The following is a 144,179-nucleotide window of genomic DNA, read 5'->3' as shown; positions in this document are numbered from 1 at the left end:
TCCTTGAAGAGCAAAGTAGACTTGCCTAAGTTTCGCGGCGTCATTCCAGCCGTTGAATTCTACCACACGAACGAAAAGGTCAATCCAGTCTCCCGCATCTTCCTCCGGTCGTCCATGGAAGCAGGGGGGCTCACGGAGCTGGACGAAAACAACCGGTGCTGTAGGCTGGGCCATTGTCAGCGTCAATGCCTTCCGAGATCGAATGGGGTCAGGCAGCTGACCGTGTTCGGGTTGTAGGCCTTGGAGTCGGCGGCTGGCTCGGTGACCTGTAGGTTGGTCTTCCAGGGCGACAGGAATAAGGCTGAGGTCTTAGATTGAAGGATCAAGGGCAACACCTCCACCAGATGTCACGTGGTTGTGACCAGGGTCGATGACACAAATGAAGACACAGGCTTGATGGTACGGAAATTACCTCTTTATTGGGCTGACTTGCGCCCGCAAAAGAACTAAGCAACTCGGTGGCGGCGATAGCAGCAAACGTGCTCGTCGATCGTCGAACAAAGAATGCCCGTCACACTCGTCAACGCTCAATTTAAAGGCTGCACAGAACAATCTAGATAACGTCGCAAACAGCTACCAGCACGGGCTGGAACATTGTGGAAAGAAACCCGAGTGGCCGGAACCTTCGAGACAGATCTCGGTGCATCTTTCGCTATAACAAAACTGATAAAGGTGTGACTCGCGACATCGAGCATTAACAAACAAAGATTACAGAACTGATACGCGGTCCAGAATCAGAGTGATAAGCCTGTATGCCGGTGGCTATTAAAAAACCACAAATACAGTTTTGAAGGTTTCGCGGCAATATGCTCAAAGTAGAAAGCAGCGATCCTGGAAAATTTTAAAAAGAAATAACAGAAACAAAGAGCAAACTGGAAGTGATCGATGAATACAGGTATCGTGGCGCGATGATAAGGGCTGCGGGCCGAGATGCTGTGGTGTGGGTAAACGCCCACGAAGCGGGTGCTCAGTGATGAAAAGCGGCACGCGGTGAACAAAGAGATAAATAAAATTTATTACCAAAATGAAGTTACCAGTGAAAAGACATTAGTCGAACGAGCCTTTTTCGAATTTTACACAGACTTGCTTAGCAAGAAGCCAAAGGACCTTGATTGCTTTGCCAAGAGCTTTTTACCACTCATGCCCAGGTTGGATGATGACGTCAAGCAAATGCTGGAAAAACCGATAACAGCCTCGAAAACTGAAAGTGCCATAGATGAATTAAGTCTTCATAAGTCACCTGGATCTGACGGGCTTGGAGCAGCCTTGTATAAGTTATTCAAGGTAGAAATAGCTGTGTGTTTAGAACGGGTGATAACTGAATGTTATGAGAAAGACTTTGTCCCACCATCTTTCCGCAAGTCCCATGTAGTACTGATTCCAAAAACAGAAGACGCGGCTAGATTGCTCTGTGTCGCAAACTACCACCCAATAAGTTTAACAAATGTGGATTATAAAGTGTACATGAAGGTCCTAGCCAGAAGATTGAAGAATGTCAATTACAACCCTTGTAGGACCTCATCAGACGTGCGGAATTAAAGGCAGGACTATATTCACCAATATTCACGTGGCGAGAAGCGTATTCGAATGTTGCGATGCCATGCAAGATCGCGTAGCAATGTTACAACTGGACCTGCACAAGGCCTTTGATCGAGTTGGGCACGATATCTTGTATGCACTTTTGGAGCATGTAAATGTCGGGAGTGTAATCACAAATGGTGTTAAAATGGTTTACAAAGACTGCTTTGCAAAATTAGTCAAAAATAGCAAATTGAGTGAATGCATACCGGTGCTGTCTTCTGTTCGACAAGGTTGTCCATTGTCGCCCCTTCTCTTTCCCTTATACTTGGAACCTTTCTGTTTAAGGCTTCTCTCCAGCCAAGCTATTACAGGGTACACATTTTTCAATGTTGAAGTAAGGTCCTAGCCAACGCGGACGACATCGCAGTGTTTTGTGCGGACCAAGACAGTGTAAAGGAAGTTGCCAAAGAAGCTGTGGAGTATTGTAAGGCTACTGGCTGCGCAATTAACTGGACTAAATGTTTAGGTTTCTGGTATGGAGACTGGGAACACACACCGGAATACTTTTGTAACATCAGATGGACAATAACACCGGCCAAATACCTTGTTGTGCCACTTGATCAGCACAAGAACACTAAAAAGTACTGGGAGGAAGAAACGCAGCGAGTTAAAAATCAGACGAACAAGTGGGGAGGACGCAACTTTTCCATGTTTTCTAGAGCTGCTGTGTGTAACGTATTTTTGGTTGCCAAGATATGTTATGTTCTTCAAGCATTATCGATGACAAGAGCGTCTGTGCAGAAACTTCACCTTGTATATGCAACGTTCATACGGGCATGCACATGGGAACGCACGAACCCGTGCAATCTGTTTCACGCAGTTCAGAATGGGGACCTTGGGTTTACGCATCAGGCATGGGCGAACCGTTGTACACCCCGCTCGACTCAACTTCATCGAGAGCGTGGTATACCTGAGAGAAATTCTTCGTGCACAAGATAGTTCTCCGGAATGGCTACCTGTACTGGACCAGCTGGCTTCAGTAAAGCCATGTTAAATCTAGCGCTTTAGGCAGAATGTGCCTAGGGCTTTTAGCATTCCTTTTGTTTTGCTTTGTTTTTGTGTATTCAGAGTGTACGCTGCGTGTTTGAAAATTGGTAATAAAGAAAAAAAAACACCTGTGGCCTAATGGATATGGCATTGGTCTCCGGAACCAAAGGTTGTTGGTTCGAGTCCCATCAGGGGCGGTGACGTGTTTTTGCTTTCTAAATTTTGCATTCATATGACTCGATACTGCGTTTTTTGTCCCCAAGGAAGCGACCCTGCGGAATATTCTTCCACTTAGCACCTTAGAAGGGCCGCCGTCAGACATTCAGGTAATAGTAAAAGCGCTACCCTATTCTGAATATCATTAGTCTATGCGGCGCACCTGTGGCCGAATAGATATGGCACTTACGGCCACCGAGCGTGACGGACTTGTGATGCCTGGCTGGCCGCGGAAACAGGTCTTCTGCTTTTGACAAAGACTTCCAGGTGATTCTGCCAAGACTACCTGCCGGTCGCATTGTGTCAAACGGTTTTTTTTTGCACGCTGACATCCAGGCCCGCCCGTACAATGTGGAGGAATTTAGAGATGCATCGGCTGAGCATTCACTGCGAAACGATGCTATCACCCTAGGGACGTATTGTATGAGCCCCGTATTGGCAGTTACGTTCAAGGACGCCGAGGCAGTAAAGAAAATCGTCACTCAAGGTGAAATTCAAGTAAGGAAGGGCCGATGTATCGTCATAGATGCTGCAAATCAAGACGAGCGTATGAAAGTTCATTGGCTACTGCATAATGTTCCGATGAGGATGTGCGGCTAGCTTTAGCGCCTTACAGAAAGGTCACCGACGTCGCCAAAGAGCGGTGGCACGTGCGCACGGTGTTTCTGATAAAGGTTCGACCACATGGCTGGTAGCCTTGAAGTTGCAGGCAGGTTTGCAGCTCGATGAGCTACCACACCAGGTGTGTATTGGCGGCGAGGTGGCTCTCGTGGCAGTGCCTGCAGAGCTCCGCTATGACTTTGCGGTGGCGGCACGAGCCATATTCGACGCGAGTGCCGAATTCCACGCTGTGGACACTGCCGTCGGTTTGGACATGAGGAGGGTCAGTGCTCCATCACTTACGCCAACGTCACCGGTTCATCTAGCTGCTTGGATTCGTCCGAGCTGGTCATGGACTAGACGAATGCTGAAGAAGCTGCAACGTCAGAAAGCAGCACAAAGGCACCGGTGGCTGTGAACTCTGCTCCGGAAGAACCAGCTGATTCGAAATTCAGCGTCGACAAGAATGTTGCAGGGGACAAGCCAGCCACTTCGCAGAAAGAGTGTCATCTGAGGACATGGTAGGGAGCGTGGATTCAGCTAGCCCTGAGTGCACCCAAAACGAGGCCATGGAAGTGCAGAGTGCCGCGTCTGTTGCACCGGGCAAGCGCCCGCACGAGGAAAATGCCCCTCAGACGCAGCAACCGAGTGTCGATGGTGGCGACGAGCCACCAGGAAAAACAACTGGATGAGACGGTCGGCCTTAAAACTTCGGCCGAACATCCGTCCGAGCCAAGGCAGGCGAGGAAACCAACTCTGTAGTTATGTGGCGCCTGCTGCGAAACACTTCGTTGGCTGTGCATAGGACCGGTGAACAGTGCTGGTGGCTGCAATGTGTGTCGAGGCAGCAGTGTGATGCGCTGTGCAAGATACTTGCCTGGAAACATCGGCATACCAGTGGAGGGGAGACTCATACATGCGCGCCCTTGGCACTGTAAGTCAATAGAACGTTTTCAGGTCGCTAATCAGCTTTTCATTGCATGCAGGTCACAATTTCTCAAATCATGGCAGTTAGGCTGGACGCAGCGATTCGAGTAGCATCTCTAAATGTCAGATGGCTTGGAGCGAGAAGGCGGCAATATCAACTCAGCCGCCTTTCCTTGAGAATGACTTGGATATAATTGCCCCTCAGGAAACGAAAGTAGAGAGCGAGGAGCTTACTGATCTTATGGTGATGCCTGTTCGAGCGCTTTATAATATTTTTGCGAGCCATTCTGTTGGTGCATCTGGTGGATGTGCCCTTTTTTCCGAAAGTCACTTGGTAATAATGTAGTTTCTGTTACTGCGTGCCAAAGTGGTCGCTTGCTTGTTGTTGATTTTTTGTATTCTAATTTACGTTTTCGCGTTATCTGTGCATACAAAGGCTTTGGTATACCCTTACAGAAATTTCATATCTGCTCCAGATATGGAACATATGCTGCCAGATACAAATATATAAGGCAGCAAATAAGACCTTATCTGGGCAAATCAAATCAAAAATCAGGCCAGATAAGGTGATATATGTGCAAAATGTTGCCCTTATATGGCTCAGATTTGGCCATATCATGTAACATATAATCCATATCTGAACGGGTAACGGGACCTTGCATGGCTTGATCAGGGGCATATATGGTATCCTCGCGACCCTATGTAGCCTGATATAGGGCATATATGGCGCCGTCATGACCTTATATAGACAGACCAGGGCCGTATGCCTGGCGGGAATTTATACAGCCTCATCGGTGCCTTAATTATGTAGGCGCCATAGTGACTCTATATTAGCAATATATGGCCTTCGTCTACCTTGTTGCAACTATCCAATATTGGCATCATGTGGCCGAGCTTCAATTTTTCTACACCCAGCATGGCCTGCATGCTTAGTTTTGACAGAATTGTATCCAATTTAGAAAATAGCTACGACTCTTAATATTTCAATTATTCTGCAGATTTCGCTGCACTATAATTATTATACCATGTGTTCCTTAATCCAGGTGTGCGCTGTGTTATGGCTACATGCTCCTCTTTGCACCTAATAACTCGCATTTTCATTTAAAATGCGGCGGCAGTCCGGTGCACAAAGAATGGTCGGTTAAGTTGAGCGATTCAAAATATCAAGAAAATGATGGCAGTTGAGTATACGGCGCCCTCCGCGCTGTCTAGATGGTGACTCAGCCTCAGAGACAGCTGGCGGTCGCTGAGTCGCTGGCAGCGCTTGCTAGACAGTGACTCATCCTCTCCAGCGTTCCCCTCTTCCCTCTCAGACAGCGGCGGTCGCTGCGTCGCGGGCTCGCATTTCATCTCCGCGAGCTCTCCGTTTTGTGTGTTTTTGCTTCTTCCCCTTCCCCTTTCACCTCCATGCGCGTCAGGCCTTCTTGCTGTCTCGTTCCTTTCCGGTGGTAGACATCGGAGTTCAATGCGGCTGGCGGGCGTGCTGCATGTTCTGTTTGCTGGTGTGTGTGTATGTGCCAGCGCCTTTTCCCTATTAGCTGTGTGCATGTAACCAAAATGCGACAGCAAACATACACGAGCTCTAGTCTGATCGCCGGCACAGAGGAAATTACTGTGTCCCACTGCGGGTGGTAGCTGCCTCCCCAGCCTTAGCAGCGAACCTGGGGCCGTATTACAGGCCGCTCTATAATTGAGAGCGCTCTAAAACGCCCGCTCCTATTGGTCGCCGTCACCATCTTGAAAAGTTGCGTCACGGGATGCTGCTATTGCGTCGCGGAGGCGAAAAAACAGATGACGTCGCGCACGTAATTATGCCCGTGGTTTTAGACTATTTTTGTAGAGCGCGATGAGACGGTCTAAAACGTTTTAGAGCGAGTTTTAGAACGAAAATGCTGGCGGCGTCCGTGGTGGAGTGGTGTGAGTGGTGGCTGCGGCGCTGAAGCGGCAACGCCGGCGCGAGCAACGACGAAGGGCGGTGGGTGACAATGCCTTCTACTTGTTCTGCGAGTTGTTCGTATGCCTATTTCGACTTGAAAATGTGAAAGCGGGATGGTGGTGCGTCGAATGCGCCGATGAACTGTGATGAAGATCGCAGTCCACCGCTCTGACCGTGCGGCTGTCATGCGTGCTCTGATCTTTTGTTTTTCTTTTTTTTTGCCTCCGGAGGATTTCGTCTCCGCAGGTCGGCCTCTCATAACTGATGGTGAGCAAGTGCGTGCATCAAATGGCTAACTCAACTGCTGCAAAGTTGGCGCTGAAGGGTGGTTGGGCTCCGCAGTGCGCCCAAAGCAAAAGGCGGAGGCGAAGGCGACATACAGTGCAAAACGAGTGAAAACGAGCGAGGTTGGTAGTGTACGCTCAACCGCGTTGCTTTTCCCCGAGTTCGTTCTAACTGAAGCGTTTGTGTGTGAGACGTTCGTGTGGACATAAACGTTTATTTTGCCTGTGCTCCGCGGTCGAGCTTTCTTTTGTTTGTTTCTTAAAGAAAAATAAACAAAGCCCCGATTACAATGCTTTCTATATGATTTCTCCGTGCATTTAGGACCATCACACAGTATCTTGACTTCAGACGATGCGCAAAAGCCGGCACTAGCCGTGGAATCAGCTATTTTACTGAAAAGCGCCATTCTCACGGTTTGTTTACCTCTGCCAGCGCGCCCTCGCGGCAAAAGAAGCTACCCACGAGAGCGTTTAATTGCAAAACTGTAGCTGCTTCATGATTTCTTTGATGACGTTGAACTTGAAATGCGGATTCATGAAACAATAAAGCTTCAGTTAATTTATTCACATGCTATATCTATAGAAACGTTAGCGAATGGCTCCTTGATGTGCGAATAAATCTCGTCGTGTAAATAAGCGGCCCGGGCCGGCACCCTGGCGATCATTGGTTGATTCCGATTTTCGTCACGCGTTGACGTCTCGCCGAGGCGTCACGGCGTCGTCATTTTGACGTCACGCTCTATAACTTTAGAGCGAGTCCCGTAATTCGGCCCCTGATATTCGCTAAGCTTTTCGGGGCTTCTGCCCTGGGTAGCCCCGGCCAAATCTTTACCATTGTGTAGAAACTGCCATCGGATCGCACCCTCATCGCGTCGCCTTATCTTCACGCCAGATCACCAAAACCGTGAGCATGAGACCTCTTGTCGGGAACTAGCACTCGCCAGCCTCAGGATATTGTTCACTGTAATATTTTGATAGAAAATTAATTTTCCAATCAGTAAATTGGTGGCCAATTGCCAGTATGTGGTATTTTTCCGTACATTTCGTTGCTCATTTGTCTTTCGCTCCAGCAATTGTGATAGATTTCAGTGGGTTGATAGGGTCTTTTGTTTAATATTATTATTATTATTATTATTATTATTATTATTATTATTATTATTATTATTATTATTATTATTATTATTATTATTTTCACTACCTAAGTAGCTTTATGCTTGATTTCGTTTAGGGGCAGAGCTGTCGCTGTCATGACAAATGCCATCGGACATGTTTTTTTGTTTTCTCTCTTATTTTCAAAAGCAACCACGAGTTAGGTGCGTTCGCTCATTTTGCACTGCAGTCTCTGCTTAAGGTAACACCAGTCCTTCTTGACGGCCTATATGTATTTTGCTAAGATTTAGGTATTAGCAGCAGTCCCAGCAGTTTGTAGTTTATCGCCCTACGGTTTAGCGGAACTATTTCCGGGTATCGACAAACCTTTAAATTTGATTTCAATAGTCTAGTTCGATTTCAATAGCCGTTCTCTATTTATTTTCTTTAGCTTCGCAAGTAAACCAGCTCAAACTAAAAGCATTTACTGGTTAAAGCTGTGTGTGTAAAGGAGTAGATTAAAAATGTAATATCTAATTTAATAGCCTAATGTATTTCACTTTAGCTTCTCGTGTAGACAGGTAGGTCCATTATTCTGTTCAGATACCTCATTAGTTTATTATAGTATCGTGCGTAAATGAGTAGGATCTCAATATTTACAAACGGATTAGCATGTCTTTGACCCTCAGTACCCACTTAATTCAGGCCCATGTTTGGGCGATTTCATATAGGCAGGGAAAAAAGAACCTGTGGTTTCAAAGCTGTTTTTCTGTAAGGTTTCAAATGAAAGGGCAAATTCAGGTTTCCCTTGGCAAACTTGATTAAGCGTGCTGGACGTTTAGCTGGAATACTGAAATTGTCTTGTGTATGCTGTAATAAAATGTCATGTTGATATGCAGATATATAGATCTATAGTTCAAAACCTGGGAGAGGACTTCGCCCTGCAGTGGGTATAGTCAGGCTGATGATGATGAGTTAAAAACCTACATGTCATGCGGGCTAGACCTTTAAATGAAGAATTGGGTAGATAAGGCATATCTGCCCAGGTATGCCTTATCTGGTACTTGAAATCAGGAATTGGGCAGATAAGGCATATACAACCAGATATGCCTTATCTAGTACTCCAAATCAGGAATTGGGCGGATATGGCTTATCTGACCCAGATCTGTCCTAATATACCATATCTGCCTAATTCCTGATATACCTGATCTGGAATTTTTTTTAAAGTCCAGATATGGCATTTTCGTAAGGATATGCTCCTAATGCTCAAGCAGAGCGCAAAGCTTTTTTTGAGCAGCTTGAAGTGCACCTAAATTGCGACATGATTTTAATCAGGCTGGGCGACTTCAACTGTGTTTGTTGTGCTGCTGACCGCGCGAAAAGAGTGTCACTGCGTGATAAAAACACTGAGTTGTTGAACACCTACGTTAGTGAACGAAATCTGGAAGATATCGGTAGCGTTTTTACCAGTGGCATGTGTCCGCAGTACACGCATTTCCAATGCGACACACATGCTAGGCTGGACAGATTATATCTGTCAACTGAATGGATATCATTGTACTCTGGATATGAAGTGAAACCCGTACAATTCAGTGATCACTGTTTGGTTAAAACAAGTTTCGGAACGAAAAAGAAAAAACAAGCTTCAATTGGGATTTGTGGAAATTAAATGTCAAGCTCTTAAATGATGAAGGATTTGTAAATGAAGTAGGTAAAGAGCTCGACGAAATGCTTTCAGTGCAGCCTTATAATTGTGCTACAGAATGGGAAGAGTTCAAGCAATGGGTGAAGATGAAAGCAATAGAAAAGGCTAGCACGCTACGGCGGCGTGAGAGGCAAAAAGAAAATGAGCTACATGAAGAGCTGGAATTTCTCCTAAGTGTGGAAAGTGCACAGCCGGGATGTTATGCACGGGAAATAATAGACATTAAATGGGCTCTAGAAAATGTTGACAGCAAAAGGTACAAGGCGGCTGTCATTCGGGCACGCTCCGAAACGTTTTGGGCAGGTGAAGTGCCGACAGAGCGAGCAATAACAGACGAGAAGTGTTACACATGCGAAAAAGAGAACATATAAAAAACAAAGGCGACATCATAAGCGATAGTTCAGTTATCAAAAATGTGATAGTGGAACACTTCACTGAACTGCTCGGTGCCAGCCTAACGATGAAAGAAAGTTTCTTGACACAGTTTTTGCCGCTAATGGCGAAACTAGAAGGTGATGTTACAGACCGTCTTGAGCTGCCGATTACTGTAGAAGAAATAGAAAACGCAATTGACGACCTCTCAACAGGAAAATTACCAGGCCCGGACGGGCTTGGCTGGGCCTTCCACAAAATGTTTAAGCGCCCAGTTGCCCAGATGCTGCTCAGAGAAGCTTTAGAATGTAAAAAAGTACCGCTTTCTTTCGCTACATCGCACACTGTTCTGATTCCAAAGACGGATGACCCTGAAAAACGCCTATTTGTGGGGTCTTGCCGCCCGATAAGCCTAACTAACGTGGATTATAAAGTGTTTATGACAGTGTTAGCATAAAGGCTACAAAGTGTGATAAAAATTTTGGTGGGGGCCGTGTCAGATGTGTGGTATTAAGGGACGCAGTATTGTAACGAGCGTGCACATTGTGAAAAGTGTATTGAAATGTTGTGATGGGGGGCTTTTGATGCTCGAGTGGCAATTATGCAACTTGACTTTGCTAAAGCCTTCGACTAGGTTTCGCGTGACGTCCTTTTTTCGTTGCTGGATCACTCGAACGTCAAACGTGGGCCGTGCAACAGCAGATGGTATCCGAATAACATATGTGGATTGTAAACTCGTATTATTGTAAACAGAGAGCTCCCCGACAATTTGCGAGTGCGGTCGTCGGTGAGGCAAGGATGCCCTATGTCTCCCCTGCTCTTCGCCGTCTACCTGGAACATCTATGCCAGGCGATCGCAAGCAATGACCGTATATGTGGTTTTAAACTGCAATCAGAGGAGGTTAAAGTCCATGCATATGCAGATGGCATTGCTGTGTTGTGCTCTGATAGGGAGAGCATTGAAGAAGCCACAACCATTCTGGAAACATTTTGTCAAAAAACCGGTTGCAAAGTGAACTGGGAAAAAGTGCAGGGTTCTGGCATGGTGACTGGGACGACACGCCTGAACACTATTCCAAATTACAATGGTCAGATTTGCCCACACAGTACCTCGGTGTACCGCTGGAATCCTATTGCGACCCTGCTCAGCTGTGGGCTACTCAAGCGGAACGGGCCAGGGAGAAAGCGGGTGCATGGCAGGGAAAGTCACTGTCGATGTTTTCTCGCGCTTACACATGTAATGTATTTCTGGTATCAAAAATATGGTACCTCATTAATGTACTCAATATGGCTCGTCGAAGCATCCAGAAAATTCATCGCGTTTTTGCTGTTTTTCTGTGGGCATCAACGTGGGAAAAAACAAACCGAACTTGCTCCTTCCCCTCAAATCCGGAGGGTTGAGACTTGCGCACTTGTTCTTGCGGCAGATAGTGTCGCGGTTTGTTTTCCTTCGCGATCAGAGAGATAGTTTTTTGCGGACTGTCGTGGAAGTGCTAGTTTGTTATATCGACGCGTGATAATATGACTGGCATGGTATCTGGTTATATGCGTGAAGTTGTTCTTTCGTGCAGAATGCAACACATGCGATTTTCGATGGAGTATTTGAGCAACGTGCCTAGAAGAAACTATACAAAGACCTCTTAGATGTGATCCTCCAAGTACCAATGTATCGTCTGCCGTACCGTGGAGGCCCAGGACACAATGTTTTAAAGCGAGTTAAAAAGATGCCAGTTAGACCATCGGTAAAAAGTTGTTTCTTCAAGTTAAATTCAAATATCTTGCCTGTTAATCATATTAAGTGAAATTTTATGGATCTCTACGGGTGTGCATTTAGGAATATTAGCTTCTGCCTTTTTCGAGTTCAGATCGGAATGTTCTGAGCTGCTTTCTATCTCGTTGTTCCGCGTTGCTCGTTCATGTGGGGAAATAATGCCTATCGTTACTCATATAAATGTCTAAGCTATACGTGACGCAATGTAGTTAACAGTGTCATCTCCATCTAGCTATTTTTCCTTGGTATCTAGAATTTGTTTCCATTTTTTATTCTTTTTACCTAGCTAGCTTATATGGTTCAAGAATTTTCTTGGCCTGCCTTTAGTTGCATCATTCATTTCAGCCATCCAGCGATCAGCGGACTGCTTACTTTATACGATGGCCTGTACAACCAGTTTCGTTTGTCGATACGATTCACTTTTTTGGCCCATTTTCTCTTGAGCTAGCTGCACCTTTTGTGCCTCTTGGTGTTCTTTTGAAGCAGCCCGTTGTTGCCCGATGGCTTCCCAAATTTCCATATTTCCGCAAGCTTCGTGGCTTCCTCTTTCCGCATCAGTGGTTTGCTACTTTTGCTTCTTTCATTTTCGCTTGCTTGTTTGGTTTGTGGGGGTTTAACGTCTCAAAGCGACTCAGGCTATGAAAGATGCCGTAGTGGAAGACTCCGGAAATTTCGACCTCCCGAGGTTCTCTAACGTCCACTGAGATTGCCCAGTACACGGGCGCCTTGCTTTTCGCCTCCATCGACGAGCTGCCGCCGAGGCCTTGATTCGATCCCGCACCCTTGGGAACAGTAGTCGAGCACCGTAACCACTGCGCCACCCCAGCGAGGCCCCATTTTCGTATTATGAGTAGTTCTAGGTAGATTATCATCCCACTTTGCCAACGGCCGTTTCTCTACTGCTTCCCTTATTCGCGCTCCTATTAGCGATATTTTGTGGTCGTTTATGTGTGTGTTTTGTTTCTTTTTCGCCTTTCTTCCATTTCTGTTTTTAATACAGCTCCCAACTGTGATCTAATACGTTTCTAATACTGTAATTCTATTACTGTAATACTGTAATCTAATACGTTTAAGACTTCCCAGACTGCACTGTCTCTCTTCGTCTCTTTCCATCTTTGTGTCAATGGTCCTGTGCCTGTTTCTAAATTCCCATATGATGTCTCCCTCACATTTGGTTTCTCTGTTCACAAGACTGTGTCGCTCCCAGACGTCCAGCAGTAACTTCCCAGTTCCCCGAGCGAACTTCCACCCCGTAGGGCTTAATCAAATTACAAGACTTTATCTGAGACCAGAATGGGCTGCTGTCTCTAGCTATATATCAGCACCCTGGTACGGCACGAGGGCTGCCATATCGGATTGGGCTACTTTGCTGCGGCAAGCGCCTTGTGCCCTTGGTCATGAGAGCTTTGAACTGTTACTAAACGTTGTACTTATTGGAAGGTAGTACACCGTGCTGACAAGTCGTTGTTGTTGGAAATGACAACGTATAGTATCGTAATGTATAAAAAAGTGTAATTCTAGATCGGACAGTTATGATGAATGTATTACCCATCCGAGTGTTTGCTATCGCTGAAACAGATGCCACTGGTGCCGCTATAACGCTACCAGTGCCGCTACCGCACCTGGTTTTCCTGCATTGAAGTAGAATATTGAGTGGTAAAGAAGTAAGAAGCGGTAAAGAAGAAATTGGGCATAGGCAAAAACCAGATGTATGCGATAAGGGACAAGGCGGGCAACGTCATCACGAATATGGACAAGATAGTCTAAGTAGCCGAGGAGTTCTATACAGATCTCTACCGCAGCCAATGTAGTCAGGATCGTAACGAGATTGGCGGCAGGGAAAAACAGCCAGACGTTGCACCAGTGAAGAAGGACGAGGTCAAGAAAGCATTAGAAACTATGAAAAGGGGGAAATCAGCTGGAGAGAATCAGATAACTACAGATTTGCTAAAGGACGGGGGGGATATCGTGCCAGAGAAACTGGCCACCCTGTATACGCAGTGCCTGGTGTCATCGACGGTACCGGAACCATGGAAGAATGCAAACATTATCCTCATTCATAAGAAAGGGGACTCTAAGGACCTTAAAAATTACAGAACAATCAGCTTACTGTCTGTTACGTTATTTACCAAGGTAATCGCTAATAGAATCAGAACAACCTTAGACTGCAATCAAGCAAAGGATCAAGCAGGTTTTCGGAAACGGTACTCTACTATCGATCATATCCATACCATCAATCTGGTGACCGAAAAATGCTCGGAATATAATCAGCCTTTATACATAGCAATCATTGATTACGAAAAAGCATTTGACTCAGTTGAAACATCGGCGGTAATGCAGGCATTGCGAAATCAGCGGGCAGACAAGCCATACGTGAAAGTGCTGGAAGATATATATAGTGGCTGCACGGCAACCATAGTTCTGCATAAAGAAACAAAATTCCCATAAAGAAAGGTGTTAGGCAAGGAGACACAATCTCCCCAGTACTATTCGCAGCTTGCTTAGAGGAGGTATTCAAGGTAACTTAAGAGATAGGAAGCGTGCAGAGTGGGTCAGAGAAATAACTCAAGTTACCGACATTCTTGTAGAAATTAAGAAGAAGAAATCGGCATGGGCAGGACATGTAGTGCGAAGAAAGGATAACCGATGGTCGCTTAGGGTAACAAACTGGATTCCAAGAGAAGGAAAGCGTAGCAGGGGGCGGCAGAAAGTTAGGTGGGTGGATGAGGTTAAGAAGTTCGCGGGGGTCAAGTGAATGCAGCTAGCACAGAACCGGGTTAAGTGGAGAAATATAGGAGAGGTCTTCGCCCTGCAGTGGGTATAGTCAGGCTGATGGTGATGATGATGATGATGACGATGATTGAGTGTGTTCACGGCTTCTCTCGGGGTGACGCCGCCGGTGTCGACAGGACATGACCACGTTTGCTGCGGCTGCAGGCGTGAATCAGAAAACATATCTTTGAATTGGCTGTCAAAGAATTCCGCAGGGTGCAACCTAGTGATGGTAGCAGCGGGACATAACGATATCCTCGACGGTGTTGCCGCTCTACTCCCAGAGAATTTAGCTCAAGGAGTTGAGGATACCAGGGCGATAGCAAAGCAGGGGCAGATTCACAGGGCCGGAAGTGCTAGGACACAGCATGAAGTTTGAACCCGGTGTGGTGAGGATCAGTCAAGAGATGAGGAAGTTAAGCCCGAAGAAAGACTTCTAAGTAGAAAAAATAAAGAGTATCTGGATTACTAACAGCTTATCATGGACAAAACACATCGACACTGTGACAGCTAGCACTCTCCGTAAGCTGTTGTTTTCTTAGACGATCTTTAAAATCAGCTACACCAACCGTACGATCTCTCGCATACAACACCATAGTCCGCCCAACGCTTGAATATGCCGTCATAGTTTGGGACCTGTTCACCGAATCGAATACCGGCAAACAAGAGCGCATCCAATGGACAGCAAGATTTATCTTCAATAAAGATGGTCGTAGCTCAATTACGCAATTGCTGCAACAATGTGATTACCTGTCAGTAAGAGCGAGGCATCGCATTTGTAGGTTAATGTTCTTTCTTTCAGTTAATAACAGGACATTACAATACTGACACATCTGATATTTTCACTTCCTCGAAAGGCTACCAAACGAGACACCGACACGAAAAACAATAACACATCTAACCTCTAGAGTTAATTCCTTTAAGCACTCTCACTTTCTTCGCCCCATGTTGACTGGAACCACCTTACTAACAAAGCTGTCACGCAGAAATCATTAAGATCAATTGAAGAGTACCCGAAATAATTCACCAATATTGTTCAGCCTTTCCGTATGTTCATATATATGTATTGCCGCGAAATTTTCAAAACTGTATTTGTTGTTTTTTAACAGCCGACGGCACGCGGCCTTATCACTCTGATTCAGGATCACGTATCAGTTCTGCATTCTTAGTCTGTTAATGCTCGATGGTCGCGAGACGCACCTTTATCAGTTTCGTTGTAGCGCAAGATGCACCGAGATCTGTCTCGAAGGTTCCGACCACTTGTATGTCTTTCTACAATGTTCCAGCTTTTGCTTGTAGAAGTTTCGATGTTATCTAGATTGTTCTGAGGAGCCTTTAAACTGAGCACTGACGAGTGCGACAGGCATTGTTTGTTCGACGCTTGACGAGCACGTTTGTCGCTATCGCCGCCGCCGAGTTGCTTAGTTCATTTGCGGGCGGAAGTCAGCCCAATAAATAGTTCATTTCAGTGCCATCAAGCCTGTGTCTCTTTTTGGTGTCAACGGCCTTGTCACCACTACGTGACATCTGGTGGAGGTGCTGCCCTTGATCCTTCAAGCGAAGACCTCAGCCTTGTTCCTGTCACCCTGGGGGACCAGCCTACGGGTCACCTAGCCAGCCGCCGACTCCAAGGCCTACCACCGAAACACGGTCTGCTGCCTCACCCCGTTCGTCTCCAGAAGGCATCAACTTCGGAAATGGCCCAGCCAACAGCACAAGTCGTCTTCGTGCAGCCACGGGAGCCCCCCATCTTCCGAGGACTGCCCAGTGAAGATGCGGAAGACTGGATGTACCTTTTCGACCGTGTGGCAGAATTGAACGGCTGGAACGACGCCGCGAAACTCAGGCAAGTCTACTTTGTTCTTCAAGGACATGCCCAAGTTTGGTTCGAAAATCTTGAGGCAGCTATGAATGATTGGGAGATTTTCAAGGAAGCATGTTTGACTGCCCTTTCAAGCGTCGTCCGAAAGGAAAGAGCACAGGCTCTCCTTCAGTCAAGACTTCAACTCCCTAACGAGCCAGTCCTGGCGTAGATAGAGGAGATGAAGCGCCTCTTTAGCCTCGCCGACCCTAACATGACTGAAGGTAAGAGAGTCAAATTTTTAATGCGAGGCGGTAATGAATCCCTTTTTGCAGGTCTTGTTCGAAATCCGCCAAAAACCGTAGCAGATTTTGAAACGGAAGCGTCTACCATCGAGAAGACATTGGATGCCCGGATGCGCCTCTACAAGCGACCACTTCAACCGGATTACTCAAGCCACTACCCCAGCGCATCTGCAAGTGGAGATAATCTTCGGGACCCCATTCGAGAGATCGTGCGAGAGGAGCTCCGCTGATTGCTGCCATCATCACAACAACCCCAGGTGCGACGCTCGCGGACGTCATACATCAAAAGTCCAGCAGGCACTGGATGTTCCTCAAGCGACGACTCCGATGGCTCCAGTGCACGAATCAGCAGCGATGAACTATGGTGCTGCATTACGTCGTCCTGCACCCCGACGCGACTTCCCAAGTCCTCGTCGCTACCATCCTGTCTCCGATAGCCGCCCCTTGGCCCCCGCCCGCCAAGTTTACCAACGATCTCCAAGCCCCAGGAAATGCGACACCTGGAGGAATCTAACAACCGACCGCTCTACTTCCACTGTAGTGAGGCAGGACACATCCTCCGTCACTGCCGGTACAGGCGGATCGGCCTCCGTGGTTTCGCTGTCGACACCCGACGACCCCGTTCTTGCGAGCGACCAAAGGAAATCAGCGACGTTCTGCGCAGCGGAGAGCACTCATCACCAAGGCATCTGTCACGCTCCCCATCGCCGTACAATGCCCGATTTGCGCCGCCCGGCCGCGGTTACATGCAAGGACGGTCTCCTAGCCCCCGTAGGAGAAACTAAAGGCAGCAACCTTTGGAGGTGAGGTTGCTCAACGGCGAAAAGACGAACATCCTCCGCAGCCGACGACCACTAGCGACGACGCAGCCATTTCACCGCAGCTCCACACAACGACATCGACGACAACACGACTAGAGTGCAAGCCGACTCCGCCGCCCAGCGAAGTAACAATGGTATGCCCCGGCCATGACCTGAAGAAACGACAGAGCCGAGATCGGACACCAAGGCCCACGTGCAATGTGAGGACGCGAACAAGTGACCTTGAAGTTGATGTCGACTGTCGCATAGTCACTGCCCTAGTAGGCACCGGAGCTGACTATTCAGTCATCAGTGGACCGTTAGCCTCCCAGCTCAGGAAAGGTACGACCGCTTGGGATGGCCCGCTGGTTCGCACCGCAGGTGGCAACCTGATTACTTCATCGGGACGATGTACTGCCAGAATAATCGTAAATGGGCGTACTTAACCCACCAGCTTGCTGGTCTTGCAGTAGTGCTCCCGCGACGTGATTTTAGGCATGGACTTCCTAAATCAACATAAGGCAATCATCGACCTCCAGTCCAAGCTCATCAAGCTCTCTGCTGACAAAGCCATACCTGCTACGACGACTTCGACTCAACACGTCGCTCTAAACGTCCTCGACGGAGAATTGACTGTGCCGCCCCGATCAAGCGTCGCAGTCTGCGGAGGTAGCGCAAACATTGAAACCACTGAAGGCATCGTCGAAGGAAATATCCAATTGTTCTTGGAATGAGATGTCGGTATCGCAAGAGGCATTGCGAAATTCCGGAGAGGTCAAGCTCAGGTGCTGGTAACAAACTTCACCAAAAAACCGGCATCTCAACAAGGGCACGACGATTGCTTTTCTCGACGAATTAGCGGACCTCAAAGATGTATTCGCCCTCCACGACCAACCCCTGGAAGACGCACCGGACCAATTTCGTCAGCCCACATCTGACATCAACCCGGCATTCACCCACAGCAGGAAAGACCAGATTCTCAGTCTTCTTCGAAGCTACAGGGAGTGCTTCCCGTCATCATCGAAGGTAGGACAAACATCACTGGCCAAGCACCGCATTAAAACGGACGAACACGCCCGACCTCTGCGCCATAGCCCCTATCGTGTATCGCCTCGAGAACGCCAGGCCATACGTGATCAGTTAGAGTAAATGCTGCTTGATGTCGTAATCCAGCCATGGAAGAGCCCCTGGGCGGCACCAGTCGTTTTGGTGAAGAAAGACGGCCCAATTCGCTTCTGCGTTGGTTACCGCCGCTTGAATAGCACAATGAAGAAGGATGTCTCCCGCTTTCCCGCATCGACGACACTCTCGACCGGCTCTGCAATGGAAGGTGCGGCTCATCGATGGATCTGAACAGCGGATATTTGCAAGTTGAGGTCGACGAAAGAGATCGCGAGAAGACCGCATTCATCACACCAGACGGCCTTTTTGAGTTCAAGGTGATGCCATTTGGCCTCTGCTCCGTACCAGCCACGTTTCAACGAGTAATGGACACAGTCCTGGCAGGCTTGAAGTGGCAAATTTGTTTGGTATATTTGGACGATGTTGTTGTCTTCTCGTCAAACTTTGAAGACCACCTAAAACGACTGCAGACAGTGCTGGAAGCCATCAAGTCATCGGGACTAACGCTAAAAGCAGCGAAGTGCCACTTCGCCTACGAAGAACTACGGTTCCTAGGTTACATCGTTAGTAAGCATGGTGTTCGCCCAGACCTGGAGAAAACAGCTGCAATCACACAATTCCCACCGCCTGTCGACAAGAAAGCAGGGCTCTGATTCCTTGGGTTGTGCGCTTATTGTCGACGATTTGTCACAAAAGTTTCGCGCATCGCCGAACCATAGACGCAGCTTACAAAGGCTGACATACCTTTTAAATGGGAAGCGCCTTTGACTAACTTAAGCGCCGCCTGCTGTGCCCTTCGATCTGTACTTGGCCACTTTGATGAAAACGCTAAGACCTAAATTCCCACCGACGCGAGCAGCTTAGGACTAGGAGCTGTTCTCGTCCAGAAGATTGCCGGACAGGAGAAAGTAATCGCCTATGCTAGCAGGTCCCTCACAAAAGCCAAAGTCAATTACTCGACGACCGAGAAGGAGCGCCTCGCGATCACCGGAGCCACTTCTAAGTTTCGTCTTTACCTATACGGCTTACCGTTCAAGGTGGTAAGCGACCATCACGCGCTCTGCTGGCTGGTTAATTTGAAAAATCTCTCCGGCCGCCTTGCCAGATGGAGCCTACGACTTCAAGAATTTGACTTGACTGTAGTCTGTAAGTCGGACCGGAAGCATTCCGACGCAGGCTACTTATCACGCGCTCCCATCGACGATCCCCCGAAGGACGATGACGACGACGCCTTTTTGGGACCGGTAAGCGCCAGCAGTTTCGCAGAACAGCGATCAGACCCTGAGCTGAAAGCGCTAGCCGATTACTTGGAAGGAAAGACCGCTTCCCCTCCTGGTGTGTTCAGGCGACATTTATCTTCATTCGCGTTAAACAATGGCCTTCTCTTGAAAAACTTCGCACCCAACAGGACTGAGCAACTTCTTGTAGTGCCTAAAAACCTCCGGCAAAACATTCTGCAGGCATTGCATGATGAGCCCACAGCAGGTCATCCCGGATTTGCACGCACGTTGCGTCGAATTCAGGAAAAGTACTACTGGCTGCAACTGCCTGCCGAAGTTTCCCACTACGTGAAGACATGTCGTGAGTGCCAATGACGCAAGACGCCATCTATCAGACCAGCAGGACTACTAAACCCGATTCCGCCCCCAGAATTGCCCTTTCGACACATTGGGATGGATCTCCTCGGCCCCCTTCCAGCTTCGTCTATGGGTAAGAAGTGGATCATCGTGGCCACTGACTACATTACCCGTTACACCGAAGCAAAAGCACTGCCCAATGGTACCGCGGCAGAAGTTGCCAAATTTTTTGCCGAACAAATTTTCTTGCTACACGGTGCCCCAGAAGTGCTCATCACGCACAGGGGAACGGCGTTTACGGCATAGTTGACGCAAGCCATCCTGGAATAGTCATGCAAGTCATCGACGAACAACTGCGTACCATACCTAGACCAATGGCCTTACAGAGCGCCTGAACAAAACGATCGCGGACATGATCGCCATGTACGTCGACGTTGAACACAAGACCTGGGACGCCGTCTTGCCGTACGCGAACTTTGCGTATAACACGGCAGTCCAGGAGTCGACCAGAGCGACCCCGTTCAAGCTTGTGTACGGCAGGGAGCCCAAGACGACGCTCGACGCAATGCTGCCGCACGTAACCAACGAGGACAACCTTGACGTCGCTGCCTACCTGCAGCGTGCAGAGGAAGCCCGACGATTCGCACGGCTGCGTATTAAAAGCCAACAGCGCACCGACAGCCGACGATACAACTTACGACGACGCCACGCAGAGTACAACCCAGGAGACCAAGTGTGGATATTGGACACCAATTTGCCGTCGCGGACTAAGTGAAAAGTTGTTGCGTCGATACGTTGGGCCGTACAACATTATTCGCAGCGTCGGACCACCGTACTATGTAGTCATTCCCGACGGAACATCAGCATCACAGCAGCGACACGCACGCCCAGAAATTGTACATGTTGTACGACTGAAGCCATAATACGCGCGTTAAGGAATCTGTGGTGTTTAAATTTTGTGGTGTTTATGTTTAAGTTGCTTTGTTTTTGGAACATCGAGGCGATGTTTTTTTAAAGGGGAAGTAATGCCGCGAAACTTTCAAAACTGTTTTTGTTGTTTTTTACCAGCCGCCGGAATGCAGCTTTATGACTCTGATTCAGGATCGCGTATCAGTTCTGTATTCTTTGTTAATGCTCGATAGTCGCGAGATGCACCTTTATCAGTTTCGTTGTAGCAGAAGAGGCACCGAGATCTGTCTCGAAGATTCCGGTCACTCGTGTGTCCTTCTATAATGTTCCAGCTTGTGCTTGTAGCATTGTTCTGAGCAGCCTTTAAATTTAGCGTTGACGAGTGTGACAGGCATTCTTTGTTCGAGGATCGACGAGCACGTTTGTTGCTATCGCCGCCGCCGAGTCGCTTAGTTCTTTTCCGGGTGCAAGTCAGCCCAATTAAGAGTTCATTTCAGTACCATCAAGCCTGTGTCTTCTTTTTGTGTCAACGGCCTTGTCAACACTACGTGAGAGTATGTACCCATCCTTCTGAGGTCTTGAGCAAAGACCGCTGTATGCATACAAAATAGGTAATAAATAAATAAAATAAATAAATATACAAGAAGTGCCGGGATCTGGTTTTGGCAAAAAGTTTCAAGAAGATGGCACCGATTACAGTTAAAAGGTAGGTGAAATCGGTTGGCGCCTAGCGGGCCGGGCAGTAGCTTTTTAGATGGCCCGTGAGGGCCCCAGGCAGAAAAGTTAGCAGTAGGCGCGTATAGATGAATGCGACTGTAGCGCATCTTGTTTCCTAACAGAGTAGTTGAAAAATAGTACGTGCTGCACACGCGCAACCTCTTGCCGAGACAGTACACCATCTATATTTTCATCGGGCGAAATGTGCTCTCCTTTTCTGTAAACGTATAACTAAATCTGTCCCCAGCATAAGATCCACGCTGCCTTTAAATGTTCATCGCCAAACAAATTTTCTCGAAAAATAGGAGGTGCCGCAGTAGTGCCAAAATGGCGACCGTATATGGTTCCGTAGGAAATTAACCTGGCCGCAGTAACATGTTTTCTTGATTGCACAATTTAATCACGTTATTCTATTTAAGGTGAGCGCCCTCTTTTCGATAAATGTTTTGTTTTAGTTGATGCAAAACAAAGGACCAGCAAACCCCGCCGACCATTGGCTTATATCTGCAAACGTCTCCCTCGTGAATGCGACCACACACGATCACCGCCCGCGTCAAGTGCGTTTTTAGCGGTGTCGAGATCACTAACGCTGGTGGTATTTGCACGTCGGTACAGCTAGAGAAATGAGAGCATGTCTCGAATTTATTATTACATTGTAACAGGTAATAAAAAACCACTGCACGAAGCTGAAAGCTGAAACGGTTCCCAACCGTTTCGCTTTCGACTGTAGTCTTTTTGAGTTTGAATTAAGGAAAACGACACCAAGTGCCCTTTACGTGCCGGCATCATTGCAGTTGAGCAACTATCGTCCCTGTATGCACGGTCTCACTTGTTTTCTGTGGACACCGCAACCGCGCCGCAAGGGAAGGGAGGAAGGTGGGAGTGAAAGTGGAAAGAGAGAAAGAGGAGCCGTAGTGGAGGGCTACGGAGTAATTTCGACCACCTGGGGATCTTTAACGTGCGCTGACATCGCACAGCACACGGTTGAGGAATAGAAATAGCTGTTCTGCGGAACAAATCGTGGCGCCCAGCTATGATGTTTAGAGTAATGTGCTCGTTTCTTGCTTTCATTCCTGACCTGCATTGCTTCGGCGTATGCACAGAGCACGGACCGCTTTAAACAATAATCGGCGCAAAATTTTGCTTCTCCTGCTCTACAAAGGACCGCTGTAGCGTTTCTGATTATTATTACTCAAATCTGTACATTGCGACCTGAAATCGGGGCCCTTTTTTGGGCGTTTGACAGCGTGAGTCACAGACGTGAGGCTATATCCCTTCTTTCGCTTGCCCATAATACAATTTTGAGACGGGAAACGAGTGATGAGATATTACCGCGAAACCTTCAAAACTGTAATTGTTGTTTTTTAACAGCCGCCAGCATAAAGGCTTATCACTCTGATTCCGGATCGCGTATCAGTTCCGTAATCTTTGTTAATGCTCGATGTCGCTAGTCACATCTTTTTCAGTTTCGTTGTAGCGCAAGATGCACCGAGATCTATCCCGAAGATTCCGGCAACTCGTGTGTCTTTCCACAATGTTCCAGCCCATCCTGGTAGCTGTTCGCGAGGTCATCCAGATTGTTCTGAGCAGCCTTTAAATTGAGCGTTGACGAGTGTGACAGGCATTCTTTGTTCGAGGATCGACGAGCACGTTTGTTGCTATCGCCGCCGCCCAGTCGCTTAGTTCTTTTGCGGGCGCAAGTCAGCCCAATAAGGAATTTATTCAGTGCAATCACCGACTCTTCATTTGTGCCATCGACCCTGGTCACCACCACGTGACAATATTTTCCAATGGGGTTCAGTGTTCAAACTTTCTCTTTGCCGCGAAATAACTTGACCTACCTCAAAGATTTATTTGTTTCTTGCCCGCGGGCTCCTACTACCTCAATGGCTCTCGTCTAACGCCGTTTCGATGGCTAGTGTATGAAGCACAAGATTTATAATAAACAGGCTTCACTGCGAAAGCGCAAAACGCCTAGAAAAAAAGGGGCTTACATTTTAATTGATCTTTGGTTACAACGAGGTACAGGTGTGCGAGCTTAATGGCGCGAGAACGGCCACGCTTCCCACAGGAAAATTATGAACCAGGCATTTGGACGCGCCGATAAAACCTAGTAAAGGAGCCACGAAATGTCTCCATGCGTAGCCGATCCTTCTTGACTATTTCACAGTGACACCGCAGCGTGACATTCGTTTCATGAAAATATCTAGCTGGTAAAGACGTGTGAAATGTTTTCTGTTTGATTTGCGCCCACGAATAAACTGCAAATTTTATGCTATTAATTTTTTTAGAAAGCATGTGAATACTAGTGCTTTCCGCTTTTTTCAACTGTAAAAACATTAACCGCACCTCAGTTTGCTTCTATAGACCATTTTAGTTTCGATGCCAGAGCGCAGCCATCTTAGATTGATGGTGGCTCCACGTATGAGCCAAACTGGGAAAGTCCCCTTGACGCCTTCTTGGGCTGTGCTGTGCGTGTTGATGCTGCGATGGGGCAGTGTAAAAGTGCTGTTTCGCGGTGCTCGTGAAAGCTATTCCGACAGCTTGGTGCTATTTTGTGTTTTTTTTGAGCGCGCCAGCAAACCGTATACCATCCGTTTTAATCATGACGGCAGCTGTCGGAAACAGCAGCGGCCAGGGCGACTGCGAAGGACTGCGCTCCGCTTCCACAGGCCGAACTCGTCAGAGATAACTGTGAGGATGTATCTGCTGTATCTTTCATGGTAAGTACATGTATTTTCAATTATGTTTTATAATCGCAATAGTAACTGTACACACAAACACACAGCGAATCGTACGGGCAGCTACCGAAAGTGGAATATACAGATACAACGAAAGATGCTTTCCAGTCGTCGCCGCATTGATTTAACGTAAAGTGCGACCCATTTCATGTCGTGTATTACCTCTCGACAGTGCATATTTATATTCGATGTTGCGCTGCTTTCATTTCGCATTAAAGGCACGGGCAGCGTTCACCGCGGGTACGCCGCTAACCACTGCTATCGTGTACCGAGCTTGGCGATTGCATGCGTGTCTGCGGTGCGCCGGCGACCGAGTGCGAAAAGCATATGATCGAGCCGTTCTGCTTCAGCAATGTATACTTTCAAGTTAAACCGTAGTTTAAGAACGTCACATAAAAGAAGTAGTGTCTCAAGTACCATCCGTCGGCGTTTGTATGCCCTTGGTTTACGTCCGGCGGCGCAGCAACATCGTATCCCCGTCGTAGCAGCATCATTTGCACGACGTATTGTTGAGCAAAACTTCGAAAAACGTGCGCTCTCAGCTGCACCATAAACGAAGACGACAAATTCACAGCACATACAGCAAGGCTTACGAAAGCGGCGCCGCCCGCAGGCTGGCGGACGACAGCACTTTCGCCGAGCGCTATTCCCTACTCGTCGCTAAGCCTAAATTGTTTCGCATCGGAGGCATGCATATCCGACTGGAGTGTACAGACCAACGGCGCTTTGTAATTGCTCAGCGCTAGAGTAAATGGTCTTTCGGGGAACTCCTACCGATCACATCGTATCAATAAAAGAAAGATGTAGATTTCGGTGACGCCTTAGCAGGGGAGACAGCGTGCAGATGATGAGCCGCACGCCGCACCAGCGGCAGCTGACTATGTTGAGAAACTTGTTTGTATTGCAGTTATCCACAGCACGGTATAGGTAGAGATCCACAAGAAAGTTTTTTTTTAATTTACTCTCGGCTTATTGTTTAAGTGAAGAACAAGTGAAGAGATCCACCGTATCGTTGGCGCGGCCATCTTGCGGGAGGCCGCGCACGCACGCACGCGCACACGACCTTCCCGGCGTGCATGTTTACTACAGCGGATGAAGTAAAATGGGAATCATATCCGTGAGTCCGTCATTGGTACTAAGTCTGTCTGGCTTACAAAAACGTTCATTGGCGAATTAAATCAGGGTGGATTGGAAAGCGGTGGAGCGCAAACATATCACAGCCGCACTCGGACTGTCGTTGCATGCTTTCCGCATACGCTCTCGGCAATCATCTTGCAATTTCTTTGATTGTGCAGTCCACGATCACGCATTGCTGTCCCGATGACATTATCACTAAAAGGGGCGCTAATAAAAGTAGTCTCTCAAACGAGAATATACCGAGGTGCAAGACCGTTCTGCTATGCATGAAGCGTGCGAATGCACAGCCCACTCGGTACTGGCGACAATGGGCCGGCGCAAGGACTCTCGTTAGAGAGTATTTTCCTCCTTTTCTGCTTGCTCTCGGTAAAACGGTCTATAATAGAATCTGGAACAACTGGAATTATCACATCGGCAATCATGGATGCACTGAAAGCGTGACCTAATTGCCGGCGGGACACAAGGGAGCTGCCGCTGTAAACAGTGCTCTCGAGGTCAAGGTATTCCATCGAATTAAATTATGCGTGAATTTTGGCGCCATTAGGTCGGCGCACTGACTACGTGGTCTTTCTTCTGCAGACGCGGTAGCAACTAGCTGCTTTATCAGTGTTGGATAACAGGGGGCACGACATCGCTTTCACCATGAGGCACTCACCGTTCGTGTTCTTCCAGGTTTTCCTGGTTCTTCAATACCCTTGGAATGCACCGACTGCGGATCCTTTGCAACTTTGGACGCTGCCCGACGTGACCAGACCCGACAGCTGGACGAAACCGCCGTGTCTGGACGATATTGCCAAGTTCGGCCGGCAACTACAGTCATGTACATCCGCCCACCCCGCTATCAGCGTTGGAAGCGCGGGATATAATCTGCAACCGGACAGCGCTTTCTTGGGGCACGACATCGCTTTCACCATGAGGCACTCACCGTTCGTGTTCTTCCAGGTTTTCCTGGTTCTTCAATACCCTTGGAATGCACCGACTGCGGATCCTTTGCAACTTTGGACGCTGCCCGACGTGACCAGACCCGACAGCTGGACGAAACCGCCGTGTCTGGACGATATTGCCAAGTTCGGCCGGCAACTACAGTCATGTACATCCGCCCACCCCGCTATCAGCGTTGGAAGCGCGGGATATAATCTGCAACCGGACAGCGCTTTCTTGGGGCACGACATCGCTTTCACCATGAGGCACTCACCGTTCGTGTTCTTCCAGGTTTTCCTGGTTCTTCAATACCCTTGGAATGCACCGACTGCGGATCCTTTGCAACTTTGGACGCTGCCCGACGTGACCAGACCCGACAGCTGGACGAAACCGCCGTGTCTGGACGATATTGCCAAGTTCGGCCGGCAACTACAGTCATGTACATCCGCCCACCCCGCTATCAGCGTTGGAAGCGCGGGATATAATCTGCAACCGGACAGCGCTTTCTTGGGGCACGACATCGCTTTCACCATGAGGCACTCACCGTTCGTGTTCTTCCAGGTTTTCCTGGTTCTTCAATACCCTTGGAATGCACCGACTGCGGATCCTTTGCAACTTTGGACGCTGCCCGACGTGACCAGACCCGACAGCTGGACGAAACCGCCGTTTCTGGACGATATTGCTAAGTTCGGCCGGCAACTACAGTCATGTACATCCGCCCACCCCGCTATCAGCGTTGGAAGCGCGGGATATAATCTGCAACCGGACAGCGCTTTCTTGGGGCACGACATCGCTTTCACCATGAGGCACTCACCGTTCGTGTTCTTCCAGGTTTTCCTGGTTCTTCAATACCCTTGGAATGCACCGACTGCGGATCCTTTGCAACTTTGGACGCTGCCCGACGTGACCAGACCCGACAGCTGGACGAAACCGCCGTTTCTGGACGATATTGCCAAGTTCGGCCGGCAACTACAGTCATGTACATCCGCCCACCCCGCTATCAGCGTTGGAAGCGCGGGATATAATCTGCAACCGGACAGCGCTTTCTTGGGGCACGACATCGCTTTCACCATGAGGCACTCACCGTTCGTGTTCTTCCAGGTCAGTTACAATGATGACTCTTTATCTGCTAAAACCTCGAATCGTTTTTTGCTCGTGGTGTCGTGCCCCAGACACTGGCTGAATGTTCTCACTGTTTGTGGGACTAGAATGGCACTCTGTATTACCGGCATTCTCTTAGCGCTTTCTGGAGACGTAGAGTCAAACCCCGGTCCGCCTGGCACCGATCAAGAAAGCGTTCTCGCAACTGTACTTGCGACAGTCCAGAGAATTGAATCTGGCCAGGATGATATCAGGAATGACCTACGAGCCCTAAAACAGTGGCAAGCATCAGTGGACGTTGAGCTAAAACAGCTTTCTGCCAGAATTCGTACAGTCGAGGTCGAAATGGCAGAAATGAAATCAAACATTTCAATGCCATCCACAGAACTGTCTACAATAGGTCCCTCAAATTTAACCGAGCAATTAAAGATAATTACCTCTCGATGTGACGACACAGAAAACAGACTTCGCCGCTCTAACCTGCTTTTCTTTGGTATACCTGACGACCAGTCCGAAACATGGTCCAGCTCAGAAACCAAGGTGTTGGAACTGTGTGCGGAACACCTTGGCTGCACACTTGAGCCAACACAAATTGAAAGGGCTCATCGGCTTGGTCGATACCAACCAGAGAAAAGTAGACCGATAATCGTCAAGTTCGCGCACTACAAGGACAAACAGCATATCATAGACAAAGGCTACAAGTTTAAAGACACGCAGTATGTTGTTCGCGAAGATTTTTCTTTCCCAACGCGCCTGGCTAGGAAAAAACTGTTAGATTTCGCAAAATCGGAGGGCGGGTCATTTAAACTTAGAGTTGATAAACTGCGCATCAACAATCATGTGTATATGTACGACGCTGCTTCCGACACCGTCAAACAATGCACCCAATAACAAAAACGAAGAGCGGTTGCACACAAGGCAGACTATCATCCAGAGCCTTCATACGGCGTCATCCCTTCGCTTTCCATATCATTTACTAACATACGTAGCATCCTCCCAAAGCGCACCGAACTCTACTCGTATCTAGAAGATAATAAGCCTGACATCATAACTTTAACAGAAACGTGGCTGCACTCGGATATAACTGACGACGAAGTCTTACCCGATTCACCCGATTTTGTTATTTACCGGAATGACAGAACTAATAAAAGGGGTGGTGGCGTGATGATCGCCATAAAAAATCACATTCCTTCCTTTCGTGTAAACATTTCGTCCCCTCTAGAAATTTTATGGGTTTGCATCACGTCCTCATCTCTTAAGTCCCTTCTTGGTATATGCTACCGACCACCAGATAGCTCAGAAACTTTCGTAGCAAATCTGTATGCTAACCTCTCAGATATTAGAAGCAACTTCCCAAAGGCCGACATTTATTTATTCGGTGATTTCAATTACCCGAATATCAACTGGAATACCTTAACTGCATCGGCACAGGACCCGGTTAATTTCGTTGAACTAACATTAGACTTTTCTTTAACTCAACTTGTTTCTAAACCTACGCGCGGCCTTAACATTTTGGACCTTGTTTTCACATCGGCTCCAGACAATGTTAGCCCAATCTACCTCACGGAAGGTTTCAGTGATCACAAACTGCTCCATTTCACTATAAAAATGCCATCCCGCCCACGCAACCAACCTCAGAAATACATCTTCGACTATAACAGAGCGAACTACGATGCCATTAACCTCGGCCTGCAAACCTTCTGCGATTCCTTTCTGCAATTCCTTCCTAATCAATCTGTTAACGAAAACTGGCGTCAGTTCAAAGATAAACTCACGCAGTTAATGGACACCTATATACCCCGCATATGTTTCCGTGCTAACTCATCTAAGCCGTGGTACCACAAGAATCTTCGTACGCTGATGAACAAAAAAAAACGACTTTTCAAAACAGCTCAACGGCTGAGAACACCCGAATCACGGGAAAAACATAAAAATGCCGATAAAGAATACTGCTTGGCCATACGGAAAGCTAAGCATAAGTTCATGGCTCACGATTTGCCATCCCTCCTTAAGAACAATCCAAAAAAATTTTGGAAAACATTATCACCTTCCGAAACTTCTTCAGATTTTACATTGATAAATGAGGCTGGAGATCCCATTGCTCCAGATGAACGCCCTCAGACCTTCAATAACTTTTTTGCCAATATGTTCACGAAGGAAGACTATTCCAATATTCCATCGGCACCTGAATATGACTATGATTACATGAGCCCAATAGACATTACTGTTGATGGTGTTGCGACATTGATTAACAATCTAAAAGTAAGTACTTCATGTGGTGTTGATGGGATTAATTCAAAAATTTTGAAACATACCGTGGCTCATTCCAGCGTCATACTCACTCATATATTTCGCCAATCCCTTTCAACAGGAGAGATACCATTTGAGTGGAAAATTGGAAAAGTTATTCCAATTTTCAAATCTGGTGACCGAACTAATGTTGCTAACTATCGCCCAATATCGCTGACATGTATATCTTGCAAACTTCTCGAGCACATCATTGCATCTAACACGGCACTACATTTAGAAGGCAACGGTTTCTTTTATTCACAACAACACGGGTTCAGAAAAGGGTTATCATGTGAGACACAACTACTCGAGTTTACTAATGAGCTGCTTCACGGTATGGACGAAAATCTTCAAATCGACTGCATATTCCTCGACTATGCTAAAGCCTTCGACCGCGTTCCACACTGTCGTTTAATCGCGAAACTCTCATCCTTGCACCTTGATTCATTAACAATTTCTTGGATAAGAAACTTTTTATCATTTCGTAAACAATTCACTTCTGTTGATAACAATTCGTCCACTTTAATTGATGTAACATCAGGCGTACCGCAAGGTAGTGTAATAGGCCCTTTACTGTTTCTGATTTTCATCAATGACTTACCGTTAAGAATCAGTTTGCTGACGATTGCGTCATTTATCGCAAAATCCGCTCTGCTAATGACCACATCGTCCTTCAAGAAGATCTACACCGCATTAATAACTGGTGCGCATCATGGCAAATGTCCCTTAACACTGATAAATGCCAATTAATGACATTTAGCTGTAAACAGACTATTCACCGTTTCACTTACTTGCTTAATCACAGTCCAGTCACCTTTGCGTCCTCATACAAGTACCTTGGCGTGCACTTTTTACCAAATCTCTCATGGAAGACCCACATAGAAAAAATTACTGCCAAAGCTAACCGTACATTGGGTTATTTAAAACGTAACCTCAGAGGTGCACCTTCTTCCACGCGGCAGTTGGCATATCAAACATTTGTTCGCCCACAACTGGAATACGCATCTTCCATTTGGTCACCCCACCAACATTACTTAATTCATTCCCTAGAGCGCGTACAAAATCGTGCCGCTCGTTTCATTTCTCGCAACTATTGCCGACATTCCAGTATAACTAACATTAAGGCGTCGTTATCCCTTCCATCCTTAGAATCTCGCAGAACAATAGCACTTATCTGTCTCTTCCATAAAATTGTTTATAGCCATCATTCCTTCACACTACCTCTCACAAAACCGGCCCGCACATCTCACCGATTGCATAATCACCTCAGTTTTAAACGCCTTTCGGGAAGAACCACTGCATTCAACTCATCAGCCCTGCCCCGTGCCATCATTTATTGGAATAGTCTTCCTGATAACATTGTTCACATTTCAGATTATGTTATTTTCAAAGAAAAAATAAGCAACATTTTGTTCTGAAGTGTGCTGTTACTGAAGTGTGTTCTATAGTGTGCTTTTCAAATTTTGTTATCTTTTCTTGTGTTTGCCATTGTATAATGTTAACGTTTTGAACATAACGATGTTAAAATAACCATCTCCTACATGCTTCTGTTTCGCACCCCAGTTATGTAACCCCCCCCCCCCCCTCACATAATACTCCAATCGGAGCCCGTGAGGTATTTGAATAAATAAATAAATAAATAAATAATCCCCAAGGTTTCCGAAAAGAGCAACCGAGGAAACCCTCGTCTTATCTGGCTTTCGTTTTCTTTTTTTTTATCCACACTTTTCTTTTTCTTCGTGCAGACGACGTTATCGCTTCCCTCCTCCTCGCCAAATACGCGAAACTGTGCCGCAGACCAAACAGTTGGACGCCGTGGCCGCGTCTCACCGCGCACTCAAGTACTGATCAGTGCTTTAGAATGGATGGGTTATTCAACTCTCGTCGATCGCCTGTGATGTCTCTGGGTGGCGGGGCCAGCTGCGACGACCCCTTGGCCACTGCTGCGGCTGTCGGTGAGTGCACCCCTGTTACACGGGCGTTTTCAACGGCAGTTCAGTTGAACGCCGTAACGGGAATGGAACGGTTTTGGCTGCGCTCACACTTTCCATGTTCGGTCTGTCGAGCAGGTTGAACAGCGTCGTCATTATTGCGTACACGGGCGCAGTGTGTTTCTGCGCAGTTCGGGGATCCTGCCACAAGCTGATAAGTAAATGCGTACGTGACGCTGTCCAGCAAAGCGCTCATCTGAAGCGGAGACACGTTGCCATCTTGTCTATTTCACGACGAAAACGGCGACGGAGATCGGCAAGCTCCGTTGGTGTCAATCGCCGTTGTACTTCTAACGGCACTCGCGCTGCCGTGTAACTCTGCCTAACGGCCGTTAAGACCACCTGACGTTTTCCTTAACGACCATTAAAGTGCCCGTGTAGCATGGGTGTTACAAGGACAGGTGCGTATAGGTACAGAGAGAATTACGGGAAATCCCAAAGAGCCGATCGTAATGTAAGCGTCGAGAATCTACAGCCGGCCTCTATCCCGTAATGAAGCAAGCGTCGTGCAGCGTTGCTCTCCTAGTACTTATTCGCGCGAAAACGCCTTTTTACCCCAGTCTTGTTATTTAACTGCTGCATGGAAGATTTGATTTGAGTCTTCGCTGCATACCTCAGGAAGCGTTGTTCGGTGCGGCTGCTGATCAACGCTACAAATACGCTTGCGTAAACCTTACCTTTGGATCGGACCGGAACAATATAGCTATCGGTACCTCTTAATGCACCTCCGGTATCCACGCGACCTGGTGTCTTTTAGGCGACGAAGCACTCGTCGATTTCTCTTTTCACGTTCCTCAAAAAAGCGAATGTTTGAAATGAGATGTAGGTATCGTCTAACATAAGACCGGCCATCTAACCTTGTGTTTGGCGCTTGATAGCCGCAGCGGCTTATGCGGAAAAAAAGCTCTGTATAACTAACTATTGTCTGGTGCATCATAGCCAAAGTTGCTTTGAACCATATAACTAACCAACCACGTGACCTGGAGTATGCAGCTCCGCAAATTCATCAGTAAAAATTTGAACACTAAACCCTGTTAAGCTCAGGTTAATTATACCCGCTGCTGGAATACGTGCATGTGGTTCAACGTTTTGCTATCATCGAGTTGCAAGGGGCCACGTGATAGACTGTGACTAAAGAGACATTTACACGCAATTTATGTTACATAACTTGTTAGCAACGACTAGACCGCAGAAATGACGCAGCGTTATTGCATGTCTATTTAAAATCCTCGCCTTTTCTCGTTGTATCGGCGCAAGCGTTTTTATTTCCTTTCCAAATAGTGCGATTTTTGTGCGACAAATACGAGGGGACAGGACGTCAGCTTTGGTGTAGTCATTGCAACGTGCAGTTGAGACATATGTGCAAAACTAAAGATTGAATAAAAACATGGGGACGTTTAATGTTTGCATTTGAAGGGACGCGTAATCTCTGCCTTTTAGCGTTGAGCTTTACTGCGTTACTCGGCTCCCTCCCGTTCACCATAGCGCGTTCCCTCGGCGGACCTTTATTCAGCTTGAATCAACCAGTCTTCGTGACCAATAAGTAGAAAGTCCACTCCTCATTCCGAAGACGCTGGTACGATTACCACGCCACATATATCAACCCAATTTACATTTCGAATGAATTCATTTCTTTTGGCTGAATTAACCTTCCCGCAAAATTTTGCGCCAATAGACGTAATTGTGACAGTTTTATGAACGCATTTGATCCAGTAGCGAGATAATTTGCGCGCGGCATGAGCGCACGGAAGAAAAGACGGTCCAGATGCTGCCGGACAGTGCATTCCTATGTTAATGGCTCGCGTGCGCCGACTAGTTGATATTTCTGTGCCATGATAAAGGGTGAATGCGCAAAATCACGATTTATTCTGAAAGTTGAAGTCCGGTATATGCATCTCGAAAAAATTCTAGGGGCCACTTAAGACAGCTTAAGCAATGAAACGAAAGCCTTCTTATTTGTCTATTCTCTATTTTTCGTTTTATTTTTTGTAGTGCCATGTTTGTGTTTACTTTTTATTTTATTTCATTTTTTCTTTGTACGGCTTTTGGATGTTGATTACCCAATGTTTACACACTTCAGCCAAAGTTGGCTTGCTATGCGGTTAAAGTTGGATTGGCGATTGGTCAGTCTCACTTGAAACATTCCTCATTAAGACATTATGGCTAAGTAATCATGGCTATATTCGTTATTTTGTCTTTTGTTATGTTGATTGTGATCGATTGGCTTTCGATCTGTCTTCTTGTTCCGCGTTTGGCGGACAATCACTTTAGTGATGAGCCAAGAAAGGATATCCCCTTGAAACTAGTTGGTGGGTCGAGGGAAGGCGGCGCGTTGAGATTTTTTTCGCCGATACCAGCAGATGGCACTCCCGCTTCCTCCCAAGGTGAAATTAGCGGTGCAGTCAAGGGTAGAAAGTAACAAGATACTCGCAGAACTTCAGAACAGCTTTAGAAATGGTAGGCGCTTAGATGATTGCCTGTTCGTGCTTACCCAATGCATCGAAATATCTAGAGTGGAAAATAGACCTTTGTATTTGGCCTTCCTGGACATAAACGGGGTGTGCGACAACGTAAACAGGGAGCTCCTGTGGAACATATTAAAAGACGGAGGTATCGGTTATGAGATAATATAGTTCCTACAGGAAATATACCGGGATAACACAGTAGAAATTACATGGGAAGGGATAAGAGGTACGGAAGATGTCAAAGTATGCAAAGTAATTAAGACAAGGCTGTCCTCTATCACCGCTGCTGTTCATGCTTTATATGATAAACCTGCAACGGAGGATACAAGACAGTAACCTAGGTTTTAACCTGTCATATAGAATAGGTGGAAAGGCGGTAGAGCAGCGCCTCCCCGGTTTGATGTATGCAGACGATATTGCGCTGCTAGATGAGAGTCTGGAAGAATTGCAAACTCTAGTTAAGTACTGCGGAGACAAAGGTGACGCTCTAGGCTTCAGTTTTACCGCAGTTAAGTCGGGTCTGGTGATTTTCAACGGCTCAAGTGTTAAGGGTCTTAAAGTACAAGGCCATGAAATACCCAGAGTAGCAGAATACAAATATCTGGGGGTATGGGTAAACGAAGGATTGGCATACATTGGAAAGCACGAGCAATCACTTAAGGCCAAAGGACGAAGGAATGCCGGGATAATGAAGCATGGGGCATTGTGGGGATACAATGGGTATGAGGTTTTGAGGGGTATTTGGAATTATGGTGCCCAGACTTTCGGTAATGCGGTTTTGTGCCTAAAATCACAGGTACAGTCGACATTAGAAATAAATCAGAGAGCCGTTGGACGATTAGCACTAGGTGCCCACGGCAAAACCACAAACGAGGCGGTACAGAGAGATATGGGCTGTGCATCTTTCGAAGTACGGAAAGCTCAGAGTAAAATATTATATGAGGAATGCCTGATGAAATTGGACGGTAACAGATGGGTAGCTAAAGTATTTAAATACCTGTACTTAAAGATCGTTGACTCACAATGGAGGAAAAGAACTAGGAAACTAACTAGTAAGTATGCTAGTCACAAGGACGGAGAAATGAAGAGCATTAAGCAACAGGTGAAAAACAAAGAAGGTGAAAATTGGAGAAATTCGGTGGAAAAGAAACTGAGTGTAGAATTATACCAAAAGTGGAAAAGGCAGATCAGGAAGGAAGTTTGTTTTGATAACTCAAGAGGAAGTGCTCTGCTTTTTGAAGCTAGATCAGGGTGCCTTAGAACACGCAGATACAAAAAGAAATTTAACAATGGAGATGACGCATGTGGTGTGTGTGATAACTCCAGTGAAACAATTGACCATATTATACTCGAATGTAATGGTATACACCCGGAAGTTCATGCAGGCGCAGTAACTGTTCCTGAAGCTCTGGAGTTTAGAGATGCCAGTGGCCGGGTGAATAAATCGGCGGTGGAAGCTAGCAAAAAACGACTGGAAGATTGGTGGCTTAAAAGCAGAGAAATTACATAATGTTAGTAATGTAGAAACAAAAATTTAATAACTAGAATGATGGTATAGTTAACCAATCTAAAACAATAATTCAGATATAGGGAGAAAAATGAGCATGTTAGCTACTGCTACCACCCCGTTTCAAAGGGGACGCTCCATCCATCCATCCATCCATCCATCCATCCATCCATCCATCCATCCATCCATCCATCCATCCATCCATCCATCCATCCATCCATCCATCCATCCATCCATCCATCCATCCATCCATCCATCCATGCATCCATGCATCCATGCATCCATCCATCCATCCATCCATCCATCCATCCATCCATCCATCCATCCATCCAAGGGAAGCATGCAAGCTAAAGCGAAATTAAACGCGGGCATTTAAAGATAACCCGGGACTAAAAGGAAATCTAGTTGGCGAATCATCTAGGTTAAAAAACAAAAAAAAAAGAAAGGTTGAGTATGGTGACGACTATCGCAACACAGTTACAAAGGGGACGCTCCCTACAAACATACATATATACAATCCCTACTTCACCTGGGACATGCGTGCTCGCTCGTTTCAGCTGAACCAGCAGTTTATCAGTTTATCACCATACAGGAATGTCCTTCAAGTTATTTGTCTCTGTGTTGTATAGCCTTACGCTGGACATTTGTGGAACAAAGGCGAACATTTTTTATCCTCTTGTGATGCCCAGAACGTTTGATGTGGAGTGTAGCTGACATTTGAATAAGACCCGCTGCACTTCATGTAAGGACGTGTGATGTCTCATTGCATTCAAAATGCAAAATGGTTTAATTTACCATGACTCAGAAATATTTATATGAAAACAAAAAGCATCGCATAGACAGACCTTTGCACAGTACTACTCAACAAACTTTCGCTTTTTTTTTCGCTTTGCGCCATTTTCGCTGTTCAGCGCGTCCTTGAGGGTGAAGGTAGGCTTGTAAGCACGTAGAAGCTGGATTACCATGCTGATCTCTTCCTGCGAACCCAACAGAATAGAGAATGTTTCGCCTCAGAAGGGTTACCACGTCGCTGCTATGCTGTTGGCATGCGGTTCTTCAACGCCGCAACATTCTGTAACTAAATTTTACAGACCAGTGGTAGAGCATCTATAGGGGGTAAAAAACACCCGCCTCAATCGCAGTTTCTGTATACTATGATGGGAGATGGTGCGCTTCTTTTTCACATGAATCTACAAGGAGGATATCATTGCAAGAGGCACATTAAAGTTTGAAGGCGCACTTTCTGACCACGTACCTACCATGTATAACAAATCCTGAATCACTCTTTTAGACCAGTATGCTGGGCGCTTGACAATCCTACTTTAAAGAAAGAACTTTAAGCTTCACCTATTTAACCTTGAGCAAGAAGCTCATCAATAAGTTTCAGGCTTTGGCCAATTGTCGCGCACATTGAGGGGTTAGTGCAAAATTTTGCATGGTGCAAGTTAGCTCCCGTATGCGGCGTCTTGCTCCATCTTATAGAACACCAAATAACGATATATTCTGAGCATCAGCCTTCACTCTACTTTACCCGGTCCTACAGCCAGCAGCAAAACAATAGTTGCTCCATTGAGGTTTGCTTGTCTTGTTATTCACTGTTTGCAGAGCGCCACACAGGTAAACGCAAAAAAAAAAGTCCAAATCGAGAAGTAAACGAGGAAACAGGCATTGCACTTGCCCATTGCGGTCTTGTTGAAAGCAGTGCCAGAGAATATGGATCCGTGCACGTGCTGCATGCAAAGCTGTGTATGCATTATGACCCTGTTAGCGATTGCGTTCTTTATTCCCGTGACCGGATCTCTTCGATGCCCTGTATATCTCGATCCAAAAGGCTGCTCTTCGTCGCTGGCATATCGAATGACTGGCTCGCTGTGTTATGCGAGACCCTTATAGAGCCTATGCGTCTGGCCATATCTTGCCTACCCTTTTTTTCCCGGCGCTGTCGGCGTTTTTTTTTTTTATTGGCGCTAACGAAACATCGAGTGCGGCTGCGGGGTGAGAATTGTGTGTGCATGGCGTGCCCTGTGCCGCTGCCGATCGTAACCACGCGGCTACAAAAGGAGAGCAAAGGGCCCCGATGGGTCATCATTCCTCCATATAATCCGCCCTTTACTGGGCTACATGTCTTATCTTTTCAATTGGAGCACCTTATAGATCATCGACAGCGCATTTACTCCAAGGCGGAGCGCGCTCCACAAGAAAGCAGGCCGTGATCGAGCCGTCGTGACGCCGTCGAGGGGCTGTCGCCGTCAAGTGAAAGGCGCAACAGCGTCGCCACGTGGCTTCCCGAGATTTCGGCGCTGTGTGCTTCATGCGCTGGCGGTGGCCTTCTCTTGAGCCAGTACCCATAATCTAGTTCACTATAAACAATGTCGTGTACATACGTGCTCTGGCGCACTAAGGACGAGAAATGGGAGCGATAGCAGTGAAGGCTGTTGCGCGATGTGATACGGTGCCTACTGCATGTTGGCACAGGCAAGGGCCGCCGCTCACGCGCACTGCGACCCGGAAGCGTCGTACAGCTTGTTATGGCTCCTTTTTTTGCTCTTGCTGATTGTGCCAGGAGTGAGTGCGAAAATAAAAGGTTAGCACAACAATAACTGCTCTGGAAGACGTTGCTTGTGTCCTTGTTTATGCCCTCGAAGAAAACTAAAATAACAAAGCTGTGCTTAGAGTTTGTAGGTGCATACTCGGAGACTACGTTTAGTAATACCGTAGGAAAATTGGCCTAAGATAGCCTCTAGTGTCGCACCATAGTGTCGCACCAGAGTATGTGAATGTCTTTTGGCGGAGACTGATTGGAATATAAGCAGATAGGTAGGTGGTTTTAGCACTGTAAAGTGTATTGTGAAAGGTATCTCAGATGAAGGGGTTTATCTGCGACGCACTTCTCAACAGCCCTCAGAAGAAACTGAGGGCGGTGAAGCATTAGTTTTCTTGCCTCTGTGGGTCGTACAACTGTCAAGTTGGCGACGTTTCGTCTGACGAAATGAAGTTGAGAAAATAAGAGTAAATGCTCTCCCCTGAGAAACTGCCCGAGGTGGTTTTCCACGCTTTGTTCGACTGTGAACCCTTCCCGTCGAGGGTCACCCATTGTCAGCTAGGGATGATCGCAGTGACCGGTCCGCAGACGTTCGGGGGAAGAAAGGAGCCTGGGGATTACGGCAATTAAAGACAACCACTAGTGACCGCAGGAAAGAGATGAATGCACGACGATGCAGGAAGCCATCTTCGTGGCGCTGCTCGTATACGTCTGCTTCTGAGAGGGAAACACATCTGCACCGTCATGGCGGACCTTTACAGAAGCAAAGGTTTATTACCTCCTCGCCGCTCCCACGGTCTACCAGACAATAAGTGACTACGGCCATTGAAGCAATACCGACCAATCGGTGCATCAGACCATCACTTCGGTGACGTGTTCAATTGGTTGTCGAAATCTGAGCGATGTCCCTGGAATAGATTGTTCAGCGTCATCAGAGAGGGTTTTGACATAAGGGGATTTACGGGTGGCGCAGAGCACGAAATGACGCCCTGAGTCCTGAGTCCCGGCTCGCCCAGACTCTTCTCAAAATGAACCTTTAACTCTTGACACTTTGCTGTTCCTATCTTTTTCTCCATGTAAATAATTGTCCGCAAATTGCAATTAAACCCGGTTGTTTTTGTTCTACCCATCTCGAAGCTCCAATCCTTCCTAAACCCGAAGCCTACGCACGCTGCCAAGTGTAGGCATGGTTGAAATAGCCCCAGCCTCACGACACCGCCAACAATGTCTATACATGTCAGCAAGCAATATATGCTGTGCCGTCGTGATGAGCGTCACGGACGAGGACGCATGGCAGAAAAATTAGGAAACAGGCCTGGAGAACTGAAGTGTGCTAAAAAGCACATTGGTTCTTGCGCTTCGATCTTTTGAACAAAGCTCATTCTCAGTGAAGCGCTGGGAATTGGCACGATGTTTTTCGCAATGACCACTGCACTATCTCAATATGGGAAGGCTAATGACAGCACAGGATGCCATTCCAGGCTTACGCTGTTCGATGAATGCACCCATTTCACTTTGCTACAGATATCATCACACTCAGAATATCTGGCGTTGATATGATTAAATGTAGTAGCTCGATTTCAGTTGTTCCCAAGCAGCAAGCCTATGGTCGCCCGCGCTCGGCCTTTGACCATATTTGCCAACGAAAAATCGGGCCGAGTTCGGCCGCCCAGCTTTGCTCGAGGCCAAGGATTGACAATGGCCTCAGTAGCCATCGGGCGATATCTCAAGTCCACTGAAATATGGGGTGTACCAATTTACAAATACAGTGTTCTGCAAATTTATCTGATGCGTTTTGAAAAATTATCCAGCCGCAACCGGAAGCTAATTGCACTGAAACCAGGCACAAAGCTTGCGCATTGTTGATGCTTTCTTTTCGAGGTAAGTTTGACCATGGTGCTTTCCTTGTTTGGCCGCTTGTAGGAGCAAAGGACGGCAGCGTAGTTTTCAGCGGATGGATGGACGGACGGACGGACGGACGGACGGACGGACGGACGGACGGACGGACGGATGGATGGACGGACGGACGGAGGAATGGAGGATTGGACGGATGGATGGATGGAGCGTCCCCTTTGAAACGGGGTGGTAGCAGTAGCTATCATGCTCATTTTTCTCCCTATATCTTAATTATTGTTTTAGATTGGTTAACTATACCATCATTCTAGTTATTAAATTTTTGTTTCTACATTATTATCATTATGTAATTTCTCTGCTTTTAAGCCACCAATCTTCCAGTCGTTTTTTGCTAGCTTCCATCACCCGGCCACTGGCATCTCTAAACCCCAGAGCTTCAGGAACAGTTACTGCGCCTGCATCAACTTTCGGGTGGATACCATAACATTCGGGTATAATATGGTCAATTGTTTCACTGGAGTTATCACATACAGCACATGCGTCATCTCCATTGTTAAATTTCTTTTTGTAGCTGCGTGTTCTAAGGCACCCTGATCTAGCTTCAAAAAGCAGGGCACTTCCTCTTGAGTTATCAAAACAAACTTCCTTCCTGATCTGCCTTTTCCACTTTCGGTATAATTCCACACTCAGTTTCTTTTCCACCGAATTTCTCCAATGTTTACATTCTTTGTTTTTCATCTCTTGCGTAACGCTCTTTATTTCTTCGTCCTTGTGAGCAGCATACTTACAGGTTAGTTTCCTAGTTCTTTTCCTCCATTGTGAGTCGACGAATTTTAAGTACAGGTATTTAAATACTTCAGCTGCCCATCTGTTACTGTCCAATTTCCTCAGGCGTTCCTCATATAATATTTTACTCAGAGCTTCCCATGCTTCGAAAGGTGCCCAGCCCATATCTCCCTGTACCGCCTCATTTGTGGTTTTGCAGTGGGCAGCTAGTGCTAATCGACCACCGGCTCTCTAATTTATCTCTAATGTCGTCTGTACCTCTGATTTTAAGAACAAAACCGCATTTCCGAAAGTAAGTCCGGGCACCATAATTATTTTCCAAATACCCATCAAAACCTCATACCGTACCTGTTGTATCCCCACAATGCCATATGCTTCATTCTCCCGGCATTTATTCGCCCTTTGGCCTTAAGTGATTGCTGATGCTTTCGAATGTATGCCAATCCTTCGTTTACCCATACCCCCAGATATTTATATTCTGGTACTCTGGGTATTTCATGGCCTTGGATTTTAATACCCTGATCAGTTGAGCCGTTGAAAATCATCAGACCCGACATAACTGCACTAAAACTGAAGCCTAAAGCGTCCCCTTCGTTTCTGCAATACTTAACTAGAGTTTGCAATTCTTCCAGACTCTCTGCTAGCAGCACAATATCGTCTGCATACATCAAACCGGGGAGGCGCTGCTCTACCGCCTTTCCACCTAATCTATATGAGAGGTTAAAATCTATGTTACTTTTTTGTATCCTCCGTTCCAGGTTTATCATGTAAAGCATGAACAGCAGCGATGATAGAGGACAGCCTTGCCTTAATTCTTTGCATACTTTGACATCTTCCGTACTTCTTATCCCTTCCCATGTAATTTCTACTTTCTTATCTCGGTATATTCCCTGTAGGAGCTCTATTATCTCATAGCCGATACCTTTTTCTTTTAATATCTTCCACAGGAGTTCGCTGTTTACGTTGTCGTACGCCCCGTTTATCTCCAGGAAGGCCAAACACAAAGCTCTATTTTTCACTCTAGATATTTCGATGCATTGGGTAAGCACGAAGAGGCTATCATCTAAGCACCTACCATTTCGAAAACCGTTCTGAAGTTCTCCGAGTATATTGTTACTTTCTATCCATGCTTGCACCTTTAATTTCACCGCCTGCATGGCCAACCTGTACATAAGAGATGTTATCGTAATCGGTCTGTAGGATTTTATGTGCATCCTTTCTCTTTTCCCTTTATAAATCAAATTCATTTTACTCTGCCGCCATCTGTCCGGAATTTGCGTATTCGTTATGACTGTTTCCAAAGCGTTTAACAACATTTCCTAACTTTTGGACCAAGTTCATTAATCAGCTTGATGGGAATTCCATTTAATTCTGTAGATATGTTTCTAGGTAAATTTTTTTTTTGCCTTTTTCCAGTTTAGATTGGTCAGTTCTAAGCTGCTTTGTATTCTGCTACCTTGTGTTGCCTCCTGATAAGCGGAGGTTACCCTATCGTCGCTCTTAAAGGACTCGGCTATAACTGATGTGATGAAGTTCACTGCGTTGTCTCCCTTTAAGCAATTTCCCTCGTTATCTTGAATCAGATCCTGCTTTCTTTTATTTTTTTTTCCCTGGCCAGCTTATATGGTTCCAGATGTTTCTTGCTCCGAATCTAGAGGCATCGTGTACGTCAGCCATCCAGTGATCGGTGGACTGCTTTATTTTACTTTGGACAAGGGCCTGTACCTCAAGTTTATTTTGTCGATATGATTCTCACTTTCGGTCGATTTCCTCCTGAGATACCTGTGCTTTCTTTGCCACTCTGTATTCCTTTGAAGCAGCCCGTCGTTGTTCAATAGCTTCCCTGATTTCCTTATTCCTCCAGCTCCGTGGCTTCCTCTTTCCATCCAGCGGTTTGCTACTTTAACCTCCTTAATTTTCCTCCTTATGAGTAGTTCTACCTGTTCATAATCCCAGTCTTCCATGGGGATTTTCTCGATTGCTTCCTCTATGTCTGCTGCTATCTGCGCTATTTGATCGTCGTTTAATTTTGCGTTTACTTTTTGTCTAAGTTCCATTTCTCTTTTCATCAAGGGCCCCATCTGCAGACTAATTCGTTTATGATCACTTCCCAGACTACGCTCCCCTTCTTCGTCTATTTCCATTTTTGTGACCGTGCTATAAATTCCCTGCGACATTAGACAGTAGTCAATGGTCGTCTGCCTGTTGCGGAATTCCCATGCGATTTGGCCTTTGCATTTTGTTTCTCTATTTACTATAACTAGATTGTGTCGCTCACAGATACCTAGCATTAGCTTCGCGTTACAATCCGTGTATCCATCCAGATCGTCGATGTGGCCGTTCATGTTCCACAGGATAATAATATCAGCCCCGTCTCCAACCTAGCTTACATCGGCAATGAGACTTTCTTGCCTGTATTGGTGTCCTGTTCCTTTGCCAATTTATTCCCTGGTGAATCAACATACCTGCCCCTTCACCCTTTTTTTTTCGTTCTCGTTCTGTTGCATCCTTCCCAGACTTAGCCTTCTATAAACGGCGGATCTTCTAGACCACCGAGATGAGTCTAGCATAGAGCGTACAGACCTATTTTGTCATCCTTCAAGTGCTGTTCTATCTCTAGCCATTTCGCTCTTTTTCTACCTCCTTGCATGTTTATGTAGCTGATCCTAGTGCTAAATTTTTTTTTTGTATTTTTCTTTCTCGACATCCTTGCCATTTTTGGGGCGCTCAGCTTCCGTTATTACACTTTCTTCTGCTTCACTTCTAACTACCTCTGTGCACGGAGTCCTCGCGGACCCCGAAAAAAGCTACAGCCCTGCCTGCCAGGTGCCAGCCGACCTCTGCTCCCACCCTTCTGTTAAAATAAATGCCATCTCGCTGAAAAGCCCTACCAAAGCCTGCTTTATGCACCTCCCTATTTACCTCAACCACTTCGAAACGCTTCTCCAGGCTTAACTTTCTTATGTCCTGATTAACTGTCACCACGTCCTTTTCCAGCTTTCTGTTCGATCCTAGCACATCCGGTACTGTGCATACAACTATATGCGCTTGCTGCGTTATCTCCCTGATATCGTCAACTCCCTTAGCTAAACTTCTACCACTCCTGCAGCGTCACCATTTAGGACATCGTTTAGCCCCGCGGCTGCTATCACCATACTCCGCTCTGCGGAAGTTTTCAACAGCCTATCTTTACTCTCTTTCAACACTGCCATCAGCAAAAGGCAGCTATGGCGCCATCTGGCGTCACTCGTGGAAAGTGACGCGGTTCAGAACCGCCCACACAGGCGTGGCACGTTTTTGTACTGATGCCAAATGGCGCCACCGCTGCGCTTCGGCAGAAAATTGACGTTTCCGTCTTTCGTTCCTTCAGTCTCGTCACAGACAGTTCTGGTTTCTCATAATGCGGCACCAAACCACGTAAGAACTACTGTAAATCTTACCACGCAACAAAAGGACAACACCGCTTAAGGTCTGTGCAAGTTACAGTGCAAATGAACCTCCCGTTGAGGCGGGAGAATGTTTCCAAACGTTTTCGATAAAGCTACAGAACTTGTATACTGGCTGTCCAAGCTAATTTTATTCAAGGGCTAAGCAAGCAAATTTCGAATATCGGCGAAGAAAGCCTGTTATATTGCCGGCAACCATTTTGAGTGCCAATGAAAAGTTTTTGTTCGCAATTTTTAATTGCGATTCTTTTACTAAATTACTGAATATTGGTTAATTGGTTGGTTTATAAGGTTTAAGGTACCAAAGCGACTCAGGCTATGAGACACGTTGTAGTGCAGGGCTCCGGAAATTTTGACGACTTGGGCGCCTTGATTTTCGCCTCCAATGAAAAGCGGCAGCCGCGGCCGGGTTTCAGTCCCGCATCCTTGGGCATTGTGGCCGACCGCCCTAACCACTGCCTTACCACGACGGGGCCATAAAATAGTGAGTTGAGACAGTAAATTGCAGTTGCTACATTGAAGAGCACCTCCACAAACCTCCACCCCATTATTTGCGATAAGAAGCCTCACAAGTACGTTTATTTTTTCAGATATAGAAGAAAACCCCGCCAACAGGAGAAAAAAAGCAAAAACACCTAGCGAGATAATTCAAATGCCACCTTGAGACGACGCCCAGCTGCGGCGCAGACCTACAGTTTGAAAATGTTTTAGTCTCCCGCGTCAGCCAAACCATTCAACGCGACTATAATTGCTTGTTTTGGTTACTATACTGGCAAATATTGTTCCTCCCATTTTTATTTTTCCAGTTTTGAAGTCTGTCGCAATAGCAGAGTGCGGCGCGCTCGCTATAACTTGCGCCTTAATGCGCAACAAATGGATGACACGAAACAACCATCCCCAGCATACCAGCCTTATGCTGGAAGAGGTCAATCAGTCAGTGTTGCATGTTTCGTTCGCTGAGATTAGGGTTGAGAGTAGCACAGTTACTGAACGCGAATCAGCTGGTAATGTTTTTTTCTTATATCGGCGACTTTCTCTGGAGATGAGAAAAAAAAGGTATACGTGAGATTTCCTAACTGCATGAAAGAGGTGTTCAAGAAGCTTCTGTTCGAAATTGTAAATCATATTTATTGTCTAATGGAAAAATTCAGCAATTGGAGAGAATAACCTTAATTCATTACTTACAAAACAAAAACATTGCCTGTGCTCCGCAAAGTGGCTACCAGCAGTTTGCAACCGGCTTCAACCGCCTGTTGTAAATTGTTTACTTTTAATCCTAGACTCGAGCTAGCGGGAAAACACGTGCAATGCAACTACAAATATAGCTACACGAAAGCTGGGAATATATATGGGAAGACTTTCAACCTTTACAGATTTCACCTATAAATACTAAGAAAATATCATCGCTGCGGTCTTTCTGGAAAACGATCATTACGTACCCAACAGAGCTCTATTCGCGACTAGATAAAAAAAAAAAAACGCTGAACGTTTATTACTTCAGCTGAACAACTACAGCTATACCAGAACGAGAACGTTAGAAACACCCAATGTGTGCCCAGTTTTCAAGTTTTCTTGGATGGCAATGGCATTGGCAACACGGACAGCCAAAAATACGCCCATGAAATGGCGTTGAGTTGGTTTTTATACAGAGCATATCTACAAAATATCATCAATCGCACTTCTCATGCCTCATGTGCAAATACATATCTTTATTTGATGGTGAAGAAAAGTGGATTTTTGAGATGATACTGCGCTCACTGACGCCGTTCTCCACATAATCTCTTCAGAAAAGACAACTTAGCTTCGTATTCAGTATTTCTGATGTTTTCATGTTCCAAATAAATATAATTAAAAAAACATAAACCACATCTGAACGTCAGTTTTGGCAACTTTCACTTTCGGTCTATAGTCATAGCGCCGAAGATCATAAAGAATTCGATTTATAATTATAATAAAACATTTTTATTACCGAGCTTAATTAAGTGCCTACTATCTGTCTCCCTGTACAATCCACCTGCACAGAGGGTGCGAAATGTTTTCTTAGCAGTTTTATCGGGGCAGTTCTTCACTGACCACGCCATGAATGGTGCGGTGGTTAGGTCGCTCCACTTTTGTGCCCATGGATGCGGTCTCGAATCCTGGCCGCAGCGGCCGCTTTTCGATGCGGACAGAAAAGCAAGGCACATGTACTCCAGGTGGTCCAAACCTCCGGAGCCCTCCACTACGCCGTCTCTCATAGCATGAGTCGATTTTGAATGTTAAACCCCACAAATTAAATGTCTCAGTGCTGCTTGCTCAGAGATAATCGTCAGCGGCTTTAGTCACGCAACGCGCCGACAAAGTGCGCTGTCAACAGCCGCACCCGTTTATTTAGCTACAGCAGCAAAGCCGAGTGATGTCATTACCAGCTCAGAAAGTGCCCGTCTGGCAGCGCTTCATCAACCCGCCAATGTGAGCGCAGGAGTCGTGGCGCATCGGGCCGCAGAGCAGACTGTTGTGTGGTATATTTAAGACATGGTCGTGTTCGTTTTTTTTGTCAAGTAACACGGGCTATCCTAAGGCTGCCTACTTGTGTAACCTTAAACCAATAATATTCACACTGCTTATCGGAATATAAGTTACACAGGATCATTCTGTACATATCGCCCCCCGCTCCAACAGCGACCACTTTGAATTCGCCTGAAAAAAAAAAAAAAAAAAAAAAAACAATTGGTCGTGTAGGCAACTATGCGGAAGTCCTTTTGTCAAAGCATTTTTATGAACAAAGTTTTTTTTTCTGATGCAGTCAGTTTTTGAAGATCCCGGCGGAACACAACTTGGTCTAATAAACAATATTTTCAATAATGCTCTAAAGATAGATGCAATTGCGCATATTATTTTATAGAAGCTAACTTGGCGTTGCTCTCTTCTGTGACTTGATGATGGAACTATATAAGTATTTTTAGCATTCATTTGAGTCGCTAAAGCTGCAAAAAGAATTATGGTTTCTGGAATATTTTTTCATATGGAACAATGTTTACGACTTTACAGGATACTCTACTGAGCAAAACATTACGCAAGCTTGTTCAACGACGTAATTTATAGAGCAAAGTGTTCCAAATTCCGCGGAAAGTGTCGTTTTCTTTATATTCAGTCCTGTATAAAAATAATGGCCCTCCAGAGAAGAAAAACCGAATCACCTCATGTCACACAGTGAGGTCTTATCTTTTATCCTAGATTTTATCTCAGATAATTTTGCTTGACGAAATAACTTTTGGTTCGAATTTATTACCAACAGCGATGCGCTTTCCAAGTGTGACTTCACTGCAGAACACCTACGTGACACCGCGTTGAATTATGGTTCACATATAACCTGTGGAGTCAGTGTCATGGGTAGGAAGATAAAGTAGGATGCAGAGAAGGCTACATTTGAGTTGCTTGGAACCGATTTGTTTAGTGTGTTTAAGCCACATTGCAGAGAGGAATACTCACGGACATAAATCAAATTTGGTAAGGTAAAAAAATGGTTTTACTGACGAGTGTTCATTAAATAAAGAAAGGCAATATCACCCTCAGCCTCTGCTATCGTGAGAGAGACCATAATTTATTGCCAGAATATTTATTATTCACTCTTTAAAACGCAATACTGTACGTGGCAAAATGAAAAGTATGGTAGTAAGCAACCTTTTAGAGCTAATAAGTCAACCAGCAAATCACACCAGGGTGTATTTGCCGGAGCCAGAAATAAGAAAAATGGAATGAAAATAATTGGGCTGCTAAGTTACAAAGTTGAAGCACAGAAGAGAACTGCCTTTGAAACTGTATCTATGGTAACCGCGGTCATAGTTCATTACAGTTAATACACTTCAGATCAGCTACGATCTCAACATCTCATGCTGAATACTTGAAGTACTACAAAATCTACAAATTGGCGTCAAGGAATAGACTTGAGTACTTAGGTGGCGTAGCTTCGTATGGCACTAACGATTCAAACGTTTAAAAACATGAGTTGACTAGAAAACGAAGAGCTCAGGGCAAGAAGAGTAAAAAAATCATGTACGTATACTCTATAATCACCTACTATGAGGGAACGTAAACCTTTTGGTGCTGAGTAATATTTCAGCTGTAAAATGCTACGTAAACTGTTCAGTCTTAGTGTCGACAGATTTCAGGAAAACTGACCAATGATGACACTGCAACACCAGCCCCGATGCTTTGCTGCCTTCACAGAGCGCTCCGAGACCTCAAAATTGGGCGCCAGCTGACAAAAACATATTGCTTGCGATGCATTTGTATTAATCTAAAACGACACAGTCAGACGTTAGCTTCGTAAAAAGAACAATTGTATATTCGAACCATGATATTAGGCGGCGACATGTACATGTACCGCAGTGAAGCCACAGCTCGGTAGCGCCTACCACCCTGGCTGTTTATTGAAATAAAAAAATAGCTTCTCCCTTCAAACAAAATTTACTCTCATAAAATTTTCCAGATTAAAACCTATGACGTTGGTTTGTACAATGAGCCATCTGAAGTGTTTCTATCTTGAGGGCTTTGATTACAGTACAGGTCCGAATATAAAGAAAAGAATTTTTTTTTTGCAGAGTTTGGAGCATATTGTTTTAAAAACGGCATCGTTCAATCAACTGAAACAATTTTATGCATTGAGTATAGCATCCAGGGGAAGATTAAAACTATTTTTTGGGGCGCTTACATTGCTGAGGTAAAGTTCGTCAATTCCTTAACACGCCACAGGTTTCCATGTTTAGAGATCTCAAATTATGTGAAAAATTCCTGTATCGTTCAATTTATTATGATGCATGAGAGAAGAATAGAAGTGAAAAGAGATAAAATAATATGTTAGTGAATCTCATTTCGCTCTCCATCCCGGTGATCTCAACCACCACTTATGCAAGAAAATAAATATTGAGAAAAAAATACTTTAACGAAACGCTTTTCGCACAATTGCGAAGGTACTGTATGTTTGGGGCCTGGAACGGTTATCATGGAGAGATCCCACACTGACTACATGTCCATTAGGTTGCTAATGATCTGACGCTTTCTGGTACCGTTTCGGATGGTTGAGAACTAAACAGCTACACCAAAGCAAACGATGATAGGGCCATGTCTGACCAGCCGCGTTGTTGTTGTGAGATGTATATACTGTTGGTCTGTTTACCCGCAATACATTGGTAGTGCGGGAGGAGAATGACTTGGGACTCCATCTTGCCTTACGTTGTGTTTATGGGATCAGTTTATCATTTGACGATGACATTTGCTTGAGCCTTGTATATACAAACTCGTAGCTCTTTGGTTAACCCGCCTGGCGTTAGAGTGGCTGGTGTTTGGCACTCTCTTCCGTATATATTCGGTTAACCTCAAAACAAATTCACCTGACGATGCTGGCTTGTTTCACCTGTGTATTATTATTTGTTCCAGTCTTTGGGTTTTTCGCTAATAATAGCAACAACAACGCGCATTTCTCGCAAAATTGAAGAATATCCAGTGCTGGCCTGTATTATTGAATTTTCTGGCTGTCTTTTGTTTGCTCGCCTTGCGACTGCAGACATCGGGCGTAATTGAAGGAATTTGTGCTTGCTAGTGAATGGTGGTGCAGGATAGCACGGCACCACCGCCATTTTTTGACGCCCTTGAGGAATCAGCCAATCAACCCCTAAAATTTGTATTCATAACCCGGTACCGATGCATAGGCAGACGGAATACATTTTAGTGTTGGAATTGAACAAGACAAATGACAACTGAAAGGAAATACAAGTACAAAATTTTGAATACAAAAATACTAATCCGGAACAAGATATCGGAGAGTTGAGACACCATACAGTAATTTTTCCTGTTCTCTTCTTCCCATTTCTTGCCTCGTTGCGAGGGGTGTTGGTGACCACCGCTGTGTGTGTGGCTCAACGACACATTACGGTGCGGAGATCAGACCGTTCCTTGTGGACCGTACATATTTATTTACAGCGTATTTTACAATATAGTCAGATAAGACATCATAACGGACCAAGCTAACAGTAAAGTGTGTACTATCGAAGGTAAGAGATTAGCAGAATCGGGTTGTGGCCTTCTGATACACTTTAGACCGTAGTCTGGAGACCTCTGTCAGCCTAGCCCCCCTCCTACCGGGCAGTCTCAAAGTTCGTTTTGTCTGCTTTACCGACATTTCGAGTCTAGTACGCTGACCAATCAATGGCGCATGTGTGCTGTGCGATGTTAGTGTATGTTAAAGAACCACAGGTGGTCGAACTTTCCGGAGTCCTCCACTGCGGCATCTCTCATAGCCTGATTCGCTTTGGGACGTTAAACCCAAGAAACCAACCAGACCAACCAACCTTCCCTTGCTTGCTTTGTGCGTGCAAGCGTTCAAATTTCGTTCGTCACTCGGGTCGCATGTGCCCGCGGGAGACATGTTTGTTGTTGCTAGTCCAGTATGTGTATCACTGAACAAAAATGCAGCGGTGGGCTTTATATGTGGGCTGGGAAAGAAGAAAAAAAGAGCGCTCGGTCATCCGCAGGTAATGCTTTTGCTCAATATTTGGTTCAGCAACGTTGAACCCTTGTAATTTTATTAAATTCGTGGTTTCTCATACCATTATCGCATAACTTCAGCGAAGGCTTCTATCACTGTGGGGCTCTACAAGCGCCACAAAATGTCGCTACACAATTTTAATCACGATCATGTCGAAATTAAACCGCAGGAATGCTTTCAGACCACGATGAACCACTGAGGCGGCTTAGTTCTGCTGACATACAGTAGGAAGATTCATTACCTCATCTGTCCACTTTTTTTCCGGAAATATTGATTGCTCAGTATATGTTTTGTAATACTGTGGCAAACGTTATCAAATACCAGTAACCAGTTCTGCCCTCTTGATAGATAAACTGAATATTCTTCTTCGCGGAGGTTTCTCTAAGCCACAAAATGCACAGTTTGAGTGCATATTAGGGTGCAATTAAGCGGATTAAACTTCACAGTGTATGGTAAGGACTCCTTATTATAAGTCCAGTTTAATTAGGATTTGTTAAAGAGCTGGCCTGAACGGTCGTACTAAGTGGCGCCTAAATCGTTCCTTCACTGCCTTATGAATGTAATCGGCATCAATTATGTGCATATGTTTGTGTGGTGGGCGTTGGCCGGCTGCTCGCCAACCTGGTACGAGGCCAACCATGAGTCGCCAAATGGCTAAGTAATCATTGTTAAACAGGTCAGCGTTCGGTCTGTGCTACGAGCTCGGGCCATGAGCGCTGGCCGACTTCTGCCCAAACGCGTGTGTGGCTGACAATATGCCTCGCAATGGCCAAGCAACCGTGGCCGAATTGCTCGGAATTTAGTCGTGTTTCCAAGCTTGGGCCTTGGCCGCTGACCGACTTTCGCCCAACATGGTACTTGACCAACCATGCGCTTTCATTCGGCCGAGCACGCTTGGCCGGTCAGGTCGGCTGCTGACCTGAGGCTGGTTGTTCATTGATCGCCAGTCGGCCAATTCCGCCTGGGTTCTTATTCCTTTAACCTGTTCATTTTAATAAATGCATAATCACACTTCGTCACTTGCCATTGCAGCCTTCCTTTTGTCACTTCACCCCGTTAGAGTAATTGACGAGACCATAGTATATTTAAATATAACCTCAATATTTATCCAATATAAAGATTTTCTTGAATTACTTTTGTCAGGGTAACGTGTGCCCTGGCGCAGACAAGCGAGGGCCGTAGTGCAGCATAATGAAAGCGAATTCATCACCGTATTGATCAAATGAAACTGCAGCAATTAGCTTCAACTTAAACATGATATATTTCGTTACAAAATCCACAGCACCGCATTTATGGCCTATTTATGTGCCGTTAATTGATTCCAAATATTTACATTACTTAATTATTGTTGTTTTTAACACAGGGCATCTCAGGATTCCGTTTCTTTTTACCTAGTACCACGCAAAGGTAAACAAACATTGTTTTGGCGATCTTTGCCCTCAGTCTTCTTTGCGTCAATAAACTACGAACTAAAAAGCAATTGTAAATCAATGCCATTCATTCCCCCAGCAGACGCAGCTAATGCCGAAAACAATGGATGTTTGAGCTTGGCCCTAAGTGTTGACACCAGTGCCTTAACGCCGCCTTTAAGGGACGACCTTAGAGTTTGGAAAGTATTAAGCAACTTTAATTGGTTTGTTTTTTTGGGGGGTAAAGAAAGGCGCCGTATCTGTCTCACTTTTGGGTGGACACTTAATCTGAAATGAACGGCCGACAATATAAGGGACATTCCTGAGCAAAAGTGGTATACATCCTGCAGCCGGTGGCTGACCTCGTGAAACTGTATTGGAAACACATGTATCGGCAGCGACAAGGACAGCGACTGCAACACATGCATGGTGACGGAATGGGTACCGTCACAATCATCTCCATTACAGATAGCTGCTGCTGGATGGCATTGGAATGCAGTTTTCCCTAGTTTTCCCGAGCTCCGCCACCGTCTGCGTGTTATATAACACTTTTGCTCACAATTGTACATGCGTCTTCGGTTAGAATCCCGATAGAAAATTAGCCTCCATCTTGACTAGGAGATCGATGGTAAATTAGAAGCTAGCATGGTGACGGAATGGGTACCGTCACAATCATCTCCATTACAGATAGCTGCTGCTGGATGGCATTGGAATGCAGTTTTCCCTAGTTTTCCCGAGCTCCGCCACCGTCTGCGTGTTAAATAACACTTTTGCTCACAATTGTACATGCGTCTTCGGTTAGAATCCCGATAGAAAATTAGTCTCCATCTTGACTAGGAGATCGATGGTAAATTAGAAGCTAGCATGGTGACGGAATGGGTACCGTCACAATCATCTCCATTACAGATAGCTGCTGCTGGATGGCATTGGAATGCAGTTTTCCCTAGTTTTCCCGAGCTCCGCCACCGTCTGCGTGTTATATAACACTTTTGCTCACAATTGTACATGCGTCTTCGGTTAGAATCCCGATAGAAAATTAGCCTCCAACTTGACTAGGAGATCGATGGTAAATTAGAAGCTAGATGGTACTATCAATCATTGTACAATACAAAAAGAACGGTTGCGTCACAGTTCTGATGAACAAGGACGCGCGTTTTAAAGGGCCACTGCTCAGAGTAAGTGTTTCTAAGCAAAGAAGCCCAATGCTTCGATCAGGTACGGGAGATAGTCTGTGCAAAATGCCACAGCAATACGCGCGCTACAAAGCGGCAAAAATACAAATCATAACTATCTCATCCTCTCCTTCGGAAACAAGCTTCCCCGTTCTCTAAGCTGGCCCGTCGAGCCGCGAGGTTGACGTTAGTCTGGCAGCGACATCCATTGGGCCGTCTCGCTGACTAATGTGTGAAGAATGGGCGTACACCACTAATTGTGTCCACGGCTCGCGGCGCGCTTTGCCCTCGCCCGCGACCTCTCCTTTTCACTCCCTTTTAGGAGAGAGGTACGCCGACACTGTGTAACGTGCACGAGACAGCAAAAAAAGAAAAAACAAAGGCAAAGGCAGGGCCATGACGAACGCGTCCGAAGTTCTCCAAGGGAAGTTCTCCCCTTCCGCCAGATGCGGAGGAGGAAGAAAAATTTGGCTGCGGAGGCTTGATGACCGGACAGGAGAGTGAAAAACCTCTGAGAGGGATCTGAAGGAGAGGCAAACGCAGCATCAAGTGATTGCGGTGGCGGCAATTGCGTTAATAATTACTATTTTCAAAAACATTTGCGGCCATGCGTCCTGGGGTCGAAGCCTCACTGCCACCAGGGAAGAAAATGTTTCCGACCAGAGGGTAGACAGTGGGTCTTTAACGGCGACGCCTTTTCGATCGAACGAGCTGTATACGCTATCACGTAGTTTCATGCACGCCATTGTGTATCGTGTTCATAATGAGCACGTACATGGCACGAAGTTGTATTCCCACACCACAAGGTAAACATACATGCGAACTGTGTGGAAGTTTGCAATATCTTGCACCTAACTGAAGCATGTGAGGAACAAAATTGCTCTATTTTTGAGCAGCACGCCCGTTCAAAATTACCTTATTCATACAAAAATGCGCCTGTGAACGTTTCATTAATTTCATATTCTGAAAGAGGCATCGATACAAGTTATGACAATCTTAATATGTGGTGGCGGATCTCAGAAAGAACCCATATTTAATATTATGACTAATTACGTCTGCACCAAAACACAAGCCAACCAAGCCACGGAGCAGGTACCCGTGCTGCCCACATAAATGGCAGGCAATGAAAATGGTGATTTTACATCGATACGTATATGACATGAAACAGCACGCAAATGTAAAGTACTTTCGTCACCAAATATGCATTTATAAAATCACAAAATGTGCATATTGGCAATTAATTTACGTGTGCTGGTTTTGGCTGTTGTACAGGAACGGAAGTGAACCGGCCTTCCATATTCATAATAATCAGAACGAGCATGCACAGTGGCATCAGCTGCAAAGTCTTCTAAGTATAATGATATAAGGTGTAGAAGGGCACATATCGCTCGCATTTCGCAGAGCAATAAAGCAGTCACAGGCGTCTTGCGAAACGCGCTCATGGTGTCATATCCAAGCCACCATTGTGGCAGTCCTCACTATATTATTATAGCACTCATATAGCTAGGAATCCTCATTATTTTGAGAATCATCCCGGCGCGGTGGTGCAGGGGTTAGGCCGCTTGATTGTTCTACCCAAGGATGCAGGATCGAATCCTGGCCACGACGGCCGATTTTCGATGGACGCGAAAACCAATGCTCCCGTGTACGGTGCAATGTTAGCGCACGTTGAAGATTCATAGGTGGTCAAAATTTCCGGAGCCCTCCACTACGTCTCTGTTTCATGGCCTGAGTAGCTATTGGACACCAAACCTAACAAATCCACTGACCACACTTTTCAGAAAGAGAATGAGTTTATTAAAGTTTCAATACGTGCATACAGGTATTTGATAAATACACACTTGTTAATACGTGACATAATTGGGTACGGACGAAAAAAGACAGCCAAAAAGGACAAGTTTTAGTTAAGCTTTGGGTGTCGGCCGCTAGACCACTCTGACGGTGTGCAGTCAGACGTGCGGAGATCCACAAAGCCAACCATGCAAAAGTGATGCACACTTGACGTCAAGGCATAAGCCGCTTCTAATGCTACCACATAAATAGGCGTTTTCATAAGGTGTCCCGGCCGTGTTTTTCTTTACATTTTGCTTATATTTTTGTTACAATGTTTTAAATAAACAGCAGGAAATTGTGTTTTCTATGACACATTGTTGAGCTCCATGCTGATCATTACAGAACGAAGAAATGCCATTTTATAAGAACCATTTTGGGTTCGCATTTGTGTACGGCTCTGCTCACGCGAGGTTGCATACGTGAATATTTGTGCAAGGTATCCCATTGTGGGGGAACATAGTTTTAGGTCTCACTTAAATTACCTTAGCCAGTTAAGTTTTCGACACGCGCAAATCACTCGCCGAGCTCGAATAGTCTACAAAAGAGGAGCGACGATTTGCCCTCAGCTCTGCTTGTCAGATGCGTATTTGCATGTCTGCACAGTAAAATTGATTTGTTCTATGCGGTGGAGCTCAGTGCGCGCGCATGTCACATTTCATAAGTGGGTACGCCCTTATACCGCTTCTTCTTTTTAGCCCTGCCGTTGTGGTGCAGTGGTTGCGGCGCTGGACTACTGCGCTCAAAGATGTGGGGGCGAATACCGCCCGCGGCGAACGCTTTTCGATGGAAGTGAAAAGCAAGGCGCCTGCGTGCTGTGCGATGTTTGTTCATGTTAAAGAACCCCAGGTGGTCGAAATTTCCAGAGTCCTCCACTACGACGTCTCTCATAGCTTTTGTCGCTTTGGGACGTTAGACCACAAAAATTAAACTTGTATCGTTTTTTCACAATCGGGACATACACGTTGTTACCAGTATAGATTTTGTTTTTGCTTTTTGCGCTTACGAGTCGATTGTCCATTATGCCTCGCGAGTGCCTCTCTTAATTCACGTTCGCCTATTTTATTACGTCTGGCATCGTTCAATGTGCAGGCAATCGTAATACTGCAGCAGTAGCAAATTAGAGCTCACTTACAAGAATCTCTGTAGTTCTGTGTTAATTCAGATCTCTTAGTTCAGTGCGAGAAAGTTTACAGTATGTCTGAAAGTGTAGATTTATTAGATGGCAAACGTCTCCAAAACTTACGTGATTTTTTCAAAATCTGCGACTGACCCGGCACTTTGGAAGTTTAGTGCCGGGAACGTTTGATAAGCTGTCCGAGAATACAGAGGACGAACGTCTAAGAGCACAGCCAACGTACAGGACCGGTTTCGTATAGAGATGAGTTGTATATCAATCTATATGAAGTCGTTTCAGGAGAAAAATAATCAGAAATGATGAAACGAGCTCTAAAAACAATTTCTGTCATGTGTTGGCCTCAGAGTGAACAAACTGGGGATTGAAGATAGAGAGAGAGGGGAAACCGCAGCTTTTTATAGCTTGAGTCTCTTGGGACGTTAAACCAGTAAACCAAACCGAACAGAAAACAAAATCAACAAAATTCACCTAGAAATTATATAAATAAAAAGTGTGCAATTTAGGTTTTATGGGTTTCTATGCAATATAAGTATTCAATCAGCATTACCGCACTCTACGTTGGGAATTTTCCAATCAGTGGAAAAAAAAAAAGTTGCTTTCTCGAAGCGATTCTTGGCTACTCCGCAGTGCAGTGCTTAGGGTGACTCTGGGCCACTTTGAAGAGGAAACTGGGGGTCGGAACAACATCCTTTCGTCCTTGCATTGACTCTATCTTCAGTACCCTTTTTGATGAATTGCGGGCGTCTGATGTTCCTAGGAGAGAATGTGAGGACTGTCGTTATTCTGGATTCTTGGACCATATTCGAAAAACTATATGCTCAGGTGAACCATACAATAGTAGGGGACTCGTGAATTTCACTCGAGCTCCATATTTAGCGAGGATGGAGAGCCAGCGCTTTAATGCCTTCACGAGAGGTTGTGAAGGCGTTGGAAGAACTTGCCGCATGCGTTCGATTGTATGCTGCCTTCATTGGTAGGCCCCGCTGCGTGTTATTTTGTTAAATGGAATGCAATAAAAACAAACCTTTGCTACCAGGTGGTGTTACGCCCACCTTTGGCTGAAGTTGAGAAAAAGAGGCAGCAACAGTGCTAACTTTATATGATTGAACACAGCGAGCCCATGTTTTTTTCCCAGAGCTGCTGAATCGCGGCGGCAACGCGGCTGACGCGGCGGTGGCTGCAGCTGCAGCGCTCCAGGTCCTGAAGCCGTACGCGACGGGCATCGGAGGGGACTGCTTCGCCCTCTTTTACGACGCCCAGGCTCGAGCTGTGCGGTGCATCGATGGAAGGTGGAGATTTGCATTGCTATATCATCCTATTAAATACGACTATATTTAGTGGAAAAGCAAAGAGAAAAAGAATGGCTGGGGCTCAAGCCGGCAGTAGCGAAGAGCGACGCCGATTCGTCGTGCCGCACCTGAGGTCAAATCCCGGCGTCAGATGACCTTCACGAATTTCAGCGGTAGAGCTGAAACGTCCCTGCAGACTGCCGCGTTGCCTCTGGCAAATCATTTCTGCTGATATCATTCAAAGTGTTCTCATCAAAGCGGACTACACTAGGAGATTACCTTTCAGGGTCACTAACCAAAAAAATAAAATATTCTTCTTTGTTGCAGCACATCCCCGTAAAACGTACGTAGCTCGCATTTTAAAAAGCATAATAAGAAAACAGGATGTATTTGCTTTCACAGATATTTAGCAAAATATGGGAGAAGTGACTTGAAGAGGTCACAATATTACCAGCTACATTCACCAAGAAAGTAGAAAAATGTGTTACTATGCGAGAAGTATTCGATTAAAGTTACCGCCTTTTCATTATAAACTTTTTAGTCTGTGGAAAAAAAAACTGGTTTCTCGAAGCGATCCTCAGCTACTCCTCAGTGCAGTGCTATGAGGTAAGCTTGGACTTTTCTGCAGAAAGCTCAGTCCGCACACTGCTAGTTGCACTGATTCGTTTAGAGCATGCCTGATACCTTCGTTTACAAACGCTTGGAATGGGATGAAATGCCATCGGCAACAGCAATAAAGAAAGTTATAGAACGGTACCTACTAACAGTACGGGCTGGATGGAACGGTCACATCCGCCGAAACCAAAGGGTCATAACCTTTCTGCACGAAAGTGACAGCTCCGTGTCAGACGTCAAGTGGATTGGTGCCTCTATTGCTCAGCTGGGTCGGTTCAAAATGAGGGTACCACCTTGCAAATAGTAAATGGTGTTACTTGTTCAGAGACTGCCTGATCGCGCAGTATCGGCAATTTCGCGTTGTCGTTCAATATGAATTGTTTTAATAGACCTGTCCAGGAATAACTTATTATCAACGGCATACCACGCAATATACCCACGAAATACCGCCAATAAGCTTCCATCTGCGAATAACAGCTGGAAATGAAAGCCTGATTATTACGCTAGGGCCTCGTGAAGAAGACACACCCTGCTTCGTCGCCACGTATGTGACATCGTGCTTTATTAATGCGAGGAACTTTAAATAATGAAAACAATGCAGGGAAATGTGAATTCCAGAGCTGGTTACAGCACGCGTCAAACCTAGAGTAATTAGAATACTGAATAATGAAACAGGACTAAATAGGGCAGGTTTGGCTATCGAACCGAGGTCAATTCGTGTCGAAACAAGCAGGCTACATCTGGGCCACGAAGGCTTATCGTAGGACGATCTGGATGTGGGCTGGTTAGCTTACAACAAAGATGAAACCACAGCTGAACAGGAAAACAGCGCAAGAAAGAGATCAGGGCAGAGGCTAACAACTGATCTTTATTACGGCGCCCAGTAAAATATAAAGATACGAACGCGCACACACACACACATACACGCGCATGCGCATGTACACGCCCACGCGCGCGCGATTACAGCAAGATGTTCACACAGATGATGCGCACGATTACAGCAAGACTTTAACACAGATGATGCGCAAGATTACAGCAAGACTTTCACACAGATGATGCGCAAGATTACAGCAAGGCTTTCACACAGATGATGCGCAAGATTACAGCAAGGCTTTCACACAGATGATGCGCAAGATTACAGCAAGGCTTTCACACAGATGATGCGCAAGATTACAGCAAGGCTTTCACACAGATGATGCGCAAGATTACAGCAAGGCTTTCACACAGATGATGCGCAAGATTACAGCAAGACTTTCACACAGATGATGCGCAAGATTACAGCAAGGCTTTCACACAGATGATGCGCAAGATTACAGCAAGGCTTTCACACAGATGATGCGCAAGATTACAGCAAGACTTTCACACAGATGATGCGCAAGATTACAGCAAGACTTTCACACAGATGATGCGCAAGATTACAGCAAGGCTTTCACACAGATGATGCGCAAGATTACAGCAAGGCTTTCACACAGATGATGCGCAAGATTACAGCAAGGCTTTCACACAGATGATGCGCAAGATTACAGCAAGGCTTTCACACAGATGATGCGCAAGATTACAGCAAGACTTTCACACAGATGATGCGTAAGATTACAGCAAGACTTTCACACAGATGATGCGCAAGATTACAGCAAGACTTTCACACAGATGATGCGCAAGATTACAGCAAGGCTTTCACACAGATGATGCGCAAGATTACAGCAAGGCTTTCACACAGATGATGCGCAAGATTACAGCAAGGCTTTCACACAGATGATGCGCAAGATTACAGCAAGGCTTTCACACAGATGATGCGCAAGATTACAGCAAGGCTTTCACACAGATGATGCGCAAGATTACAGCAAGGCTTTCACACAGATGATGCGCAAGATTACAGCAAGGCTTTCACACAGATGATGCGCAAGATTACAGCAAGGCTTTCACACAGATGATGCGCAAGATTACAGCAAAACGTTCACACAGATGATGCGCAAGATCTCACTGCAGGGCGAAGGTATCTCCCATTTTTCTTCAAATAACCTGGTCATATATGCTAGCTGCATTAACTTAACCCCAGCGAACTCCTTAATCGGATTCACCACCTAACTTTCTGCCGTCCCCTGCTAGGCTTTCCTTCCTTTGGAATCCAATTTGGTACCCTAAGCGACCATCGGTTATCCTCTCTTCGCACTACATGTCCTGCCTATGCCCATTTCTTCTTCTTGATTCCCACTAGAATGTCAGTAACTTGAGTTATTTCCCAGACTCACTCTACGCTTCATATCTCTTAACGTTACATCTACCATATTTCATTCCATAGCCCTAACTGTTATCCTCAATTTGAGTAGAACCCTTTTGGTTAGCCTCCACGTTTCGGCCCCACAGCTGAGTACAGGTAAGATGCAACTGTTGTATACTTTCCTCTTGAGCGATACCGGTAAGCTGCTATTCCAAATGTGCGACTACTTGCCAAATGCGCTTCATCCCAATCTTATTCCAGTTTCAGGGAGCCTTTAAGGCGGAGCTTAAATGTCTTCAAAGTTTCCTTCAACTCCTTTTACAGGTACCATTGTTCCGGGCAATCGGTCAATCTAAACCGACTGCGGTTTTCGGAAGTCGTTTCGCCCGGGCTACACACACAAAATCAACTTTCGTTAGTCCACTAGGAATCCAAAGCTCTGAGCTGTGTCGGAGAAAAATAATATAATTTAGTGTTGTGGATAGTTCTGCTCTTACAAATTGGAGATTCTTCACTGAGAAAAAAGACAAACGCACAAAAGACATGCTGCACGAAATTAAACAATACTATACCGGCCAACTCAGATAATTTGCCTAGTTATAATTTAATACTTACAGGGATAATTTCGCGCTCCATGTCATGATAGCGAACACAGCAAATAACAAATGTAGCAGAAAAGATGGCGGTTATACATGTTCGGGTAGCAGACAAAGAAAGTTCGAAACAAAAACAAAATGCGTGTACACTTAAGCATCGCCGTTAGGGGAAGACGCGAAATTTTTGTGGCACCCGTTCGCTGGGTTCACGCTGAGTACCTTCGCTCATGTGCGTTCACTTTGCTACTGACGTAACCAGTACTAAGTTTTAGCGCTTTTGTTGTTCACACATGCTAATTAGAATACAGTCGCAAGGTACCCGATTATGTTAATGGCCGCCCGACACAGATATAAATTACCGATTTAATCAAACAGTACAAGAATGGGCTGCGTGGCCTATAGGGGCACTGTGTATCTCTGGATCGAAGGGTCCTGGAAGAGTGGGTTCTGATCTTGCCCCCCCATCTCAAAGACGATTCCCGAGTTGGCAGTGCCCTCCGATTCGGCTGTGTCATGCAGTCCCGTGACGTAACACCACAAGATGACCAGCTGGTTTATGGCCATGTTGCCGGTTAAATACCTCCTGCCATCCTGCCACTACTAAGCCCGTGTTTTTTAGCTAACCGTGCAAACGCCGACAAACCAATCGCCGAACTTTCTGGAGGTAAAATTTATTACCATGCCGTTAAAGTGCGACATTTTCGCTAAAAGCGGCAAAATAATATAGATCAACGCGACAAGCCGCGAGACCGTTGCTTAAGTACAACATAAGTGAAGTTGCGTTGAAATTGCTGGAGTGATGTCGAAGAATTTATTTTTTTTTTCAGAAAACGAGTCCGTGTCGATGTATTCAGTCAATACGGTCATAAACGTCCGTGCTAAGAAGTGCCGTACAGAGTGTCGTTTTCCGGTTCATAAAAGGCTAGCGCCCCAAGACAATGTTGAAGTTTTTTTCAAGGCAGAAACTCGCAGTTTCAATGACGCCCGGGATCTTTGAGTAATATATTTGCACGTTCATTAGGTATCGTAAAATGCATGCTTGCGTTTTGGGCTCCCGAGTACAATAGCCCAGTGAAGGGCTACAGTATATCATGCAGTAGTATCAGTAGGACCCTGCAATGTTGTGCCACCGCACCAAGGAAGTACTAACAGGCGCTCTTGATCTCGAGAATATAAGGCAGAAAGTAGAACGTAATAAGTGGTTGCGCTAGATCGTCTTCGGCGCTCCATCAGTCGGCGCCAAACCACTGGAGCACCCCAGCGTGACCCTCACTATCCCGGATGTGTAATGAATGCGTACATTCCAAATTGCGTTCTCTCTGCTCGTGCGAACCGGGGGCACACATCCGATCCGGACTTGAGTCGTCCACGCGTGAAGCAGTTATTTGACATGGCAGCGAAAGATGGAGGTTTTGCATTAGGCTTGCCTCGGTTGAAAGTGTCCCATGACAGGAACTGTTGTGCGGATGCGATAAATCCTGACTCCGTTAGACAAAAAAAAAGAAGAAATACTTCAAGTGGAGGTCATGCTTACAAATGTAGCCGCAAGTGTTTTTAAACAAAGTGTGTTTAGAGCAGAGCTTGTTAGGGGACACGATGGGCGCACTCCCACGCACTGGTGCTGACTTTGACCAAGGAGGCCATTTCTACATTCTTTGCGGATATACCGTCGCGGCTATCATCTCTGACTTAAATGGGCAAGGTGACAGCTAGATGACTGTTCCTGCCTCCAGAGTACGCCCTCGTGTATTCAGATTATTGCAAGCGGATTCACACCAACAGCTGGTAACTGTTTACAGGCGTAAAGGACATAGAATAACATGTGGAGAAAGTTCTAAACAGCCGGAAATTCTTATCGCGTGTGCAGCGGACCAAGCCCAGCCTCCCTGACCCGGGAGCTGTTCGCTGCCGGTGCAGACAGCGGTATGGAGGCCACTGTGCCTGGCGCCGTCAAAGGGTGGTTCGACGCCCTTCGCCACTGCGGCAGCGGACGGGTAAGTGCGTGTTTTGATGCGGACAGCACAGCTAGACTCTGGATTAGGTCCAGCCTAAGGCACTTCCTTTTAGTCTATCCTGAGCTGCCGCACAGATTTTGAGTTCAAAGGCCACTCATGCACCGAACATGCCTTTAAAAAAGAACTTCATATGTGCGCGCGAGTGCAGCAAGTGCGTCAATGGCGGTTTTCGTTTTAGACACTTTCAAGATCAGCAGGCTACCCGCACACGACTTTCGTGTTCTTACGGGAAGGCGTACAAACCAGATATATACTTTCCAAAAATTTACGAAATCCATGTAAACAGTGGCATAGCGGTAGCGATCCTCAGAGAATTATGGCGCAACTCTAAAAGTACCACCATGAATTAGGAAACACGATCATTCGTGCGAGAGGCTTTTTTAACAAAGCCCCCATTTGTTATCAACAGAACTTTGGTGGGGAGCTCTCATATTTCTGTAGGCATTTTTCCAAATGAGTTCGAAGGGCGCAGTTTTCATTTCAGTTCATTTTATTTGCTTTCAAGTGAAAGCGGTTTTAAGGGAAAGTGCTTTGTGAACTTGTGCGGTTCTCCGTCTGTTTGCTGAGGCCTATCGAGTGTTCTACAAAGAGACATATTTTCAACAATGACTGGGAAGGAGGCGGTAACAGTGAAAGATGAGTTTAAAGCTGATATCGCAAAGCTACGAGAAGAAATTATAGCTGAAATCAAAATATTTCGTGAATCGATGGAGCGAGAAATGCGTAATGAAATTAGAGAACTGGAGAGTGAAAAACAAAGCTTATTTAAAAGCATCGAATTCGCACATGACTCTATCAGAGAGCTTGAGGAAAAGCTAAATGCAGAAATCGCTAAAAACAAGAACCTTGCGGAAGAAAATGAGACCCTTCAGTCGGTGCACACGAGTCTGGAAGGTAAAATGCCTGACTTGGAGAAGCGACTTACTCTTTCTCAGCAATACTCTAGAAGAGCCAACCTAGAAATTCAAGGAGTCATCAAAAATGACAGCGAGTCTGTGTTTGACATAGTCTCAAAGACAGGAACTGCAATTACTGAGCCTGTTGAAGAACGGGATATTGAAGCCTGTCATAGAGTGCCGACACGCAAGGCAGACAAGTCGAATATTGTGGTTCAGTTCCGGTCTCAATTCAAACGCGACAAGGTACTTCAGAAAGCCAAAAAAATGAGGCTGACAAACACTGATGTTGGGATAGAAACTTCTGACCCTGTATACGTAAAGGAACACCTCTGCCCGGCACAAAAGAAACTGCTTGCATACGCTGTTAAAAAAAAGTATGAGCATGAGTGGAAGTCTGTCTGGTCGCAAAATGGAAAAATTTTCATGAGGCAATCTGGTGGCTCGGCGGTTATGCCGATAACCAGCGAGAAAGATCTTATCAAGATCTTCTCGCCGGAAAGCAGTCGTGCAGAGTTAGAAACAGGCGATGTTCATAGCTCACCTAGCAATTGAAATGGGGCATCCTTCTGCTTGGTAATCCGTAAAAATTAAAGAAAAATGGCCTATCACGAACTTACGCTACCACAACAGGTGAAACTAAAGGACCGAAGGTGTGAAACTGTCCTGCACCTTAATGCCCGCTCAGTAGGAAATAAGGAAGAAGAAATCACGTTTTTGTTAAGACGGTTCACTTTTGAATTTACAGTTTTGATGCTCACTGAAACATGGTATCAATCTGGCCGCAAGATGTTAGAATTACCCGGTTACGAAACCTTCTTCCTTAACAGACCAAATAAACGAGGTGGCGGTGTCGTTATCTGTGCTCTCGCGTGCAAAAGATGCCACAAAATCGAAACCAAGTGATCTCTGTTGTATATCGCCCCCCAAATGGCAACATGAAGGCTTTTACAGATTATTTTGACCAGATTCTAGAATATGCGTCACTGAACAAATGCTCGCTTTTGCGCAGTGGTGATTTTAATATCAATATGCTTGACGAGAATGCTACTGTACGTAATTTTAACATGAAACTTATGTCTTGCGGTTTTGTAAACTCAATAGAAACACCAACACGTGTCACGTGCACTAGTGCGACTGCACTTGATTTCTCAATTAGGAATATTGAAACCAGTGTACTTTCTTGCGGTACAATTGCTTCTGATGTAAGTGATCACTGTCCGGTATTTGTCGTTTTTCGGAATGAACATGTTAAGCGAAACATTGTGAAACAGTCCATACGTGTGCAGCGCATCAACGATGCCTCATTGGAAGCTTTTAAGCACGATATTATGAACTTTGACTGGTCTTGTGTGTTGCAGAAAACGAGCGTCAGTGATGCGTACGACCTATTTTTTCACCATTTCCTTCGTCTTTATTCGAAGCACTTTCCGCTGGAAGTACACACCCCTTCCAAAAAGATAAGAAAACCATGGTTTACAAAACAATTGTTCAAAATGATAAAGGACAAGAACACGCACAGAAGAGGCGCTGCTTTCTTTCAAATGTTAATGAACCGATAGAACGCGGAGCTACGGAAGGCTAAAAATCTCTATTATCAGCGGCTCTTTTCTAACGTCAGTTCAAGTAGACCTGATACTACCTGGAAAGCTTTAAATAATGTCCTTGGTCGCCGTGTAAATAACCATGCTACGAAAACGATGCTTGTCAGTTGAAACGAAGTAAGGAGGAGAGCACTCGCACAACATTTCAAAAAAATTTTTTAATAGTGTTACTTCATCTCAAGATCCTACAAGCACCCTTATCGCCGGTTAGCCTAGTCAGGTTAGCGAAACTGTATTCTTCGAGCCAACTGATGCAAGTGAAGTTTATAACGTGTATATGGGAATTAGTATTAGCAAAGCTTTAGATATAAACGCCATGCAGATGACACCGTTGACATATGTCATATCTATAATTTGTCCCATGCTTTCTCATATCTATAATCTGGCACTTGAATCCGGGGTTTTTACCAACGGAATGAAGACTGCAAAAGTGTCAGTAATTTAAAAAGGGGGCGACCGAAACTTCCAGGAAACTATAGGCCGATTTCGGTGCTCCCCGTGTTTTCTAAGGGACGGGAAAAGGTTATCTCTTCAAGAATAACGAAGGTTTTTGATAAACGAAAGGTAATATCTGAGTCGCAGTTTGGTTTCAGAAAAGGCAAATCAACAGAAGCAGCCTTATTAGCAATGAAAGAAATTATCTTGAACAATATTAATGACAACTTGTATACGGTGGGCCTTTTCCTTGATTTTTGTAAGGCATTTGACTGCTTAAACCATGCGATCCTTGCTTATAAACTTCAAATGTACGGAATCCGTGGTAAACCACTCAGACTGCTTGAAGATTACCTCCAAAACAGAAGCCAGTCAGTATCTGTAGATAATGAACTTTCATCCCCTTTACCTATTAGCTGTGGTGTCCTGCAAGGGAGCGTACTTTGACCCTTTTTGTTTAATACCTATATAAATGACATTGTAACTATAGATCCTTCTATTCATTTTTGTAATTTACACCGATGATAGCACATTACTTCTTTCAGGCCTTAATCTCAATGATGTAATAGCGAAAGGTAACGGCCTACTGGATAGATCATCTAGGTGGTCAATGATGAATAAATTAAAGATAAATCCTACAAAGCCGAAGGCTCTAATATTTCGCGCAAGAAACAAGCCGACAACACTAAGCTGTGTACTGAAGTTTGAAAACAAACAAATAGAGATTGTTGAGGAACATAAATCCCTTGGTGTATATTTTTCATCTCATTTAAACTGAAATGCTCACGTTGAACATATCTGCAAAAAACTCTCTTCTGTCTGTGGGGCCCTCTCGCGATGTTGTGCAACTCTACCTATGAAGTGCAAACTACAAGTTTATTACGCATTATTTTTTTCTCACCTTAACTACTGTAGTTTAGTGTGGGCCACAATGACCAAGGCAAACATGAATAAGCTTCTCGTATTGCAAAATAAAATTGGTCGTATAATGGCTGATGTTGATTATGTGACTACCTCCAAATATGCATTCCAAGCACATAACATTATCCGTGTTGATGAATTGTATAATTATAGGTTACTACAAATCATGCATTTTTCGAAGGCATCCATTGCTGAATTTTATTCTTCCTTAGCATCTTTGTAGACGCATCGTGATAGCATGCACACAAGTACTAATGCATGGAATGTACCACGTTTTCGCATTGATTATAAATTACAAATGCTATCTTACAACCTGCCCCATCTTTTAAATACTTATCAAAATACAATAGGATACACAAAAGCCGAGCTGCGCAAATGTTTTGTTGAAATGTGATTTTATGCTTCTGTTTGTAGATTGCTGAATGTTTGCCCAGTTGACATTTTCCCCCTAAATTACTGCGCATTTCAACTGTTTTTCTCTTTGTGCCATTTACTTTAAAGCTTATTGGTGAATTTTCATGTGTATTTAATTTTTTGTTATTGAATGTGACTACTGTATGTATGACAGATTTGGAAATTTCCTTCACCACTCGTCTGCTGCTGCGTGTATGGGTTTCCTGGACACTGTCAAGCTGCGAAGGCAGCTTTTATCCGGGAAACCCTCCAGTTGAGCCTGGAAATAAACTTATTATTGTATTGTATTATTGTCACAATCGTAACTGGGTAGCGGGAGAAATCAGCCCAGGCCTGCTCATTGGACAATGAAGTTGAGGTAATGTTGTGGCGCATAATCGTCCCGCGGTCCAAAACCCATGTCCCGAGTGTCGTAAAAAAAAATAGGTCAAGGAGGGGGCGCAGTCCAGTTCCACCCTTACGAGTGTGACGTGAACGCATAATTAAATGGCTCGCGTTGGTCAGTATCCCTTGCGACCCTCGTTCGCGTCCATTCATTTCACGGCTCCCTTCATCAGTAAGGTTTTATTTCTTCCTCTATTTCGAATACATACTCATTCTTATACGGTCCTGAGATGCCCCATTATATAAATTGCACCCGCCATGGAAGGAACTTCACGGTTGAACCAAGCGGTTCCACAGTGCCTGTGTGGCCTAGAGACAGTGTGTCTTAACACAGAATCCATGTACCTTAGACGGTCGGATTCTGATCCCATCGTCCCATCTCAAACGCGAAGCACGAGTTAGTATTTTGATTTCGTGACGTCACACAACCTGACGACTAGTTATCGAAAGGACGTGTCTCCTGCCATCTACCACCTGTCACAAGCACTGTGATTTTGGGCTCAAAACACAGACAAACCTGATGCCAGGTTTTGTGGAGATTGGGACATTTATCGCTATCGCTTTAATTCCCCTCGGCAGCTGAAGGCTCCGCCTCCTAGGAAACGGGTCCGCGAGAAATGGTCTCCCCCGACGAGTCGCAAATCCGCAGTCTGTGTAAAAAACACCGCTTTATTCCGGGTCAACAAAAAGGTACTTTGGAATGATAAAACATCGGAAGACACCGCACGGCGAAGGCTCACCCTCGAGTCGAGCATACTTCGCACCCCTCGATAAAGTCTGCACATTCACAGTTGTGCTACCTCCGCGCGCACCATGACGAAGGGGAAGGAGCGCGCGATGTTCAAAAGTCCATGAGGCTCATTCTCAAGCCGAGTATATTGAGTATATGTCTCGCCCCTCGATAAGGTCTGCACATGCGCAGTTGCACTACCTCTGCGTGCACCAAGACAGAATGCAAGAAGCCAGCGCAGCATCAAGTTCCGCCACGGAGAAGGGAAGGTCTATTCGTGAATCCCGTGAAGCTGGAACATTGTTGAAATATAACGTTGCCGTTGTAGTCGATATGCCTGCTACCCTAGCGCAGAAATTTTCTGCTACCTCGACCTCACTGCGTCTTTGATAGAGTGCGAGAGATTTGATTGGGTAGATTTGTTTAGGGCATGTTCGGAGACCATGAACACATTCCAGATACGTGATAAAGGCTTGCGGGGATCAAGCGTTTCACAGAATGACCGCCAGCGTTTTGCCTGGAGGGCTTGAATTCGGCGCTGAATTTTCTTTTGCAGGCGCCTCGCATCTCTGAGGTCGAGGCGCGACTTCGTGCGCCGGTATCTACGCTCTGCCCTCCGTTGCAATGCTCGCAGGCGCTGTAATTCCGTATCAACCTCTGTGTAGGTAGGCACTGGGGTGGAGAAAGACGTCGCGTTTATCATGGCCCCCTTAATTTTTTCTTCAATACTTGCAGAGAGGCCTGCTGTGCAAGCATCTTCCATAAGTGCTTGAAATGCCGACCAATCGATGTGGCGCATTCATGGGGCAGACGTGGGTGTGGAAAGGCCATTAATGATCACATATGTAGGAATGTGGTCACGTCTGTGTGTTTCTATATCTGCAAACCATTAGATGTTGTTTGTAAGGCATCGAGATACGAAAGCTAAATCACGACAGCTGCTGTAAGTTGCCTCTCGAATAAAGGTTGGTGTACCGTCATTAAGACATTGCAGGTCATGATAAAAGGCGAAGGACACAAGCTTTTTTCCCTTGAGGTTCATTCGAACACTTCCCTACATCATGTGGTGAGCGTTAGTCTCCTATGATGATCCAAGGGCTAGGTGTGAACGCCATCAAGTCGCTCAATCGTGTGGCGTCAAAACGACTGGATGGCGACATATACGCACCCATAAGTGTAAACGTGAGATTGCGCTTCTTCGCTGTCAGGCAAACGTACTGGTTATCGTTGCTGGGAGTAACCGGATGGATTACATATGTGAGTTCTTGCCGAATATAAATGACCTTGCTGTTTCCCTGGTGCGTTGAAGATGCAAATGCCTCGTAGCCTGACAGTCGTAATATCTTTGGTACATTCGGCTCACAAATAACAAGGATGGGTATGCGATTTGCATGAACATATTGCCGAATATCTGCAATTCGGGACTGAAGCCCACGGACATTCCATTGAAAAATAGAGGCGTCCTTGAATGTTTTTCCAAATGTTAATGCTGGGGGAGCCATTGTGTCTGCTACAGTAGAGCCGTTACAACTGGTGTTAGCGCGTCCAGAACCTGTAGCGCATTCTGTGCTGCTGGCGTGTGCAGATTAGATAGCACAGCGCGGATTGCATTCATCATGGACGTGAGAATGGCACTAGTAAATTGTTATATTGTGAGGCTTGCCTGCAAGAAAGCGATACATTGTAAAGATGCGGGACATGGATAATCCTTCGTGATAGCAAGGAGAAATATTCAGCATATTTAAAGGGCGATCGCTCAATTACGACCACAAATTCTACACATGCAAAACTACACAAAGTACGAAAGAGCAGTGTTCACTACATAAGTAGAAATATAACCGCTGCCACCGTATGCCGCCGTGGTGTAGTGGTTAAAGTGTGCGTGCTGGCTGAGAAGACCGAAGTTCGAACCACAACACACAATGTTTTTGTTCAAATGTAGTGTTATTTTATAGCTCGGCATGCTTTTCCAGCCTGGCGTCCAGTTTTTTTCTGAAACAAGGGCCACGGACCATACAGGAATTTCCAGAATGAGAGTTCCGCGCGGTTTCATTTCGGTTCAGCCCGTATTAATTAACCAGAAACCGGACGAACGCGTCATTTCTGGAACTGATACCAGGCAGAGTATTTCCGCTTCTGAACGAAGCTCAACCAGAATAACTATGCCGGACACGCCAGCGCACTAAATAAGCATGATACCAGACATATTATAAAACTATTCAGTAATAAAGAGCACGCTTCGTTTGACTAATACCTCGAAAATACGAAGCCATCGAAGTGTGCGCTAGCAAGCATATACACGCCTCGCGTCGTTTTTGCGCGTACAACAGTCGCTACAGCTCGTACGATCTTGCGATGCGTCTTCATATCTGCGACTGAAGATCTGCCGCCTTCAACGTGAAAGTGGAAGCAGGAACGTATCGTTTCCCTAGCGATGACAAAAAACTGCTCGGCAAAAAATAAACTTCGCTGACCATCGAAAGATGCGCAGATAGCCGCACCCCAGGCGACGCGTTCTCGAATGTTTACATATTGAGACCGCTCTGTCGGAAGTGTATTCATTGACGCCGCGGCTCCGCTGGTAGCACGTGAAGCTAAAACGCCCAGTATTACAAGCATTAGTGCACCGGATATCTCTGTATGTAGGAAAACTTATAAGCGTTCGTAGACGATGAAAAACACATCAACACTAGTAAATTATGATACCTTGAGGTTTGCCTGTAATAAAGCGACGCATTATAAAGATACGGAACATTTGTAAACCCTCGTGATAGCATGGAAAAAGATTCAGTGTGTTTAAAGGGCGATCGGCGATGTACGGCCACAAATTCTACAACCAAGGAAAATATACAAAATACGAAAGAGCAAGACTAGCTAAATATACTGAATAATAACCACTGTAACTATTATGCGTTGTGCAGTAGTGGTTAAGGTGCCCGTCTCAAGACCATGAAGACCAAGTTCGACTCCAGACTAGGTATTTATTTTTTTCAAATTTTAATCATTTTTTGAAATGTAGTCGTGTTATTTTATATTGTTGTATGCGGGTTAAGTGGAGAAATATGGGAGAGGCCTTCGCCCTGCAGTGGGTATAATCAGGCTGATGATGATGATGATGATGATGCTTTTTCCAGCCTGGCGACGCGCTTCTTTCCGGTAGCGAGATGCCATCAACCGTACAGGTCATTCCGGTATCAGAGCTCCGCGCGGTTTCATTCCGGACTTTCCAGTGCAGTACAGAAATTTCCTGAAATAGCCCACACTCCTGTAGCCCAATCCTGTACAGTAAACCTGTATACGATTTCCTGTACGAATTTTATACAGGAGTTTGCGGGAAAACTATAGCATCCTCAATGGTTCCTACTGAAAAGTAAGTTTAAAAATAGTGTTCCGGCACTGGTGACTTGCGCTGCAGAACAGATCTTTACCGCCAACACTGTGCTTGATGACTTCACAGCCGTTCAGGGGGTTCTCGAGCAAACGACGGCGAAAATGCTGCAGCCCTACTGGGTGCGGCTTGTACGGTGTGGCGTCGCCTCTAGTATTTTGTACTAGAATATACCTGTACGATTCTATGAGCTGCTATTGGCACGAGGCAGGGCGATGGCGGTGCTACTCAGAAACAGCCTGGCATGACGAACAAATGGCCTACAGCTTGCTTGGAAACAGCATAAGTCTTGGAATCAGTCTTGTAGTTTCAGCTCACACTTTAATGGATTCCTTAGCAACGGTGTGTGGTAGCTACTGTTGTGTTGTTGGCTGCACGAGTTATTCTACGAAACACAGCACGGTATTTTACCACCGATTTCTAAAAAAAAAAAAAAGAGCTTCATCGACAAATTGAATTCTGCGATCAGGCGCCCCCTCTGCATCTGAGAAAGCATGTATGCTCGGAACATTTCACGTGGGGCTGCTACCAAAACGGGATGGTTCTGATATACGAGTTTGGCCTCGCGAGTACAAGGCGATGGTTGAAATCGGATGTTGAGTCGAAAATCTTTCCGCACACGACATAAGCTAAGCCGCCTGAGTGAGGATCGCTGATCTTCAACGATATTCTGGGAATAACTGCGATACAACCGAATTTCTGCACGCTGCCGATATGTTGCTGGTCCGATCTCGTACTCTAGCTCCGCTGCTAAGGCGGCGCCAAGATTACATCTTTCTTTTATTCTGAGACAATTGGGTTGACATTAAGGCTGTTCTACGAAGAGACCAGTTACAATAGCGCTGATCAATTCCAAAGCGCCGTCCGCTGCGGCTTCAATGTGAACAAGTTTAGGCCTAGCGACGACTATAAGGCCATGGAGCCGGCTCGGCAATGGAGTGCAGTTGTCCGCCGCTCTCGCGGGCAGCACCTTTCTGGTAAGCTCGCTGCATTCAGCGCTGCAAGTGTTGCAAATTTGTCGTCTACTTTCTTGATGCGGCTGGAGTCAGTCATATTTCGATGTACCGTTTAACATATATTGCGCTGAGCAAACCATCCTGTGAGGATGGAACGGGGCTACATGCTGCGCCTTAGGCCCGTACTATCAGGTTGTAATTATCGGACGGCGCACTAGGCAATGCCTATAGTATAACTTCTGATGGGAAGATAGTGAGAGACCGGAAAGCGTGGCGTGACATGGTCCATAGAGTCACGAAGAGTCGGACACGACTGAACTGAACTGATATGACTTGTTGCTCCTGAAAGTTGCTTTAGAGTGCGAAGTGTACGTAGTTGAAACTGCATGGCCACCCCATGCGCTTTCAAAATTTGCACCCTGGCTCGGCGCACCTTCCATATCCTACTGTAAACAAACGCTGACACCGCTGCTGAACTTCGTAATGAATAGTTGTTGGTTGCGTATTACATGTAAGACGTCAACATGAATTTGAAAATTGCTTTTGCGCAGAACGCAATCATTTTCTCAACAGATCCTGACCACAGTGGCTCCGTTTCGATGGAGGCGAAACGAAGTGGCGTCCGTGTGCTATGCGATGTCAGCGCACGTTGAAGATCCCCAGGTGGTCGATATTACTCCGTAGCCCTCCACTACGGCTCCCCTTTCTCTTTCCACTTTCACTCCCTCCTTCCTCCCTTCCCTTATGGCGCGGTTCAGGTGTCCACAGAGCAAGTGTGACAGATACAGCGCCCTTCCCTTCCTATGAACCAATTATTATTTATTATTATTATCTGAGGCCCTCCAGTATTTATCCACCGCAATTAGTATTTCAAAAGGCGTTAGTTTTGGTCGTATGGCAGCGCGTTGAAGAAAAGACAATAAATTGATCAAATGCCATCCGAGGGAAAATGTTCCATTTGGCAGGGGTATTGCTGTGTGGGCAATAATTTCGCTGGCAGCGAGACGATTTAGGGGTCAGTATATATCAAGAAAAAGAAAGGGGGATTTGTATTAACGATCGGTCGCCTTCATATATACCGGCCACTTGCATCGGGGTTTGTGAGTGCACATGACTTAAGACTTCTAGGGAACTGATGCTTCATACTTCAAGAATTAAGCCGCATGCAAGATCGCTCCTCGTTCTGCCCCCTATGGCCATTGCAATTATTGCCAATTTTTTTTATATCGAATCTGAATGACGAGTCCTATAGCTGTCATTGCCCGATGACATCAAGGGCGACTCATTTGCATCAAAAAGTGTATTTCACATGGTGCCATACGGGAGAGCGATTGACGTTCGCACACCTCGACAGAATGGCAGCGGAAGCATTTAGCTTGGCTGCGCACCTGTGTCATCATGTGACGTCACGCAAAGCAATGCTGGGCAACGTGCGTGAGTTTAAATTTTGATTCAAGTTTTTTGCTTATTTAAAATTATTGCTTGCATATTGTAATGAATGTAATTGGGTACTGTGATGACCAAGCTGTCACCAATATAAATAAATCTTTAACTCGGCATGGTCAAAAAATCGCCGGAGTTGCCCTTTAACCTAGATGACCAGCCTAACCTCTCTAGTCCTCGCGCCGGGCTACATCAGCAGGATTGCCTGATTCTGGCGGACGATTGAGTGTAACATCGATGACACGGGCACCGTGTAATCCTTGACTACACTGACGCAGCGTGCCGCAGTTCCTCTGTAGAAATTCATTCACATGCTTCATATTTATCGCATCAGGACAAATAAACTCCAAACGTCATAATTATATACCCTCTCTGAGCAGCTCTCATGTTGCGGCGAGAGCACCTGTCTAAACCGGCGATATAGTGCCTAGAATACATAGGCTAGTGTGCCGTGCGGAGCGGTCTCCCAATCGAAGGAGGTGGCCGCGCCGGCCATGGCTTCCAAGTGTAGCCGCCAGGGCCCGGGCGCTGTTAGTCGTAAAGGTGCTGTCGGCGGCCCCGGCGGCTCTGGAGTGTTGGCTTGCTGCTGTTTCATTGTCGCATTTGCAAATCGTTTCGTTCCCGTTTATGATTTTAGAGCGCAGCTCTTTGGCGCCCGTTCCTGCGTTTCGCGTCGTCGTCGCCATTGCCGTTGTCCCTCGTAACCAACGCCGCAGCAGGGACAGCGCGCGCTCCTGCCGCACCGTTCGCCGCTACTGAACCCCCCCCCCCCCCCCCGAACCTCCTTCCTGCATGGCGGTGACGGTGTTCTCCCGTTGCCGAAGTGCTGGCTCGGCATCACCGGATCACAGTGCGTGCATCCCAAGCCGAAACTCAGAGCCACGTTGACATCCTAGCAGTGTCAACGGCATCAGTCAGTCGCTGCTATACCATGACCTCTCGATAACCTAATTTCTCTATAATAAGGGAGTAACTACTCATTGACATCCACCCAAGTGCAGCCTTATGACTACAAAGGTAATCTATAGAACGTTCTGAAAAAACTTCGCAGTTAAAGAAAAATTCGTCCTAACTCCCGGATCAGTAATTACTCACTTATTACAAATGTATCCACCCTGGGGGATTCCCCTAAATATCCGACCAATTTAATTGCTCGCTTGGCTCCTCCTCATGCCATTCCTGTACGGCGGCAATCAGAGCGCCGGATCGGTGGCGGCGGATCTCGATATGTGCACCGCCCGAGCCAAAATGCATAGCCGCCGCCGTTCGCCACTGCAAACTGCCTGGCCAAACGTTGTCTGTAATTGCACATACATGTCTTGCTAGAATTCTTTGCTTCGATCTATCGAAAAGCTGAAACTGCTGATAAACTGCGCTAAAATTTCGCATTAGGAAGTAATGCAATCGTCGGTAATGTTTTCTTATTTGTTCCTCCTTTTATTTGAAGCCACTGAAGTGAGCGTTGCCCCCTCATACAGTAGCACCAGCTTTCAGCGGCTATGCCAGCCATGCAGCGGAATCTGCGGGTGCGTGTCACGCGAGAACAGGGAGCTTATGGAGGCCGGTGTCTCACGTTCGTAGCTTCCAGTGCGTAGCCTCGGAAAGCTGTCCACAACTATGTTTACGCTATAGGTAAAGCATCAGGGAATAAAAAGAAAAAAACTCGCTTCATGCCGCTTTTTCAGAGCGGCTGATTTTGAAACCATACAAGGTAAAGTTTTATGTGCGGCGAGCCGTTGGACCCCACTCGACTTCTGGGATGGGAGAGACTGCAAGCGGCTTCCAAAATATGTCGGAGTTTCGATAATACTGAGCAGTGGCTTCAAAAGTGATTGATTCCTATGTTTTATTATTTCGTGAATGAGAATTTATTTGGTAATCATGTTGTGTTATACGCAGACTGATATTTTCTTTCGACGTTTGCCGTTTCTTTCCTTGCAAACTTTAAGGTCACTTTTTTTTTTCAGAGGTCTAAGTGACCTTAAAGTTTGCAAGGAAAGAAACGGCAAACGTCGAAAAAAAAAATATCAGTCTGCGTATAACCTCTGAAAAAAAAAATATCATCTGTGTTTGAATTAAGTGAACTATGGCTTCCGAATAAAAAAACTGGACTGAATCCGATTCAGAATATGCTTGTGCAGTTTATCACAATTAGCGATCATCAAAAACGTTTCCCTGCTTTTTTCGTGTACTCATGACGATATAAATATTGAGTTACTAACAGCAGGTACGATAAAACTGAAGAACGTCCACATCACCTATCTGAAGCATGGGATCCGCGTTGTGATAACAACGAATAAAATGTGAAATTGATGCAATAGATACAGCACTGCACATGGCTGTTATGTTTTGTTATGGTGTCGCATGGCCACAATCCCCACCGTCATCGACCAGTTACAATAAACGTTCTCTATCGCGATTATGTTCGAATGACCGTCGCGATCTCTAAACGGCCTCCATCTTGAGTGAGCACGCACGTGTTGCATTCGACAGCCTATACGATCGCTGTTTATGTGCACAAACCACAGTCAACTGGATGTGGAGTGAGTAAAACCGCTATTGAATGTTCCCGTATAGCAGCAACAAGTTCGGATCAGATAAGATTGCTCAGGTAATATGAATTGCGATCTAGATGTTGCTCCAAATTTACGAGTTGAGGCGCTGAACTTTGGGCATTCAAACTTTCTTTTATGCTTCACTTTAGAACAGAAGGAACAAACTATAAACAAAATTATACATCTAGCTCGCAGTACACGTTAAACTTTTCGTTGATTTATGACGCAGTGTATACTAAATGTTAGACCCACGGCCCCGCCCAGCAGAAATCACCCTTCTATGATGCACGATCGAAGGATAAAAATAAGCAGCGGCGTTGAGGGTATATGACGCGATAGCGTTACACACAGAAGGACGCTGTTTCTTCGCCATTTATTTCTTGATTCTTTACTTTTTTTTACACCAATACTTAGCAGCAGCAAACATTGCAGTTTGATACTAAGGCACTTTTTCCTTAAGTATTTCAAATGATTGATTGATCCGTCTAAAACTCTTAATTAGCATCATCAAGCATTGGATTCTCATTCTTAGCATTTTGACATCTTCGAAACCCGCTTTTACGGATTTTTTTATTCCATCAACTAATGAAATATTTACAATATCTTAATAATTCGTCAGCGCCTATCGCACACCAGTCAATCATCAATCACGAGCTATTGCTTAGAACCTGACAGTCAGCGGCTATTCTTAATTCGCTTCCGCGCGCCCTCATACCGCAATTTCGCACGCTCGGACCGCGCTTTATTTTCTTAGCTGCTTTGGACGACTTCCGCCGTAATCTGTAAAAATATGTTGAGGACTTTCTACGGGCAGTGCTAAGTCGGTATGTGTTTGCTCCACCAAGAAATGTTTCACAGAAATACATTATTACGGTACGGCAAGCCGATGAAAACAGGAGAACAGAGGACCGAGAGATGATGTTCGATTACCCTGAGATGACGTCTAATGAAATCTTGGCGGGCCTAGCGCGAGCAGCTCCTGCCCGTGCCACTTCCCGATTCTTCCTCCTTCCTCGTCCATAACATGACTCGGGGCCACCGAGCGATCGTCCCGATCGTAGACGAGGAAGTTTGTCAATGCTTATGACTGCATGAAATGACTATGGGCGTTCCTAGATGGCTGAAGAGGAAGAAGGAAGAAAACTGCTTGCCGCCACGACGATCGTCGGTTTGATTTTCGCCCAGGGTGCTTTCAGACCACTGGTCTCCAATATACGATGGCCGAGGCACAGGCACGCACCGCATGGCATGGGAAGGGGTCAATGTTCATGTGTGGCGGCGTCTTGGGTCGGTGGGGTCTCAGGTCGGCAAAGCGGGTCAATAGGCTCACATGGTCTTCGGTTGTGTCGCTGTGTCTTGTGATTGTGTGGGTAGCGTCTCGGATCAGTCTCCTCCGTCCTGTCTTGTGGTCGGGGTTGGAGTCGTGGCGGAGGAACTGCAGGACGCCGAAGCTCCGGATATGGATGAGGGGGTGATGATGAAGTACCCCGCACCTCAAACCAAATTGTTATGCTACGGCAAGTCGATGAGAACAGAGGGCAGGGAGAGGATGTTCGATGACCGTGAGATGACGTTTATTGAAATGTTTTCTGGCCTAGCGCGAGCGCTCCTGCCCGCTTCTTCCTCCTTCCTCGTACGTAACTATATAAAGAGGGAAATATTTCAAACGAAGACAAAGACCGATCACAGAAAGAGCAGCGCGTACAGCTATCAAGGTATGACTGCTCGGATGCTGGCTGCAGTCGTAGCCCGGATGGATGGATGGGTGGATGTTAGGAGCATCCCCTTTGAAACGGGATAGTGATATCCATGACCCTGGTCAACCTTTCTTATTTGTTTTGTTTTTTTAACTTCGGTAATCCGTCAACTTTAACGACTTTTCTTTTAGTCCCTAGTTATCTTTAAATGGCAGTGATTAATTTCGATTTAGCCTCGATGCAGCTGCCACAAAATGCATCTCTATGCATCTGTCACTACAAGGTAGTTGAATTCCGGCTGAACTTACCACGCAAGTCGAGGGCACCTCCTTTGCGAGCGGAACAGCTACTCCCACTCACTCTAAGGCTGTCTGGGAGTGTGCGCACCGTTTAGGGTGCATCGTTAATAATACCTTTCAAATTATTAACGGGGGACAGCATCCCATCCCTGCTATTTATCCACCAACCTTTCATATGTCTTTTGTTACTTGAACCACCGATTCATTAACGCTTCCTTTGTTACCTCTAAACCCCCAGGCCTCAGGTAAAGTGACCATGACAACATCGACATTTGCATACACATTCCAGTATAAGATGTCGGTTGTTTCTGGGCATCTACCGCACATAACACAAGGCTCATCTTGAATAAACTTCCTTCTGTATCTACGCAGGTTCTAAGACATCCTGAGCTATAGCTTCGAAAAGAAGGCCGCTGCCTATTGAGTTTTCACAGAACGTTTCCTTTTTAATTCGAGTTTTTCACTTTCTATGTATTCCAAGGGTCGGCTTCTTTTTCATTGACTTATTCCACTTTTGAGCCTCTGTGCTCTTTACCTGCATTTAAATGTTCTTGATTTCTCTGTAATGCCTTCCGACATACTTAATGGCTAGCCTTCTGGTCCTTTTCCGCCACTGTGAGTTAATGCTCGTTCGTTATAGGTATTTAAATACTTTACCTACCCACCTATTGTCGCCGAGCCCATGTCTACCTACACGATTTCGTTTGTAGTCTTGCCATGGACGCGAAGTCCTAATCCTACCACATATCTTTGATTTATTTCTAACCCCGATTGAACTTCCACCCTTAAGCACAAAACCGCGTTCCCGAATGTAAGTTCTGGTACCATTATTCGTTTCCAACTACCGTTACGTACTTCACATCTGTTGTACTCCGAAATGGCATGTGTTTCATATCGCGACATCACTTCGTCCTGGTGGCCTGTGCTCTTTTTCCATGTATACCCGTCCTTCGTTTATGTATACTCCGAGATATTTATATTCTGCCAGTTTTAGTATCTCGCTTCCAGCTTTCTATCAGTGAATTCGTTGAATACCACCAGACCCGAGTTGATGCCGCTGAAGGTGAAGCCGACTGAGTCTCCCTCATATTCACATATATCAACCAGTGCTCGTAAATCTTCCTGGCTATTCGCTCATAGAACAAAGTGATTAGCGTACATTATTACTGGAAGCGTTTGTTCTACATCTGTTCCACCTAGCTTATAAGAGAGATTAAAACTAACATGGCTGTCTTGCAGATTATTTTTCATATTATACATATAAATCATGAGCAACTGTGATGATAGCGGATGTCATTGCCTTAGTCCTTTGTATTCCTCGACAATAGACGTACTTCATAACCCCTCTCATGCAATCTCAACTTTATTATCTCTGTATATTGACTTCAGTAATACAATTACTTCTTTACCAATGCCTTCAGATTCGAATATGTTCCAAGAAGTTCCCTGTTGACCCTGTCGTATGCGCACTTATGTCCAGAACGGCTAAATACAGTGGTCTGTTTTCCGCCCTGTCTATTTCTGTATGTTTTCGGTTATTAAAAATGCTATCATCTAGGCGCCTACTACTCCTGATCCCGTTCTGCAGTTCGCCCAGTATATTATTACTTTCTATCCATACCTGCAGTTTTAGATTTACTGCCTGCATTGTCAGCCTGTACGTAACTGACTTATCGTAATCGGTTCAAATGATTTACTGTTCTTCCTATCTCCTTTTCCTTTATAGATTAAATTCATCCAACTCCGTCGCCAGCTGTCCGGAATTTCTAATTTGTTATGACTGTTTTCAATGCTTTGAACAATGTATCTTTGTTTCTTGGACCATGGCCATTATTAGCTTGATTGGAATTTCGTCCGTCCTTATGGCTGCACACAGAAGAATATTTGTGTCCGCCATCTTCCAGTTAAGATTTGTCAATTGTAAGCTCCTGTCCTTCATCCTGTCTGATAGTTGATTTGGGGAGATTACCCCGTAGTCGCACCCAAATGATATGGCCCGCTTGCACAAACCTTTTAGTCCAGTGTTATTCTGATCTTGAGTGTTAATGAAATCTTATTGGAGTAAACGTTCTTCAGCCGATGAGATGCTCGCGCGAAACAATCTAGACTGGAATAAGACAGAAGGTGAAGACTGTAATATGATTTGAGCCTAGGCTGTCTCGGGCAATCTTATCTTAATCTTAAAATCAGTCCAACATGGCTTCCCTGCGCTTGGTCTGCCTCGAGACGCCCGCCTAATACTTGTTGCGGCATGAACGTGTGTTCCGTGACAGGACAAATACTCTCTATACGTTGCCCTGAGGTCGAACACCCGATGCGTCGTAGCGGCGCTTCTTCAGTAGACACTCGGAATGGCACGCTCGGGCTTGGACGAGGACGTCTCGGCGTTGGCGACTGTCACGCCGTTTCAAAACGAACTATCTTGAAGCACGCCTGATTCGCACGGCAACACAGATCGGAAGAGAGAGAGAGCAGAACTTTTTATTTATTCCAGCGGATGAAGAGGCTCCGGCCCTCCGTCGCTTGGGATGGATGGCGGGTGCCCCGCCTCAGACGCAGGCCGGCAGACGTTGTTGGCCGGCGGCGTCCCAGGCCAGCTGGATGGCGGCTAGCTGGAGCTCAGGGTCCGAGCAGCGCAGCATGGTCTCCCAGAGTTGCGGCGTCAGATTTAGACCCCTCCCGGGAGAAAAGGGGCAGTCCGAGAGGATGTGTTCGAGGGTCCCTCTCGAGTCACAGTTTGCACACAATTCAGATCTTTCTCCTGGGAGCATATGGCTCACCAGGAGCGGGTGCGGAAATGTCCCAGTCTGAAGGCGACGCCAGGCGACGGCCTGCCTGAAATTTAGGGTAGGGGCTGGCGCAGCAGCCACCCGTCTACTAAGTCTATAATGCTGCAGAATTTCTGTGTAAAATTTGGCACACTCTATGGTCCCCGCTCCAAGTCCCCCCTCTCTGCCGCCGGCTCGGTGGTAGAGCCCTCGAGCCATGGCATGGGCGGATTCGTTGCCGGGAACGCCAGTGTGCGATGGAGTCCAAATCAGCTGTATAGTTCGCGAGATTGGTGATTGCTGTAATATTCGAATTGCCTGGGGAGCAATCAACCCACGACTGTAATTTCGTATGGCAGTTTTGCTGTCGCAGATCACGAAACGCGCCTTTGTCTGGGCGCAGGCTAGAGCTACAGCCACTTCCTCAGCTGCCTCAGGAGATCTAGTTTTCAGGGTGACCGCGGTGATCGGTCTACCCGACCCATTCGATACCGCTGCAACCATAAAGGGGCTTGCCCCTCCGGCAGCATCTACAAAGGCTACTTCCTCCGGCGGCAAGCGGCTAAATTTCTTACTGAGCATTTGAGCTCTTTTTTCCCGACGCTCCGTATGGTGTTCGGGATGCATGTTTTTTGGCAGCGGAGGTATCCATAGCCTGTCCCGTACAGCCATGTACGTGACAGGCTATGGATACGCGCAGAAATGCCTGGATTACGCGCAGAAGATTTTTTTCCTTTAGTCCTCTGCCTGTACTCGAAACTCGGCGGATGAGGCTAACTGTTTGAGATACATGCCGCTCAAGCTTTTTAATAGTTTCTCCGTTGTAGCCATTATGTTGGAGAAGGAGATCTAATATACGGATCTGCGATACCTGGGGAACTTGATGTCTTTGTACCGAAATCTGTATATCCACTTTACGCTCTTTCCGCAGGCACCGTGGATTGTAAATTAAGAATTCTGATTTTTCCGGCGAGCATGTAAGTCCACGTTCTGCTACAAACCGCACGATCGTGTCCACCGCCTCTTGTAGCGTGTGTTCAATTACGGCATCGCTACCCCGGCTGATCCATAGTGTAATGTCGTCAGCATAAATACTAAAATTTAAATGAGGGTAACGTCGTGGTTGTTCTGGTAATTTTGCCATTGCTACGTTGAAGAGAAGAGGCGAGAGTACCGATCCCTGAGGAGTACCCCTACTGCCCAGAGGGAAAAGTGACGATGTGCTATCGCGAAATTTAAAGCGGGCACTACGCCCACTCAAAAAGTTTCTGATGTAGTTATACGTTTTTGTCCCTACATTCAATGCTGATAGGCCGTCCATGACTCCCTGGTGTGAGATATTATCAAATGCCTTCTTTAGATCGAGGCCAAGGATGGCCTTAGTATCTTTACTCTCGGACCGGATAATGTCATGTTCCAACTGAACCATGAGGTCCTGAGTCGAGAGATGAGAGCGGAAGCCTATCATTTCCCGCGGGAAAGGGTCGTGTCTATCAATATATTTGGTGAGCCTGGTTAGGATAACATGCTCTAGTAGCTTTCCCAAGCATGATGTTAGGGATATTGGCCGTAGATTGTCTATCCGAAGTGGCTTACCAGGCTTGGGTATGAGAATAATGTCAGCCGTTTTCCACTGCTGAGGTATTTCCCCTTTCTCCCAGCACTCCTGCATAAGCTGAGTTAGTGCGGCTACCCATTGGTCATCTAGGTTTCGCAGCATTTTATTAGTGATGCCATCTGGGCACGGTGCCGTGTTGGTTCTAAGCCGAAAAATCTCTGCTCTTACTTCTGCCGTGCTAATAGGGGCATCAAGCTCATCATTGGCGTCCCCTAAGTAATCAGGAAGGGGCATCCTGCTTGTATCGCTAACATACAAGAACAGATCGGAAACTTCTGCACCACAATTGGCGGACTCCTTGTTACCCGGTGAAAACCATTTCGGCAGCGCTTTTCTGCCGCTCACATGTTCTCTTCTGTGCGCGATTCCTGTGTGCGTGTAGTGCATGCATATTGAATACACCGACGCTACCGAGCTTCACGTGCGTGTGGCAGGGAGGTGTGGGGCGCCGCTGCTGCAGCTGTAGTTTTGCTGGTGTCATCGGATCTGGCTCGGACGGCGCATACGCGGGAGCTAAAACGCTCGTGCTCGCTACGCCTTCAAACTTCCAAAACGATGCTTGCGAAAGAATTTAAAAGAAACAACGCAACACTACTCATGTGTTAATCTCAATTCTTAAGACGTCCGTACGGGGAACTCGTGAAATCCGATTACAAAAACATAAAGCGATCTCTTCTAATGGTCTATTCTTGAGCTTTCGCTTATAATACATTCCGTGCATTACAAGGGAGGCCTCTCGCCGACTATAACAATAGCGCACTTTCTTGGCAAATAACGGCGACGGCACGTACGCGCACAATCTGTCGGCATCCGCGCAGACTATGTGCTGGCTATTGCGCTCAGATCGGCTAGGAGACTGGCCACCAGCATTCAAACTAAAGACTGGACCGGCAGTATACCGACAAGGGTGGTAGATGGGTACAGGCAGACTTGTTTGCTGGCACCCCACGGACTGTTGTCACGCGCTATTCCGACAGGTAAAGAAACTGCAAGAGAAAGGCTTTTTGAAATTCGCACTCGTCAGGAATTCACGCTGATTTGCGCACAAAAATAAGATGGGAACGGAAGCGAAGCGCGGCGGACTCACTGGTGGCAGCGTGTTGAGGGAATCAACGAAGCCCCAATGGGGCGAACGCAGGGAAACTGGTGAGGGGTTACTGTAGAGCGCATGCGGTATTTTGTGCTTGTTACGTTATTCTTTTCTCTCATTTACTTTCACTCTGGCGGTTTCCGACGACTTTACGGGGATAACTACGGCGTGGTCTTTTTTTTTTTTCATTCCTGCGACCTGAAGAGTCAAGTGCTTGTGAATAATTGGAGGGAGGTTGGTCTACACTCCCTTTTAAATATTTCGGAGTGCGTTGAATATAGTTGTAATTTATTTGCAATGCAAACCTCGAGAGGCTGGTGAGCGATGGAGGTATCTATTCTGCATTCCAGTTGATATTAAATGCATTCTGCTCGTATTGAAATCGCTCAGGGAATGGTAGAACGCACCTGAGCGAAGCTTGATAGCCAGTGTCTTGCACTGTTGTATAAAAGTTATGCAAAGTCAGACAGACACTTCTGTCAAAATTTCCAATTTTCAACTTTCGAAGAGCCGAAAAGCGCGCACAAGCAGCCGGATGTTATGTAAACTGTAATCAACTATTGGTCAGCACGAACGCCGGAGGCGTACGCGACTGACTTCCGGAGAACTCCCCGTCTTATTCCCAGCCGATTGCCAAATTCCCCGCCTAGGGAACAAAAATACCTACAGTCTTCAATAACCCTTGTCAGTTCGTACAAGCACCCGGTTGCCGCCAGGAAAGCAAGTTGTATTTTAGATTCGGATAAGACTACACTTGGACTTAAGACTGGACATTCCCGCGCGTTCATGCAAGCAGGCAATGTATCCTATGACGTCATCACCCTCTAGACATTTTCACTCGGCGTCCTGAATCTGTTCCTGCTCCCTTTGCTTTCTCTTACCCAGACAGCTTATATGGCTCCAGAATGCCTTCACCGATTCGTTAGTTGAGTCGCTCATTTCAGTCATCCAACGATAGGCGTGCTGCTTTATTTTATCCTGCACGAGTATCTACACTTCCAGTTTCTTTTGCCGATAGGATTCCCATCTTCTGTATGTTCTCTTGAGATAGCTGCGCTTTCTTACCTTCTCTGTGTTCTCTAGAAGGCATCCGTCTTCTTTCGATTGCTTGTTTAATTTCACTATTCCATCCGTTACTATAGCGTCCTCTTACCTTTCCACCAATTTGATTAACTCCTCGAATTTTGTACGGATTATTTGTGCTAACGTATGATCCCACTCGTCCATGAGGTGTTTCTCTATCGTTTCCTCAATATCCGATGCTATATTAGCTCTAGTTGTTAGTCGGATAAAATCTCGTTCTTTGTGCTCTCTGATTTTTCCTTTTGACCAATTTTACCATCTGCAGGCTAATACGTTTATGGTCACTTCCTAACCTGTACGCGCCTTCATCTATCCTCGCGTTGACATCCACCCAAGCGCACCCATATAGGGATACAAAGGAAAACTATACAGCTTTCTCAAACTAGTTATCTTGTTAAGGAGAAATCTGTATAGGTAGCTTTGCTTTTTAACCTTATGGCTACGCTTGGGTGGACGCCAGTGAGCATTCACTCCCGTCTTCCAAACAAATTTTGTCGTCCCAGCCAAGTACCGATCTGGCACATCCGTGGGAAGAAATTGAATTGACGAGATCTTTAGTATATATACTATTGTGCTAATGTTATTAGCGTTATAATGTCATTACTTTCTCCGCGTGCTTAACATATGGGTGTACAGTCTTACCGTAGAAGAAATAATTTTTCTGTTCAAGCAATGGAGGAAGCCGAGTTTGTGTTCATTAATGAAGAGTACTAATACTTTTTGAATCATACACAGTCCTCGAAAGCAACCCAAGATACCATGTTTAGCAGTATGAATGATACAGATTACGAAATAACCCTTACCCAAATTTGGTTGTTATTGCTGACTTGAGGATGGTGCGCCCTGGTCAACTACTTATTGATTAATGTTTTCCTTTGCCCTCATTCAGGCTTGTGCAGCGCTGCGAGAGAAGCAGGCTAGGTGTTCCACATACCGCCATTCAAGGGCTTGAAATTGTTATGGCAAACTTCTCTTGAATTACAACCGAACTAACACAGCTCTCGGAAGCTCACACAAGATAGGAAAGTTATTGCGTTTCGTTCTTCATGAGTCGCTAAAATTAAGTACTAAGTGTCATAAGCCAATTGAGAAAGAATAGAATGTGTTAGATTTCGAATCATTTTTCCAAAGCCACATTAAAAAAAGCCCTGTATTGTGATTGTGAACACTCAATTCTTCCGCCCCCCCCCCCCCCCTCTACCCTTCACCGCGTGAAGCCTCAGGGAACACGAATCGGGTCGTTTACATTTACATTTTTGAGCGCGCATAGCCGCTTTGTCTACGCGAATCTGAGCGATTCACATCAGCGGCAACTACCAACACACTGCGAGGAACGAGGTGTTCGGAATTCTATTTAAATGCGATAATTTCATGCCTAACGACAATTTCGCACTTGTGTGGTAATGTCTCTTTGTAAGCTGAGGACTGTGCACGCAGGTCACGATGACAGAGGTGCTGACACCGGCAGTGCGTCTGGCGCGCGACGGCTTCCCGGTGGGCGTGGCGAACACGTCGCATTGGTCCACGTACGAAGCCAAGCTGCGCGGTCTGGTGGGAGGACGCTTCTTCTTGCCAGTGCCTTGGGCGGGACAAGTTCTGCAGAACAAACCACTTGCCAATCTTCTAGAGGTAGGCTTGGAGTCTGTATATGTGAAACTACATGCCTGTGTCACAACACGCACTGAGCTACAAAAGATTGTAAGTAAAAATTTTGCCATCTAGACCCAAGCAGCACTAGTCTCAGAGTAATCGGAAGAAAATGAAATGATTTGTTGCACACTTTTTTATTTACTGCTTTCAAAGGCTAAAGAAGCTCTACGAATAACTACTTTATTTTTCTTCTTATGAAGACTCGACTGTTCGGGTCTTTCTCGTCATGCCGGCGTTAGGCCGACGCAAAAAAAAAAAGCATTTATTGTCGGGAAAATTTGTTTTAAAAATGGCACTTTGTCTTCCTGTCACTCTATGGAACTCCTGATGTCAGTATTACCGATGACTCAGTGATCACACCATGGCAGTGAAGGCCAATGAGTCTTAGTCCCTGGTACCTGCAGAAACAGTACAAACAGTGGGGTCATTCTAGTCTGGCGAAAACGGCCGCTTGCAGGTACAGTCGTGCCCCGTTAATACGGAAGACCCGAATTATGGATAGTTTTTCTGCGGACGAAATATTTTCAATGTATTTATGCCTCGTTAATATGAAAACTCGCTGTCTGGACAATGGACAGGGGAAGAGTGCACACGGTCCACTTGGGCCCGTGTATTTTTGTCTCGTTAATGTGGATAGTGCTTCCAAAAAGCAGAGGAGTCCAAACGTAAGTTAAAGAAGGGCACGTCGCCCGCAAACCTACGTGACAGCCGATACGGCCGGATGCCTGAACGAGTCCTGTGGGGGTGGAAAGAACCAAAGCGGGCTTGCTGCCGTTTTGCGGAGGAGGGGGGGGGGGGTTGAAGCACAAGAGCGGAGAGGAATGTACACAACAAACCGAGGGTCAGCTAAGTAAGAAAGGCCTGGAAATGTGGGAACCGGGAGATTTCTGGGTGCAGCGGAAGCGCCGCAACGAGAGGCCGCAGTCGGGAAAATAGCAGCATGTGGTTGCGATAATTCTGCTCAACGTGAACAGAGAGGCTGGTAAAAACGTAAGGAAGGCATGACAGGAAGAAAGACAAGTGCCTAAAGTGGCGGCGGGAACTGAAGTTTTTCCTTCCTAAAGCACAATGTGTGTTCCACGGAGCCGTTAAAGCTTTTTGGTTAGAGTTAACACACTCACAAAGTAGAGCGGCAAAAGAAAGGCGACGAGCACGCAACCGGGACCGTGCGTCCCGACCTGGACGCGCTTCCCTCATGCTCCTGGTTTTCGTCCCTGCTGCGCTGTCGAACTGCCACATTTTGCACCCCAGGCGGTCCGCATGTCGGCTTCGCTTTGAGTCTTCGATGCGGCCTTGACAACATCTGAGCTCTTCGTAGTCGGCTAGCCGTCGTTCGAAACATGCTTCAGCTTGCAGCGTTTGTTTCATAAGAACGCATACAAACGCCGCCTGGAAGATGGGATGTTCGATAGCCCTCCACATAGCAGCTTGCCAACTTGACTCCCTCGCTCCCTTACGGAAACAGTACACGGTAAAAAAAAGAGAGAATCAGCAGAACGGAAAAGGCAGAAAGGTTAACTATAAGCAAGAAAGTTTAAAGCATCAGGAGCCTGTAACCCTCAACTTGAGTCTGGCTTTTGGCATGGCGGTAGTTAAACGCAAAAAGACGGAGCTGAACGCAGGCGCGAAGCAAGAAATCTGTGAATACAAGCGGAAAAAGCCATCTCAGTCAATCCAAACCCTGAGGGACTTGGCCCAAATTAAGGTAGGCCTTAGCTTCTCCAAGTTGATGGTAGCATCGATACTACAGGGCTGCAATAAATGGCTCAAGGCCGCCATCGTAGAGTCCGCCACAGACCAACAGCGCCCAGCACAGTTCGAAGAAATGGAGCCAGCCTTGTTATGCGGTTTGGGAAATTGCGCGCGAATGGTGCTGTTGAGAGCGACGAAATACTTCAAGAGAACGCTCGCTGCCTCGGTAACATTATGGGTACGTACCGTTCATTCCTTCTCATTCGTCTTGATAGGTTTTAATTGTGATGACTTGCGTAATGTTTTGTTCAGTAAAACAGGGTGATGTTTAGTGAGCAAAATTATTCTACGCTCTGTCTAGGCGTGAATACTCAAGAGGATGGCTGACAAACTTTAAGAACATACATGGCATCTCGAGTCGACGGATTCGTAGAGAAGGGGGTAGTAGCGACAGCTCGGCTGTTCTCTCGTCTCAGGAGAATCTCAAGCAACTACTTAGCGGATACTTAGCGGCTGGTTAGTTCAGTGACGAGACAATTTTGGAAGTGTCGGTGAGTAGAGAATGGGACGCAGATTATTCGGCCGAGGGAAAAGTTCGTGCTCGAAAGTTCGACCAACCCAAAGCCCACCATCACGCGAGTCGTGGTGCGCGAGTTGCTACAGACTGCACAATGTTTAGAGGACAACGATGACAAGGATAATGCACTCCAAATCCGAAGTTCCGTCAAATTTCGAGTCCAGTGCGCACCCTTATGTACAAAAGCAGTCATTGATTATAAACCTTTGTCTCAATACAATCCTTTTCGCTTTTATTCATGACTCGTTATTATGCATGACTCGCTTTATGGACAGTTTTGGTCGGAAACCAAAGTGTCCGTATTAACAATACCCCAATATCTTAATTATTGTTCTAGATTGTTTAACTATATAATACTATTTATTGAATGTTTGTCTCTACATTACTAACAACATGTCACATTTATGCTTTTAAGCCGCCAATCTTCCAGTCGTATTTTGCTAGATGCCACCGCCGATTTATTCACCCGGCCACTGGTATCTCTAAACCCCAGAGCTTCAGGAAGAGTGACTGCGCCTGCATCGACATCCGGATGGATATCATTATATTCTAGTATAATATGGTAAATTGTTTCACTGGAGTTACCACATAAAGCACGTGCGTCATCTTCATTGTTAAATTTCTTTTTGTAGCTGTTCTAAGGCACCCTGATCTAGCTTCAAAAAGTAGGGCACTGCCTCTTGAGTTATCAAAGAAAGCTTCCTCCCTGATCTGCCTTTTCCACTTTTGGTATTCCACACTCTGTTTCTTTTCCATCGAATTTATCCAATTTTTACCTTCTGTGTTTTTCACCTGTTGCTTAACGCTCTTTATTTTTTCGTCCTTGTGAACACCACACATACTGATTAGTTTCCTAGTTCTTTTCCTCCATTGTAAGTCAACGCTTTTTATGTATAGGTATTTAAATACTTTAGCTAGCCATCTGTTACTGTCCGATTTCCTAAGGCGTTCCTCACATATTTTACCCTCAGCTTCCCGTACTTTTGAAGATTCCCAGCACATATCTCCCTGTACCGCCTCATTTGTGGTTTTGCCGTGGGCAGTTCAGTTCAGTCGTGTCCGACTCTTCGTGACCCTATGGACCATGTCACGCCACACTTTCCGGTCTTTCACCATCTTCCTAACATCACATAACTTCATCTGCAGTGCCTCGAGGATGCCAACTAACCATCGCGTTCGCTGCCTACCCCTTCTCCGGCGACCCTCAGCCTTTCCCAACATCAAATCTTTCTCCAGCGCCTCCTCTCTTCTCATCAGATGACCAAAGTAGCTGAGCTTTAACTTTAGAATTTGACCCTCCAATAAGCAGTCAGGGTTTATGGTCGACAATATCGACTGATTTGATCTTCTGGCAGTCCAAGGAACAGTCAAGAGTCTTCGCCAGCACCACAATTCAAATGCGTCAATTCTTCGGCGGTCAGCCTTTTTAACAGTCCAACTCTCGCATCCATACATCACAACTGGAAAGACCATAGCACGAGTTATACGGATCTTGGTTGGCAGACTAATGTATCTGCTCTTTACTAGGCGGTCAAGGCTAACCATTGCTCTCTTTCCCAGAAGCAGGCGTCTCCTAATTTCATGGCTGCAGTCTCCTTCCGAGGTAATCTTGGAGCCCAAGAGGAGAAAATCTGTCACAGCTTCCACTTCTTGTCCATTGATGCTCCAGGACTTGATAGGGCAAGACGCCATGATCTTTGTCTTTTAATGTTCAGTTTAAGCCCAAACTTCTCACTCTCTTCTTGTACGTGCATCAGAAGTCTCTTGAGTTCCACTTCACTTTCTGCCATTAAAGTGGTATCATCCGCATATCTAAGGTTGTTGATACGTTTTCCAGCAATCTTCACTCCAACTGAAGACTCGTCCAGACCGGCCTTCCTCATGATGCACTCTGCATATAGGTTAAATAGGCAGGGCGACAGTATGTAGCCTTGCCTCACTCCTTTCTCGATCGGAAACCAATCAGTAAGACCATGCCCAGTTCTGACTGTGGCCTCTTGCCCTTCATACAGGTTCCTGAGAAGACAGATGAGGTGAATTGGAACTCCCATCTCTTGGAGAGCTTGCCACAATCTGCTGTGATCTACGCAGTCAAACGCTTTTGCATAATCAATAAAGCAGAAGTAGATGGGTTTCTGGAACTCTCTTGCTTTTTCCATGATCCAGCAAAGGTTGGTAATTTGGTCTCTAGTTCCTCTGCCCTTGCGAAACCCAGCTTGCACGTCCGGAAGCTCCCGATCCATATACTGCTGCAGCCTCTCTTGGAGGATTTTCAACATCACCTTGCTAGCATGCGAAATAAGCGCGATCGTGCGGTAGTTGGAACAATCTTTGGCACTGCCTTTCTTTGGGATGGGGATGTAAACTGACCTCCTCCAATCCTGTGGCCACTGCAGGGTTGCTCAAATCTTCTGACATAATGTATGCACTATGTTAACAGCGTCATGGTTGTGGTTTTGAAGCAACTCAGCTGGAATGCCATCAATTCCGCTAGCTTTATTCTTAGCAAGGCTGGCTAAGGCCCATTCAACTTCACTCTTCAGTATGCCCGGCTCGAGATCAGTAATCACAACTGTCTTATGTTGGGTTTGCACTTTCGGGTCCTTCTTGTACAGTTCTTCTATGTATTCCTGCCACCTCTTCTTTATCTCTGAGACTTCAGTGACGTCCTTGCTTCGTTTGTCCTTTATCACGCCCAGCTTAGCACAGAAGCTTCCTTTGATATCTTTGTCTTATACAGAGCTCTTGTGTTCCTTAATTGGCTGTTGTCCTCAACTGCTTGGCACTGTAAGTTCAGGAAGGCATTCTTATCTCTCCTTGCTATTTTCTGAAAATCCGCATTGAGAACCTTGTATCTTTCTCTTTCCCCCATAACTTTTGCCATCCTCCTTTCCTCAGCTATTTGCAAAGCCTCTTCAGATAACCAGTTTGCTTTCTTGCATTTCTTTTGCTTTGGAACTACCTTAGTAGCAACTTCTTGTATTATATCACGAACATCGGTCCACATCTCTTCGGGCTCTCTGTCTTCTAGATCTAATTCTTGAAATCGATTCCTCACTTCCACAGCATATTCTAATGGAATTTGATCCAGATCATACCTGAAAGGCCTTCTAGTTTTCTGCGTTTTCCTCAATCGAAGCTTAATTTTGGCAACAAGAAGCTGATGATCGGTGCCACAATCGGCCCCAGGCCTTGTTTTTACTGCTTGTATAGCGCTTCACCATGTCTGCCGGCAAAGAATATAATCAATCTGATTCCTGTACAGACCATCCGGTGAAGTCCATGTGTACAGGCGCCTCTTGTGCTGTTGAAAATGAGTATTCGCTATGGTCAGGTTGTTTTCTTGACAAAACTCTACTAGCCTCTGCCCAGCTTCATTTGGCTCGCCAAGACCGAACTTGCCTATAATTCCGGATATTTCTTCACTCCCGACCTTAACATTCCAGTCTCCTATGAGAAAAACGACGTCTGATGATGGGGTGCGGTCTAAAAGACATTGTAGGTCCGCATAAAATCTCTCAACGTCAGCTTCTTCAGCAGTAGTGGTCGGTGCATAGATTTGGATAACTGTTATGTTGAAAGGGTGACCTTGGATCCGAAGTGAAATCATTCGGTCGTTTTTGGGATTGTACCCTAGCTACTGCTTTGCCTATTCTTCTGTTTACTATGAGAGCGACCCCATTCCTTCTCTTGGATTCGTGCCCACAATAAAAGACATAATGGTCGCCGGAGTTAAATTCTCCCATTCCGGTCCACTTGAGCTCGCTGATACCCAAGATATCAATGTTCAATCTGTCCATTTCTCGCTTGACGACATCCAGTTTACCTTGCGTCATAGATCTTACATTCCATGTTGCTATTTGATAAACCTCCTTGCAACATCGGATTTTCCGGTCGCTTCCCGACACATCCACAACTGAGCGTCCTTTTTGCTTTAGCCCAGCCGCTTCATTCGTCCTGGAGCTACTAGGAATCGCCCTTTGTTCATCCCCAGTAACATGTGGGACGCCTTCCAACCTGGGGGGCTCATCTTCCGGAGCCATATCTTTAATGGTATTGTGACTGGCCATAGGGTTTTCTTGGCAGGAAATACTGGAGTGGGTTGCCATTACCTTCTCCAGTGAATCACATTTTGTCAGAACTCTCTGCCGTGGCCTGTCTATCTTCGGTGGCCCTACACAGCAGAGCTCACGACTTCATCGAGATTCGCAAGCCCCTCCGCCACGACAAGGCAGTGATCCATGAAGGGGTTGCCGTGGGCACCTAGTGCTAATCAACCGATTTCTTTCTGATTTATTTCTGATGTCGACTGTACCTGTGATTTTAGGCACAAAACCGCATCACCGAAAGTAAGCCCGGGCACCATAATTCCCTTTCAAATACCCCTAAGAACCTCACACCTGTTGTATCCCCACAATGCCCTATGCTTCATTACCCCGGCATTTATTCGCCCTTTGGCCTTTAGTGATTTCTCATGCTTTTCAATGTATGCCAATCCTTCGTTTACCCATACCCCCAAATATTTATATTCTGCTATTCCGCGTATTTCATGGCCTTGTATTTTACGACCCTGATCAGGTGAGACGTTGAAAATCATGAGACCCGACTTAACTGCGCTAAGCTGAAGCCTAGAGCGCCGCAATACTTAACTAGAGTTTGCAATTCTTCCAGACTCTCAGTTGGCAGCACAATATCGTCTGCATACATCAAACAAGGGAGGCGCTGCTCTACTGCCTTTCCACCTAATCTATATGACAGGTTAAAACCTAGGTTACTTTCTTGTATCCTCCGTTCCAGGTTTATCATATAAAGCATGAACAACAGCGGTGATAGATGACAACCTTGTCTTAATCCTTTGCATACCTTGACAGCTTCCGTACTTCTTATCCCTTCCTATGTAATTTCTACTTTGTTATCCCGGTATACTGCCTGTATCAACTCTATTATCTCATAACCGATACCTTCTTCTTTTAATTAGGCGGTGCAACGCATAAGGAAAGAAGAACGCATACGCATAAGGAAAGAAGAAGACTCTCGTGAGTTTTGAGAGAGAAGACGACGTTCAACAGCGTCGGCTGGTGCCTACAGAGAACGTCCGTTGGAAAGCCTTGTCTTCGGTGTCCGCCCTCTGCTACAAGCTGAACTACCCCGTAACACCTTGGTGGAGGTGCGGGGTAGGGGGGGTAGGGGGTGCGGGGGGTGCCGCAGCCGTCCGGCTCCCCCCTCTCAACCTTATTACAGCCCTGCCCGCCATAACTATTATGCACCACGACGCGTTTCTGTCACCCCAGCACATCTTCGTACTGAGAACACAGAGCAAGACCGTCGTCCTAGCCGTTCTCCATCGCCTCAAGCCCACCATTCCCGATCACCTACTCGTCGCCGCAGCTTGTCCCCAACGTACCAAGGCTCGGGAAACTAGGCAACGCAGCGCCCAGACGTGACGCTGCGTTACCAACCCGGACAGCCAACTGTGTTTCGACCATCGCACCACGCCGCAACCTGATCAATGTCCTCGTAGATCGAGTCCCTGTGCCCGCTCTCATTGACACTGGAGCCCATATTTCAGTTCTTAGTTCGTCGTTCCGCCAGCGCCTCAAAAAAGTTCTTACGCCCGCTAACACCTCTACAGTTCGCGTTGCTGATGGAAAAACTGCTGCCATCATCGGAATGTGCACTGCACGCGTTAGCATCGCCGGCCACCATGTCCCTGTGCTCTTCGCCGTCCTTAATACTTGTCCTCAAGACGTGATTTTAGGCCTAGACTTTTTAACAGCCCATTCCGCTCTCATTGACTGTTCCGCCGGACTTCTGCGCCTAGCCCTGCCCTATTGTGTTCACGACCCCAGTGCTGACCAATCCCAGCCTCGCCTCCGCTCCAGTACATTTACTCGCCTACCTCCCGAGGCTGCACTATACGTGCCCATGTCACCTTTTCCCTCCCTTCCTGACGGCGACTACGTTGTCAACCCCATCACCGACGTCACTCTACAGCGCAACATCGCCCTACCTCATAACATTGTACACGTCGCGAATAACCTCACCTACGTTCCCGTACTCAACTTCAGCATGTCTTCACAAGTTCTCCCGGAGGGCATTTTCCTTGCCGAGCTGTCACCTTTGTCCACCTTTACCATTTCTGCAGTGCTGTCCGACCGTCACGCCGACGTACCTGCACAACCTGTCCCATCACATAGTCCGGAGGACCGCATCTCAGCCATGGTTGCCTCTGACCTGCGTCCCGAATATGCCAACGCCCTTGCCGGCCTTTTGCGGTCATTCAGCGACATTTCTGATTTCGGTCACGGATCCCTGGGCCAAACGTCCGTCGTCACACATCGTATTGATACTGGAGATGCCCGACCTATTCATCGACGGCCTTACAGAGTTGCTCTTTCCGAACGCAGGATCATTCAGGACGAAGTAGAGAAAATGTTGGCAAGCAACATTATTGAGCCGTCGAGCAGCCCCTGGGCGTCTCCGGTAGTACTCGTCAAAAAGAAAGACAACAGCTGGAGGTTTTGCGTTGATTATCGACACCTAAACAAGATAACAAAGAAAGACGTGTACCCTCTTCCAAGGATCGACGACGCTCTCGACAGCCTGCATGGTGCTAACTACTTCTCCTCCATCGATCTCCGTTCTGGATATTGGCAGATCTCTGTTGACGAAAGAGATCGTGAAAAGACGGCTTTTGTCACCCCGGATGGCCTCTACCAATTCAAGGTGATGCCTTTCGGCTTATGTAATGCCCCTGCGACATTCGAGCGTATGATGGACTCCCTATTACGCGGGCTCAAATGGACCACATGTCTGTGCTACCTCGATGACGTCATCGTATTTTCATCAACCTTTGAAGGCCACCTCCATCGTGTTTCGGCTATTCTGGGCGTCTTCCGACGAGCTGGCCTTCAGTTGAACTCCAAGAAGTGTACCTTTGGTCGCCGGGAACTCAAGGTCCTAGGGCATTTAGTCAACACCCATGGCATCCAACCGGATCCCGACAAAATTCGTGCTGTAAGGGATTTCCCTAAACCGAAATCTAGCAGCGACGTGCGTAGCTTCCTTGGTCTTTGCTCATATTTCCGGCGATTTGTACCAAACTTCGCAGAAATAGCCCGTCCGCTCACGCAGCTTCTGAAAAAAGAGGTCTCCTTTACCTGGGGCCACGAACAATCGGCCGCCTTCGTCGCTCTTATTACCCACCTCACCGGTCCGCCAGTGTTGGCTCACTTCAATCCGTCAGCGCCCACAGAAGTGCGCACCGACGCAAGTGGTCATGGAATTGGTGCCGTTCTCGCACAACGTCAGCTCGGGTTACCCCGCGTCATCGCCTATGCCAGCCGACTCCTCTCTGCGGCCGAACAAAATTATTCCATCACTGAACGTGAGTGCTTAGCCCTAGTTTGGGCCATTACAAAGTTCCGCCCTTACTTGTATGGGCGGCCATTCACAGTAGTCACTGACCACCACGCACTGTGTTGGCTTTCTACACTCAAAGACCCTACTGGCCGCCTTGGACGTTGGGCCTTGCGCCTTCAGGAGTACAATTTTTCAGTAGTTTATAAGTCTGGCCAGTTGCATCGAGACGCCGATTGCCTTTCCCGTCATCCAGTCGACCCGCCAAGCCAACCTGAATGTGACAATGACGCTTGCGCGCTCTCTATTTCTGATTTCTCCAACATTCGCCATGAGCAACGCCAGGACCCTCAGCTTCGCGAAATTATTAATCGCCTCAGCGCCGATCGCGATGACCCTTCTCTTCGTTTGTTTGTGCTCCACGACGGCACCTTATACCGGCACAATATGCGACCTGATGGCCCCGACCTTCTACTAGTCGTCCCTCAGCACCTACGCTCAGCCGTCCTTCAACAGCTTCACGACGTTCCTACAGCGGGTCAATTAGGCGTCTCTCGCACATACGACAGTGTGCGTCGTCGGTTCTTTTGGCCAGGTCTATATCGCGCAGTCCGCCGTTACGTAGCTGCTTGTGACCGCTGTCAACGCCGGAAAAAGCCATCACTTTTACCAGCTGGACTTCTGCAGCCAATCGACATCCCCATAGACCCATTTTCTCGAGTGGGTCTGGATCTTCTAGGGCCTTTTCCACTGTCCGCATCGGGGAACAAATGGATTGCGGTGGCCACTGATTACACAACACGCTACGCGGTCACACGAGCCACACCAACCAGTTGTGCAACTGATGTCGCTGCTTTCCTCCTCAACGACGTTATACTCGTCCATGGAGCTCCCCGCCAACTGCTCACCGACCGTGGCCGTTGCTTTCTGGCTCGTATAGTCGACGAGATCCTACGGCTGTGCAACGTTCGTCATTCTTTCACGACCGCCTACCATCCACAGACGAACGGGCTTACCGAACGCCTTAACCGGACACTGACTGACATGTTGTCTATGTACGTTTCTGATGACCACCGCGACTGGGACATAACGCTGCCATTTGTGACATTCGCTTACAATTCGTCGCGTCACGACACTACCTGCTACTCCCCCTTCTATCTTTTATACGGCCGTGAACCTCTGCTTCCTTTTGACAGCCTGCTCCCGTCTGTCACCCCTGCCAGCTCATATGCTCGTGACGCCATAGCCCGAGCTGATGCTGCCCGCGTTGTTGCTCGCAACCGACTCACAGCCTCTCAGCACTCCCAGAAACGTCGCTATGATTCCTGTCATCGCAACACCGAGTATTCTTGCGGCTCTCTCGTGCTGCTCTGGACTCCAGCTCGCCGCGTTGGCCTCTCGGAAAAACTTTTGCCCCGGTACACAGGACCCTACCGTATTTTACGACAAGTGACACCAGTGACATACGAAATTGCGCCCTTGCATCCCGTCCGCCATGCCTCTACACCACGCACCGAGACGGTCCATGTTGCACGCCTAAAACCGTACTACATGGACCCTGGTTTGGACGCTAGTACGCACCGGGACGGTGCTTTTCAGCCGCCGGGGTAGTGTCACATTAGGCGGTGCAACGCATAAGGAAAGAAGAACGCATACGCATAAGGAAAGAAGAAGACTCTCGTGAGTTTTGAGAGAGAAGACGACGTTCAACAGCGTCGGCTGGTGCCTACAGAGAACGTCCGTTGGAAAGCCTTGTCTTCGGTGTCCGCCCTCTGCTAGAAGCTGAACTACCCCGTAACAATATGTTCCACAGGCGTTCCCTGTATACGTTGTCGTACGCTCCGTTTATGTCCAGGAAGGCCAAATACAAAGGTCTATTTTCCACTCAAGATATTTTGATGCATTGGGTAAGCACGAACAGGCAATCATCTAAGCGCCTACCATTTCTAAAGCCGTTCTGAAGTTCTCCAAGTAAATTCTTACCTTCTACTCATGCTTTCACCTTTAATTTCATCGCCTGCATGGCCAACCTGTACATAACAGATGTTATGGTAATCGGCCCGTAGGATTTTATGTGCATCCTTTCTCGTTTCCCTTTATAAATCAAATTCATTTTACTCTGCCGCCAGCTGTCCGGAATTTGCATATTCTTTATGACTGTTTCCAAAGCTTTTAACAACGTTTCCTTACTTTGTGGACAAAGTTCATTAATCAGTTCATTAATCAGCTTGATCAGAATTTCATCTATTCCTGTAGATGTGTTTTGAGGAATATGTTTTCTGCCGTTTTCCATTTTAGAATGGTCAGTTCTAAGCTGCTTTGTATTCTTCTATCTTGTGTTGCTTCCTGATTTGCGGGGATTAAATGACTCGGCTATAACTGATGGCGACATTACCCTAGAAGCAATTAACAGTAATTTCAGAGATATCATTACTGAGTGCGTTGTAGAAGTAGGCGGTAGGGTAGTTAGAGAGGATACCGGTAAGCTGTCTAAGGAGTCGAAAGATTTGATTAAGAAACGCCAGAGTATGAAAACTTCGAGTCCAACAGACCAGATTGGCCGAGATATCAAAGCTAATCAATAAGCGCAGTGTGGCCGATATAAGGAAGTATAACATGTAGAAAATTGAGCATGCTGTAAAGAACGGGGGAAGCCTTAAAGCGGTAAAGAAAAAATTGGGCATAGGCAAAAACCAGATGTATGCGATAAGGGAGAAGGCGGGCAATGTCCTCGCGAATATGGACAAGATAGTCAAAGTAGCCCAGGAGCTCTATACAGATCTCTACAGCAGTCAAAATAGTCAAGACCGTAATGAGATTGGCGGTAGGGAAAAACAGTGAGACGTTTTACCAGTGACGTAGGACGACGTCAAAAAGCATTAGGAACTATGAAAAGGGGGAGATCAGCTGGAGAGGATCAGATAACTACAGATTTGTTAAAGGACGGAGGGGGGGGGGGGGGGATATCGTGCTAGAAAAACTGGCCACCCTGTATACGCAGTGCCTGGTGTCATCAACAGTACCGGAATCATGGAAAAATGCAAACATCCTCATTCATAAGAAGGGGGACTCTAAGGACCTTAAAAATGACAGACCAATCAGCCTACTGTCTGTTACGTATAAGGTATATACTAAGGTAATCGCTAATAGAATCAGGGCAACCTTAGACTGCAATCGAGCAAAAAATCAAGCGGGTTTTCGGAAACGGTACTCTACTCTCGATAATATCCATACCATCAATCAGGTGATAGAAGAATGCTCGGAATATAACCAGCCCTTATACATAGCATTCATAGACTACGAAAAAGCATTTGCCTCAGTTGAAACTTCGGCGATGATGCAGGCATTGCGAAATCAGGGGGTAGACGAGCCGTACGTGAAAGTGCTGGAAGTGGCTGCACAGCAAACATAGTTCTGCATAAAGAAAGTAATAAAATTATCATAAAGAAAGGTGTTAGGCAAGGAGACACGATATTCCCTGTACTATTCCCAGGTCGCTTAGAGGAAGTATTCAGACTTGGAATGGGAATATTTAGGGATAAGGGTAGATGGAGAATACCTCAGTAATCTACGATTTGCTGATGGCATTGCCTTGCTAAGTAACTCGGCAGATGAACTGCGAATAATGATTGATGACCTAGACAGGAAAAGTAGAAAAGTAGGCTTAAAATCAATATACAGAAGACTACGGTAATGTTCAACAGCCTCATGAAGGAACAGCAGTTTACATTAGTTAGCGTCGTACTTGAAGTAGTAGGCGAATATGTCTACTTAGGACAGGTAGTAACCGCAGATCAGGACAATGAAAAGGTAATAACAAGAAGAATAAGATTGGAATGGGGCGCATTTGGCGAGCACTCGCAGATTATGACTAGCAGCTTACCGATATCGCTAAAGAGGAAAGTATACAACAGTTGCATCTTACCTGTACTCACCTATGGGGCTGAAACGTGGAGGCTAACCAAGAGTGTTCTACTTACGTTGAGGACAGTTCAGGGGCTATGGAACGTAATGCCTTCGGGCCCTTATGGTGGAATAAATGAAGTGAAATGGTAGGGGCAACATTAAGAGATAGAAAGCGTGCAGATCGGGTCAGAGAAATAACTCAAGTTACCGACATTCTAGTGGAAATTAAGAAGAAGAAATGGACATGGGCAGGACATGTAATGCGAAGAGAGGATAACCGATGGTCGCTTAGGGTAACAAACCGGATTCCAAGAGAAGGAAAGCGTAGCAGGGGGCGGCAGAAAGTTAGGTGGGTGGATGAGGTTAAGAGGTTTGCAGGGGTCAAGTCGATGCAGATAGCACAGAACCGGTTAATTAGAGAAATATGGGAGAGGCATTCGCCCTGCAGTTGGTAAAATCAGGCTGATGATGTTGATGAATTAAGACCTACGATAATTTCAGTGCTATTATCCCCAAGATAAGCCACACGATCATGCAGCACTTTCGTTGCTACGGCTTGAATGAAAGGTTTTATATTGATGTTGATTAGGGACTTTTGCACTGAGAGAGAAAAATCTAAATAGTTCAAATCAATTCCGAGACGTTCGGTTTGGCTCGCCAGACAACCCACAGCATTGCATCAGATCTTAAATCTCTTTTGAACAGTTCAAATGCACTGCAACACCAGTGAACTGCGCTCCCAACACTTGGCAGGGCGTTGCTTGCCCCCCCCCCCCCCCCTTCACTTTTCCTTAAGATGGCTTCCGCGGGCTTTACCCGAGCCCATTGGCCGTATAGGCGACTTCCACTCCAGGAAGTTACTTTATTATAACCTCTTTGGTCTGTGTTAATGCTTTTTTTTTCATCCTCGCCTTGAATGCTCTGTTTTTGCTTGTTTGTTTGCATGTTTTTTGCCCCTTTATAAGGCCGCATGGTCTACACATTTTCCCTTCAGATACTAAAAAACACTATAGCAGCAGGAATTATTTCAGCTGTTTGCTTGCTTTGCACAGCCTCTCGAGCTATATCCTCTCTTCTGTGCTGTGTGTTGTGGCTGCAGAGCTGAATTTAGTGAACACTAAGCTGGCAGGAGGGGGTCGAGAGCTGCCTAAGCGACGGCGGTGCCCCGGTCGCGGCAAAAACATTAACGCCACCGTCTCATTGTTTCACGAGGGAAAGCACCAGTGTTTGCAGCCAAGTCAAGGTTCTCAAAGCTCTAGCTACTATTGACCACAGCTTCTTTTTGAATAGAAAAAAAAAAAGAGTAGCTTGTTACCTTTAATCGATTAAAGTGAGAACAACTGAATTTTCAGGAACGTCATCGTTGAAAAAGTAATGAAATAATTATCAAATTACTAAAACTTAAAGCATAGGAAGTAATCAATTAATTAAACGCGTTACACCCTGCTTAGCAGTCATCAGAATGGGGTTAGGGATATTTCTGTTTGTGTTATTTGTTACTTTAACTCTGAATGCAGAAACTGAACATTTTCGCCTGAAAAGTTGCAGACCAATCTACTGACGCGCACTCATTTCCTCGAGGAAATTCAAACAGAGTTAAAGATAGAATAAAATATTGTCAGTGATTTATGTAGTCATCTTTTACAACTACATGTGCGCAATTCGTCGGTTTATTGTCGGGGTCTAAGTTGCGTATGCTTCTTTAGTTTCATTTGTTTCTTTTTTTTGTTTTTCTTTTTTCAAAATAGGGATATGCAACCGCGAAGAACAGCGCTGAAAGGGCCACTCGTGTTTTTATTTTCATTTCTTGTCAGTGATACCGCATGCGTGTCCCTTTCTCCGGCACGAGGAACTATGGATCAAAATACCAAGTTGAATTATTTAACAATGGAAAAGCAGCGAAGTGAAACCAATGCTTTGCTTATGGGCACTGACTATGTTCCTGTGGACGCAGCGCGGACGTCGCGGGTATTATTGAACAAACGAAAACATGAGCGTTGAAAGATTGTATTGTGACTACAAATTACTATTCTGTTCAAGAAATGCTTATAGCGACTTAAAACAAGCCTCGAAAAATGTTATTCACGTGGGGAGCGGGCAATATAATGCACGGGTAATGTTCTTGACGTCGCAGAAAATTTTCTCCTCGCAAATCACCTGCAATGCGGCTATGCCAGCTGCAAACTTTCAAATCACTCATGCAGGTTTAATTTGTCGCACAGATTGCTCACTTGGTGGAACATTTTCGGCGCGGGGAGAAAAACAAACAGAAACCAGAATCCGGGAAGCAGGGAGGAAACTAAGTTACTGTTGTTTTTTAAATGCATGCTACAATGACAATGCAGAAAATTAAATTTGGTCAATTAACCTGCGGCGTACTTTATTGCCTGTAGTTCAGTTTCAACTGGTCACATACATGCCCACTTCACTAACTAGAGCGAAGTCACATGGAGGGCATTTCTCCTTAAAGGGACACTGCAGCACTTTTTGCAAAAATTGGGCTTTCAGTAGAAAGCAATTTTTTGTCATGCTGCGAACCCGAATATCAGAATAAAATTAGGCAGAAGAAAGCAGAAATAACTTTTTTTTTCGGCAGAAATACGCAGCCCGTGCGACGGGGCGCACCGCGGGGCGCGCCGCCGCCCGCGATTGGCCAAGACGTAGCGTGACGACATTCTGAGGACCGGGGAAGCTGCCGATGCGGCTCCTTCGCTGCGCTGAGTTGATAGCAGCTCCCTGCGGCTTTGTGAACGTCATTATAGTATGCCATTTCAACACTAATGAGCATAGGGGTTTTTACCGCATGTATCCGTACCAGATACGCCCACAAACGATGCAGCGCTTCCGTTTTGGGGAGCGTAGATTTGGCATGAAAACTAGCTTTGGTTACAGGTAGGCATATTGAAAAGTAGTATGTGTCATTATTAGCAGAAACTACATGGCCCTCTGCGAAACGTCGGCCCGCATTTTCTTGGGAAGGAAGGACAGTGAACAATGCCCTAGCCGACTACCTCCGTCTCAGGCCTCTCGCCACGCCCGAAAGGTCATCGGGAAAATTGAGCCCAAAGCTTGGTGTACCAAATCCTGCTTTGAATGCCAGTCGTGGTACCTTGGAGAAACGAAGAATGCTATATAAAGGGTGAAACAGTACACGGCTGCCACCAGACAAATGAACAATAAGCGAAGCGCGGTTGCGGAGCTCTGAAATGCATACGAGGCATTAACGGGGCCATTGTGCTGGAGACCAAGTCAAATGCGCGCAGAATGCTGCTTGAGTCATGCGACATTGACCAGACGTTGAAAGCCTTTCATTTTTATCGTACTGTCACAATACCCGTTTAGTGAATTGACGGCTGACGTATGTTGAAAGCCAAGCTGCAGCTCCTCCGCACCCATACCTTCATGAGAAAACAGTGTTCCGAAATGTGTTTTCTTACAAGAGCTTCTTAATTAAGAAGCAATTGTAAGAAAACACACAATTAAGAAGAAGAAATGGACATGGGCAGGACATGTAGTGCGAAGAGAGGATAACCGATGGTCGCTGAGGGTAACAAACTGGATTCCAAGGGAAGGAAAGCGTAGCAGGGGGCGGCAGAAAGTTAGGTGGGCGGATGAGATTAAGAAGTTCGCAGGGGTCAAGTGGATGCAGCTAGCACAGAACCGGGTTAAGTGGAGAAATGTGGAAGAGGCCTTCACCCTGCAGTGGGTATAATCAGGCTGATGATGATGATGATGACAAGAGCTTTGTCGTTTTCATTTCCAACTTAATATGCATCCCTAAAAAGACAGGGCTATGTAAAATGATGAGGCAGCAACGGGTGCAAATTCGCAAGGCCATGCATATGAACAACTTCCATGATTGATTGCTTGGATGCACCGAAGGAAACCTCGCTCTTTGCGCTCCTTACATGAATGCGCCAACATCCAGCTAAGCGGTACACTCCTTATCTTCTAATAATGCTCCCGTAAGGGTTCCACGAAGATATCAGTCACGTGCCGTGCTGGAAAAGATCTCGCAGTCTTCACAACCTAGCTTCGACACAGCAGTGCTAATTCGCAAAAATCATTAGCGCATGCTACTGATGAGTTGACAATGAGTTGCCCACGTCCGCAACGCACGCAAAACGGGGAACAGCGCACGCCGAAAACCCCCTCCGTTGGCTCTGAATGCCTCCGGCTCCTCGCGGTGACGCCATGACGGACGGAGAAGCCAGGTTTCTCCCTCCGCTTTCCTCCTCTGTAGCTGTGGCGCGGGAAATTTGAATTGCTCGCTGTCAGTCGACGATTGCGCAGGCATTTTATGCATAATCGAAAAACTAACTTCACTGGCATGATCAACAAATAATCTACTTCAAAAGCCTGTAGTATTGGTACATTTGAAAACCGCTGCAGTGTTCCTTTAAGCCATTACTTCGCAGTCCAGTTTTTTTTTTTTTGTGTGTGTGTGTGTGTGTGTGTGTGTGTGTGTGTGTGTGTGTGTGTGTGTGTGTGTGTGTGTGTGTGTGTGTGTGTGTGTGTGTGTGTGTGTGTGTGTGTGTGTGTGTGTGTGTGTGTGTGTGTGTGTGTGTGTGTGTGTGTGTGTGTGTGTGTGTGTGTGTGTGTCATGGCACATTTTGGTACTGCTCGAAGTAATTGGCTATGACATTTAATATGCAGTCCTCACAGCTTGCCGATAAGACTCCAAAGATAGCAGACTGGCATATGGTAATTGTTCTGACCTCGTATACTGTACTGTTCGTTATGGGTGTGTTTTTTGAACTGAACGCGCAGCTCGGCGAGCTGCTTGGTCTCGCTTGGTTGTTGAAGGGAGATGGCCAAGTCCAGGTTCCTTTCTTCAGCCACATTCTGTAGCTTCTATGCTTTGGCACAAATTTACTGCAGCTCTACTTCGCTACCTAGGCAAATGGAATCGACTATATAAAGCGGATAGAACAAGTACGCTCCCTCAGCCTTTAAGGCGAATAAAGAACCATTGTTGTTTTTCACACGCTCTCATCTAAAACCGTTATTTCTAGCGTTTTCTCCTCAACCTGCGATTTTTTAGGCATAACTAATATGGAGAGAGGTACGCTACTGCAATGCAATTCGACAGTATCGGCTGTTGTTGCCAGTGAAGAACGTATGCGAATGGCGCTACCACCAGAATTTGGTTTTGCCGACGCTGCAACTCTTTCACTTTCAGGCATTTTCCCTTTTTCACCTAAGCCGGGTTGCCGACAGGAATCTTGTCTAAAACGCTAATGTATCATTGTAATTCGGCACCATTTTTTCCTTTATTGTTGGAGTGAGTACTACAAGATGACCACTCGCACACTGCTTAAAGCCATATTGAGCTTGGCAAATGCACCACAGGCGGGAAACCTACAATGAGCATCTGAGTCGCCAGCACTAAAGCTAAGAGCCAGTCAGAAAAAACTTTTGGGTTTCTACACGTGCGCTCTCTATCCTTCATTCCTCTTCTCATCGCCGCATGTCGTGCTACGCGTTCAGCATACTGGCTACCTCCAAATGAAGTGAACATTACTTGGCATTGCTTGAAAGGATGTACAGTCTTTTACACAGAAGGCGACCAAGAGGTGAGGTCCTCTTCTTTGCTTTCTTAGGATGTGGCGCTGCCATTTTTGGGTTCCGATTACTGGCTGAATGGCGAGCGTTCTGTGACAGCTGACCTGGTGCTAATCAAACAAAGCAACGAGAGAGCGTTAAACCGGAAACGTTGAATTTTTAAATACTTTGTGTTCTCGACACTTTTTCACCGGGACTTTATATCTAATAAATTCTATCCGTGACGAGGTAAGGTTCAGACATACGAGCCACTAACAACGTTCCTGCAGTGTAACGTTTTAGTGGAGCAAGGAACACAAGCCACAGGAATACTGAAATGCGCGCGGCGGGAGTTAATCTTTCTCCACAACTGGAAACCCTTAAGAAGTCCTTTGTGATGGGATTGTCGCCAAAAGACCACAGCATGTAGATAGGGCGATCAGCGCTTGCAGCATTAAGTAAAGGATGTTGCATACGCACTTAAAAGGCTACTCAAAATCTCGAGTTTTACCTTTCCCTTTTTTCATTCTTACATTTTCCACACGCTCTCCTTCCACCTTTCTTTCTCAATTTCATTTCACACACAGATTAGCAGGCCACCTAATTCTAAACGTCAGTCAGATTCTCTGTGTTTCAATAAACTCTCTCTCTCTGTCTATCCTGTGAATATTTCGCTCGCGAGCCTGAGCTGTGAGTGGCCTATCTGACAGCAAGGCCTTGCAGCGCCTGGGCAAGGAAGGCGCGGGAACCTTCTACGAAGGACCCGTGGCCGAGGCAGTGGCTACAGCAGTGCAGCGGGCTGGCGGTGTGCTGACGTCCGACGACCTTCGCCGACACCTGGCAGCGAGTGGCGACGGGCTGGTGAAGCCGGTCAACACCACGTATCGGGGCATGCGGGTGCACACGACGCCGCTGCCCAGCCACGGCAGCGTGCTCCTTGAAGCGCTCAACATCCTAGAACGCTTCGAGTTGCGCCACGCGGAGAGGGCTGCCTACGAGCATCTCCTCGTAGAGGCGCTGCGGTTGGCGCTTGAGGATGGCCTTGGGTGGGTGGCCCACGGGGGACCTGCACAAGACGGCAGGATGACCTCAAAGGAGCACGCCAAGACCAGGCTAGTGGATCCGGAGCGGTGAGAAGGAGCAGGCCCACGAAGCTTGCTTCATTGTCTGTTCTGTCGCAGCTTCTTTTATCAAACCACAGTGCTGGCAGATGCCTATCCTAACCTTAAGTTTACAAAAGAAGGTAACAACAATCGAGCAAAGTCGCAGAGTTTGCTGAGGCATTATATCTTGTTGTTGAATAACACGAAATAATTCTTGACTGCAATGTGGTGTTATAGTTTGGAATGCTGTAAGGAGACTAAAAGCATAAAAGACGACCTACCTAAGGGAGACGACGAAGCACGCCTTTGTCTCAGCTGTACATAGTTAAGAAAATAAGCGGTGCTTATACACCTATCTACATTGCTGAAATGATGAGTCCTACTAAACACACAGATCCTCCAATACAGACGCGATGGTGCTCTATTCTTTGTCGAGGTGTAATATTTTTACTTCTAGACCAGGAAGAGGATCCTAAAGCGTAGTCATCCTGAATCATTGTCATCTGAGTTTTCATGTTTGCGAAGTCGGTCACTGACACAACGGAGTATTCGGAAGATTGTCTTTTGACGTGTTAACTAATCTTCATAAGCCACCGTACCCAGTATTTTAGCAGTGTGGTTGCTTGCCTCTTTTCATTCTCGAATTTATTTGGACTAAGTGTCAAATCTGTAAGTGTTGTGAGCACTCGAAGTGCCAGAGATACTGCAAGGATCATTGGATCCGCTGTCACTATTACTACTAAACTAGCACCGGTCTGACTTTCTTTTTTGTGTTTTCACCATGCCGGTTGCTCTTTGCGCTCTTCACATTTTTCAGTGAAGCCCAGCTATGTGATGACACCTAAAATCTAAAGAGAGCCGATAAGCTGAACGTTTCAAGTCTGTCTCTCCGACCTTTCTGCGTCGCCTTGTATTTGAATGATTTTCTCATCTGCATTCTTTGTAGCGATACGGTGGGCGTCAAAGTTCTCCGTTTCGCAATTCCGGTTCGCGGACGTGCCTGCGTAAACTCCTGATATTATGCGAGAGGCAAGCCTTAATTTCCAAAAGCACTGCCATTATACACGATTTATGGAATGTTTTTAACTACTCGCGCTTGCTGCCATTGCCGTAGGGCCGGCAACCGCAGAGGAAAGAGCATACCGGCAGCCCCAGAGCAGTCGCACACAGTCTTTCTGGTGACAGCCGACGCCAGCGGCAATGCTTGCGCATTCATCAACAGCAACTTCATGGGCTTTGGATGCGCTGTTGTCGAAGAACACGGATTTGCTGTCCACGTGAGTCGGAAGTGAATGTTCCTTGCTCCGCTATATAGCTTGAATGCGCTAACATCAGGTCGCTTAATCAGGCGCTTAGCCGTTAATTTTTTTGTATGTACTTCTGGGACCTTCAAAGCACGAAAAATGGGAATCAAGGGCTGTAACAGATTGCTTTGATGGGGTCATGCAATGTCATTCTATTTATGGCAGTTTTGTAGTCTGCTAGATAATACTGGACCTTATTATTTTATTTCCGAAATTTGAGCTCCCTAGACACATTGTTTGTTTCGATATATGTCACTGAAGCTGATACCGTGAAGCTCCTCCTACCGACAACGACCGTCATTTTGAAATGCTTGGTGAAGTCACAGGCCGACACCTGTCACCTCGTCGTCTGCTGCGGTGCCGGCTCCGATAAGCTGCAGATATATTGTGTTCGTGCTTTCTCGCAATGATCGAGCATGTTTCTGGAAACAGAATGCATACTGTAATGAAGCGCGTTTAGTTCTTGCCGAAAGATCCACTTTCAGCGAGCGTCTCTCGTAGCCTTCGCCGCTTTGGGACGTTAAAACCCATTAACCAAACCACGTTCGTCACGACCGCCGCCAACTGTCCGATGGCAGCGCTGCCGCGATGGCCGCGCCGGCCGTGCCTCAATTGCGATGCGGCGGATCCTTGCGCCGGTGACAAAAAATCGTGATAATTTTGTTTTTTTCTCGTAATAATAGTAGGCATTAGAAAAAAGATTTGAAAAATGAATGCTTCTTGAGCACTTCTGACCACGCATACGGTACGAGTTTCTACTCACAGCCGCATAGCATTTTCGCCGGTGCAGTGCCCGTGTTTTTTGTATAAGCTAGCTCCGGTGCCAAGGCGTCGCCGAAAGCAATTTCGTTTGCTACGAAACTCTGTGGTTGAGAGTAAACAAGTATCATGATCGATTAGCCGAGTTACTATAACCCGTCGCTGATCAATTCAAAGTGTCGTCCGCTGTGGCTTCGATGCGAATCAATCTATGCCTTACGACGATTGGGGAGATCCTGACGTCCATAACGCGCCGTCCGCAGCGCTTGCGGTCGGCATCGTCGCGGTAAATTTACGGCACATAGTGCTGTAAGCCTTATGACCTCGTCTTCTGCTTTCATTATGAGACTGAGGGCCGGACTTGGGCCTGACAACGATCGAGCAGAGCAAACGAAGCTGCCTATATAGACGGGACGGCGTATTGGGTGCCTTGATATAGCACGCCGCACCACTACACTGCTGCATCATCGGGTGGTGCTCGCAGTTTTTACAAAAGCGCCGTCTGACGACACTCAGTGCACTGCATTTTTATTTCTTGCTTTACATTGCTTTCTAAAGGTGTTTCAATGTACATTGTGTATACGTTGCTCCGCCCACTCCAAGACCTCCGCTCGAAACGATACGTCTCAAGATCTTCGACTCTCCCGCCGACAACGGCAACAACGCCACACTTTTTATGCGGCACGGGAAGCTCACGCTAACCAGCAGTATTATAAATATCGCCGCAACTGGGCATCAATCCCTCGCCAGTGCGAACAGATCACTTTCGCTGACCACTGCATTAGACCGATGCGCCATCACCGTACTCAAACATCCTACGTGGTTAGCTGCCACTCTATCAACATGTGCATTGTGTGTCGTCGTCTTCGTCTACTTCCGTCCGTTAGAAGTTTATCCACAGCATACTGATATCGCACTGTCATCTTAAGGTGCTTTGAGCGGCACAAGAACCTTACTGTGGGCGGCCACTAAGGGCCCACATGAAGAATTTCGTTCATTTCTGACTGAACCTTGAGCCTACAGCGCTAGCCTCTAATCGAAACCGAAGTGAAACTTGATGTGCCAGCGCGCATAAATCACATTTGCCGTGACGCTAAATCAGACACCCTGGAAATGCGTGTTGATGGACTGAATGAGACGGAGAAAGAGAGAAAAAGATTTTTAAAGTCAATGCCGATGTCACGAGAATCGCTGGAGCAAATGAAACATCTGAGAAACGAGCCGCGCATTTGGAAGCATAAACTTCACAACCAAGGCAACTGCTAGCACGCATGCTTCGGTTTTGGCCTGCTTAGTTATATCGGCTTTCATTTGTTCCGTAAGCGACGTTTCGGCTGTCAGCTCGCAGCGGCACGAGTGATGAAGTAGAAACCAGCGGATTAATTCAGACCACACTACTTTCTTCAGCCCTCATGACAACCCAAGTAACAAGCATTTTTGCATTTAGTCTACAAGGAGATGCGTCCACTGCTGCCGAGGTCCAATGCACAGGGTCATCCTTGGCAGGGAAGTGTTCTGCCGCTCAACAGTCTGACCGCGTGACGAGCAGAATTTGTCGAGGTACCGCTATCATAAAATTGCAATTTCTGGCGCAGTCGCACACCAAAGAAATGAAAATGCTTCGTTTCTTGCCGCTCAAGTAGACCGACGTTATTTTTCAACCTGAAGAGCGGCTCGTTATTAACCTGGTTTACAATGCATTGTGTCACAAGGTAGATATTTAGTGGGAATTCAATGTGTTTTCTAATCAGGCATCTCAGGTGTCCACAGTGGGCGTAAAAGCATTTGAAGAGAGCATGGTTTTGTTACTAATCTGGCCACCTTCTCGTACATGCGAAGACGGGTGCTCCTTCTGGAGGCTTTTTGCTCTGAAACTTGTGTTTCTTTTACAGCATCTCAGCACGCTTCTCCAGATGCATCTGTGTTCTGATATCCCGCGAAACCAGCAGGAGATTACAATTTATAGGCTTTTATTGTTGAGCTAACTTTGCTATCACACTGCGGGGGCCCGAGTCGCGTTCTTGTGCACGTGCTCACTTTGAACAACACATGATTTTCTAGTTCTTACAGATATCCCCTAAACTGACTGCCGCCACTAAAAGAATAAATGGCACCTTCCCCTGTTCCTTCTTTCTTGAAGGCAACTCTGCGGTGTTCTTATACGCTGGTTGTAAAGAGGGCTTCGATGCGCAGTTGCAAGGCCGTTAAATGGAGGTGTGCGCGTGAATTGAGAGGACGGGGCTGTTGTGACAGGGAATGATGAAACGGGGAAAAAATGCAGCGTGGGCCACTCGAGTTGCATGTGCCATTGTTTTTAAAGGAAACAGTTCGGCTAAAAAAAAAAATTGATAGCACTGTAGAATAAATACTGCAGAAATGCTGAATCCTAAGCTTTGCTGGCGCACACAATGCATCACGTTTGTTCTCATCATAATTATCAACTACATTCAACGTCATTACCATTGCTAATTCAATCATTGTCATTATCACTAATTGAAGCTTCATTGTTATCGCTACCATCATCCTCACTGTAGACAAGGAGAATTATGATGTGGTTTTCACGATGTTATTTTGGGACATACTAAAAAAACTCTTAAAAAGGGCATTGAAATTACACTATATACCATGATATTGTTACCTCTTGATAAAAACTGTCGTGCCTTATGATCTATTTGTGTAGATGGGACTGTTCAGTGTTTTGAAAAGCCGTATGATGGACAGGCATGCCGAGCCACCAAGATTGTCCAAATCCGTGTTTCGGGAGCAGTGTGCTTTGGTGAGGAGTGTAAATGCTGCATGCGAACCTCCAAACTGGATGCCGTACCTAGATGCATGTGTGTGCTTCCCATCATTTTGATGCTTTGATGGTGGTGCATTGTCGGGCTAGGTATATGGCAGGCTCGTATCAAGCAGCCTGGTAAGTTCAGACATGGACAAGTTTAAGCGTAGATTTTTCTTTTTTACGGAAGTTTTCCCATGCAATAAAAAAAAATCCCGGACATGGCCCAGTTGGTTAAAGCGCTCGGCTGGGGATTCAGGGGTGGAGATTCGATTACCGGTAGATGCAGGGTTTATTCATTTAACTATCATCCTCCTGCTATACAAGGAGTATCATGATGTGCGTTTTACGATCCCGGGCGTGCCGCAGTTGGCTAAAGCGCTTCGTTGGGAGTTCCAAGGTATGAAAAATCGATTCCCGGTTGAGACGGGATTTAGTTGTGTGCCTCCCGGTAGACAAGGAGAATTATGATGTGAGTTTCGGTTGATGACGTCATTTCATTGGCAGCTATAGTGGGACAGGACGCCGGACGCCGTGAGTATGAGTCATTAAAGGCTTTCTCATTAAAACTAGAAGGATGCTTAAGCTAAAAGCATAAATTTCTCCTGATACACACGGCTACCAGAAGTTGACACTGGCCACCACTCTGACCACGCAATCGCAGAGACCGAAGAAGCAGGGCCGTAGCCCTACCACATTTGGCTGCGAACTACCTCGGCTCCAAGAATTGCGTTAACGTAAACCAACACGGAGAGAAAGAAAAATTGAATACAACCACAAGTTAGAACAGTAGCGGCCAAATCCCCCGTTAAAAGCACTAGCTAAAAGAAGCCAACAGGACTTAATGTTCAGTCTGGAAAAAAAAAAGAAGTCAACATTAAACACGAACTCAGAGCCCCGCCCAAGCCTCTGCAATCGCGCGAACTGCATATCACTTTCTTGGTTGTCATTTGGAGACGAATTCGGCTGCCCAAAAGAACATGAGTGTAGAGGCAAGTAAAGTCGCTTTTAGATGGTCCCAAAACTGCCCGTTTCGATCGTAGAAGGGCAAAACATAGTCACTGTTCCAAAGGCCATTACATACACTTGAAATTGTTTTGCCTACTGGAAAATTGGTGCGAAGGATTGAATATTTATTGACCTTGCCGCTACACTTGTTAGTGAGAACGCCATCGTTGGCATCCCATGCTACTGTCACATCTACTATGAGAGTTTCCTGAGGTGTTTCCACTGCCAAGTCCGGCTTTAGCCGGGTGCCTGTGCTGGTCGGGAAAACACTCTTCTCAGGCTGTAGAGTTAGAGCTGTCGCATATATTAAGAATAGACGCGACAGCTCCTCTAACACCACCTTCTAATCATGCAAACCTTTGGCATACAGAGGCGGGCAGATCTGGGCAAAGTGTTAGGCGTCTTTAGTTAGTTTTGTTTCTGGAGATAGGAAGGCGCAGTTTATGTTGCACTTCTCTCGGCGGACACTTGCTAAGAACAGTGTAAAAATAGAAGTACATGTGTAGGTGATTTGAATCCCTGTCGCAAACTTGCCTCTAATAATAATAATAATTATAATAAAAATAATAATGATACCGTTTATTTTTCTATCAAAAAGATGAAGGGGGCTTTGGGTAAAAGCTGCAAGACAGCTTGACAAGAGCCCATGGTCCCCTCTACAAGGTAATACAAAGGTACGCGTGAACACACACGATATAAATGTATTGTTTATGACTGGACAAACACTGAAAATGTTTAAAGGTGTTTGCACTCATAGCAAACAAAGTGGACAGCTCGCGAAAGGTAGTGTGACGTAAATTAATTTCGTAATCATTAATCTCACTAGGGAAAGTAGTCAGGATGTGGGACAATTTTTCCACGCAATTTTTGGCACGAAAAGTGACCACCTTCCAGTATTCAGGGTGACGCAGAGTATAGGAAGCTGTTTTTATTTCCAGCTCGGCTAGCTTGTGAAAAAAGAATCGAATTTCTTTTTATTAAATGCGGCGCTTTGCCTATAATGTACGAGCATTATATGGAACACCAAAAATTAGCCTAAGTATCCTTTTTTGGAGGACGAACACCTTTTCTAAGTTTGTTGCAGTGGTAGAACCCCCCACCCAAAAGCAATGACAGAGGTGAGAGAAAAAAGAGAACTCCAAACGGTAGTATTGTTCTACATCTCGACAGCACCCAACAACGCTTGACAGTTTAGCGCAAACGGAATCGACATGGACATCCCAGAGCGTATTTTGCGAAGTGACCCCAAGGAATGTTAGTACTCGTTAATATTTCAATTTTTGTGCTGCCGTACTTAGGATCTGAGCTTAGATCGACATGTTCCGATTTCGGTCTGAAAAGTTGGTTGGTTGGTTGGTTTGTGGGGTTTAACGTCCCAAAGCGACTCAGGCTATGAGAGACGCCGTAGTGGAGGACTCCGGAAATTTCGACCGCCTGGGGTTCTTTAACGTGCACTGACATCGCACAGCACACGGGCACTCTGCTTTTCGCCTCCATCGAAAAGTGGCCACCGAGGCCGGGATTCGATCCCGCGTCCTTGGGAACAGTAGTCGAGCGCCGTAACCACTGCGCCACCCCGGCGGGGGTCTGAAAAGTGTGGCTTCAGTTATACTAGTATGGACTCCTAACTGATTAACATGAGACCATTGCCGAAGGATTTCAAGAGCACTGTTTCCTATGTAGGCAAGGCACACACAGTCTGAGGCAGAAAAAAATATGCTAGCATAGTCGGCGTATAGCACGTATTTGGTTGGCTTCAGTGTACGTATTTAAAAGCAGATGTATGGTAAATGGGGAACGAAATCGCATGACACCATTGTGAACGCTCGCCAATGATCGGTTCCGTCCATAATGAAATTACGTGCATGTTTTTCCAGGCCGTTTTTTTTTTTTTCTCAGTTCTGGGTTATGGCAACTGCGACGCCTTTTCCACCGAACGAGCTATATACGCTTCGTATAATGCGTCACTGGCACTGCATGCCTATAGGGGAGCCACTAACCATGGTACGTGAGGCTAGGTGCCTGCTGTTTGCATGGAGGAGATCAGCTTTTCGAAGCCTTGTTCAGTAGTGAAGCTGATTATAATAACCCGCTTGTGTTTTTACTGGAGGCTAATGTCGGTAAATATTCGCAGTATCAAACATTTTTCTGATTTGTTTTTTATACTGAGAAATCGAAGTTGTGAAATGCGAAGGATAATATTCTTGCGGGAATAATGCATTTGATATTTGCAAGATAATTTAATTTTATATTTTCGAGAATGGTAACTGTGTGTGCTGCTCAGTTTCAAGCTTTGCTCTCACATGACCCATTTGGTCGTAACAATGGAGTTTTGAAAAATTGCTGAGATACTACAAGCGGTTTTGTCGTGTCGCCCTGTGCTCCTTTCTAACTATAGTTAACGCGGAAAGGCAAAGTTTTATTATTATTGACAGCAGGACAGCTTCTAGTCACTGTTGAATAGCGCCCATTAGTCTGACAAAAAAAAAGAAAACAACCAAACATGAGTAAAAAATATTTGTCCATGCGCTCCGCTCCTGCCTGGCGTACATAAACCTCAAGTGCTTACTCGGTAGGAGAAAGGAATTCATGGGAGCTTTCGTTTTACGGCAAGCGATTTAGATCACATGGGATTGGTTCATCGCCCCAAAAGGTTGTTTTTTTTTGTTTGTTTGTTTGTTTGTTTGTTGCAATCTACACTGCTGAAATGCGAAAGCCTGAGAGTTGCTGGCGCACGCGGTGCATCACGTTTGCTCTCGTTATAAGCTAAATGCACCCTCGCTATCATTGCTAATGTCATCATTGTCGTTATCACTAACAGCAGCGTCATTGTCACCGCTACAACCAATCTCACTGTAGACAAGGAGAATTATGATGTGCGTTTCAAGATTCCGGGCGTAGCGCAGTTCGTTAAAGCGTTCGGCTGGGGATTCGAGGTATGGAGGTTCGATTCCAAGTGTAGACAGAATTCTTATTTTGATAATGACGTTAATTTCGGTTTTGGGTGCTGACATCATTTAATTGGCAGCCATAGTATGACCGAACAAACGCCAACGCCAAAAGGGCATAATCCTAAGCTGCACGTGGCCTGGGGCTGTTTCAATCCGGCCTGTACGGCCATCGGATCGTAAAATAGAGTCCAGAAATAACACCGAACAGTAATAGCGAGCTTACGAATAAGCTTACCCTGACAGTTGGGAGGGTACCCCGGAGCAAATGTGCATGCGCAGAATGCTAAGCTGAAAGGGCGAAGGGCGCGCCCGGGAGTGAGCATCCCCCTTTCGGCTACGGCCCTATTGTGAAGCTGCACAATCAAGCTCACGAAGCTTTCGATACTTAGCGTGGAGTGAGAATTACTGGTGAGGCAGCACGGAAATCTAGTATATCTACAGACGCAGTCGCTCCACAGTTCCAGCTTCTTTGAGTTAGAGTGTGGCCGTACACAAAGCGCTCATATAAGGCCACTAATGCGAGTGAATTAAGAGCTCAGTCAGCCTGGAAGATTTTCAACATGTTGGAAACCTGTAAGAGAGGCGTCAGTGCATAATTGCAAATTATAAACTTGTCGATTATGAGCCAGACCAGCGTTAATATATATTTTGAAAGTCATAGGTTGCAGGTAGGAGAAAATTATAATCTTAACAGCAGATTTTTTCCCGGGATAAAGGCGGGCGAGCTGTATTTTTTAATGCCTTCCTTTTAGCTCTAACCTGCTTCTAGATTGCCACCGCTATCCAAGAAGAATACAAAATACATAAGCCTCTCAAAACGACACGTCTTCGCCTCGATATTTTTCTCGCATCGACGTTTTTAATTTCAAACAACTAAACATCGAAATGCGGAGAATTCGTATTTGGAAAGAAAAAGCGACCTGCACACACTTTCCGAACCACATACAAGGCCTCAACATTTTAAAACTGTCCTTGGTTGGGGAGATTGGAAAAAAAATGCAATAGGCAGTTCATCTTTACAATACAGCATGACTCGATTATTTTATTTCACTCGTCCAACTGCCACTATTCGTCTCCCTCTGCTTTGGATTACTTTGTGCTCTTTAGCCAAAGAGAAAGGGTTATGAGGGTGGTAATGGAGAGCCGAAGATAATTTACGCGATGTAATTTTTCTTGAAAATCCCTGGCCTTCCACCGTAATCGAGTGTCTTGTGTTCCGCCTTTTTCCAAACGTGAATTCTGAAAACCGTCTTTAAGAAAGCACTATTATAACAGAAGCATGTTGATCACGAAGCAAACGAAAGGCGTTGTTTTCATGAAGAAGGCTTTGTCGTGCTGGCTGGTAGATATTGATGAAAACGACTTAATAGCGTTAACAGACGGGTCAGAAGAGAATAACAGAGATGCGCTCTGTGTCTTTATGGCAGAAGCTGCGGAACAAGGTATCAAGCTAAAGAAGTCTCCTGCGATGGAGATGAATAAAATGACCGATAAGCGAAAGTCTGTAAACGTGCTTCCAAGAACACAACCAAGAATACTGCACCTCCAGAATGCATAAGCAGTCTCAGCGTGGTAGAAAAGGGCAGCGGTGTAGTGTCGAAAGGGCGAGAAATAGCGATACCGTTCAAGCAACTTTGAAAACGAACTTCTCACTTTTTCTTGAATTAGTCATGTCTATAGCTTCAGCCTGCTGCTAAAATGTTGTGCATTTGTATTTTTGTTATATCATAGCTTTGGCTGTCATTGCATACTGTACTTATCCTAAAATGTTACGTATTATGTTTGGCATCATGACCCTCTTGCCGAGGCCAATCTGGCCTGTAGTGCTGCGAAATAAATAAATAAACAAAACACATTGCGGTAAACAAAAAGCTCTGCAAATGACGGCTTTGTAGGTAATGTGTGCATGTAGGAGTCGCACGCGCTGAAGCACTACCACGCCGCTAAGCATATAATTTATTTGGCCAACTTCGGCCCAAGGTCTTTTATGTTTTTACTTCAGCTCTCTTCGTGGTGCTCCTTTTTCGCTACGGCCATACACTGTAAAACATTTTTGTTGAAAAGTGCACAAAATTTCTGGCAGCGGTTCTGACAGAAATTTTCTATTCTGCTATATTTTCTGTTGCTTAATTTTTCTGTAATTGTACAGTTTTTTTCTGTTTACAACTGAAGAACATATTTGTAAATTGACAAAACGTTTCTGTTATACGCCGTTTTTTGCTTTTTATTTCTCTGTTTTTCTTTTTTCGCAGTGAAAATAATGATGCAAATATATCTTTTTTTTACTCGTCTTTCATTTCACGTTTTCTGCCAACAATAAAATTGCGTTAGGCGCCAATTTCTTCAATGACCACTATTTTAAGGCGAAAGCCTTGCCAACTATCGAATATCTCTCGGGGCTGGCAATACTCTATGATACAAATAAGGTCGCAACGGCCGTCGTTTAGCCACCGAAAAGAGGCAAGTAGAAAAATTCCTAACAGATACCACTGGGAGCCAACCAACAACGGACCTCAATGTGGCGCCACTAGTTATCTTTTTTTCGAATCGAAATTTTTACGCAGCCGATCATCGGACAGCGCCTTCGGGGTTGTCATACCATTTCGTTTTTTATTCAGAATTTACCTACTATTCAAGTAGATATCAATTTGCGGTAGAAAATTGAACAGATGGCAAAAATATATCTAATGGTATTTGCCTTCCAATCAAGGGTTTGCTGGAAAACAGAAAATTACCGTTGTTTTTTTTCGTGAACGTATTTTGGTCAATGAAGTAGAACAGATATTCTCTGTCCTCGTACCAAAATTTTCTTTAAAATACCTGAAATTTCAGACTTTTTTACAGTATGTTTGTGCGCGCGACGACCGGAACGAACATTTTGTATCAAGAAAACTTTACAATTTAAACTGCACATATATTCATATGCCACAAAAGAGTTCGATTAGAATCTTAGTCTGGGCTAGTTGCTTCATAGCTTTCAAAAAATTAACGCAGCGCGAAGAAACCGGGCACAAGAAGAAGACAACCGGACTCAAGAAGTCTTGTGTGTTGTCTTCTTCTTGTGTCAGGATTCTTCTTGTGTGTCAGGAGAGCCATAAAAGATTGTTGTGGGTTTTTTACACATGGTTGCATTACATATTGCTTGCTCATCACACGCGCCTATATTCCTTTCACTACCGTTGATATTTGGCTGTGACAAAAGCGTCCACACTAACGTCATGCCACTGATCTATCCCGGCGGGTAGGTTTGATAGTTAATTAAAATAATCACTGCCACATCGAGTAGAGGGAAGTTAGCACTTAAATAATATCAGTTGCTTATGTATGCCAGAAATGTGTTCGCATTTTTGCAGCTTCCTGTTGACAAAAACCTCCTGCTGGGTGACTAGCTTCTGTGCCAGCGATTTTCGCAGTGCAGTAAAAAGGCCGCTAATGCGAAAGTACCTTCATTTAAGCACACATTTGGTGTCATTTTGCAAGCACTGGGTTCTGCGGTCAGGACATGTTCGTATATTCGGAGCTATAGGACGATAGTACTCATTGTCTTTCAGGAAGCAACGAGTTTTTTCTGTAGATTGCAGACTAACTTTTTTTTTAATGGTGCACTACAGTGCCGCGGCCGAGGCTTCAACGCCACTGTGGGCCATCCAAACTGCGCGGGCCCATGCAAAAAGCCGTACCACACTCTCATGCCCGTGCTGGTTACGGACGCTACGAGCGGCGACTGGCTGGCCGCCCTAGGAACAATGGGCGGCTACACTCAGCCCCAGGTGGATCTGCAGCTCTTTCTGGCCATGGCCGAACGGGGACTCGACCCGCAAGCAGCGCTAGATGCACCCAGGCTGTACATTGGAGACAGCAGAACTCTGCGAGTGGAGTGAGTGCGCGACACGTATACGAACGCATCAAGAGATGAGTCAGGTTATAGTGGATGGCTCCGCATTTATATGCGGCTGTTTGCCCGCAAGACTGTCTAGAAAAAACATATCAAATTCATTTATGAGGTAGTAAATACAACAGTAGGATTAAAATAAATCCCCAATACGCTGGCTGCGAATATACCGCGGTTGCTTATGTGCGTACATCATAAGGATAAGGTGTTTTATATGAGTTCTGAAACAATCAAAATTATTACACCAATAATGATTGATGACCTAGACAGGAAAAGTAGAAAGGTAGGCTTGAAGATCAGTATGCAGAAGACTAGGGTAATGTTCAACAGCCTCGGGAAGGAACAGCAGTTTACATTAGGTAGCGAAGTACTGGAAGTAGTAGGCATTATGTTTACTTAGGACAGGCAGTAACCGCAGATCCGGTCCGTGAAAGGGAAATCACAAGAAGAACAAGATTGGGATGGAGCGAATTTGGCAAGCACTCGCAGATTATGACTAGCAGCTTACCGGTATCGCTCAAGAGGAAAGTATACAACAGTCGCATCTTACCTGTACTAACCTATAGGGCTGAAATGTGGAGGCTAACCAAGAGAGTTCTACTTAAGTTGAGGACAACCCAGGGTGCTATGGAACGAAAAATGGTAGGGGTAACATTAAGAGATAGGAAGCGTGCAGAGTGGGTCAGAGAAATAACTCAATTTACCGACATTCTAGTGGAAATGAAGAACAAGAAATGGGCATGGGCAGGACATGTAGTGCGAAGAGAGGATAACCGATGGTCGCTTAGGGTAACAAACTGGATTCCAACAGAAGGAAAGCGTAGCAGGGGGCGGCAGAAAGTTAGGTGGGCGGATGAGGTTAAGAAGTTCGCGGGGGTCAAGTGGATGCAGCTAGCACAGAACCGGGTTAAGTGGAGAAATTTGGGAGAGGCCTTCGCCCTGCAGTCGGTATAGTCAAGCTGATGATGATGATGATGATGATTACAGCAATTTTTCATCCTTCCACCCTCTCGTAAGTATCTAACTCATGAGCTTGTTCGAAATAATCCTTTTCAGTGAAGTCTTGTTTAATGACTACGCATTGGGTGTTTACGGTGATATCAACCGCGTGCACGTAAGCAGCATACAAGCAACAATAGCTTTTGAACGTGCACTGAACTAATATGATTCCTTTTCATTTAAATAAATTCGAATACCAGTCACTGCGAATGAGAATAAATGGCATGAAATTGCACTTTTGAAAGTATAGTGCACAGATTTTCCAATTCTATGTTCTAAGTTTTGACGCACATACTTTACTTTTTTTTTTCTTTTAATAGAGCACGGAGGAAAACCAGCATCAAAAGGACCGTCGAGATGTCAGTAAAAGCAAACCTAAGAATAATTAACGAGCTGATATGCGCACATCTTTGGATGTAGAAAGGGTCAGAAACTCCCTCCCAAACGAAATAGAGTGATAGGAACACCAGGCGCTCATTCAAAACGGAACACACGCGTTATTTAATCTTCCCGCAGGTCTCCTGACCAGCCCTATTTTCCCTAGTTAAACAGGTTCTTTTCTTCTCAACACTTTCGTTACTAATCGCAACGTAACCGAACCACTTCCTATTTTCCAAATACAAAATGTATATACATCTATGTACCATTGTAGTCAAATTTACTATTCTAGTGTTGCCTGTCGACGCAGCACCCGCGTCCGTTTTCCTCCATTGTCTCTCAATCATCCCATCACAACGTGTTTTTTTTTTGTTTTTTTCACCGGGATCCTCACCCAGGCACATGACTAGTGAAGTCGTTAAATAGCCGCGGCCATTGCGCATTTTTCCTTCACTCCTCTAGCAGGCTGGTCCCGGGACGCTGGGAGTGTCGGTGAAAGGAGCAATTCCTTTAGAGGGCAGCGGAATTTCCTATAGGCAGCCTCTCTCCTCTGCTACTATATATCGACCCGCCCGGCGCCACCCTCGAACAAGTTGCGACCGCCACACTTGGTCCCAACGCTTACACGTACCCCCGCACAAATACGTGGCTCTCTTTCATGTCACGTTCTGGTACAATGCAATCACACGAAATACAACCCCCCCCCCCCCCCCCTTCATTCAAGACAGTAGAAAGATTAGACGGCAGGAGGAGAACAGGGAACAAAACAAATGCAAAATTGTCTTCTGTACTACGCTGACGAAAGAAATGACCAGTGACGACATCGTACTGCTGCATGGAGATGCCTGAACAGTTTCAAGCCTCCAGGAAAGGTTGTTTGTTGCTTTGGCGGTACGATCCATTTCGTCACAGTTTCCGTTCGGGAATGTTGGCGGCGTGCGTTGTTCCGCAATTACTTCCACTGTTGCGCCCGGGCAAGCCCAACGAGCGTCGGGCTTTTCCTGCTGGCACCCTCTTTGCTTGTTCTGGCGCTGCTCCTCAAGACAACGACGCATTGCCAGGAAGCATCGAGCTGTCAACATGATCAGACAAGTCTGAATTGTGAGACACTCGGGCGCTGGTTCCCTGGCGGCGAGTCGCCTTCGCACCGCGGGAGATTTGAGCGGGCGACTTGCGCGCTTGCTGATTGGACCTCTCGGGCCGCCGTCACGTGCTGCCTCCGGATTGGGCATTTTGAGAGCCAGCGACTTTCCCACGCTATTTAAGCGAGCGCACTGCCTGCGCAGAGCGAGATATCCACGAGTGTTCGTCGAGTGCCGCTCGCGAGGAGGGGACGCGTCTTAGTCTCCCCGGCCATCGCTGTGCGACTACAGTTGTATCTGGCTGTTAGTCCTCGGCTGCCGTGTCGATTTTCCTGTAGATATGCCCTGTATATAATGTACAAAGACGCCTTGTGCTCACCTCTCCGATGCTGACTCGGTTTCATCGCTACCGCCAAGGCAGCAGGCAGCTCTCGTTCACGAAACGGTTGACGTGAGCTACGGGTCATACTCCCTTCGGCACCACACCGCACCTCCTTGTGGCCTCGTGCGTAACCGGGTACCGCTGGGCCCTTGGCCAATGTTGCCATGCATGGGAGCTCTTCTGTGTGTGCTCCCATGGAGTAAATCCAAACACAGCCTTCCATCTTACGGTTTTGGCTGCTTGCGACATGCCACTTCTACCGTTGCACTGGCCTAGGTTTACAGGGCATCATCCCTGCTTTTGAAGTGCGTTATAGGGCTTAAAAGAGAACTAGTGGCTTGCTGACGGAAAGAGCAGATGTCATTTAAACAAAATATTTAAGTAAGAATTTGGCTGTTAAAATGCTGTGCTAGAGTAATTATTTACATTAATAAACGACTAGACTAGGAAATTGGTTTACAGTGCAGACAGACAAACATAGGAAAGAACGAAATGACAAGACTGATCGCTAACTAACAACCAAGGCATTATACTTTCCGATCAGTCGCTTAAATACAGCAGCTGCTCATATCAACAAAAACGCAATTGCTGGAAAACGCAGGAAAAAATCAAAGCAACTTATAGCAAAATTGAGGGATTGCTGACACATGAGCTACCGGACTTTGCAATTTCAACAGATTCGATAATCTCGCTCTTCCAAGCTACGTCGCATTCCAGCGCATCACCCCTGTATTATCTAGCCGGAGTCCTCCACTACGGCGTATCTCATAGCCTGAGTCGCTTTGGGACGTTAAACCTATAAACCAAACCCCCCAAAAAACTATAGAAAATGTTTTTGTGCACACAACAGAATTTTGTGTGCTTTTTGGCAGTGAACCTATTGGGACTGGATGTAGGTAGAAACATCCCCGAAAGAAGAGGCCCCTGAGGAAGTAGTGAGTGACTAGGAAAGCTGGCGTTTAAAATGTATCTTTCCGTAGCTTCATTTGGACAATAACACTTTTTATTGCAATTATCTTGAGTTTAGATGCAACCTTGTTTTAGATCAGTGCGCGCTGAGTGTCTGGCATGTTTGGATACAGGAGAAGGCATAGCAAAAGAAAATCGTGATATCTGGCTGGTTTTATACGGTGTGAATCCGCTGATGCTCCAATTCTTTAAGCGCTGGAGAGGACAGATCTCATCGACTGGGTAATATCCGTCATTAAAAGAGGTACTATCGGCTGGTCGTACTGGCAGGTTTCGGGTACTGTCCCCGAGAGAAGGCTTCGCTGAAATACCTGCGCAGACATTCTGCGTTGTGACGAGCATCAATCCTTCCTGTGTCGATGGTGTAGAATTCGTGTTGCAATTCCTGTGGTGGTGGAAATGCTAGACTAGGGAATGCAGGCTGAGTTTTTGCGGTCGTTGTCCATGGCCATCCAAATGCACCTTTTTCACCTGCCGGCCCAATGAAGTCAATGTAAAGCGCACCTTTTCTCCAACACAAAGAAAAAAAAATCGAAATTGAGGGAGTTTTCGACGGCCCGCTTTTGGTGTGCCAGATCACATTATGATCATGCCATGCAATGTGGACCATGTTATTTAACATCACACCACAAAACGCTTCTACCAGTGATATCGTCGAAGCGCAGAACGAACCAGAGATGCCATTGCCACTTTTCCTAATGCCCGACATAAGCTCGGGGCTTGACCATTTCGAAACCGATGGGTGAAATCGCTGTAGTGTACATTATTGCAATACGCGGTGGGGAAATGCAATCTCCATCTTATAGCCCAATGAACAACTACAGCAAGTAGAATGGAAGAAAAACTGCGAAGCAAAGATATATGCGAGGTTTAAACTAAAAATCTTAAAAAGGTGCTAGAGTAATAAGAGTAAAAGTCGGTGGTAGTAAAAGCGACTTACCCCTGATAAGCCAGAATCGAGACGACGTGAAGCATGAATTGTTACGGTACGTTTGACAGCACCTATTAATGCTCACTTTTTTCTAATTCGCGATGGGATTTTATTACCGGAGATTTTTCCGCGCCATTTATATTTCTGGGGGCGTTTTCATCAGAATCCTTGTAGGAATGTTGGTGAAGCAAAATATTTTCTGCAGTTGTCACAGAAGCGAATACCACAGGACCACAGACTACAAAAAGTACTAGAGAAAAAAATGAAAGACAGAGAGCTACAAAAAGTAGTACAAAACTAAAGAGGGTTGTGCTGGTACATAACTACGTAACCGTTGGCGCGGTTATGTAGACTTTTTTTGTATTTGGTGTTTCTTTAGTCAGCACGACTTACAGCCTGTAGTAAAATGGTTCCATCGACAGGCACAATTTTATTGGTGGTTTCTCCACATTTTACCGTTAAGAGCATGCAATATGTTATTTGCGTCAAATATATATCGCATGGCTCTGTCTTTCAGATTTGTATATTTACCTTACGTTAATTGTGGGGATGCTTCTTTTCTACAATCACAACAAAATGTCGTCAAGAGCACTAAGCAGTTCTCAAGCCTGCGAACTGACAGCAGGTGGGATGATGCGATGTCGCTTCTCAGTTGTGCTGTCGTGATACCTCCATGGTTATAGCATTCGATTGCTTAGCCAAAGGTCCTGGGTTCGGTTCCATCCATGGCGACCGCGTTTCAATGGAGATGAAAATCAATGCGGCCTTGTATTGGGCTGTATAGGTGCCTGCTTAAGAATATCATGTGGCCGAAATAATCAGACTGCTTCACTACGGCGGCAGTCATAGTTAAACCGCATGAATTAGCTAACCAAAGCCGCTCTCCATCGTATGCTCCATGCCTCAAATACATGAAGCCTGCAAAGGGCAATATGCTTAATTGCCCTCGTATTCTTTTTCATAAAAAATTCTCATTGACTTTCCCATGTTAGACAAGAATTCGGCAGAACGCAGTCTCCTGCAAAAATAATGACCACGCTAAGCAACATGGACGCGCTCAGCACACAATACTGAGTCAAGCGCTGAAAACAGCCTTAGCTGGCTTTCCGTCACCCCTGGCTGCGATCACATCACTTCCAAACTGAGATTTACCTAAGGTCGGCGTGGCAGTAATTAAACAATTGTTTTTAGCTTCCAAAGTCTAAATGATTTCATTTCTGATAGACAGGTAAATTAGAACATTAGGAGGTAGACAGGTGACACACAGAGAACAGCAGAATTTGAACTTTCTACAATACTTCAAGTCTGAATACGTGCACACCATATAACAGACGCGTATGTAAGAATCAGCCACCAAAGCTGTCTCAAGGTTTGTCAGGCATCAAAGATTCACTTCTTTCCACTCACATACAAAGCTTATGATGGCTTCCGAAAATGAAGGGAACGTGTCCGTCTGAGGAACCCTGGTCGAGAACTGACTGAACGCACAAAGCACGCTGTTTTAAAACCACGTGCACAATTCCCAGAAGCGAGACGTCGCTCAAAGCGTTTGTTGCAACTGTATTCCACTCGAAGCTGCACCTAGTGCTCCTCTAACCTTTCAAAGTCGGCGGGACAGCAGCGCCAGGGCAGTGCACCGGGTCGACTCGTGGTCGCATACACCCCTTCCGCGCCTGTAAATATTCGACAAGGTTTTCTAAAAGGTTTCTTTCAGGAGTCCCACCGCAAACGTTGCTCTGTTCCTTAATAGGTCTTAAAAGAGCTTAATGAAAGAGTTACCTTAGATCATAGCTTGTTTTCAATATTTCTACCGGATGTACTGCATGCTGTGTAGTGACTGCAGTGTGGCGCTCTCGTGCACTGCAGTGACCCACTCTTCCTCGAGGAGGGATTCTCGGAGGACGTGGCGGCTGATCTGGCTCGGAGAGGCCATCGCCTTGAACCGTGTCGTCTCCGCCGCGTGTATCGCTCCCCCGCAAGCATTGCCCACATAGTAACTCGAGGCTACTGGTGGAACAACACTGCCAAGGTGAGATTGACGGGAGGGAGTCGGGAAAACGACCAGCCTGCTCGAAGCGCATAGGATTTCGGTTTAGGCAGCTATACACAGCTTACCTGCAGTAACATTCAGTCCATTAAATTCTGTCTTTCCCAGCCGCAACATATCCTACGGGTGTGTTCGGATAAGAACAGTAATCGAGGTCCCATGGCAACTTTTTGTTTTCAATGAAATTGCTATATGCGGTGGGAAAACGTCTCCACTCAACGGAATGAATCTTAATTTGCTTGATACCTTGTAGTTTTCTCTGAACAAATCGTATATCACTAGAGGTGGAAAATGCTGTATTTGCCATATCAAAAAGCTCCAAGTTTGGAGACCTGCTGCTTTCATAGATCGGCGCACTCACTCATGAGTGCACTCATATCGCCTCACTAACACTCACGTGAGTGTGAGTGAGTGGACGCATGTGAGAGTGGTCGTGAGAGTGAGTGTGAGTGAGTGGCCGCAAATGGGAGCGGCCATGAGTCTGAGTGCTAGTGAGTGGCCACAAATGGAATTGGCCATGGCTGTGAGTGTGAGCGAGTGGCCGGAATCAGAGCGGGCATGAGTGTTACTGTGAGTGAGTGGCCATGAATTGGAGTCGTCATGAGTGTGAGCGTGAGTGAGTGGTCGTGAATAGGAGTGGCCAGAGCGTGTGAGTGAGTGGCCCTGAACAGGACCAGGCATAAGTGAGTAGCCCTGAACAGGACCAGGCATAAGCGGGAGTAAGTGACCGATAATGGGAGCAGCCATGAGTGTAAGTGCGAGTGAGTGGATGCGAGTGTGGACGGGCATGAGTGTGTGAGAGTGAGTGGGCGTGTATCGAAGTGACCGTGAGTGCGAGTGTGGCTGAGTGGCCGTGAATAGTGGTGACCATGAGTGTCAATGATAGGCGGTGAATGGGAGCGGGCATGAGTGTGAGTGCGAGTGAGTGGATGCGAGTGTGAGTGGTCATGAGTGTGAGTGCGAGTGATTGAGGTGGAGTGCCACTGATCGTGAGTGTCATTGAGCCTCTCCTCATGGTGCCGGTCTATCGCTGATTCCGCACTAAGATGTTGCCATTAATTTTTTTTTCACTAAATCTATGCAGTTTTATTTTTATAAAAACTGTTCAAAAGGTTTTTTTTTTTTTTGCAATTGACTTAGTGGAAAATCGCAAACTTTGTTTCAGGGGCGGCGTGCTGCTAAAATATTAATTTTCAACCTTACAAATTGAGATGATCAATATTTGGTTGCACTAACGGTTTCCTTTTTATTATTCGGGTTTTGTCCATAATTTCGAACAAAATTTTAAGCTCTCGATCACTAGGTATGTTCTCCACAACACATCAAAATTGCTTAAAATTTGAAATTAGCCAAAAGAGGAGCAAGTTTGATTCCAGGTAAAAAAAAGCATCAGCTTCGATTTTTATTAAAGTTCCTCTCATTAATGCTTTGTACGTAAGAAATACTACGTACCATGAAGTGTTCCATTTCATTTTAAATTAGAATCAAAATTATCCATTTTCTGATATTCTTGAATTTGGGCCGACTTCAAAATAATATGAAGGAAGAACAAACAACTCTACAGCTTCACTTTCTTTACAGAAAAAAAAAAGAGAATAGTGCTTGGATAATATAGACAAAACGTTTCAGTGGCAACACTTTATTGAGTCGCTCCAGAATGCAAGGCGGAATATTTGCAATATTCAGGACAAGCGCTAGGCTCTATATTTCTATTTCTATAATTTAAGATATAAAAATATAGAGCCTAGCGCTCTATATTTTCCACACCACACGGAGGAGCGGGGCTTTCTGGCGGGGGTGGTGAACGTCGAGGATAATCAGGGAATGAACGGTGGTTAGAGCCGGAGAAGCGAAGAGGGTAGTCTGCTTTAAATGAGTCGTAGCCGCGGCGTTCATTCTAGAGCCTGCGACGACAGAAGCGGGAAATATAGCCTCGGTACCCGCAGTAATAACAAACAGGGCGGGCTGGGCGCCAGGTGGGGTAGTATGTCGGCGCCGCGGCAGGTGGTGCCACTGCAGCGACATGAGCAGTAGTAAGCGCCGGTGGCGTAGGCGCTCCAACAGCAGGCGGCAAGGACGTGACGTGGGCGTACGTTGGCACCTGACAGATGGTAGGAGCGAGCGGTGTGGGGGGGGGGGGAAGGTCATTAATGCCAGCTCTTCTTTGACAATGCTACGCAGGCCGGCACTTGAAGGATGTGGCTCAGATGCCGGGTGGCACAAATTACCTTGAGCCGAGAGCTCTTCACGAATTAATTCGCGAATAAGCGCACGGAGGTCAGCGTCGACAGTGAAACCAAATGAAGTGGGATCAGGCTGCAAGCGTATTGACTGTAGTTCGTCAAGGCGTTGACAAGTCGATATGATGGCGTCGATCGTGGTAGGGTTCTGCACTGCCAGGGCGTAATAGGCGGGTGGCCCAGTACCTTTAAGGACGTGCCGAACTCGCTCGGCCTCTGGCATGGTGTCATTTATGCGCCGACAAAGTGCAAGAACATCTTCTATATAAGAGGTATAGGCCTCATTGGACCGCTGAAGTCGGGCTTCTAGCTTCTTCTTGGCGGACTCCGTGCGAACAGTAGGAGCGCAGAAAATCTGGCGTAACTTTTGTTTAAAGGTAGCCCAGTCTGGAATCGTCGATTCATGATTTAGGAACCACGTTTTGGCCACATCCGCCAAATAAAAGGACACATTAATTAGTTTAAGAGAATCGTCCCACCGGTTGAAAGCACTGACTGACCCGGTCGTAGCTGTCGAGCCAGTCATCTGCGTCGTCGTCGCGGAGACCGGCGAACATCTGCGGGTCGCGTTGACGGCTACTGACAGTCCAACTAGCAAGGGGAGCTGGGGTCGAGTTGGTGGAAGCCAGAACAGCGGAGTGGCCCTCTTTGGTCATGACGATGGTGGTCGGGGCCAAACGGCGGCCAGAACGGAGCTCCAGGTAGATGCAGGTGACGCAGCAGCGGGGAAATCAAGGTGCACCTCCACCACGTGTAAGGGAACGCGAAGGTCGGACTTGGGGGATCAGGTTTTATCGCAGACCTGAAGCCTTGGTCGCACACTGTAGCCAACCACACTCCGCGATGACTTGTGGTCTTCCTGGCTAGCTTCCGTGTTGACGCGAGGAAGCCGGCGAAATTTGGCCACTCGGGAAAGGAATTGGTCAGGAAGAGAAGATGAGGAACTGGCATGTGTAGAAAAGAAAGAGGCATCAAGAAAGGTAGTGGGAGAACGGCCGTATACGAGGAAAAACGGGGTGTAACCTGTGGTCCGCTGTACAGCCGTATTGTAGGCGAACGTAACAAAAGGAAGTATTGCGTCCCAGTTTCGGTGGTCCTGGTCGACGTACATAGACAACATGTCAATATATAATGACCGAAAGGACACCGTAAGTCATGCTAAAAACGGGCCTGTGTTTTAGTTCTCAAGTTTCGAATAGCCTTCCATGTACAATTCGTGCCGTGGCCAAAAAATTCATCCTTTGTGTTCTAGAGAATTAACAAACGAACGTTGACAGCCACTCGTCCCTCCGTTCAGGTCATCTAATTTTACCAGGCTCAAAACCTTCCTGTTTCGCTTTCGGACTTAAAAAAACGATGCTTTCCATTATGGCGTCACTGATATGTCCTTTGTGCAGCGTGGGGGCGTTCAGCCTTATGAACAATAAGCACAACTTATCTCCTTGTTGATACTAGATATATATTATTCAGGCGAAACTAGCTCAGGGGAATACGCTCCATAACTGCTGGTAATTTAGACCAGAAGATAATTGGTTGAGCGAGCTTTTAAAAGAACACACCAGAAACCTTATCTTAACACCATTCGTGACGCCATTCGACAGTTATTTAATCCACGAGCTGACATGAAGCTTCCGTCTGCTCCCATAAAAGCTTCATGCCTCTATCCATAATACTAAGACGCTCGCTTACAATAGGTCGTACAAAAAACTCCATATTTTCATTTCGAGGAAAATCACACGTGAAAGCCTCTAAAGGGAGTTTAGAGCTGCCATTCTAACTTAGCGATTTTGTAAAGGTTGTAGTTTCGTTTCAGCACATAAATTCAGCAAAAAATCGTGCAAGTGCCTTTTAGTTTTCAACGCGTTGTTTTTTGCCTCAAATAATGAAACCGGTATTTATATAAATATATGCAGGTTTTTATTATCTAGCGATCAGCCCCTGCGCGATGGTGCATGTGGTGAGGGCGCTTGATTGCTGTGCCCAAGGAAGAGTGATCGAGTCCCGGCCGCGACAGCAGCATTTCGACGGAGGCGAAAATCAAGGCGCCCGTGAGCTGTGTGAAGTCATTGCACGTTATAGAACCTTAGGTGGTAACATTTCCGCACAGTCCTCCACTACGGCGTCTTTCACAACCTTAGTCGCGTTTGAATATTACACCCCATAAACTAAACCAAAACTTATCTAGGGATGAGAAGAAGCAACCGCTGGTAAAGTCCACGTGTGCAGGCACCTGTTTCTTTGCATGGCTCAGTGGACAGGGCGCTCGACTATTGATTCTGGCCGCGTTTGAATGGAGGCGAAACGCAAGGCATGTATGTATTGAGCATTGTCATTGCACGTTGAAGGGGTCAGAATGGTTTAAATGATGCAGAACCCTCCATTATGAAGTCTATCAGAGACTGAGTCTTTTTGGGACTTCAACTCCATGAATAAAAATAGCCAGAGGTCATTCTACCGCGAAACTTTACTTAATAATGTCGTCTTGCCTTGTCTACACATAAAGCGTGCGAACCATGCGCTAGCACATCACTTACAGAGTGCTTGTTTCGGTGCATGTTGTTCGAATAAATTTGTTCCTGCGCTAAAACATGCGATAATGCACTAACCACGCATGCATCTGCAGGGTGATGCGAAAGAATCCGCCCCAGTTCTTTGGTTCGGCTGCGACCCCCGGTGTGACGGCATGGCAGCAGCGGCAACACCTCATGGTCTACCCTGAAATTAGGGAAATGTATGCATGTCCCATACTGCTGCTGACACCACGGACAAGCGCGCTTACACCGAGATCCCGGTCACAGGTGCCAGAGCAAGGAATACTACAGAGCGCACATACTATAGTAATAAAAAAAGCGAAGTAGCACGACTCTGAATGTTTCGAAATATCATATTTGTACTAAATTAAAAGAAAAAGAAATGAATAATAACTGTAAATTTCTATAGTTGCATGTATCGTCGTTGTCGTCAAATCTGAGCCTGGTATATGCTGGGGAATCTTGCTATTTGGTGATTCATTGTAAGTTTTGTTCTGTTGTCAGTATATAAATGTTGGTACTGTGATTTGAGCTGGAAGTCGGTGTGCTTGAGCTAACTTGCCTCTGTGGTATTCTTTCTGTCATGTGGTGCAATTATTCATAGAAGTAGCGGGTACCCTCGATGCAGAAACGTGGGCTTGCTTGTGTCAACGCTATATCGTCATCGTTTCCTTCCATCTACTTCAATCGTTGCTGGAAGGCATCGTTCCATGGCCAAATTTAAATTGGCAGGTCACGTGGACTGTAGCATAAATGTGCTCTAGATTGCTGCTCGTACGACAGCTGCCAACTCTATAGCTGTCGGATAGGAAGGTTGATGTGGGAATCGAACCCGGAACCCATGGATGCCGAGTCAGACATGCAACCTCCTAGGTCACGCTGGTTCGTTTGGATGGATCGGTTAAGGAAGGCCTTTATACTTATGCAGATTTGTATCTCACATAAAGTGGCATATTAAGAATGCATGCTATGTGCGTTTAAGGTGACGTATGACACAATAAGGGCGCAAATTAACAGAGTAGTGTTTAAGGGAGTTAACGTCTGAGCTCGTTGTTGGTCTACCATGTAACAGAGCATTTACTCTCACGCCTACTTGATAAAACTGACTCTGTTTTCCTGATGCCTTGTACCCTGATGCCCTCAATAAATAGTTCTACAGTAAGCGCCATGGTGTCCTCTTTCGTGTGTGTCTGCATTGCGCTAAATAACCTCTTATTATGGAACAGAATAGTGATTTTGTGAGTGCAAAGAACGTGAATACGAATCTAAATTGGATAGGAGACCCCAGAGGAGAGCTGTTAACGCAGTCCCTTTGAAGACAGAGCTTAAGGAATGCGCAAATCATTCGCGGTAAAATGTGTTTGCGGTGAACGGAAACGTGGCCACTTCGCAGCGGTCGAGGCGAGGTTGTTAAAACAAGGCAGCGGCTCCGGCAGGTGGCGGGAAAGCGCCCGCTTTGTAACCGGTAACTACTCCGGAATGATTAAGTGCCAATTAAAACCTGATCACAGGAGACAATATCGATTAGGCTCAAACTGCACGCATGGGTATGGGCACGAAATAGGGCTAGACGTGCCTGAAAAGACAGGGACAAGCTGTACCAGCAGCCAGCGGTCCGCACAGAGTGCGCGAGCAGACTTCAGCGTCTTATTCTCCCAGACGCCACCCAAGAATCTCGGGAACACCAGGTGGCATTACTCCCCCTCCTAAAAAAAACGAAAGCAGAGGCTGACCGCAAGCGATGGGTGATGCCAGAGAAAACAAAAGGATCAACGCAAAAACCGAATAGAAAACGGAAGCTGGGTAACCTGTTCTACACGACAACGAAACAAGCGCACAGTACACTGCGCATTACCGCGTGAAATACGGCTTCATGCGGACAACGTCCACCACGTCGGAGCGTGGTTGCCGACGAGAGGGCTGCACAGAACCCGCTGGAAGAACTTCGTATGTCATTTCCGTGACTCGGCGCAGAACCTAGTAAGGTCCAAAGTAAGGCGACATTAGCTTTTCAGACAAGCCGGGCCGGCGCACCGGTGTCCACATCCAAACTTGCTCTCCAGGTCGGTATGTGACGTGTCGATGACGAAGGTTGTAGCGACGCGTATCCTTGCCCTGCTGTTGCTGAATGTGAATGCGGGCAAGTTGACTTGCTTCCTCGGCGCGCTGAGCAAACTGTTCGGTGTCTGGCGTGAGAAGATGTTCATCAGTACAGCTCGGAAGCATGGCATCCAACGATGTCTGAACGTCACGTCCGTAGAGCAGGCGAAATGGCGTAAAACGCGTCGTCTCTTGGATAGCAGTGCTGTAGGCATATGTGACGTACGGGAGAATCTCGTCCTAGGTCTTGTGCTAGGAGTCTATGTACATTGCAATCATATCGGCGATCGTCTTATTGAGCCTCTCCGTGAGGCCATTCGTCTGTGGATGACAGGCAGTGAATTTGCGATGGCTCGTGTCACTGAGCTCAAATACATCGTGAATAGGTTATGCCGTAAACACCGTTCCTCGATCGGTGAAGACTTTGGATGGTGCGCCATGGCGCAAAACGATTTGCTGCATAAAAAACTGGGCGATCTCAGATGACGTGCCACGCTTCACCAGAGGAGGAACAGAAATACAGGTATCGCCACCACAGCAGAAACGGCCGAGACTCAGAACTACAAATCACGTGACGAGCAAGGGATCGCGGAGGCTAGCAAATGCGAATTACGTTTCCCGTTTGAATGCGGTAGTAGGTTTTCACCGGCATCCCGTGTGAGATAGTAGGTCACGACTGTAATCCATTTGTTACCGACCGATGTCAGCGGAAATGGGCCAAGAAAGTCGATGCTGATTTAATCAAACGGCGTCTGGGGTGGCGCAATAGGTTGGAGCAAACCCGCTGGCTTGAAAGGCGGCGCCTTTCAAAGGTGTGACCCCAAATGCAAATATTGCGGGGAAAAGGCAGGCCTGCACCACATGGTGTGGAACTGCCCACACAATCCTCCAGATGATCCGAATGCAGTGCCAACAATTGAGGGGTGGGAGGATGCCCTATCCAGCTCTGGACTAGAGGCCCTACGGGCCCTCGTGACACGTGCGCGGGTAGCAGCGGCAGCCGCTGGAGTCCCGGAACTAGGGACCCCACCTACACATCCCCCTCCCTTAAATATACTTAATAAAGTTTTTCACTCACTCACTCACTCACGACAGCCTCTGACGTAGCGATGAACGGCGTCAACAAGTTTAGGCCAATAACAGGCTTGACGAACACGGGCGAGTGTGCGTGCAAAACCCAAGTGGCCAGAAGCGGGCTGTCACGATGGTCGACGTGGAGACGAAGAGCGTGACTGTCGCTGGCAAGTTGGCGCCGTGCGCTGCTGGGATAAGTAGTCCTCAATCTCACGAGGTCGTTGGCCGAGTGGAGGGTGACGCATATTCATGGGAAATCCGTGCAGACTTAGGTCTCGATAGGGGCACTGGCGATACGGATGCCCTGGTTCCCCGCAATGGAATCACAGGCGCTCGCGATTTTCGGCGCGCCACAGGTCCGCCTTCCGCTGGGGTGGTCGTCGGTTGTCGATGTACGACTCAGTTTGTGCAGCATAGAGTCAGCTTTGATCGGGCGGCTGTAATGGCGTCGTAGTAGGCGCAGGGCGTCTCGACATATCTGCATACGTTGGACGATGGTACTCCGCGGGAAAAGGTGGCGGATCAGCAGATGGTACCGAAGGCCTCAATGCTTGAAGCTCTCGCGGACAATGCCAGCTATAGGGCTGACCATCGGCTGGGGAGCACCGAAAAGCGCCTGGAGCACTCCGCGTAGAACAGAGAGGATGATGTCCCGAAGATTCTGGGTGGCCCCGAAGGCCGAAAGATGCTCCGCAACCGAAGCGGTGAGTACCGGTCTGTCGCAGGCGGTAGACTGTTGCTGGAGCATCCGCTCTATTGTGACAACTTCCGCAAGAAACCCGGTAACCATGCTCAGTGGATTACGCACGAGACCGGCAAATAGTTGTTCTTTAACGCCGCGCATGAGGTGGCGCACCTTTTTGTCTTCGGGCATGGCCGGGTCTGATCGTCGGAAGAGCCGGGTCATGTCCTCCAAATATGTGCTTACAGTCTCATTCGGCATTTGCATACGAGACTGTAAGGCCCTTTCTGCACGTTTTCGCCGATCCGCGCTGGTATAGGTCTCAAGAGTGCGTCGGCAGAACTCGCGCTGTGATGTTAGAGCGGCTTCTCGGTTCTCATACCACGTACGAGCGCCATCTTCCAGGCTGAAGAAGACGTTTCTAAGCTTGGCGGCGTCGTCCTACTCATTGAATGAGGCGACTCGTTAAAACTGAACGAGCTAATCTTCAACGTCTTCGGGTTGACTGCCGTGGAAGGGCTGAGGCTGTCGTGGGTTCTGCAAAGTGTAGTAAACTGGAGCTTGCATAGCAAAAAATAAAACAGCGCAAAACACACAGACGAAATAATAGAAACAGACACCACAAGACACAAGTCGATGGGCGGTTGCGGTTCTGAACTCCAACGGCCCGTGCTCAGGGGACAGGCCTTGATTCCTCCGGCTAGCACGGTGCACAGGCGTGTTGACTGGCACAGAAGTTGAGTCCTGGGCGCGCGGAGGTGTGCGGGACATGTACTGGGATCGATACGCAGCACCTCCATCAAAATATGTCGCTGACCATAGGGCTAGACGTGCCTAAAAGGACAGGGAGAAGCTGTACCAGCAGCCAGCGTTCCGCACAAAGCGCGCGAGCAGACTTCAGCGTCTTTTGCTCCCAGTGTCCACCTATAAATTTCGGGAACACCATATATATATATATATATATATATATATATATATATATATATATATATATATATATACATGAAAGACCAGCTTTTTCCCAGCGGTTTGCGGAAGAAGGTGTTTAAGGGAAACTAAAGAGAAAAATGAAGTGGGCTTGCATCGATAAAATGCCAATTCCCGATTACAAAAAATCCACTGTTACTGAAAACAAAGCTGTTATAAGGTGGTAAAGAAGAGGAACAAAACTACAGGTATCGCCGCCACAGCCGAAACGACCGAAACTCACAACTACAAATCACGTGACGAGCAAGGGATCGCAGAGGCTAGCAAATGAGAATTAAGTTTCCCGTTTCAATGCGGTAGTAGGTTTTGTATCGAATATGATAACATGCTTTCGTCATACGCAAACAACGGCCAAAAGGCAACATAAATGTTGCAAGGCAAATACAAAAATGCACTTGGGGACGTCACAGGTACCCACTTTGGTTTCGGTTATATGCCGCACTTCGTGCGTGCTCGGATAGCTTCATTTTGCACCTGCGGCGTCTGAAATACGAGTTCGGAGCAGCAGATGCGCCTGGCTCGTTCACAATTGAGCACTCGGAGGCGCGAGCGAGCAAAATCCGCTGCCGCTGACACGCTCATTCGTTCACACTTCTGAGCCAACATATCGCCGCCGTCGCCGCTTCGACTGCGAGCTCCCATTAACCCTGACTTGACCGCTCGACTGCAGCTACGTACACCACGAAAAGCATACATATGATAAGGGCCAAAAGAAAAACGCATTGTCATTCAATTGTTCACTTATTCATGGCGCATCTGACCCGCATACTGTGGCAACAAGGTATCGTAAACAAAATGGGCATAATTGCCGCTCATACAAAAGACAGCGTCAATCCTATTCCAAATGGCATTGTTCAACTATTACATCCTTGCCTATTGCACTGGTCGCCCGACGAAAAAATGGGCGGAAAAAAGTAACAACTAAAAAATAACGAAGTACCACAAATACATTAAAAAAGGTGAAAAAGCAATTTGGAGAAGAAAAGAAAAGCGACGGCGCAAGCGGGGTTCGAACTGACTACTTCTTGCTCCGTACTGTTCCGCGCTAACCACTCGGCCATTTGTTTCTTTATTGCTTAATTTATTATCAGATTTTACACATGAAGAACATTACTCCACTCTCACACACACACACACACACACACACGCACGCACACAGAATATTAAGCGGCATATGCACAACATGGGTTAATACCACGCGATTTGGGCTGCGTGATCCATTACGAATCAGTCCATTTGCAGCAACACTTCTATTCTCGGAAGCCACTCAGGCACTTCGTCTTGTGTCTTGAGAACTTCAATAACACTCGAAACGGCTTCGTGAAAATACTGCCGTATTTTCCTCGCATCAACGTCTGCATGCTTGAAAGCCATTCGGGATCGCCAGATACTGTGCAGGCCCAATAACATGATCATGCCCATCATCATCTTCAATTGGTAAAAATCGACTTCCGAATGCACCCACGGGTAGGTCTCTTTTATTTGTTCGTTGTAGAATGTCCCAGACGACAAAGGCTTCCCAACAGTCCAAGAAAACGTGTTCGATAGTTTCCGGTTTGCGGCATATGAAACAGTGATTTCCCCAAGGTACGAAAAAATCTTTCATTTCTAAATAAGTCCTAACTTCTAGTCTGTTGCTATGGAGTTTGAAAAAGAAAGTTTTTTCTCCCCCTGGTACAGCCAAATTTTTTACTCGTTCAAGGACTGACTTCCATGGACCAGCACAGTACAACGATCTGTACAATGGGATCGGGAGAAAGACATTGCACAAGTCCTTGTAAAGGTTCTTTCGCGTCACAGTTGATAAATATTCAAACGAAAAACGGGCTTGCAATACACGACATGACATGTACACTTCTTTAGGGATACTTCTGCATAATATGTCACGGCCACATTTATAACTTCATGGTTCGAAGGTGTACAGGTCATTGCTGCCAGCCTGAAAATTACAACTTCTTGACAATTTCAGCATACTGCCTGCTCTCACGACTTGCAACTAATGTTCTGGATGCCTATGCGCACTATATTGTGCACTGGGGTCATTTTAACATGTGGAAGCGCTGGCAAATTTAGGAGCGTCGGCTCTTCGGTCATGTTCTGCTACCGTGGACGTAATTTTTGCTGAACACGGAGCTGTAGCACAAATCTTCAAGGAAAAAGTGAGACGAAGCTTCAAAACTGGCAAGCGCAGCAGGGAGGACACTGTTTTGCTGGTAACTAAACCTCATTTGTATGTAAACATTTCGGGAAGCTTTGCGATGATTGATGGCTCGGTTTGTTTATACGCAGTGCAAGAAGGAGCGCAAAAGCTTGAGAAACACGTAAAGTATTATGCATTACAAGCGCTCTGTGTTTTCTTTTTCTTTCATGTGCCCATTGCTCGGGAAATTACTCTCTTCATCGTTTTATTTATTTCGTCTGTGGCCATCACTTATTGTGAGCCGATGGTTGATTGTGAGTACGCTGTTGCCGTGTTGGCCCCTGAGAGATGCTAACCGGTCGACACCGCGGGCCGCGCCGGCTCAACTACCTCTTGCGCTCCAGCAATCACGGAGTCTCCTCTAGCGTCATAATGTACGTCATTCCACCCTATTAAGTAGTAGGAGAAAACAGTTTGAACTTGACCGGCAGGGAAAAAAAACCTGAACTTCTTATCACAATATCTCAGCAGTAATTCGATTTTTTGCTGACTGATATGCGGTGAAAATGTCATGCAATGCCGTTTCTTAGATTTTGATAGCATATTTGGGTGTCTTTAGTATCCCTTTAATGGAAAAGATATAGGTCTGCTTGAAAACCGCCTAGCTAAGGTATTTTCGTGAAGCTGCAATACACGTGGACTTTTTTACCGTCCTGCGAAAAAAAAAAAAAAGCCGGCAAAGTAAGCAATAACGCCCAGAACCGCTTACGCGCCATAGAAAGGAAGCGGGCGCTGCTTTTCACGGAAGGCAGCACTGGTAGAGCGTTACTATCGGCCAGCACCGTGCAAGCGGCGGCAATCACGACGCGTCCCCGTGGCATAAACATCTCATTCCTACTAGGTATTTTCTTCACTCGTGAAACGTAGCTCCTACACAAAGGCTACAAAAAAAAAAAGCTTAGGCCTCAGTAAATGACGTTGTCAGAACGCTTTCTTCTCAAAGAAAAATTCCATCGTCATGTTCTGCTCTTTCCCGTTTACACGTCTACACGCATTACTTGCGACAGTCGCTGGCGCATACACCTTCACCAATGCAAGATGTCAAGCCCCCTTCAGGGCAGCGTTGCAGATTTAAGCCACGTCGATTGGCGCGCGCGCCGCGCGGCTTGCGCTCGCGCAATGAACATAACAGAAATCGGTGGCACAGCATGCAACATCGCCTCTCCATTTTCACTGTAGTACATTTGCCCCTTTTGTTTTCCTCCAAGCCGTATTTCGGCCGGCAAAATCGTTCTTTCACAGGCCCGGTTATAAAAGTTTGTTCGCCACCCGAAGAGGTCACGAAATTGCTGCGCGTCTACGTCGGCGTCACACCGACTGATCTCAGCAGATACACGTAAATTACGCCCATGTCAATGATTACTCTCTCTACGAGCGAATGGGACGGCCAGAGCGAGCCCCGCCGCGCGCGCCGATCGAGGCGGCCATGGCTAAGCGTATTTCTTTACTTCATCGGTCGTCGGGGGGCGCTGAAACTGTTAGCTGATCATGTCGCGGTTTTAACATTTCGCGGGCTTTCTTCAAAGGCAGATAAATAAAGCTATGCAAAGCGCAGCTTGAAAGCCAATAACGTAGCTAGGGGTTCTTGGAGCAGGTAGGCAACATCTATTGCGTTATCGATACAACGCCAGGTTCCAGCCCGTCGCGTAAACCCGGCCGGTAGCCACGTTTCACCGTTAGAGCGACTGCAGATGGGGTCCCTCTTCCAGCCGTCGGGTAAACCCAGTCGGTAGCCACGCCGCGCCAAACAAGGAGAAGAAGAAGAGAGAACAGTAAAAGAAGCTACGTCAGATGTGATTGCGCAACCTACCTGGTTTAACAAAAGCTAAACACCAGATAATTTTTACATTAAAAAATTTATTCATTAAACCAATAAATACAATGTTAGCAATTAATTTGTACTACAAATTATCATAAGCGAACCAAAAATACTGCAGACAAGCATAGCTGACTCTAAATACCTCTCAGTAGATTCCGAGATGCTAGGGTGCATTACGATATACTATATTTATCTGGGACACACTGTCGTCATCATCAGCAGCCTGACTATACCCAATGCAGGGTGAAGGCCTCTCCCATATTTCTCCACTTAACCCGCTTCTGTGCTAGCTGCATCCACTTGACCCCAGCGAACTTCTTAACCTCATCCGCCCACCGAACTTTCTGCCGTCTCCTGCTACGCTTTCCTTCCCTTGGAATGCAGTTTATTACCATAAGCGACCATCGGTTATCCTCTCTTCGCACTACATGTCCTGCCCATGTCCATTTCTTCTTAATTTCCACTAGAATGTCGGTAACCTGAGTTATTTCTCTGACCCACTCTGCACACTTCCTATCTCTTGATGTTACCCCTACCATTTTTTTTTCCATAGCCCTCTGGGTTGTCCTCAACTTAAGTAGAACTCTCTTGGTTAGCCTCCACGTTTCAGTCCCATAGGTGAGTACAGGTAAGATGCAACTGTTGTATACTTTCCGCTTGAGCGATACCGGTGAGCTGCTAGTCATAATGTGTGAGTACTTGCCAAATGCGCTCCATCCCAATCTTATTCTTCTTGTTATTTCCTTTTCATGGTCCGGATCTGCGGTTACTACCTGTCCTAGGTAGACATATTCGCCTACTACTTCCAGTACTTCGCTACCTAATGTAAACTGCTGTTCCTCCCCGAGGCTGTTGAACATTACCTTAGTCTTCTGCACATTGATGTTCAAGCCTACCTTTCTACTTTTCCTGTCTAGGTCATCAATCAATATTTGCACTTCATCCCCCGAGTTACTTAGCAAGGTAATGTCATCAGCAAATCACAGATTACTGAGGTATTCTCCATCTACCCTTATCCCTAACTGCTCCCATTCCAAGTCTCTGAATACTTCCTCTATGCAAGCTATGAATAGTACTGGGGAGGTTGTGTCTCCTTGCCTAACACCTTTCTTTATGGGAATTTTGTTACTTTCTTTATGCTGACTTCTGGTTGCTGTACAGCCACTATATATATCTTCCAGCACTTTCACGTACGGCTCGTCTACCCCCTGGTTTCGCAATGCCTGCATCACCGCCGATGTTTCAACTGAGTCAAATGTTTTTTCGTAATCAATGAATGCTATATATAAGGGCTGGTTATACTCCGAGCATTTTTCTATCACCTGATTGATGGTATGGATATGATCGATAGTAGAGAACGGTTTCCAAAAACCTGCTTGATCCTTTGCTTGATTGCAGTTTAAGGTTGTTCTGATTCTATTAGCGATTACCTTAGTAAATACCTTATACGTAACAGACAGTAGGCTGATTGGTCTGTAATTTTTAAGGTCCTTAGAGTCCCCTTTCTTATGAATGAGGATAATGTTTGCATTCTTTCATGGTTCCGGTACCGTCGATGGCACCAGGCACTGCGTATACAGGGTGGCCAGTTTTTCTAGCACGATATCCCCCCCATCTTTAAGCAAATCTAGTTATCTGATCCTCTCCAGCCGATTTCCCTCTTTTCATGGTTTCTAATGCTTTCTTGACCTCGTCCTTCTTCACAGGTGGAACGTATTACTGTTTTTCCCTGCCGCTAATCTCGTTACGGTCCTGACTACTTTGGCTACTGTAGAGATCTGTATAGAACTCCTCGGCTACTTTGACTATCTTGTCCATATTCGTGATGACGTTGCCCGCCTTGTCCCTTATCGCATACATCTCGTTTTTTCCTATGCCTAATGTCTTCTTTACCGCTTTAAGGCTTCCCCCGTTCTTTACAGTATGCTCAATTTTCACCATGTTATACTTTCTTATATCGGCCACCTTGCGCTTATTGCTTAGCTTTGATATCTCGGCCAATTCGATCTGGTGTGTTGGATTGAAAGCTTTCATACTCTGGCGTTTCTTAATCAACTCTTTCGTCTCCTTAGACAGCTTACCGGTATCCTCTTTGACTATCCTACCGCTTACTTCTACTGCGCACTCATTAATGATATCTCTGAAATTACTGTTCATTTCTTCTAGGGTAATGTCGCCATCCTCGGTTAGAACTGAATGTCTATTCTGTAGCGAGATCCTGAATTCTTCTGCCTTCACCCTCATTGCTAAATCGTTGATTGGTTTCTTTCTTACTAATCTGTTGCGTTCCTTCTTCAGATTTAGGCTAATTCGGGACCTCATCATCCTGTGGTCACTGCGTCGCACTTTCCCGATTACCTCTACATCTTGCACAATGGCGGGTGTTCAACACATGATGAAGTCCATTTCATTTTTAGTCTCCCCGTTAGGACTTTTCCATCTCCATTTCCGGTTCTTCCGTTTGCTGAAGAAGGTATTCATGACTCTTAAGTTATTGCGCTCTACAAACTCAACTAGTAACTCCCCCCTGCTATTCCTAGAACCAATGCCATAGTCACCTACTGCCTGGTCTCCTGCCTGCTTTTTCCCACCCTTGGCATGGAAGTGGCCCATTAGTAGAGTATACTGCGTCTTTACTTTTTGCTTTACCGATTCTACATCTTCATAGAAGCTTTCAACTGCCTGGTCATCATAGCTATATGTAGGTGCATAGGCCTGTACAACCTTCAGTTTATACCTCAGGCCAGGGCTCTGTAATTGCGCACAAAGGGGCATGTTTGCGCCTTTACTAAATCCTATCTTGAACTGAACGAGGCTGCTCAGTTCGCGCGAGGATAATAAAAAAAAAGAGAGAAGCAATGTGCTCTCGCTCTACGACATCGCTTCAAAGTGCACTGATCCGCGGGTCATGCCGTTGCTCGGTAACCATGTTGACAGTGACAAGAGACGACAAATAGTAAGCACAGACGTGGTCAGACGAGGTATGACTAGGCAATAGCGAGCGGGAAAGAGCATCTGCGTCCGTATGCTTCAGACCTGATCGATAAATGACATGAATGCCATACTCCTGAAGACGGAGAGCCCAGCCAGCAAGCGACCAGATGGGTCTTTCAGAGGCCAGCGATCACAAAGCGTGGTGACCGGTCACGACAAAAAACGGTCGGTCATACACACAGAGACAAAATTTTGCGATGGCCCAAATATTGGCCAAACATTCTCTTTCTGTTACTTAATAATTAGACTCTGCTTTCGTCAATGTTCGGCTGGCGTATGACACAACATACTCGTGAAAACCAGGCTTACGTTGGGTAATGACGGCAGCAAGCCCACTACCGCTGGCGTCAGTGTGAATCTCCGTAGGCGCAGTCGGATCAAAGTGGCGTAGAATGGGAGGCGAAACCAAGAGGCGGCGTAAAGTGTCGAAGGCTTTATTGCAGGCCGGAGTCGAGGCGGAAAGGTCGGAGCTGCCGGCAAGGAGCTGGGTCAGAGGAGCGATGATAGATGCAAAGTTCAAGATGAAACGTCGAAAGTAGGAGCAGAAGCTGATAAAGCTCTGAAGCTCCTTCAGGGAGGTTGGCTTCGGAAATTCTGCAACTACGCGAAGTTTGGCGGTGTCGGGAAGAATGCCGTCCTTCGAAACTATGTGGCCTAAAATTGTGAGTTTTCGAGTGGCAAAGTGGCACTTCTTCAAATTCAACTGAAGCCCAGCGTCGGCGAGACACGTGAGGACATGCTTTAGGCGGAGAAGATGAGAAAAAACTCGGTAGGAAAAACTATGATGCCATCCAGATAACAACGACAGGTCTGTCACTTGAGTCCGCGAAGAACAGTGTTCATCAGGCTCTCAAAGTAGCTGGGCATTGCCAAGGCCACAGGGCATAGCGTTGAACTCGT

General features: G+C 46.2%; 1 protein-coding gene across 2 annotated transcripts; it reads left to right on the top strand.

Annotated features, from left to right (window-relative positions):
- The first annotated feature begins 26,005 nt into the window (after positions 1–26,005).
- LOC146182800 (uncharacterized) lies at positions 26,006–132,583 on the top strand. Of its 2 annotated transcripts, XM_084608925.1 has the most exons (11): positions 26,006–27,371; positions 31,406–31,615; positions 40,089–40,256; positions 57,462–57,615; positions 62,912–63,038; positions 86,778–86,969; positions 106,792–107,198; positions 108,286–108,448; positions 119,584–119,849; positions 126,472–126,634; positions 131,516–132,583. In XM_084608925.1, exons 2-11 carry the CDS (start codon positions 31,522–31,524, stop codon positions 131,609–131,611), a joined length of 1,830 nt encoding a protein of 609 aa, XP_084465051.1. In that variant the 5' UTR covers positions 26,006–27,371; positions 31,406–31,521; the 3' UTR covers positions 131,612–132,583. The 2 variants fall into 2 exon arrangements, with proteins under 2 accessions (XP_084465051.1, XP_084465052.1); XM_084608926.1 differs by lacking the exon at positions 40,089–40,256 and having other exon boundaries at positions 26,008–27,371.
- Positions 132,584–144,179: the final 11,596 nt, after the last annotated feature.

Source organism: Amblyomma maculatum, chromosome 7, assembly GCF_055883805.1.
Source record: "Amblyomma maculatum isolate TAMU_Amacu chromosome 7, ASM5588380v1, whole genome shotgun sequence".
NCBI lineage: Eukaryota > Metazoa > Arthropoda > Arachnida > Ixodida > Ixodidae > Amblyomma > Amblyomma maculatum.
The sequence above is the reverse complement of the archived record's forward strand: the minus strand, read 5'-3'. Positions and strand labels throughout refer to the sequence as shown.

What these genes read in the sequence shown, in the direction of transcription:
- LOC146182800 (XM_084608925.1), top strand. Translation starts at nt 31,522, where the DNA reads ATGGATGGGTTATTCAACTCTCGTCGATCGCCTGTGATGTCTCTGGGT. An exon ending in GCCACTGCGGCAGCGGACGG is followed by an intron (nt 63,039 to 86,777) that starts GTAAGTGCGTGT and finishes CTGTGCACGCAG; the next exon opens with GTCACGATGACAGAGGTGCT. An exon ending in AGGCTAGTGGATCCGGAGCG is followed by an intron (nt 107,199 to 108,285) that starts GTGAGAAGGAGC and finishes CCATTGCCGTAG; the next exon opens with GGCCGGCAACCGCAGAGGAA.